Source organism: Larus michahellis, chromosome 1 (genome assembly GCF_964199755.1).
Source record: "Larus michahellis chromosome 1, bLarMic1.1, whole genome shotgun sequence".
NCBI lineage: Eukaryota > Metazoa > Chordata > Aves > Charadriiformes > Laridae > Larus > Larus michahellis.
In genome coordinates this window covers 137,528,402-137,638,875 of record NC_133896.1, presented here as the reverse complement: position 1 = coordinate 137,638,875, position 110,474 = coordinate 137,528,402, and the positions used below count along the sequence as shown (strand labels likewise).

Below are 110,474 nucleotides of genomic sequence, written 5' to 3'. Positions count from 1 at the left end.
CTCACCCCGCACAGAAGAAGAGATCTCATGCCAGAAATAAAAGACGCTCGAGACTAAAACTGGGAGTGGGAGAGAGCCCGGCTACTTGGACTTGAATCCAAAATGTTGGAGCTGAAGCTCTTCTTCCATTACCCCCACCCTCAATCTTTTTTTTTTATCCCACTATTTTTGCAGCAGCTACTTAGTATTACAGCTGTGAGCGGTCCTCTGAGCAGGGACTGAATCGGTCTGCAGCTGAGTGTCCAAGCTCTCGCCCTGCAGGTACAGATGCCACCACTGGTGGCATCTCTCTTTCTCCCGCTTTCTGGGCAGCTCTGCTCCTATCTCCAGACCACACCAGAAAGCGACCACTGTTGGACCTGGACTGACCCAGGCTCCCGCTTCACTCAAGCCCTCGGCTGCTGCCAGGGGGGTGGCACAGCCCCGCAGTGCCCCATCAGCCCAGGTGTGTCACTACCTGCCATGGAAAGTCCTCGTTTTAGGACTGCCAGGGACTGCCCAGCTCACCTTCCCCTCCCAGGAACAAGCAGGGCTCTTCCCCGAGGAAGGAGACCACAATTAACAGGGCAGTAGCCAGACAATTTGCATACCCCAACCATTAAGTTTTCACATCTACTTGCAGGAGCAGCAGCCGAGGGGGATTAACGCCCCTTTTCAACTCTCATTTGACAATCCCGGGTCCTTTGCACAGCAGCAGGGAGGAAACAGCCGTGAGGCTGTGAGCAGGGAGGAGCTGGGCTGGGGCCAGCAGGCCCGACATGCTCCCAGCTGGACACAGCTACTTGCCCCTGACCAGCCCTGTTTCTGTTCGCAGGGGGTGCCTGGCTGCCCCCCACAGCTGGGTAGGCGCTTCTGTCCCCACAGCTGCAAACCGCTCGGGGCAGCAGTGCCTGCCAGACTGGAAAGACCAGGTCTCAGGCAGGTCTATTTTAATTCATTAATGCCCTCGTTTCCCAGGCACAGGATGTATCTCTGTACCTTTGCCTTCTTTCCATAAATGAGTTTCCAGGGACTTGGAGTTGGCCGTGTCATCGTCTGCTGGCTCCCCTGGGAAGCCAGACAGCCAAGTCGAGCCTCTGCCAATTAGCTCATCCCCACACAAACTGCAAAGTCGTCACGTATTTTAACTGGGAGCACACCCTCGCCACCGCCAATGCCAGCTCTGCAACACCACACACACACGCACAGAGGTGGCTCCTCAGCAAAGCAGGGGCTCTACATAAAACCTTATTTGCTTAATTAGGTTTGCGACTCTCCAATTGGAAGGGTTCTTGGGTCTGAGAAGTAACACAGCAGCAAGCTGCTGCTGTGCCCGACCTGGAGGTAACACGAGTTTCCCTCCCATTGGCCTTGTGTTTCAGAATCCCACCCTCCACCACCAGCCACCCAAACTCTCCAAGTGAAAACCGATCATGATGATCGCAAATCTACCAAACCCTCGGTCATACTATGAATTTCAAATCAAAGATACCGATAATAATACTCTTACTAAAAAAAAAAAAAAAACCAAACACACACATTAAGGGGCATCCAGGTATGTTTGTCCATAGGCTCCACTGCTTTAGAGTGGAGCTGCGTGTAAAACCAACTACATCACCCTTCTTGTTTCTGAAAACAAGATCACACTGTAGATAAAAAAAAAAAACATAAATTAAGAGTCTGAGAGAAAATCATCTTGCATCTCTCACAGTCTAGGATTCAACAAGAAAAGCAAAAATAACTGCCACTGCTGACTTTTCATATGATACTGGATAGAACAAGAAACCATCACAGTGTCTTCTCGTGTGCTCACACTCTGTGCTGTCACATCTGTCTGCTTAAACCAGACAAAGGATTTTACTTTCACTTACTGGGAAACAAGCTAAGTGATCTCTCACAATACATATGCCAAAAGGAAAAAAAAAAAAATCCAAACCATAGTGAAGGCAAAACCCTACAAAACAGGCACCATGCCAATAAAACAACTTCCACATCCAAGTGCTAACTGTACCTGAACCGTACCTTTATACCAGCCCCGCCACAGGCCCACAGTTTTTGTGGTGGTTAACACAGTACGTGCCTCTCTCAGAGCATCCAGTACAAGGGCTCCTCGGCCTTTGGGCTGCCAAACTCTCCTGGGCTCCGCAAAAACATGAAATCACCTCCTAAGGCCTCCCACACCTCCGCTCTCTTGAGCCAGTGTCCAGATGTTGCTGCAGCAGCAGCAACTCCGTAGAGGGACAGCAAGCGGGGTGGGGTGGCCTCCCTGGGACCATGGGCACTGGCGACTGGCAAGTGACACAGGGGTTTGCTTCCCTCCTGTCATCAAAGTATTTCAGGTATCTGTATAAAACTAGTGCCAAAAATCTCGTTCTCAAAAGCACCACATACTATTGTTACCAAAAATAAAAGTTTTCAAGTCCTGTAAAAATGGCATAGTTAGGTTTTCAAAGGGTGGAGGGAGGTCTCACAGAAATATGCTCATTAGCATGGAAAATCTTTAATTTTTTCAGGCCATATCTGGCCTGCTCGCACGGCGGCAGCGCCGGCACATCTCCATGCTGCTGAGGGAGCCGTGGCCACGGGAGAGGCTAAAGCTCCAGCCACTGCCCTAAGCTGCCAGCCAGATGTGTGCTGGCTGGCAGCAAAACCAGCAGTGCCAGCACAAGGCAAACCACAGCCGGTGCCCAGGGTAAAGCAGGGCTTTCCCTCCAGCAGCAGCAGCCTACCTTTCTTTTCAGTTTAAATAGCCACAGAGCCATTTCCCTGCAAGACACACCTATTCTCCTTGCAGCAGCGCGGAGCAGCCCCAGAAACTGGTTTCTGCTGGACAGATTCAAGGCATAGGCACTGACCTGGGAGCTGCCTGAAGGGAGACTTCCAGGCAGCTCTTCTCTAACTACGTGTGACAAGTGCAACTTTAAATTAAAAAAAAAAAAAAATCAAAACAAAACCCAAACAAAAACAAAGAAAGAAAAAAGGAGAAAGAAAAAAAAAAAAAGAGAAACATCAAAGCCTTCCATAAATTCACGCTGCACTAGAAGGGTGGCAATTATGCCATTCTCAACTCTGAGGGTATTTGCAAGGGAAAGGATCGGAAGACTTGGAAAGGGTGCTCGAGTGAAAGAGGTTTATCTTGCTCCATTCAGAAGAAGGGATTACAGGCATAAAACTGTCTTGTCACCTTGGAGAAGCTGGAATCCTGAGATTTTACCTCCAAAGCCTCGGGGATGCAGGGAAGGAAGCCATTTTGTTCAGATTAAAGACAGATGCAGCTTCCTGAGAGAGGCCATCCTCTCAAATTAGCGGATATTGTAAGACATTTGACTCTTCTGGCGTTAGCCCTGCACTGACTAGGAGCAAATGTGATGAGAATCAGGATAAATGTGTATTAGAAACATCACCTAGTAACTTCAAGTTATTGCTGCGCCTCTAATTTACATTTCCCTGGATGTTTCACACTGTGCATTAGTGATTCACAATGATGTACATTTACACACAGCAGGAGAAAAATTAATGAATTCCATCACTTCCCTTATTTGGGAGACTTCATGCCTGAGATACAGCTCCCTCGTTTTATTATGCCTTTTGATCTCCGTAGAGTAATCTCTTTTCCCCTTGGCAGAACTGTATAATTCTTGCTAATTTAATATGAATTACATTTATGCACTTTGGGCAGAATAAGCCTCATTATTTGTTATTTCTCGCACGCTCTCTTAAAACCAGGCCAAATTCCACCTACCCGTCCCCCGGCAGGTAGGAGTGCAGGCAGCCCGACGACTAGTGTAAACGGCCGAGGTAGTGCACAGCACACAGACATGCAGCAACTGAACAGGAGGTTCACGAGAGGGAAACGGGGAGAAAAAGCTTCCGAGCCTTCCCCCCACCCCTGAGGCATCGCTTATTGCATCGCACAGCCTGTGCTAGGCAGGAAATCATGTAAATAAATAATGATGGCTTTTGTGAGGTACGTCATGGTGCCATAGGCCCCACTTGGAGCACTGTCATAAAAAAAGTGGCAAATTCCTGTGGCTACATCCTTCTCCAGGATACTACCGGTAGCTCCGAATGATTTCTGAAAAGACACAAGCAAAGAAGTAGGGAAAGTTAGGAGTGCACGCTTATTTATTGGAAAAAAACCCGCCACTTGATGATTTTACATTTGTGCTGAATACTGAAAGCAATTCTCCTTTCCCTCATGAGAACCTAGGCAGGATTATTATAGGACCCACATGACTTAGTTGGATCAGTGTAAGTAAATGAGGAACATGTAACTTCACAGATTTTTGTCCTTGGGGGGTGGGAGGGTGGGATTACTCAAATACTGGCAAATCTAATGCTTTGGTGAAAGAAAACTTCATGTACTTCAGAGCGTGTTAGCCACTACAATTTTATTCCCTTTAAATCTCCCACAATTCTTAAATTAATTTTCCAAATATATTTCTGGAAGATACTTAAGTGATTTGGTCTGTCTTTGCAGAGGAAAGCATAAGGGAAAAAAAAAAAAAAACAAACAAGCTCATCCCACATATTAAAAAAGGAGCAGGGGACAATTTTCAAATGCGGAGCTTTCCCACCGCTGCCCTTTGAACTCACCAGCTCCTGCAGAAATAGGTCGTTGGCCATGTGCACGATCCGATCCACGTGGATGATGCCCCCAATGCTGTTCACCTCGACGTCGGAGAGGAACGTGAGAACGAGAATCGCTTCCACCAGGAGCTGCCTGTACTCAGGCTGGGGTACGTGGTTCAGCACCGACTCCACGTGCACAGCAAACTTGATTTCGCACGGGGTCATCTGGCAAGTTTGAGGAGAAACGCAAAGAAAAACTGACAAATCCAAAAGGCTAGTTCCCCACAGCCTGCAAGCGCTTAAACATATGCTCCTCTCCGCACTTCACACACACACAAGTTACATACAGGACTGCTGATGATTCTTAGCCGGCAACTTAACTCTTTGCCCCTCATGCTGCGCTCTCACGCACTCTGCTTTGTAAGTATCTTTCTAGCATCGCAGGTTAGTTGCAAAGCCAGAACTCCTGTCGAGTTTTAAAAATAACCACCTGCTCAGGATGAACGCTCTTCCACACAGAGATATAGCTATATTGTTTGTAGAGCAGCCTAATTTGCACTGGCATAGCTCTGTGGATGTTATGTGGAAGGCTGCTGCCTTAGGAGGTTTGTGCTCATTTCGTCTGATTCCTTGAAACAGCAAAATTAGATACTGTCTAGGTCTGACAGGCTAAAAATATAAGCCTATTTATCTACACAATAGGAATAAATAAAGCTCTCCATTCTGCAAAAAAAAAAAAAGGTTTAAATTTGGCAGAAAATTCCAGCTCCTCTCTTCAGCTGCTACCACTGTCCCTCAGAAGAGAAGGAAGCCAGAGACAAATGTGAGGGAACCAGACGGGGAAACAGACTCAGGCACAGAAGCACCTCTCCTGCGCTGATGGATTACTGCTCACAAGAGTTTGTTTTATAGATGTGAATTCAAAACTTGCCAGAGTGCCTAAAAACAGAAAGACAATCCAACTACGGAAAAATAAGTGTAAGGAAAGGTTATAGATTTAAAGAGTCAAAGCTTCGTTTAGAAACAATCATCCTTAATTCGTATTTACTTTTGAGATTGTGATGCCAAAATACACTGGCTGCTGTTGCAGCACATTAAGAAAATAAGTGGCAAGCAACGTGTCTGCTTTATTCCAAACAAGGCTTTGCTTTCTCCCTACCCTGCCCGAAGGGCTGCCATCAGCCACCCTCTTCCAAGCACTGCTCCGTGGGCAGACGGGGTAGGGAAGGCTGCAGAGGGCTGGCTCGGCAAAGGGGAAAACCTGCCACAAATCCCGCTCCCAGGCCTGCCTGGCAGGAACTCGTCTGCACTGCCCCAGGGAAGCTGGCAGAAGTGCTGTAGGGAAGGTCCAGATCTTCTAACCTTCTTAAAATCAAGGATCTGCAACAGCAGCACCGCTGCATCTTACACTGTCAAACCAAACATTCAGTCACAGGGCTAGAAAATTGCTGACGTTTTACTGTACCTCTCTGGTGGTTGAAGAAGGAAGGACATACCCATCAATGGACAGGCCATGGCACTGAAACAACAACATTTGGACAATGACTAGAAGTTAACAGTTCTTGCAAGTAAATCTGAGTATTCTCTGATACCAGCCAATATCTAATAACCCTCAGTTAAAAAAAAAAACCAAAACAAAAATCCACAAAAAACCACAACAACAACAAAACCTGTGAAAAATATTATTCCACCTTTGCTGAAGGAAGATGTTATGTAACCTGGCAAACATTAGAAATAGCCTGACGCGACACGTCGAGAGCGTGCTGTGTTCCAGTCCTGCTGCTGAGGGGAGGAAAGTACTTAGAGAGCCACGACAGCGAGAGGCACACAAAGGAGGAAAACAAATCAATGAGAACATTCTGTGGGAAAAAAACGTAGAAATAAAAAGTAGCACAAAAGCACAACAACAGACCACGGAAGTCAGACCCTTTCTTTTTCATTTTCGCTAAAACAATGTTTAGTTAAGTGTTTTATATCCAGGGCACCTCAACTCAAGGATGTCAACATGTGGTGCTCGGACATGGGCCACCAACAGTGGGGGAGAGGTGGTGTTACAAATACCAAGTGGTATAAAATAAGAGTGACAAAGCCTAAATGGTGAGAAGGTGAGAAGGTAGGCTAAGGAATGACACGTCGGGGTACCCGAGGTACAAAACCACGCCAAGCAGAAGAGAGAACTTTTATGAATAGTCCAAAGAGTTTAAGAATGAAATACTGAAGACAACTTAAATAAGCACAGTTGATTTTAATAGCCAGAAAACCATTCCAATACTCCCCGTTATTATGTTAGATCAGGACAGGCTGCCCAGGGAGGTGGTGGATTCACCATCCCTGGAGGTGTTTAAAAAAAAGGGTAGATGGGGCACTTAGGGACATGGTTTAGAAGTGGCTCTTGTCAGGGTAGGTTAAAGGTTGGACTCGATGATCTTAAAGGTCCCTTCCAACCTCAACAATTCTATGATTCTATGATTCTATGACAGAAGTGATGCTCACTCTGCTGAAAGATCCCATTAGTAAATAGCCATAGATGACTCATCTTGGCTGACATCAACACTAACAGCTTCAGCACAAGTGATTTTAGAAGGACAACCAAAACCAAGCTGAGCTGGTGATGTACATTTTTCCCAGCTGTGTAGGCACGAACAGCTCAGTGCCGCAAGGTGCCAAATGCTGGCTTTCATCCAGCAAAGCAGAGGAACAGGTGCATAATCGCTTTGAAATGAGTAAAAATTAATAATTCCCCTCTCCTCCTTCCTGGAGAGCTGCTTCAACACATTTCCATACCCCTGATCTCCAAGGTGCTGGCAAGGACTTACTTTTCACTTTAAAACAAACAAGAGAAAAGTTAAGAATTCCATACAGCTCAGAAGAGCCAGCAAGAGATCTCAAGACGTTTTGGAAGAGTCAGTGCCATTTCCTACTTGATTCCTCGCAGCCTTTCTGAACTGCGTTGCAGTGCCCCTCAGCGGCACTGACCGCAACTTGCATTAGGCCATGCGCGATGCAAAACAAGACAGTCGTGGAATAGAATGGTTCAGCCGAAATTCAGCACGGGTGAACCTGTGGTTAATGGTGCCCTTTTATGTTCAAGAGACCTACTCCTACTAATGATTCTAGTTTCCACCAGTCTTCCGGCTGAAGACCAACTTCAACTCCTGGCAACACGCCACCTCTCCACCTCCATCTCCCCAGGTTACCGTACAGCTTGCTTCCTCCCTCCCCTCCACAGCTGCCAACTTACCTTCTGAAGGATTTTCCACACTTTCTCATAAAAGCCAACAGGAACTCTGTTAATAGCACCATCAAGCCTCCTTCTGCGCAGCCACTGCCCTTTTCGGTCACCCCAGCTTGTCTCTCCATTGGACCCAGTAGGAGAAGTACTAATGGGAGATGATGGAGTACTGCCCCTCTGTAAGAAACAATAAAACCTTGGATAGTTGCTTTCTACCACCCCAAGTTCTACTCCCGATGAATACATCATTCTGTTACAATGCTACCTCAGAACCAGGGGAAAAATACAGGCCATGACGTCATACAAGATGATGGATCAGGACTGATCCCTTTCTCTCCTTTTCACAACAAGCTTCAACTTCTCCAGCACTTCAGTCATTTTTCAACAAGAAAGACAAGCAGTTCAACCCACTAAACTTCACTGCTTAGTTTAACAAAGGCCTGACTATTTTAACAAGCATGAGCTGGCTGCCAGGGCTGTGCCACTGGTGTGGGATGGGGTTTGCAGGTCAGTCTGACTTGGACTTTGGGCTCTGTGTCGTAAGAGAACCAAAGGGTCCATGAGTCCAGCAAGAGAGGTCCTCCATGCAAAGAGCTCCATTAAAGTAGGCAGATTAAAAATTGACTTCATGTGGTCACATAATCATAATGCCTGCCTCTCTGTAAACATCAGTCTTGTTTCCTTCATTGTCACTATTGCTCTATTATTTTACTCTACCAGACTTGGAGACTAAATCAGGCAGCAAATCATCTTCAAAGTTTGTGCTCCCAGAGACCGTCCTCTTCTGTTCCCTCGTTCGTTTTTGCACACCTATTACTTCCAGCCCAGAAAGGGCTGACCACCCCATCTAAAATCCCATCATCTCTGAGTAAGGAGATTTTTGCCTGAGCAAACTACTGGGGAAGATGGGAAATAAGAACAAAAACTGTATGCTTACAAAGGATAGGCTCACTGACTCTACATAGCCAAGCTCTGCAAAAAGACCAGCAAATGCAAAGTCGATATTCACTCTTATTGGTGTCAGCGAGGAATAGGTGGTGTTCCCTTGATGGCTTGATGCATGCTATTCCTTTCCACTGCACACTGAAGCAGACAGAACTTCCTCCACCTTTTTGAGCACAACTCGGGGATGCAGGAGGTCAGCAGGAGAGTGGGTGCCAAAGTAGAGAAATCCATCTGCATACAATAATTAATCTGGCTACTCAGCTGGTTCAGAGAAGCAAAGAACTCACTGAACAATTCTGCGCGCTTGAATCAAACATGCAGTCGAAGCCTGCCTTTCTGCACTGGTATGAGGGAAGAGAAAGGCAACAGCAACCTGGCAGTCGTCGGGCCAGGCCACAGGACTAGTGGTGCTCTGCAGCTGTGCATTTAGGACATGTGGGAGGTGTGCCATCGACAGCGAGTCTGCAGATGCGGAGAACCACCAATCACAACCGCCAGTTCAGAGTGCATGCACAGCTGCAAGCTTTCTGTCTCTTCATGATAGCTTTGGAGCCTCAGACTTACTTTAAATTGTTGAGGCTTCCGTTGCTAAAATATTTAAACAATTATCTTCCTTCTTAACAGTGAGAGCTTACTAAGAGCTACAGTTCTCTGCCTGGGAAGATGACGACTGCCCGAGGAGATACCCGTGCCCATAAACCTCCTGTCTCAGCAACCCAAAGTCGTTCTGGGTTCATTAATGTCCATAGACTGCCAGCATTTATCAACATTACATTACTTTTAAATACTGATGACACCTGTAATGTAATCCACTACCAAGTAGCTAAATCTGCTATAGTGCTTTATCTGCTACAACTGCTTAAGCTTCAGAAGAACTAAGTGGATCTAAATGCGAGACTCAACTTCTATTAAAAGATTACTAATGAGAATTGGTTCCCAATGAAGATGAACAAAAGAAAGAGGTTGGATTTGGAAATGATTTTCACGCAGGAAAAGCCACAGGGAGGTGTCTAGAGCTAAGACCCTTGCGCACACACACTCAGGGTGAAGAGCAGGTGCAGAGCTGCAGACAGTGTTTTACCGTGGAAGCGAACATGCTGCTGGACATGGAGTGGCCCTCATGAAAGAACTACAAAACAAAAAAAGACACCAACACGTCAGACAGACGGCCATGACAGAACAGGACGCAAACAAGGTTAAGTAACCCATCCGTGCACAGACAAGAAACATGGTATAAGCTCAGGTACTCAGGGAAAAACCACGACAACCCCTGGACTCTTGCAGTGCTGCACGTCAGCTAATTTTGGGGCAGATGCTGCCAATTGCCAGGGTCACCACGAGGCAGACCCTGCCCTGCCAGGAGCTCCCTTGGTTGCGATGCAGCCACAAGCTGCCCATGCCATCCACTGACCTCTGAGCATGGCCAACACAAACTGCCACAGTTAAAGATGCATGCAAAAGCTTCCCTGCGACTTGGGCCTGGGAAAAAAGACCCAAGCTCCCCCCTTCCATTCCCCATTCGTCGCAATCGTAGAATCACAGAATGTGTTGTGTTGGAAAGGACCTTTAAAGGTCATCTTGTCCAACCCCCCTGCAGTAAGCAGGGACTTCTTCAACTAGATCAGGTTGCCCAGAGCCTCATCAAGCCTGGCTTTGAATGTCTCCAGAGACGGGGCCTCCACCACCTCTCTGGGCAACCTGTGCCAGTGTCTCACCACTCTCATTGTAAAGAACTTCTTCCTAACGTCACTAGCTTCTCTTTGCATGAGAAGGTCATCTTGCTGCAGAAAGCCTGCAGGCTGCCAACTGGGTGGGCAGCGCTAAATGAACAGCTTCAAGCCAAAATTTTTTCTGAAATAAGGATGCAGCACCTCAGACTTACAGCACTTTTCTGTAACTGTCCTCCCCAAGCCATGCCTCCTAATTAAGTGTTAATGTTTCAGACCCAGGCAAAGCCTTGATGTTCAGACTCAAGAAACAACAGCAACAAACGAGACAGCTGCGGTCGCTCAGCACCTGAGCTCTGGTGCAAAGAGGTGTTAGTGCAAGTACCTGAAATGTTGCTTGTAACACAAAGCTGACTCCCCTCTGTCAAAGTGACATTAAAGCAGTATCTAGTGAATTATTCAGAGAATGAAGTGAGATGTAGCAGGAAGCAGCGTAAGTGTGAAGGTGGGAGGAACAAAAATAAAAACAACCAACTCCTCCTCTGTGTCAAACACCAGGTTTCCATCTAATGCAAAAGCAACGCAGGAAACACCTTTCCAACCTCAACAAAACTCCAAGTGTTTCAGCTCAGGCCCACCTCTGTATTTAAAACAAAATAATGCTGCCACCTAGTGCCTAGTCCCTCTTCCTTCCTGGAAAGGCCCTGAAGTCAAGACACCCGCTGTATGACTGGGAGCCCAGCTCAGACTGAACCCCAAAGTCCCTTGAGGGCCGGTGGAAAGCAGCGAGCAGCACCTTCGCAGCCGCAGCCATACCACAAGGCTCAGCCATGACCATGCTCAGGCAGCTGCGTGGCTCAAACACGGCAACCAGTTCTCATGAGACAGACACCACACACTTCTGTCTTTGCTTCCCTGCCTTATCATGTCCTACGAAGGATGATTATCCGATCCTTATTGTCACTGTCAAACGCTCCGGGTCAAGACCATGCAGAAATGCCACTCCTTTCTGAAGGCTTATCAAGCAAATCTGTTTCATATATCAAAGGAAAACACCATCTACTTCCTCAAAAACTTATAGAAATGGCCTCAGATTAAATGAATCAGGATTGATAAACTCTCAGAAGAGACAGTCTTTTAAAATATGCTTCTAATACAGAATCACAGCATGGTTTCGGTTGGAAGGGACCTTTACAGATCATCTAGTCCAACCCCTATGCCACAGGCAGGGACATCTTTCACTAGATCAGGTTGTTCAAAGTCCTCATCCAGCTTGACCGTGAACACTTGCAATGATGGGGCATCCACAATTTTGCTGAGCAACTCATTCCAGTGTCTCACCACCCTCATCATAAAAAATTTCTTCCTTATGTCTAATCCCAACCTACCCTCTTTTCATTTTAAATCCGTTGCCCCTTGTCCTGTCGTAATGGACCTTGGCAAAGAGTCTCTCTCCACCTTGCTTTTAAGTCCCCTTTGTATACTGAAAGACCACAATCAGGTCTTCCTGGAGCTTTCTCTTCTCCAGGCTGAACAATATGAAGCTATTCCTTCTTACAAATGTATTTTACTTGATCACTACCTTCCTACTTATATACAGCAGAAGAAAAGTACTAAAAGAAACACTAAAACAAGAGAAATCAAAACCACTCATAACAAAACCACCAGTCACATTCATTCAGAATATTTTGGAGGTATTTTCTATGATATCTCTCTATATGCTCAGTTGCTGTGTACTTTCATATACTGAACTTATAAATATATCTATATAATAGCAGTAATCATCTTCCAAAACCAGGAAGAAAACAAACCAAGATTTCTTTTCCAAGTGTATCTTTTCCAAAAGGCATGTGGACCACATCAGCAACTTGTGCAGAGTATAAAAATGAACACTGTTTGCATGAAAGCTTCACTTTGTACATCTGACCTTTCCTTAGCTAAAGATGATTAAAGAGCTGTTTTAAAGTTGATGCCATGAATGCATTAGAGTTTGTTCGAGTTCTTCTATATTCAGCATGTGAGACAAGAACAAAAGAGGAAGGATATTTTTGGAGGAAACATCCCTTTACTGTATTCTATTTAGGGATCAGCTTTAAATCAACGGATCTTTGGAAACTTCTGTCATTTACCAAGAATCTACTTGGCATTAAAAATGGCGTCCTGAAATTAACATACAAGTTTTTAACATAACACAGTACCAGAACAGCTGCATTTTCTGACAAGCATTGATGGAAAACCCTCACCTGCTTCAACTCACTCTTCAATTTAGTAATACCACTTCTTTCTGTTTTGGTTGCTCCAGAATGCCCCATTTCATGAATAGAAATTGCAGGGCTAGATGAAGAGGAATCTACAGGTCGCACTAAAAGAAGCAAATGGACATTTTTAAAATACTAGGGGGGAGAAAAACAGATGAAATTTTACATAGAAGTTAAAGATAAAAGCATATACTTTCAACGAGTGTACAATGCTCTTGGTGACAGCATCCTTTCAAATCACGTCAATAGTTCAAACCTGACTGCATCAAGTCAGGCACCTAGATCCCTACTTGGATATTGGGACCTGATTTTCCAAAACGCTGAGCAATCATAGCTTCAAAAGACATCAGAGTTGCAATGTGTTTGTGAGGGCTTCAGAATGAAGCTGGGAGACAGGTGAAGTGCCAGTTGGGAATACCTGGGTATCACACATGTACTCCTTGAAGGCAAGTTAGATATACCCTTTTTATGGTCTTCACTCTGGTCATATAAAACGTCTTCATTATAGAAATTTGCCTTTATATCACTGAAAACTTTATACAAACTTATTTCAGTTCAGGACAGCTTCCATCATGTGTTTCATTTATTCCACTGCAGATACATGGCCACCCATGATTAATACATCACCTACACCTCTATTTTTCATGCCACGAGAGTAGATCCCTACTTGTAAGACAATCTAACTTTGTATTTATAGTTCTCACTTAACATATACATGCACCCGAGTGGACAACTTACAGCTTCTTTCCACACCAAACTCTTTCCCACTGAGAATATGATGTAGGAGATTTTTCATATCAAAGGGACTTAGGTTCATCAAACTCTCTGAAGCTTCTTCACCTAGTTAAAACAAAACATAACCAAAAAAAATAATTACAAACATCACTATAGGTTGCTTTATAGGTTGTTTTCCTAGGTGAACTGCTGGTTGAATGAAGTTCAGTCACGTTTCCCTTGTGGCTAGCATTTCCTTCAAAAAAAATAAATATGTAGATTCACATTTCAAAGAAAATACATTTCAAGACTAAACAACAAACACTGCATGGAAATAACCCTATTTGCATTAGTGAGTAGTATGGTGCACCTGTGTGAAATCTCACCGAAGCTGATGATGAGAAAGCAGTTGCTGCTTTGTAGAGCAAGATCGCTTGGAAAGGCATTACAGCCATCTCCCAACGGCAGATGACACACAGATCTAAATTACAGAGCCGGAGTTATCCCATAAAGAAAGGTATGCATGTGGGAGGCTTGTGCTTTATTTGATTAAAGGATCATGCATGTAAATGAGAGAGAGAAGATGCACATACCTACATGTGAGTACACATGTGTGCACAGACAAATCTCCCACAGGAAAACATGGAAAAGGCAGTCGCAAAGCTGGGGGCAGAGTACAGAGCTGGCATTTAAGGCTAAGGAATAACAAAAGGGACCCCAGGAAAGAGAGACTTTGCGCTGTGAATAAAGCGGCTTCCGCTACTCAGCTACAGCTTTGGGGGAAAACCAGCCTTTCTGTGCACACTTCATACAGAAACAGAATTATCCCAGAAAATTACCTGTCTCCTTTTGTCAGCTTCTCCTGAGGTAGAAATCTGCCATTCCCTGGTGGCAGCCATTCAAGTTAGTCAGAGAGCAGAGCACCCAAGGTGGGCTCCATCTAACGAACAACCAGGGATCCCCACTTCTCTCCAGAAGGGAGAAAACCGAGGGACACCAGAAAATACACTTCCACAAAGTTATCCCCTTTAGGATGTGTTAGGGCATTAGAAATGGTAACTAGAGCTAAACCACAAAAATATGGCCCAGATCATGCTCTTAAGCATCAGCATTTGACTATATATTTGTCACATTAACTTGATTACTTTTCATGACTGCTCCTTCTTAGACTTCTGACCCCTTTCAATTCCACTCGTGGAAAATTCTTCAATGATTTTTAAGATCCCTCTTCAGTCATGATTCCCCATTTTCCAAAATGAGTCTTAAAATATTTTCACTTTGCAACACTTGTTTGTTCCTTAATTCTTGTTTCATTTTATGTATGTTATTTATATGCAACACTATAGCTGAAATCTAAACAGCAAATATTTTCAACTAAGCAGATTACAGAGGGAAAGTTTACACATAAAAGGAAAAAGATCAGAAATTACTTTCAATAAAAACTACCATATTTATGAATTAAGGCTCAAATATTCAGAAGGTATCTAGGGTCCTAACTCTCATTGACGTTAGTGGCATTGTATCCCTAAATACACACATATGCAATTTGATGATCTGAACATTAAACACTTACTGAAAGTCAGGGGACTTAAGTATTTAATATCCACTTCAGATTGAATAACTGGGGGATGAGGAGGGGCGGGCAAGAATCTTTCATTAAGTCAAAAAGAGAGGTTATTTTCAAAGTTTGTAACTGTGCACGATGAACGAAGAAGTTAATAAACAGATTTAACACATATAAATGAAAAAACAATCACTGAGGTGAAGCAAAAACAACGCTGTAAGTACCCTTATGGTAAAATTGCTCTTACCTGAGCATTTCAGACTCCGAGCCAGCTCGGTGGCCATCACCTGAATTATCAGACCAATGCGGAGCCTGAGCATCTCCACAAAAAGACTAGGCTGTGACCGGACGTACATCGCCAAGTACATAATTATTTCCTGTAATGACAAATCCATAAGGGCACCCATTTAGAGTGGCTCATCTTGGCTCTCCCAGTCACAGAGCAAACACTGGTGCCACACTGGGCACAGCTGGAAGAGACCTTTTTACACATGCTGCATACCTGTGTCAGGACTGCAATACTGATGTCTTGGCCGCTCGCTTCATAAATAAGATCTGTGAGCTCCTCGGGTGGCAGTGGGCTGCAAGAAGGCAAACCACAGTTAGCAGCGACTCAGACACCTGCTATTAACCTCTTTGATAAACACCAGAACCAAGTGACCCAGAAGTATCTTGGCACCACAAAGGTGCCTACGATTCTGCCTGGGTGGCTGCAATTCCTCCTGAAGGTGAGGAATAAGTTTTTAAACAAGATAATAGCAACAGAACAGTACCAGCAGGAAGCTGAAGGGCAGGCTGCTTCTGTAACCGAGGCCGAGCTTCAACTTACGTGGTAATGATTTTCTCACGGGGTTCTGGTGGCAGGCCCACTGTAAGTTGCTTGTGGTGTGACAGAAGGTCTGTGCATGCCTATCATAACGCAACAGAAAGCAAGAGACCTTTCTCTGAGTCATGTGGAAGTGATGCAGCTTTTAATTCCCCAAAATGAAGTATTTCTTCAGCAATTTTTAAGTGCATTCCTATTAATCACCAGACACGGATTCAGCAGAACGCTGTTACCTAGTTGCCAAAGATCACCTGAGGTCAACATGGCTACAAGTCTGCCCTGGCTGAAAGCCTGCTTCCCTGCTCCGTGAAATCAGCAACATGACGACTAGGGACTACAGTGAGGCTGGCAGATCAATAAAGGACTTTATCCTTTATCATAAGATAAACATTTGTTCTTTATTTAAGACAAAAAAAATATTTTGAATCAATGAAAAACTTGGTGTACTAATATATTTATTTAAGATAGGTTGTTAAGAGATTTATCTCTCTTAAAAAAAAAAACAAACAAAAAAACAAAAAAAACCAAACACAGAACATATTGCATCACATTCCTGAATTAGCCACCCTGATACATTCTGAAATCGGTGCTTCCTCCACTGTTTTACTCTTTTATATCGACCTGCTTCAAAAGTAGGTATTCAGTTTACCTGCTTTAGCATCCTGAATCAAAGACCTTGTTCATCTGATTTTTAAAAGTCTATTTTCCCTCCCTTAACGTGGAACAAACCAGATCATCTCTACTCTCTTCCTCCCCAGTTCACTTCCAGTATTTTTGCAACTCAACATACATGGCTTTCTGTGAGTGTGTTTGTACTGCTTGTCCATCATGTCTTGAGGACGGAAAAGGTTGGGCTTAATGAAGTACCATGCAGGGCAATTATCACAAATTGCTCCCTGCAGATATGGCTGTCACTAAAACAGGGCATCCTAGCTGTGACAGTCAAAGCTTTGAAAATGGCCAGGAACTAAACAAAGAGCTCTACAGAAATATGCAGGGATAAGTAGGAAATTAAACAAATACTTTAGAGTATGTGAGATGAAACGTTTTTGTAATGCTCAAAATCAAATCTGTCAATGCTCAAAATCTGTCTCCTTACAGTGGACCTTTCTTGTTACCATTAAACAGTGGCAGATATTTTAATGCCTCCGTACATCCATATACACTCGCACAGCAGGCTGTCTGCCCAATGGGACAGGTCATCTTTTAGCATCATTTCTAGCACCGCGCCATACTGGTGCTCCAAAAGCGTTCATGCTATCACAACAGAAATAGGCAATTAGCAGTGACAACTACAGCTTTCAAAGCACGCAATTAAGCTTCTCCGATTAACAGGGATGCAATGAAGCCTTCACAATCATTTACAGTGTGACGTTCTCAGTCCATGCCAACATTAGCACAGTTCGCAGTACAGATGAAAGGTAAAGACATCGTAATAAGATTTTTAGATCAGAAAAGCAATCCATGTTTACACACGAAGTAAGATCAGAAGGCGGCAAGCACATGCCCCACTGTCAAACTGGTAGTTTTATCTCTGGCAGAAAACGGAACCAGCATTATTTATATTTCATACCTCAGCCAGGACCTCCAGTCTCTTTTTGAGTATACCAGAAATATAACGGATCAAGCCCCACTCTTGATTGAGGCCTGCCTTTCTGTAGAGCTCGTTGAGTAGGCAATGAACAGTGACGCCGCACTGTCCATCCAGCTCTGTGTCCCAGTCAGCACCTCTGCCAGAAAAGACACAGAAAGTAATTTTCATCAGATAAAACACTACACTGTTAACCTTATCACACAACAAGGAGCCTGATTTGGACCAAATTGCTCATTGCGGTGACAGACTTAAGTAAAATGCACATGTAGGCCTTCAGCAGAGATCAGTCATATGCAGACAAAACCTCTTGATACCAGGAACTTTCATATTTTAACTTGAGCACTCACATAACCGTGAGCCTGTGACTCCAAAGCAACCAACCACCCAAGGGATTCCCACTAGGCTTTAAACCCAGTGTGCACACTGACAGTTTGCTGGAGGAATGCTCCATGTGGTGCTTTTCTTCAGAGCAACGCAGCAATGTCTTCAGTACTGCTGAAGGCTGCACCCATTTTTCAGATGCCTCGGAGGGGCTCTACAAGTTTTTTGCCCTGCCTCTTTCTTAGCTATTAACTAAGCTTCCACCCTGCTTATGCCATTACTGAAGAAGCAAAAGAGATTTCTCTTCCTCTCCTGGCTTTGAAACTCACTGCATTATGGCTTCTTGTTGACAATGTTTAGAAGCATCACAGAATGACCTTTCAACACCTGTTAGAGGAACAGAGTCCACCAAAGTCCACCTGCCTGTCCAACACAGACTCCCGCAGCGAAACAAGACTCCAGAACAGGAAACTAAGGGTGTTACATGTAGTTAAATACCAAAATGGTATTTTTTCCAGGATTTCCTTTGCTCTTTTAAGAGAGGCTGTTAAACATTTTGCTTGGGAAAACAAGAGCAAAGAAGAGGTTGTAACAGGAGAAAGACTAAAATAAACAAAAACATAACCTTTGTAGCAGCAAGGAAGACCATCTGTGATTAACACATGCTTGTCTTTGCACCCAAAGCTAACTTTCCGCCAGGTTCCAGCAGTATTCTCTTGCATAGGGAAAAAAAGCCCAATAAATGCACTCCAGAAGATGATTCTGTTGATTTGTATTTGCATTTTGCTCTCACCAAACCCATTTAATGAGCTGTTGGGGTTAATAAACAACAGCTCATTAAATAGGTTGTTTACTAACCCAAACAGCTCGTGTTAGATCATTTCCAAGTATGGTTCGAAGTGAGTTTTAGCCAGGGATGCACTTAGGCATGCACAGAGATGAAAAGAAAAAACAGTGACTACTCATTAAAACTGCATTTTGCTTTTAGTTAGAAAATGACAAGATGAACTTCCTCTTCCTCCACTTCCCTTTTTGTGTATAAAAATCATAGCAAATCTTCATGAACTTAACAGAGTGTCACAAATATAGCAAGGTGTGTTGTAATTCATGGAAGGATTTTTGCATTTCGCTTGTCAGCGTTCAAGCCTGTATGAATTCGCAATTGTGTGCCAATCAACTCTGAAATTTGCACAAGCATATTTTGTATCCAGATGAATTAGGTAGTCAAGCAAACTGAAAATACACCCATTAAAGTACAAAATATTTTAACCTCTCCCCTCAAAACACAACCCTGAAGAGCAGAAAGCTTTTGCACAAGAATAATCAGACAGTTGTGAGCAACCATAAAGATGCTGAAGTTTATACTCGGATAACTTACTTTAGTATATGCAAGATATATAAGATATCTGCTTGATCATGGAGCGTTGGGCATTCCTTTAGCTGCTCAACAAGCCGCCTGCAATCCAAATCACCATGAGCATCTTTAGGCAAGCGCGAAACATTTTCACAGTCCTGATAACAAAGACAGATGAAAAATCAAAGAAAGGATCTTGAAAAAAGTAGCAGATCAAATTCAAACTGTAACTTCCCATTAAAAAATACGATGGCCAAGCAACATAACTCTGCACTTGAAATACAGACACATTACACAGTTCTTGTCAGACTACTGCAGACATGAAAAGGAGATTAGCCCCAGGAAATACAACACCCAGAATGGAACTTCGTCGCTAGTTTTGGTTCAGTCAGCAAGGAAATAATTTTTTTTGACAAAACAAAAATATTTTTTTAAAGAAGGAAACCAGATTATTTGCACGCTTTCCCTGTCATATGCTGTTAATTTTAAAGAGAAAGGCAGAAGGATACTACCTTTTTTTAGTTGAAATAATTTAGAGCTTTTTGAGTTCCATCTCCAACCTGTATATATGTGATGCTTTACAAATGCAGATGTTGCCATCATCAATTTTCCAACCTTATGAAACTACCTTGTTAACTAATCAGATAATGCAGTCCCCTGGTGAGTTCTTGGATGAAGGGAAGTTTTGTTTAATAAGATATTCAGCAATGTATATGGTTAATTCCCACGGACAAAGCCTGTAGAGCAGAATCCTTCAGGAGGCTGGATACAACCTCCTGTAACCACTCTCTGGTCACACATACTAGGACAAAACAGGTGCCCAGCACAATCTCATCTTCCTGCCTTGTAGTGGGATTTGGCTGGTGCCTTAAGGACATCTGTCCTTCCACACACTCCCCTCCTGCCCAGACATTACTATAAGTAGCATCTCTTGGAGAACCTCTCTCAAGGTCATGAACATCCCATCCTTCCCTTTGTGTGTTCAGTTAGGACTAAAGATGATGACTCAACCTGTGGCCTTTAAAATAATCACCTATTATATTATTTTCTCTTTTGCACACACTATTAAAAATTTTCTATTTGATACTGTCTTTTTAACGAAAAAACCCTCAGACAGCCAGAAAATAAACCAATTCCAAAACAAGGGAGTAGCTATCCGGTGCCTCAGGCAGAATGGCTTGTCTGTGAAGGAAAATGAGAACTAGCAGAGGGTTTCCTGGGAAACACAGAAAACGCCACAGTATTGTGTCCTAAAAATATAAACAGCATAAGAATTCCCACAGTTTACCTTTGTCTCAAAGAAATGGGGATTATCAACAAGATTCAGAGACTTCCGGTGCCTGTTCAGAACTTTAGTGGGAAGAGACATAGATACAGCTGGAAAGCAAAGCCAACAGGAAAAAAAGCAGAAGTCCACTTCAGTAACATGAAAACTGAAAACACCTACATGAAGCAACTATACTAGGTAAAAACAACAGAAATACCTCTAAGAGTCAAAATATAGAGGAAATGCTTCTGAGATGCTGCGCATGGAGCTCAGAGACAAGCTCACATTCTGAACCTTCTCTCCCTGCAGGCCTGCTCCAAGAATTTCTAAGATCAGCATTGTCAAAGGCTCAGGCACTACATGCTCAACTGGCGCTTCTTATGCCTCAGAAATCCTACAGCCCAATGACCAGACCCTGCTAAGTGTTTTAAACATTTAAATGGGAAGTATGTGGAGAAAATGGTCTAACTGGTAAGACATCATAATTAAAGTGAGAATGGTAAATGCAGCCTAATGCTCTGTTAACTTCATACATTAAATTTAATAGAGGATCAGATGATATGGCATATGAAAGTTGTGATAAAAGCCTAAAAAAAGCCTGAAAGTTAAGGGAAACCTTCCTTTAGCCAGGGCACTGAATACTACATACCTACGTATAAACCACTGCATATGTTGGAATCTACTTATAAATTCATTCAAAGCATTATATTGGCATAAATCCTTCAATCGGTCTATTAGAAATGTAGTGTAATAACGAATACTGTCGTCCCTCTCTGCTCCATTTCTTCTTACAAATTCAGAAAGTACACGCGCATACTTATGTTTTTCTGGCATTGGAAAATTTCATTTCACCACAACTTTATTAAAATAAGAAAGTACATTTTGTCGGCCTTTATTTATACAAAGACAAAAAAATTAATTCACCTACTCAGGTTTTAAAATTCTATCCAACTGAGAAGCTGCACCAGCTTCCATAATATTAACTTTGATTAAAAGTTACATTTCATAGCACATTTTCTATGTATACACCAAGACATGGGATACTGCGGGAACACTACAGAAAACTTCAGACTCATTCTTATTTCTTGATAACTAGAACATACTTGTGCCAGTAGTTCTTTTTAAATTGCAGAATTTTGAAATACTTGAACTTACCCCTTTTAGCACCCAAGACAGGTTTTCTACTATTATTACTAAATAAATAATAGGGAAAAATACCTGGAACCTCTAAGCCCTTTGTCTTGGCCATTATTGACAGTATCTCTTTTGTTGAATGGTTTGCACTGAACACAGGTGGTTGATTAGCAGTCTTTGAAGTAGGAGGCAGGTATGACTTCAGTGCTGTACTCTGCAGGATGTCATTTATATATTGATCCAGCTCATCCTGGCTTTCTAATGTGACATACATAAAATAAAAGGTTTATTAAAGCTAAAACCACAATTTATCAGTTCTTTCCTTTTCAAACACACCACTCTATTCTTGCTTATATAGAAGGGCACACAAAAATGCAAAAATAGCATAAGCAAGAGATTTTTAAGCTGAAGAAATTAGGAAGAAAAAAGTGTGATCAGTTTTTGACACTTTGAAAACAGTTACATTACGAACTTGTTTTTACTTTTGAAAGGAAGGAAAAGGGTTTTTGTCTTGCTGGTAATCCACAGATCAGCTCTTCCACACAAACTCTTATCTGTGACTCCTCTCAGTCTCTTCCCTCCCTCTAGCCTCTTCCACACCCCACACACCCCCATCCGCCGACTCTTCCCACAAACGTGGGAAAAATATGCACAAACTCCTTCTCCAAATTAGGTCATGCATGTACTGTTCACAGACTGATGCATGAGAAACAGGAATAACTACCAACTGTGCACAAAACAGTTTCTGCATCGTAGGTAAACCCAGGCTCTGAGGTAGAACTTGACAGAAAAAAATATTTGAACTGAAAAAGCACTACCTCTTTCACAGAAGTCTGCTGGATAGCCTCCATATTCACTGTCAGGACTATCACGGCCTTCATTAGGGTCATCAAACAGTTTTACGTCACAGTCTGGATCCAGGAAGCTCAGATGCGTATGAAAGGAGGTGGTAAGAAATTCTGATAGCTTGCCTATTTTCACCCTACAAACAAGAATGCATGCCAAAAAGCATTAACATCCACCATATTGATACTGATTAATGCTCACTGAGCTTTAAACAACTCCTCCAAAATTTATGAGATCTACTGTCAAATCCACCTTTGGTAACTACAAAGCAGCAGATAACCAATACTGAGAAAAACAAATGCAAAACAACAGTTGCAAAATCCACCTGGGTACTCCCTGCTCTAGCTCCTAACTGAACTTAACAGTGTTATGGTAACACCTATAGACCTAACTCAAAGCCTGACTATGCAGGATGTTGTATGTTTATATGAAGAGATCCTGAACAAAGACCTAAACTCCAAGGATAATGCAGGAGAAAGAGGGGCTGAGAAATTCCCATGAACAGCAGTATCTTTTCACAGAACTGCAGTGCTACTAAAAAACAGAAAACGCATCCAATTGTCAGAGGAAGGTAACTGACAGAGAGGGCAAGCAGAAAGAGAACAGGGAGGTACTGTGGAATCATATTAAATTGCTTTTGTATGTAGATGAATGGAACACATAAGGTCACAAGTACTACATATAATTCATGTTTAAAACACGTACAGTAACTGTGAACAATAATTAATTCTTCAAAACAGAAGCCCATCCAGGACTGAGTTTTTGTATTTCCAAAATATTGTATTTTTTGACATTCGTTTTTCCTTATTCACTAATGACAGTCAGAGATGGTATACCTCTTGGGAGATAGATCTTTCCCATTGCATCTGGCTTCAGCTACCATCTGATTGCCATATAATAACTATACCTGAAACTTCTGCACTGGAACAGGCTGCCCAGAGAGATGGTGGAGTCTCCGTCTCTGGAGACATTCAAAACCCACCTGGACGTGTCCCTGTGCAACCTGCTCTAAGTGACCCAGCTCTGGCAAGGGGGTTGGACTAGATGATCTCCAGAGGTCCCTTCCAATCCTATGCTTCTATGATTCTATGATTCTCTCCCTCCAGAGTTCCAGTATAAGGTCTGTGCACTATCACAAGTTCAAAATTGAGACGTGTATAGCATTTAATTAAAAAAATCACAGAAAAAATAATTTCTGACATTACCTTGCACCTCCAAAATAACCATCCTCTAATTTTCTTATGGTGGCAAGAACTGCTGGATGAATGTCGGTACCATCATCAACTAAAAAAGAATAATGGAACAGCTGAAGCTTACCAACACATTCTCAAATTATCACGTCCAAATAAAGTGCATTACTGGGTGTTCTCTACAAAGTAAATCAGACAAATTTAAACCAGAGCCCACAGCTGCTATCAATACTAGCTTATTCAAAAAAAATCCCAAAAACCAAGCAAACAAAAACCAACCCTGCGACAAGTTCCAAAGGGATTTCTCAAACAAAAAACAACCCACTCAAGACAAGTTCCAAAGGGATTTCTATTAAATTTCTTTGGACAGAAATAGTATGGAGATGATGGGGAGATGTAAGGATATAAAGGGGGAGTAAAACCAAAATGAAATATTACTATGTCATCCAAATTCAGCATACACTTGAGAAAGTTAAACTGTACTTTTGATGTTAAAACTCAGATGTTGCAAAAATCATGCTACCTGTCTCCTCTCAAACCGACTTCCATCCTACTCCCCTGCAGTAATCTACTCTGCTTGAAACAGAGAAAATTAAGTTTACCAAGCATTGTGTGGGTGATGGGAAACGTCAGGGTTGGTCTCCCTGTCATCCTCCAACAAGAAGTGAGATAAGCCAGCTCTGTCTTGAGCATCTCCACAATCATCTGATTGTCTAGAGCCAGATAGAAGTGATGCTGGTCAGTAAACTAGAGAACAGAGAAATATGGCATATGAGTAGCTGTTAGTGCTGTCCTTATTTTTTTCCATTTCCTCCCTTAAATCATTCATAAAAGTCGTATGAGCTATTCTTGACAACAACACAGACTGCATGAATTAATCTACCAAGGTCTGCGACCGTGAAAAAGAAACCCATGCTTGTGCAGAGTCCATTTTCTTACAGTCGTAGGCTGACCGTGAAAGAAGTAAGCCATACAAATAAAAAGTAGATGATCACACTCATGAAGTAGAATCTTCCCAATGAATTACAGTCATCTATGATCTGGAAGACAGAAGTACTCTAAATGTGGAATAAAAAACTAAAAATAGCAACAAAAACAATAAACAGGCTTAAGCGCACGCTGGGGACTGGGAACTAGTAACCGTATGTCTCTTGGGAACAATTTGAAAGTCAAGCAGAATACAGAAAAGCTGGCAGTTACTGCGGAAAAAAGGTACGCGAAATGTACGCTGGTAAAGCGTGCTGTTCCCACTATAGAGGAGAGCCAAGAACCACAGTAGAGAGACTATTATGGCTACTTCAGGAGCTGGAAACCAAAAAAGCTGGACAAACAATGGAAAGTATGTCAAAGCCGCCACAACAAAAGTTAAGGAAACACATAAGCCTTGAGGAGGGGTGGAAAATGGAGGCCAAGATGTAAAATAAACATCAAGCAGTAAGACACGTAATGGTCAAGGAAGAAACATCCTGTAAACGCATCAGAAGTAATAGGAAAACATAGAAACTGTAGGTCTGTTAATAAAGAAATAAAGGAGGTCGTGTGAGAGGATACAGATAAGCTGAAGCATTTGATGCTGTTTTTACTGACAGAAGAAAAGTAGTGAATTATGAGCTGTAATACTGCTTTTAACGAAGTGACAGGACTCCAGCCTGAGTATGGGAAGAAAAGGTTAAAGAGCACTTAAATTCAAGCTGGCAAAGTCCAGATAAATTACTTCACAGAACTTGAGGAACTAGCCAAAATAATCTCTGAGCCACTCTCAATTAGTTTTGATAATTCAGGAAGAACAAGTCCTAGAAATCCAGGGAGAAGCAAACACCCTGCTTGCCTTTAAAAATGAAGGGCCAAGATAATATAGACCAGTCAAGCCAATTTCAGTGCCTGAAAGCACAGGAAAATAAAGTCAACTCGAGACTGCCAAGAGAACTACAAAATGACAAAGCAAGATGGACAAACAGTCATACCAAAAACCAATCTTAGCAAACCAGTCCAATTGCCTTCTTTGGGAACAACTAGATGGGAGGTACAAGAAAGTGGCTGACATCTTTCATCTTTTGTAAATTTTCACACTAGTGAGCTGAAGAAAAAACATTCGAGGCGGAATTTGCCCCACACCTAATCAATGTTTTCATTAGAGAACAGGATGAAATACAAACTACAAAACCACAAAATCTGTGGACATAACTCAAGATCAACACAGAGGAGTTAACTGCTAACCTTAGGAAGGTGAAATTAAACATTAATTCCACGCTACCCCACCCCCCTAGAAAAATGTTGAGGGCAATGTCTGGCCACAAAGTACTACAGAAAATGTTATGGAGGTCTTAGTCAAACATGGAATAAGCATCAATTGTCAGTGTGCTGATGATGCAAAGATAATTGCCATTTTGGAACACATTAATAAGCATGTGCATACTTGATACAAGGGAAGATTCCAGCTGGAATATTGGGCCCTACTTACATAGTAAAATGTGGATGAAGAGGTATTTTGAAAAAAAATCATGACTCTAAGGAACTTTTCCCTAATTTGCAAAAGTGAAAATTGGTGTGGGGGAACAACATAACACATAAACAATCTGTTACAAAGCTGCTAGTGATTAATGACATAGGGAAGAACGGGAAGGGAGCAACATTATTTGTGATAAATCTGATGTTGTTTGGACATCATGAAGCGCTGCAGAAGTCATTTATGTAGTCCACTGAGTATCTTCCACTGGAATTTGAGAACTACATCTATTTAGGAGGGTGTGAGCATTCTTTATCCTGCTCCAGTTCCACACGTTTGGAGTAGGTGATCCCTCGGCCTTCTAGTACCAACTGATATAATCAGTCTACAGGAGTATGTCATATTTCATTAACAGTATAAATAAGAGCCATTAATTCTGAGAGAATCCAAACTTCCAGCTCCACTGAAGAAGGCACTAACCAGAAAGCAAAGACAGAACAACCCTTTCTCAGCACTATATTGACCCTTTCAACAATACAATGAAAAGATTACATCTTAGTCTCTTGGGAGTTACAGTACTTGGCATGCTTATGTTAAACTACATTTTCCATCAAGGCAATCAGCAGGAAGATATATTAAATGACCTATTTCTGGAGAAACTCTGGAGAATGTTGGTTTGGGCAGAGATTAGTAACAACTTTGTACAACTGATTTGCTGTGTTCTCCTAAGCCAGAAGCCAAAGAAGCCAGACTCTGTATGACAGAAGAGAGATTTATCAGCAGTTCTACCATGTTGATCATCCAACGGTCCTAAAAACACCACAAAGCAAAGCACATCTGCTTTATCAGTCCTGCTCTACCTAAAGTAGAGTGACAGCACGTAAAAGCAAAGTGCTTCGTTAATGACTAGCCATTAAGTAAGCAGTGATTTCCATGACAGATTTACACGCTCACCTGAGGGGTAAAAGTAAATATTTGATTTCTTATCATGTACAGCTTGGAGGTGCCTAACACGCCAATGTGACGGTGTGGCCGTCCACTTAATTTCATGTTCTTGTTCCGGCCTGTAAAAAAAAAAGATAAAGAAAAAAAATTCTCACCCAACATTTCCCGTGTGGCTTTCCACAACAAACATTTTAGACAAGGAGATCTACTTCATTCATATCAGCAAGGCAGAAGGCAGATAACAGTGAGATGCTACAGACTGGTCTGTTTTGTAGCAACCACCAATATAATACCTAGTGTTCTTCAAAGGCCTGATTAAAAATAAAAATTTTAGCTTCACTGACCATGGGATTGGGTCTTTTAATTGTGGTCATTGCTCAGCACCCAAAGCTTCCCCACCAAGAAGGACAGGAGGTATGCCCTTTCAAAAACAAGTCTATCAACATACAACAGAAATTGCAGTGCTTTCCCTGTAGAACCGTAGAAATTCTTGCCCACAGAAGGCTAAATCCAAACAAAAAGTGCTTCCAAATGCAAAGACAGATTTTGATTCTTGTCATCAGGCTAATAAGCTCCACTTTTCTCAGTAGAGCTTATTATCAAATGATCCACACTGCACCCTTTGCTACAGCAGCCAGGAGCTGACTTGAATCTGTCTGACAAGGAGCACAAGCCAACCAACCACATGCCTGAAAAAATACCACTGTGAACATTCCCAAAAAGTCACTGTTAAAAACAACAGACCAATGTGTCAAAACATCCTACTCACCCCCACTAGTGAAAGAAAGCTATTATGAATTATTATGAAATAAATGTAAGCTTCAGCAAAGCCCCGCAAATGTTTCATTTGTTAAACGATCTTTGTGATATAAAGACAAATTATTTCCCAAAAGCAGCATATACAATTTCCTTTCTCCATGTTAAGGGCACACTTTCTAAGACTTATTTGAAAAAAAAAAAAAACCAACAAAAAACCAAAACCTTTACTAAAGACAGTTTCTCTGTGGAAGTAGTTCCTGCAGGACAAGAAGAGTCAGTTCTTGCCTAACTCCAAGGGTACAGGGAAACTTGTTTTTTGGTCATCTTTTCTAATGAGGTAATGTTTTTTTCCTGTTGGAGTTCCTTGTTTGAGACTGAAGTTAAGCTTCTTTGCATAAATGCCTTTTTTTTTTTTTTTTACATCAAAGAAATGGATTTAAATAAAAGAAATTAAATCAAGGAAACTGAGACAGCATGAAGCAAGAAAAAAAAAAAAAACCACCATCGTATCGTGGTTTTGGCCAAATTGGCCAATGTCTGGTGACAGATGCTCCCCCCCAGCCTCTCGTGCATGGAGAGGAGGAGGAGAGATAAAGAGATTTATGAGTTTAGAGGAAACTAAACTACTTTAATGAAATATTACTAATAAGATAAAAAGGAAAATAATGAAATAGATGCAGTATATACAAAACCGTATTAAACTCCCAGGATGACGTCACCGGCAGGCAGTGGGGAAGTCCCGGGCTGGATTCAGCAACGGGTGGGAACTGGATTCCACAGATGGAGTCAGGAACATGCAGATCAGGATCAAAGGCAGATAAACAGACAGGGTCCTCCTTGGACGCCGACCATTGAAGGAAAAGAGTTGACCCTTTGATCCCTCAGCTTTTATACTGAGCATGGGGCAGATGGGATGGAATCCCCTGTTGGTCAACTTTTGGTCACCTGTCCTGTCCACTCCTCCCCACAGGTGGGACCCCTCTATGTTTTTCCGCTTCCGACCCTCCAACAGGGCAAATAACGAAATTAGCCGACCTTGGTTGTTATAGCAGTAAGTATAAGCAAGAGCCTTTCTGCATACCGTTCCTTGGCATAAACTGTCTTATCACTCTGAACAAACCGTTTTAGACACAACATGCTGTTAATTTCAGAGAGTTAGAAAAGGCCTAGCTAAGAAATACAATTACTGAACAGAAAGTTGGTTCTGTTTTACCTCAAACCAGGACACCACTGTTACAAAATACTTGGCAGAGCAGTAGAGACAGGTTTCCATCTTCAAATACCTACCCAGCATGGTGTAGAGGTTACTCAGGATGCGAGCTGGCTGCACTCTGAGCGGATAGATATCAGCAATGCTCTGAACATTGATTCCATGGTCTTGCAAGAGATCCTTTATTTGATTAGATTCTGCCAAAACAGTTACTGCATAACAGAAAACAAAAACACTAGTAAGAACCAAAGGTCTTTTTTTTTTTAACTGACTGTCTCTACTGTTACCTCTCGGCTACTGCAGAGTTTGCTAAAAATGCACAAAGGCCTCACTTCTTTCTTTACTTATGAGCCTGTGAGATCACAGGGGATTGTAAGAGGGTGTCAGACAGCTTTTGGCTCTCTGCTTCTCAACACGTCTTGCCATTCTTGACCACAGGGTAATTAAAGTCAGAGGGTCCTCACGAGGTCTCTACTCCAGCCTCCTGCCCAAAGCAGGGTCAGCCCTGAGGTTAGACCAGGTTCTCTGGGGCTTTGTCAGTTTCTTCAAATTTCTTTCAGTACCACTAGTTTGGATCATGCAGTCTCTTTCAGCACGTGGTGCTTTTCCCCCCATAAAACAAGGGGAAACCCAACTTGAAAATCTTCATTGTTTTAATACAGCACACTGAAACAACACAGCCGAGTCAACGGGGAACAGATGCTGTTATCTATATAGCAATAAATGTTACAGAGGCCATAAAATGGCAGAGGTAGGGAAAAAAAGTGTCCCCAAATCAGAGGAATTTACAATCCATACCAAGATCCAGCCTTTTGTCCTGCTTGAGGTTTTGCCCATGTTAGCTGGCTTACTGGTTTGGGACCAATAATTCAGTTTTCCTCTTTGCATTCTAAATATTTGTCAAAGAATGCTAAAAATAAGCATTTATATTTCTACTAGAAATTAAGCACTTCATAATAGCAAAATGACACCCCCATGTGACACCAACAGGGGGTAAACAATCACTTGCCCACGTCACGGTATCATTGACAAAGGCTACTCCTGATAAATGAGCTGGTTGCTTTTCCAGAGCGGTACAGGCCCTTGAAAAGCCTTTAAGTCCTGATCAGCTGGTGTTTGCCCTCTCTTTAAGGTTTTGGCTTTTCCTCCATTGACAACAGAAGCCACTCCCCTGCAGCAGCCAAGAGATAGCTCTAAGTTCTAAGCTCTAAGTTGCCTCACTTCTGTGCCCCACTCATTGCTCTCTGGTTCCTCGGAAAAGGAGGAAACCTAACTAAAACCACAGAGAAACATAACTAAACTGACCGGTCTCCTGCCCCTTTTTGCTAGAATACATCAAGATCTTCCTTTCCACTACAAAATTAAGTTTGTCACTCTCCAGTCCCTGACCGATCTTAAAATTTTAATACGTATTTTTGAAAAGTTTGTTAAACCTGATATTCCCTCTGGGAAAACAGCAGTTAGGCAAACAACCCCTTTCTTCTTCTCACAGTCACATCAAAGCATCCATGTTCCATGCAAAAACCCACATTGTTTTTAAACACGTCTGTCTTCTCTCCTATGCATAGGGACTTTGCCATCACAGGATCCAATTCACTCAGAATGTTCAAAAAACTCCCTCACCTTGTACCACAACATCAGGTTTAAATCCAGTGGAAAATCTCCTGTTTAAGGGATCAATTTCACCGGCAGCAAGAAATCCCTAGAATAAACGAAAAAGGAAAAAGAAAGGAAACAAACAAAATTAAGTAAAAGGCTTCTGATGACATCTAGAAGAAATCTTAATCAATTTTGATACTTTATCAGGACAGCAGGACTAAAAGCCTGGTTTCTCTACACCATCCACTAAGTAGTACATTCAATAAAAACAATGGCTGCAATATTTTTCAGGATAACAAGAAAACAGTTATGACTGACACAATCTGCATGTCCATATTTCTTATTTTAGAGTTGCAGCAACTGACATAATTTCACCAGGCCAGTGATTATTTTTTTTGTAGCTCCACAGAGATATTCAGTGGTTCCTTTAAAAAACCCATGGCTAATACAGGACAACTCCGTAGGCATCTTATGCCACAGAGTAAGGCGTAGCCTAGCAGAATTGAAACTGTGCAAAATCTGGGACAGTCAAGTCAGCCTGAGCATATTCCTCCTGCCTAGAGCATATATCCAGTCCATCTGACAACTTATTCAGCTTGATTAGAAACCGACAATTGCATATCTATATACACAAAAAAGGTCCTGAAAGCTCCGAGTAACCCTTCCATGGTTCATATACATGTTTCTACTGGAAAACACATTGTCCCCTACGTGTCAACCAAAATGTACTTAAAGCCTAAGCCATGAGAAGGAAAAAAAAAAAAAAAAAAAAGAAATACAAGCTTATCTACTATACAAGAAACAATTACCTCTGCTAATAGGCAGCTTAGGATATACAATGATTGGCCCCAAAGATGAGGCAACTTTCCCACTGGGACACGATCCACTGTGTGAGGATTTTCATACTCCTCGTCCACCTGAAAACGAATGCACAAGCAAGAAAAATTATCCTAAAGTTGTGAAAAACAATCAATAACATGGAAGCATTTGAAAATATATGGTCTATCATCTACCCTTTCTAACCTACCATTATTATTATTATCAAGAACTCTTGGTTTCACTTTAAAGGGTGCACTATTTCTGGGACAAGAACTATGCTTCCTTTTCGTACACTGCCTTACTCTTCAAAGCTGAAGACTGAATGGGGACTCTGCATGCAATTAAAGCTTTGGTGTTAGCACTTCCCCTTTCTTCTCACCATGCCTTTGCTGCCTTCCCTCTGGGCAGCTTGTAGGTAATTGTGTGTCTGCTTTCTAACCTCTTGCAAGATGACACTTGTACTTCACTGATATCTACCTAGCTTCCTGGTGCTTTCCAAAAACGATGGCTATTCCACCTTTCCTATGCTAGTAAGAATAGTCAATGGAAAAATCAAGAGTAGACTCTTACTAAATTAGAAAAAGAAAAACTGCCTTCGTTTTGCAATATACAGATCTATTGAGGGAGGGGCAAAAACACTCCTAGATAACTCCTTTACCATAGACATTTTAAAATTTATAAGTGACAGGCAAAATCTACACTGTTTATTTGGCACATTCATCAGATCATGATCATATCAAAATTCACAAGAAGGCTCTCAACTCTTACATGCTTGTTCCCACTAGGAAGGCAATTCAGAGTTTCCACCTCAGATCTGCGAGCAAGACATCAGCTGTCGACACTCCCTGCCCAAACTCAGACCAACCCAGGAGGCTCCACACCCTTAGTGAGTGAGGGCTGAGAAGTCTGGAGCAGGAGAAAAAGTTGTCGGGGAGGGACACAAAGGTAGATAGCATGGAAGAGCACATAAGCTCATTTGAATTTCTGTCACAATGGGACAATCAGGTAAACAGTAACAGCAATGGGAGGAGAGAGAAAAAAAACCAAAACAACCAAACCAAACAAAAACCCCAGCCCAAACCCTAATCCATCTGAAACCTGTTTCTCTCTCACATACAAGCTCTGGAAAAGAAAGAGCACAATCAATCAATAGACTAGACAGGCAGGACAGTCTACACTTTATTTCTTCTTTGAGCTTCCATTCCTAAGTCAGCATCAGCACTTCTTAAATATACGTCTTGCTATGAGGATTTAAAACTTTAGAGTTGCCCCAATATTTCCACTGGCCCTCAGATTGCCAAATAAAAAACATGACCATCTGGAAGCCTAAAGTTTACCATTTCTCAGCAGGAGCTGTGAGAAGTCTCTTACTTTTGAAGTAACATTCAGTAGTATTTTTTATTGCTGGTTTAAATTTATCAGCTATAGCAAATCTATAAAACTGACATTCATCTTGGCATCTATATTTTGCATACTGAAGCGGATGCTGCATTTTCACAATACCTTTTCTGGAGGGACTGCGTACAGTTCAGGCATTAGCACTATTCCATTCTTCTCTCTAATAAGTATTCCTTCCAGAGCCTCTCTATACTCTTGTACCTGAATATTTTTAAAAGTGAGAATTCACGTTACAGTCAGCAAAACTGAAAAGTTAAAGTTTTAGTACTTTCCAACAGTACTTTTCTGCTGAAAGTTCATTTAAAAAGAAAAAAAAAAGGGGGGGGGGGGAGGTGGTGGTGGGTGAGGGAATCATGACTTGCTGATGGAAGATCAGGGTTCAAATTCTCAGGGACTGTTCCAGCATCTCAATATTATCAGCCTCAGAACCACGAACACACATCTTTAATCTGTAACACACCTCTGCAGGACAAAACATCTAACGTATATCTACCAAGAATTCACTGGAACAAATCCTACATGAATTTTCAATGGATGACAATGCAGTGAAATGGATGTTAGGACTGTGAATATCTATAAAAGTGCAAGATGCACATTTGTCTGTGATTTTATGAATTCTGCTTTGCAGGATTGGAAAGTAAGTTTCTCTTAACTGATTTGCTTAAAATTGCTTAAAAAGGTACCCACAGGTTCATGTCACGGCACAGATATTTTCAGCATCCTGTCTTTCTCCACCATTTTTGAGTCCTCGGGGCATTTATTTTTTTAACAATTGCTGCCATTGCAACCACTTGTTTGCAGCAGTAATTGGTGAAGACTAGACACTGATCTGAGTGTCTCAGTGACTCATTCAGCTATGTTTAAACTGTGGAAACTGGGAGCAATTGCCCAGGCCGACCATGCCCTAGCATAGCCCGTCCGCACACAATAAAGACAATCAGGTACATACCATCCCAGAAAATCCAACTAAGTTCTAGAGACTGCTTTGTGAAGTGGTATTTTATTGACATGACTGAAGTTTACTGAAAACTTTCTGGTTTTCCCCCTCATGAAATAATGCCATTTCTCTCTCCACCATACTATTTTTGCTGCGTTCAGGAAAGCAACTTACATTTCTAGCGTCAGGAAGTATTTCACTTGATTTACAACATCTGGTACAGAAAGAGGGCTTTTTGGCCTGCAATTCTCTGTTTGGTTTCTGATGCCATTTTATTTTTTTAAGGGGTTATGTTTAGCAATCTCATCTCCCTCTGTATACTAGGCAATTTTAAATCACATATATTTTTTTTACTTCCTTCAAGCCAACAATCTACAGAAGTCTTGGTATGAATACATTTAGTGCTGGCTACTTATTGCTTTTTAATTCATTAGTACTCTGCAGGTACGCCACTATAACCTTAGAGGGCTACAATCAGTTTAGATCCCCTGACCACTGGATGCTTGACACAGTAAAGGTGTGAAGTAACTTAGGGAATTAGTGAAAATTAAATAGCTTCTCGTAATCCAAACCAAAATCTGCCTGAATGTATGACAGAACTGAAAGTACTATGAATCTTGTTCTCAGCAGCCAAGTCAAAGAAGTCAGGGGATAAAGAAGCTGGTCTCATCCTGAAGTAACTGGCAAAGGGGCATCAAGGTTGGTAATAAGATAGAACCAGGCAAATAAACCCCGTTCAGCCCAGTTTGACCACATCGGCTAACAGAGCCACTCAACCTGGCAGCGAGAGGGCAACAATGCCTCATCATGCACAACACCACAGCCTCTACCACTTCATGAACTCCCCAGGAAGGTGACATTGGCTGGAGACTATTCCCGTCCTGCTGATGGGGTATCCAACTGATAACCAAAACAAAGATGGAGTAAAGCTACAAAATACTGTGGGTAAATGGCTTTGCATTTCCATTGAAAGTAATTTCTTCTTTCCTCACCTGAATTTTGTCCTCATTAAATACTCCATCAATTAGGAAGTATGTCCAGAATACAGGCCACTCACATTCAATATTCTCGAAGAGCTTGAGCTCAGCAGGATCATAATGCAGCCTGCTTGGATCCTAGAAATTCAATTGTACTTTTTTAGTCACAGTGCTAAATTAGTCATTTACTTTCCAATCATAATGGCAGCCTATTAAAAAATTAAATAATTAAAACTAAGAAACCAATAGAACCACTAGAAATAGTTTCCATGCAGCCTCTTCACTTCTTTTTCACATTCAGTCTCAAACTCATTTAATTGTTCCCTAGGCAAATCAACCATTCCCAGTGTCAGAATCTAGGTGTCACCCAAATAATCTTGACTCTGCCTCAGTTCAAAGATATTTTGGGATGCCTCAGAGACACCACTTCCACTTAGGCACCATAAGCATATCTAAGGGTTCATTTCTTACAGAACTGTGAATTAATTTCTGTCCTTAATAATTGGTTTTCAAGCCTTAGCCTCCTTCAGATGTGTGTCATTTCTAGGGTGGATACCTGGATTACCTCCAAATCCACCAAGACGTCTTAACAGCGATACAGAACTTCACCCCTTCATGTAAATGAGACAAAAAACGTCTATAAACAAGAGATAAAATCCTTCCTAACGTCTACTGAAAATACATATCAGAAGTACCTCTCTGGGTGTCTTGTAACCATCTCGGAGAAAGCGACAGCAGCCATAGCGGCCCTGTAAAAACAGGCAAAATTATAGAGAACTTCACATACTGTTCTTCCTCACAGACTAACATCAGCAGAAAAGTATGTGCTGAGTTTTAAGTGTCACTTAGGGATTTTCCTCCCTCTCTTCCATGCACAGATGCCTCAGGTCTGTCAACCCTTGTTTAATTAGGATCTTTGATTAACAAAGGGAGGTTCTGCTTCTTTTTCCCCTCTGTAAAATAAAAATAAAGGAAATCCTTACCTGCAATTTGGATATGATTTCACTTTTGGTCACATTAACAAGGTTTAGATCCTCCACTGCAAAAGCTGGGTAAGAAATAATAGAGAGAAGGCCAGCATCTATCTCCTTTGACGTGGATGCCCGTGGCAACATGGAGTATAGAATTGACTGTGCAAAACAGGAACACAAGAGAGATGTAAACAATTTTCCTACTTCGAAAGACTGTCAAGTGCAAAAGGGATAGACTACCCTATTTGCAAACTGACAGAGAACTCACTGCATAATTATTTTTTCTGAGTTAGTACGAGACTGCTTCACACCACTCGCTTTCACATGATCCACTACAAATAGGGTGAACAGCATAGTCTGAAGCCATAATTATTATGTCAATTTCCTGGTTCGGTTAATTAACATTTCATTTAAAAACAAAAGGGAGAGGGTTTTGGGTTTTACCCTAGCAAAGGAAAAAGAAAACTAAGTTTTACCTGACAATGTTCTACTTCATCAGGAAGAACATGGATCACCGATTTGTGTCCTCCATGAGCTCCAAAAAGATCTAGTTCATCAATTGCTTCCAAAGCAGCCTTCAAAAAAACCCAAACAATCCCAAACCGTTAAATAGCTTTTAAACCAAGTACACACACTAGCACCTGTGCTTAACCTTAGAAGGAAATTACATAAAACAGAAGTTTGCTTCACAGACATTTTTCATCTTTAAAGGAAAGCTTGGCAACATTTTAGAAAAAGGTAGTATTTCTGTCTTTCCGCTAGTACAATACAGGACTGATGTGCTGGCGACCCTTCCTACAATTTAGAGGCAATGCAAAGCAACGGGGAGCAGGGCTTCCACAGAGATAATACCTGGAGTACTTAGTAATAAATGCCTCTCCTGTACTATATTCCAAAATAACCCCCATGTTCAGTGGCCTTTCACTCCTCCTGCCTGAAGCGCTGTTCAAAGAGGAAGGCTTGTTCAAGGCGCCACACAATCAGTAGAGGCCAGTGCCCAGAGAAGAGAGCATCGCCATCTCTCTGATACTATCACTTCCCGAGGGAAAGAGAAATGCGACGTTTACTCTCTCTCCACAGCCAACCGAGGTACAGCATGCTCCAGGTCAACAGGTGAGTGGCCACATCTCATACCTCTTGGCCGTAACCCATTTGCCTGGTGAAGACATTAGCAGCCCAACCACTGACTCCATTTGGGCACTCCTACTTTAACGTAGCAGGCTACAAAACCTGCCTTTGAAGAAGCAGGGTGTGCAGCACCACGCAGGGAATGTGGCAGGAAGAGAGGAAGGACCAGATAGCCAGAGACAGGCCGGCAGAGCCTTTCTCTGAAATACATATCTACAGGGTTGCGGTAGCACTGAATGTTGCTCCATGACCGCTTTTGTCCTGCAGCTTCCCGGTAATGTCAGTCTCTGACAAAAGAAGGATTGCACAGTGCAGCTCGCCTTATCGCTCTGCAGAAGCGCAAGGGTATTTTTCTTGTTCCAATGCAAACAGGGGTTTACTGGCTCTGCAGAGCCCCTCTCTCTAGCCCAGTGCTAGAGCAGCAGATGTTCCTGATAGCAGCAGAAATCCCCATTGAAGGGCTGATAGCCGGGACTATGGGCAGTCTTAACGGTGCAGAAAAGGCACTGAGATTCACTCAAAGGCATATGCTCTGTGCTGTACTGCTGCCACGGGTAGCCACACAGAGCAGACACGGGAGAGAAATGTTAAGAGGGAGAATTCCTGAGGCAGATTAAAAAAAAAAAAAAAAAAAAAAAAAAAAAGCATTTACCTCACCCTGTGCAGCAGGGCCTCCAGTGTGCTTCCCCCAGTCCCCATCCCAAAAAGCACTTTTATTGAACTCAGAGCCATAGAGAAGCAAAGCTGTGCAGCAAGTCCTGCGCATTGTCCTTACATCAACGCACCCAGAAGTCGTGCAGAGACCACAGCAATCCACACCAGACTGCTCAGCGCAAAAAAAAAATCGTACTGGACAGCTAAGGACCTCCCCCATGGACACTGCCTCATAACTATTTGACTGAACTGTGACCAAGACCATCAGTTTCTCCCTCTTGCAGCCACACAAGATGTTGGTAACTAATAAATCCTGCTGAAATGCAACTAAACCTTTGACCTTAATAATATTTGGCTTCTGTCAGTTCCTCAGACACCATGTAAAAAGGTCAATTACACATTTACATTCACGGCCTTCTGACCTTCATTTAGTATCTCCGTGACCTTCTGCTATGGGGGAACCAGAAATATCCACTTTAAGTATACCTTTACTCATTTTTCTCTCTAAATGAGCTGTGCATAATTTTTGAGGCTGATATTCTGCCGTTTTCCAGAATTTGCATCTATCTTAGTCTTACTATGAGAACATCACATACAATACTGGGGCTGGAGAATTAAGAAAGAGGAAGAGAAAACTAGAGGCCACGTTATGAGACTGCACCTCAATGAATCTGTCAAATTCATGCCTCAATGGATCTGGTACCCTTCTTGCAATCCCTGGAACAACTGTGCTGAGGCCCTTCAATGAAAGCCGTTATCACAAGGATTTTACACTGAAAAATATTCACTCACACCCAAACAAAAATTCTTATACAATCAGTTAACTATTGCAGTGGTCAAAAAGACTATGCAAAGGAAGCCATCAGGTTTGTCAGAGCCCTTCAGCATGACAGAACAGCCACGAAGGAGGTGTCAGGAAGACATTCTCACTTTGGCCATCCCTACGGAGCTTGCGTTCAGTTCAGGGATGCCCTGGTTTGTCTTATCACCACGTTCCCAAATTCCATAATCCTGCAACAACAACATCAAGAAAAAATTGGCAAGATTATATGCAAAAACAATGTTTTCCCCCATCGCCCCAAAACAAAACCAGACCACAGCACGGAATTAGTTTATTTGCCTGGAAGAAAAAAAATTAAAAAAATTAAAAAAAGGCTCCAAGTCTCCAAAGAGCCCTCCTCATGTTTAAAGAGCAGCACATAAAAATATACCCCAGTAGGATCAGGTCTACAGTCACGAATCACTGTCTTCACAGAACACACAAAGCCCTTTATCCTTCCCCCGTGCGTGCTTTTCCCTTTGCCAACTCCTCCCTGTGACTCTTCAAGTCATCACTTTCCAAAAAGCTTGTTAACACTTTTTAGAAAGGCTCATAAGATTTTAATGAGACATCAGGAAATATTATTAATTATCAATAAAGAAAAACTATTATTATGATAGAATAAGTATACCTCACCCAGGCAGCAATAAATCCTCCACAGCCCTCCCACCATCTCCAAAGATTCTGCTTACAATGTAAAGTACTGACAGGTTCTGGTATCTTCTTATGGAAAAAGAAGTCTGTGTTTTCCTTCTCCATCAATAAATAATTTTCCACCCACATCTGAGCAGTGTTCAGGTGATTTACATATAAATAACTACTTACAGCAACTTTGTAGGCAGCTTCTATATAAAAAACAAGATTCTGAATAAAGGTAACTTCATCGAGGGTGAAGATAATACGCAACCCTGATTAAAAGAAGGGAAGAGAGTAATTATGCTGTGTCAGAACTGAAATATTTACTCTTCAGTGAGTTTCATGCTTTTTTTTATTTGCTACCAACTACTGCCCACTGAAATCAATGGAAAAATTCGTGCTAATTTCAAAAGAATACCTGCTGCTGATAAAATACTTCAAATGCTACCAATACATACTGTTTCAAAGACCAATCAAAAACCATTCCTGGGAGAATGGCATTCAGACAAGGTGGGTACAAAGCAGAGACACCCGAGCCAGTTCCGGCTCTCGAGAGCAGTGCATCCCAATTCCTGCAGCTCCCCACCCCTCCGCCTGCTTAGTGCTCTATCAAGGGACCATCAGAACGACGAGGCACCCGCTCTGCAGGGGCCAACTGCAAGGGTCTCCAAGGACAGAAAAACACACACGGAAACAAATCCTTATCCTCACAGGTGGAGTACAGTTGAGAAGACCACAAGATAAAACAGCACCGGCAAGAAGAGGAACACAGATGGCACTAGTGGCACCTGACTCCATGTTGACACACTCTGAAGAAACCTGGTTGTCCATTAGGATGCCCTACATAGTCTTCAAACACGAAACCCTTCTCTGACATGACTGAATATCTGATTGCCATGGGTTTGGCTGGGATAGGGTTGACTTTCTCACTGGCAGCTGGTATAGTGTTATGTTTCAGATTTGGGATGAGAATAGTGTTGGTAGCACATTAATGGTTTTAGTTGTTGCTAAGCAGTCAAGGCCTTTTCTGCTCCTCACATCGTCCCACCAGCGAGTAGGCTGGGGGTGCACAAGAAGCTGGGAGGGGACAGAGCTAGGACAGCTGACCCCAACTGACCAAAGGGATATTCCATGCTCTATGGTGTCGTGCTCGGTATATAAAGCCTGGGAAAGAAGGAAGGGGAGGACGTTTGGAGCTGCGGCTTTTGTCTTCCCAATTAACTGTTACACACAATGGAGCCCTGCTTTCCTGTGGATGGCTGAACACCTGCCTGCCGGTGGGAAGTACTGAATGTTTTGCTTTGCTTGCATGTGCGGCTTTTGCTTTACCTATTAAACTGTCTTTATCTCAACCCACAAGTTTTTTTTTCTCACTTTTACTCTTCTGATTCTCTCCCCCATACCAACTCAGGGGAGTGTGCGAGCATCTGTACAGTCCTAGTTGCCAGCTGGGGTTAAGCCAGGACACTATGTATTTGGTATGCCAACAAACATAATGGGAATGGACACAACCAGTTACTATAAACATGAAATCCTAACTAAGTCATATCTCTTTTCCAGAGAAATATTATTTTCTTCCAAGTAATAATTATGTAAAGATCTTTGAAGCTAGTTACAACTTTTTTTCCTTTTTTAATGAAAGCTAGAACAGAAAAAGACCGCAACAACAGTCAAGACTAAAATATCTTCTGCTTACCTGATGCAGTCATCTGTGCCAAGAAGAGCAGGTAAAGGGAAGTTGCATCCACTTGTAGATGCCCCCACTGGTCATCCCCAACCACCGTGGCACAAGTTGCAGAGTTATACTTGGCATGTAGACAGTCCTTGGTACTCTGTGTGCATTTGAACTTCTCTACCTTATCTACCTAAAAAAACACCACAAAACTCAAATTTGTAACATTTCAGAAGAAATTTTCCAAACTATTTCAAAATGAACAACTTTTCTTAGGTGAGGAGAAACTTGAGGTCCTAATTCCTGATAACTCACTTCAGTGATGTTTTGATTGTTCAGAGTGCTTAAACACAACTCTAACTTTAGGTTCCAGCTAAATCCACATCTCTTTGGGAAAGAATAAGATAAAATTACCTTACTGACTTCAGATCTTAGTTACAGGTATACCAAGAGAGTTACAGTCTTGGTGAAAATTGGTTTGCAAAGGCAAAACTGTGATTTGCTACAAGCACAATCTCAAAAAGGTGCAAGTAAGATCAGAGTTTTGCTCAAGAGATTTAAAAGACTCCACACACCACCATCTACACACAGGCAAAAAAAAAAAAAAGAAAAAAAAATCAGTCTACAGAAAAGACAGAAGAAACACATGCTTCGGATGAAATGCTTTGTAAATACAACATGTACTAATTCAACTCATACCTATGACATTACCTGTCTCATCATGCACTGTAAGAGTCCCCGCATCAACTTCACAACATTCTGCAGGAACAAAACAGACCAGTGACACCCTCAACAGGGCCAGCCTCATCAGCTGTTACAAACAACATTCAAAAGTGACAAAGTTCACAACCCCTACTAATGTCCTGACAAAGGTAAAAAAAATGCATATTTGCCTGAAATGCTTTACATGTTTTTTTGGTTTTTTTTGTTTTTGTTTTTTTTTTTTTTAAACATACTGGTGAATTTTTATTCACACATTCCTATCTAGGAGGATAAATCTTTTCCCAAAGACTATCTTAAACAGCGGAGCAATTCGCCATGATCCTTCTATCCAGCTAAGGAAGTAAGAGGAACACTATGTCCTGTAAGAATAATAACAATGATGATGATGATTTTTAGAGCAACAGATGCGGGGAACACTGGTAGGTGACTGCAAGGCACTGACATAACTGGAAAACCTGTGGAGCTTCTTCCCCTCTTTATACAATACAACAGAAAGCAGACAACTAATGTAAAGAAAGTGCCTTTAGTGCAAACAAAGAAAAGTGCAGGATTTTGCCTTATATGAAGAAATCAACCCCATCTTTTTACCCAAACATTATTATAGCCTCAAAATATGATCATGCAAACCAAGTCAAGTTTATTCTGTCACCACAGATCTCTCTGGTTTGAGCAGTACATGTCAGCATAAAATTTATCCAGCGCCTTCAAAACAACAGGAAGACACTGACACTAATACTCCCTCACTTCCCATTTAACCCACCTCTACACTCTCACTTCCGATACCCACTTTCCCAGCAGCAGATTACAGAAATTAACTGTGTGACTGACCTACCCTTCCAAATCTAACTTCTGCATGTGAGTCTTACCAGTTTGGAGATCGCTACCTTGTCTGGTTTGATCAAACACATCTATACACCATGTATGACTTCCATGAGATGACACAAGTGCACATTTAAAAGATTGCTACTTTAAGTAGCAATCTTCTTACAGGGAAGAATTGTCTAGCAGGTAAATTGCCGCCCTAGGATTCAAGCAACCACGGCTTGACTCATGAGGGATCTTAAGGTTAAATCAGAGGCTTGTAAATCTGTGTGTAAAATCTCTCAGAAGCCTAATTTTCAAGAATTGGCCATCTCCTACATGTTTTTGTTTTGTTTATATTTTAACTCAAATGTTAGCCTCTCTGCCAGCCAGTTCTCCAAATCCTACTTGCCGGAATGCTGCCAGGAACACTGCACACCACATGCTGCATCGATGCTGCTGTCATAGGAACAATCCACGTACTCCAAGCAGGGAAAACCCTGCCAGATCCTAGACACAGCAGCAATGCGAATGCACCGTTCAAAACCACTACCTTATGAAAAAAAACAAACAGCATAAGTGGTTTATGCTGAACTTTAACATACCTGCTCAAGCTCGTAGGCTTTGGCCTTATCCTCATCCCGGTCTGCATTCTTCCGATAAGCCATCCCCAGCCCCCACACAGCCAGGATGCTGTAGATGTTGTCCCGTACCCAGGCATCTTTATGGTCTGCACCAGCTGAAAGCAGACCTGTAACTGGATTCTAACCACAGCAGAAGGAATAAAGAACAAACATTACTACCTGAAATCCCATCTATTAAGAAGCACCGGTTCTTTCTACATCAAAGGGTAACACAACAAAAGGGAGCCAACGACGATTTCACACTGATTTCACACCGTGGCTGCTCACAATTTCCCAACAGAAATGAGGTCCCATATTTCTTTCCCAAACTTACACAAGTGAAACGCGAAGTTTATTTGAAGACTTCAGGACGTAAAGCGTCCAGCTGGGCATCCTCATCCACACAGGATTATTAGCTAAGTCACTGGGTGAAATTTGAAATACACTGAGGAAACAGGAATTAAAATTTTACATATTTGTATGGAAAAGAGGTTACCGAGTTAACATTAGAAATTGAGTCCGGGATTTATTCTTCTCTGTGCAACCGGTCTGTGGCATAATCTTGAGGAAGTGAAAAAACACTAATTCCCTGGAAATTAATGAAGTATTATTATTTATTTATTTGCTTCGTTTATGACAGCTAAAGCATGAATGCATGCAAAGCCTTTTTACATCTTCCTTTGGAAAACGTACAGAAAGACAAATTCTGATGGTGTTGAAAAGCAGCACTGCCTGTAAACCAGCACACTGAGTAGTCTCCTGCACCCCAAACACTCCATTAAATTTTTCATTGCCTCATTTATTCCCATCACTTCATTATCATTAAATTTTTAAGACCATCTTTCTCAGCTGTATGTTCTTCACTAACAAAAAAATGAGGTAGAAAGATAAAGGTCGATAGAGCATTCAATCAAAATTAAACATTCACAGCAAATTTCAGTGAACAAAGATCAGTTGCCAGGGCTGGTGTGACAAGGGGCAAAGATTACAATAATAAAGATAAGTAAAATTAAAAAGAATATATACACCAATTTTTCCATTTTTGCCACACACCGGTTCGCTCAGCTCCTTCCGTAGTTATTTTTAAGAAAGAAGTTTTGAGGGGGAGGAGCTTCAATTACAATTTCCTGGGCTTTGCATGTGACAACTGAACACAGCACGGGTGACAGCCCAACACACGCAACTGGGCACAGTCAGAGCTATTGTTATGGTTTAAATACAGCAATGTCTAGTGGCTTGCTGAGAGCAGAAACCTGTAGTTCTGCTGAAACAGTCCCTCAGCACGGTCTTCACAAAACAAGTAACAACGAAAGGCCTGCCTACTCATTATTCGATGGGGGAAGTAGCACATATGAACCCAAAGTGCTTAAAAAACTTGAAAAGTCAGCTCACAGAGGAAAAAGTGAGCCATCAAAAGACCATTCAGTCCCCAGGGAGGGACCTGCCTGCCTTCAAGAGGCCGCACTAAACACATCCAAGGGCAGCTATCACCATTTCAGCGCCTTTGGCTCCTCTACTAGAAGGTCCCAGCTCTTGGGGCACGCTGGGGCTGGCTCTCGTGGACTGACAATACATCAATGTCTTTTCTCGTGCACGTTCAGAATGTTAGCAGAACAACACAACATATTAATTAATATTTTGAGTGGGTTTGGTTTGTTTGTGGTTTTATGGTTTTTTTTAGAAAGTGCTTACTCTTAAAAACTGCAATTATTTTCTCCTGTTACCTGCTGATACCACATGAGAAGTACAACCCTTGCAAGGTGCTAAAGAGCTCAAATAAACACTACTTAGCCCCAAAGATGTCAAAGGGATTTTAGCTTAGCTAGTACTTCAAAGCACTACGTCTATGCAGTGATCGCTAATTGGACTAGCGGTTCTCATCCCGCAAATCACTGCACACACAGATCCACGGAGCAAAGAATTTTCCCAGCATCCATGGGCTCTGTGAGCTGAGAGCACAACAGAAAGCTGATTGCCAGACTAAGACTTTAAACTGTTGTATCATGCCCAATCCTATTTTTAAGGCTACCTGTTAGTCTGAAGAAAAAAAACAACACAAAACACAACACCAGTTCCTACAGGGGACCAGATGCTAATAAGAACTTCAGCAACACAGGCACAAAAATAGCGGGGTTCTAACCAGAGCCGCAATACAAGTAAGCCCACATTTGGCATCTTGCTGAAAATCTATTTAATTTGCATCTGTCTCATTCATCCACCAGATGAAAACTGATGTAAGCTCTAGCAAGTCTGCAGACAGATTGTTTGCACGAAACCAAATGTAACACAATTGGAGTTACCCATAAATGTATGCCCAACGTGCTTTCCTTATCAGCTCCATATGCTTTTCTCTTATAGTACCCTAGCAATACTTAAAACGTATACAGACATTAAGTTTTGCTATTTTATGGACATATCTTAAGACTCTTATTTTTTCTTATCTCATTCAAATTACAAGTGTAATAAGCAGCTGAGAACAGCCTCCTGGTGATGCTCTTCAGTGCTTGCTCAGCTACAGGATCGAAGCATCCCTCTGGTCCCTGTCCCCAGGGCCACATGCAATAGCTGGCAGACCCCACACCACAGCAGGCCAGTACAACTGATGCCAGGTCACAAGACAGGAGCCAGTAGTTTGGTCTTAGCCTCCTTGTACAACCTTTAACAGGACCGTACCTATCACCGTGCATGCTGCAGAACGCAACGCTTGCAAAACAAGAAAAAGTTTGCTACGGATGCAATACTGCAAGGCGCTGCATACCAAAACTGTCAACCTTGGTGACGGGTCCAGGCCTGTGCTTTGAATACATGTCTGCCTGGTAGCACATATATTCTGAATTAAAATATGCCTCTAAAACGACATTGATTTAGAGTGACTGGAATGAACGCAAAACCAATTGCCACTACTGAGAAACCTGACCCTTGGTGTACTAAACACGTTCTTAACAAAGCATAATGTTCCTGAGCATGCTACGTGTTCTCCTTGCTGCATCCTTATGAGAACAAGCTCATTATTGCCCTTTGTCACAGCACACTAGCTGATGTGCCCAGTCTGCACATCTGGCACACCTGTGGATGCAAGGGACAAGGTCACAGTCACACATCACCCCTATGCTGAGCAGCAGCACCTCAGCAGCATTTTAAATGCCAGGCTGCTCCTGGCCAAACTGATGGCTTAAATTCCCCTCCCTCACTCTGTCCTGAAAGGCAGCAGGAAGGCACCAGCAGCAGTGAAGCAGCAGCCCAGTCCATCCTGCCATGGACTTTTCTGCTCCCAGGCAAGACAGGGCTGCACGTGGCCCAAAGACAACCATCCTAACTTGCCCAAGTAAGCACTGAATCTCTTCAGCCAGCTGATCTGGACATTTTCAATCTATTGCAGTGGAAAACTATGAAGAGTATAGATATAGAAAACAAATCTAGAAATCCGCTTTGCAGCATCTCCCTGGGCCCTCTTGTGATATCGTTGTCCCTCTGCCTTGCTGCTAGCCTGCAACTTGCTTTCCACATACAGAAGAAAACATACTTATCTCCTTCCCCCACCTCCGAATTCTTTGCAGCATTGAGCACTTAGCAGAAAACGTAGCACTGAGTCATGAACATGCACCCAAGCACTGTAAATACCAATTACAAAATTCTGGGTCACTGGTATGAACTCCCATATTACCATTAAGTTACCCTTGTTGTTATTGTTAACTATTAATATCATTAAGGCATGGCTTTCACAGGGCTGGTTTGATCTTTGGATCTCAGAGGCTCCATCTCTCCTCTAATGGAGGCTGTTATCGGCATCCTCATCCTATAAACGTGGAAATCAAGGCAGGCTCTGGAAGCCAAAGTGACTTGTCCAAGGTCATCTCGCAGACGAAAGGCAGTGACTGGAACACAACTCAAAGCATCCCCTGCACCCCAGCACAGTGAGAAAACAAAATTATGTTTTCACACAATTTACACTATGTTCTTGCATTTGTTTCTAATGAGTTTACAATAATTAGTACACAAACATTAATTCAAAGGCATCTAGACCTTCTGCCCACAACAACAGTCAGTGACAAAAATCTTACCAACCTAAGCGGATTTGGGTCCTAACTTGTTCTTTCACTGCTTTGCAGCTTCTTGTAACTCACAGCAACTGAGCATATTTGGGACCGGTTTGTGCAAAAAACCCTGTTGCTCTCATCTTTATGTAGTGGACTGTTTTAACCCAAGTATGACACTGCAGAGTCCTCAGAGCCCACCGGGGCCAAGCGATCACATGAAGCAGAGAGCACTATGCATACGCCCTGGCCAAAAAACAGATAGCGGGTCACGGTTTCTCCCCACCAGCCCTGACATCTTCGCTGTTTCATTGCTCGCATACGCGGGCAGCCCTGCCTGACAAGCAGCGCAGCACGGGGAGAAGCCGCTCCACCAAAGCGAAGGCCGGAGAAGCCGGACAAGTGTCAGGCCGGGGACGGGACCGCACCCGTTTGGGGGTGGGACGTGCCCCGCTGCACACCCGCCCCGCACGGAGCCCGCACGCCGGCCGCTGCCAGCCCAGCCCTGCCCCGGCTTCACACCCGGCCGATGCCGACAGAAATATTTCAGAGGCCCTGCCAGGGACTTCTGTGTTACCGGGACTTACTCGCGTTACAGACACACAGTGTTACAACGGGTGAGCGTGTACAACAGGACCGCGAACACATTCTATACACGGCATTCCTCAGACTTGCTGTATTTCTCACGTATTTTACAGCGCGCGTTCATATAAGCGGCTAACGCGCACCCCCTAGGATCCGCACCGCCTCAGCCTTCCCCGCGCTCCCCCTCAGGCGGGGGAAGGAGGCGATGGGGAACGGAGGCCCCGCGCCGGGGAGAGGAGAGGTTTTCTTCCACCAGCCCCGTCGCCCTGCAACCAGGCTGCGGTCACCGGCCCCGGCCGCTCCGCCGCAGCCCCCTCCCCGGCCGGCCCCATGGCGCCGGCCGCCCCCAGCCCCGGACAGGCGTCCCGCGGCGGCGGCTGCCCTCACCTGGTGGCAGAGGATGGTCCGCTGGACCAAGCGGGCGTAGCCGTCCAGGCGCACCCCCGAGTTGCTGCGGCTCCTCATCGCCTCACGGCCGGCCGGCCCGCGCCTCCCGCCTCAGCCGGCCCGCCTGCCAGGCCCTCCCGCCAGGCCCGCCCCGTTCCACCGGTCGCGATCGGCGCAGCGGCAGACCGAGATGGCGGCGACGGCCTACTCCCCCCCTCCCTGCCGGCGGCAGGGCGGGGAGGGGAGGGGCGGGGAGGGGCGGGGCGGAGCTGGCCGCCCTGCCTCCTCCCTCCGGCACGGGTGGGCGACGGCGGGGCGGTCTCGGCGACAAAATGAGGTGGAGCAGGGTCGCTTCTGTGCGTGAAATCCCAAATCCGACTTCTGTGAAGCAGCAGGAGGAAGCGGCAGGCGAAGGGCGGGCCCCGCATCCCGCCGGGGCACCGAGGAGTGTCAGTGTCCGAGGGACGGGCTGGGAGCAAAGGCAAGGCCGAGCAGTGTCAGCTCGAGGGCGACAAGTGACAAAAGTCAGGCTAAATGGTCAAAAACAAAGGCGATTTTATACGTCCTCTTCGTTAAGTTTGTAGGAGAAAATGCAAAACGCCAGAAAAACTTTTGGAAGACGTTTTTTTCCAGCCTTAAAAAATACTATTTTGAGATCAAATAGAATGAAAAGCAAAAAAATGCAAGACTATCAGATATCTTCACACCCCAGCCTTGGCTTTCCAATTTAATAAACAAACAAGATGTAGCAATTTCTGATGGCAAAGAACCTGCTGTCCCCACAGGCCTCTCCCTACGGGCATTTGGCCATGCACAGGTGTGACCCCAGTTGCCCTTGCCCGACGCCTGCATTCATGCTGTAGTTCCCAGCATGGATAGGACAGGAGTGAGCAGAAAGCAGGAAGTCAGGCAAAGACAACCAGAAACTTGACAAAGACTTAAAAGACGTGTGTGTTACATAACAGTTGCAAAACCTTTGGTGAGTTCCCTCTGCGCTCCTGGCTAGGGAAAGAAGAAGAGTGGTAAGCGTGGGATGGGTGCTGAAGGAGACACCATACCTGCCCTTAGGGAATGTGTTTGCTGAGCGAGGTGGTGACAGCTGTGCACAGCATGTTTCGGTTTATCTATGACTAAGCTTAAAACCTCCTGACAGGTGCCCCCGAGTTGGCTTTGCGGCCACAAGTTGATGTACAGAATTTTACTTTGCGCTCTGGGAAGGGGCTGCAGCTTTCATCGAGTTCTGGGCTGCCGTGGCTAAACCACAAGCAGTGCACAAGAGACCAAGTACCAAAAGGTTACTGCGACATCCAATGTGCAAAGGCTTTTTCAGCAAGTTTAATGATGATAATTATTCACTGAGCTAAAATAATATGCTGGTGTGGGTGCAAAATTTTGCTACCATACATGTGTGCTTTTAAGCGGCCATGTCAGAAAAGACTCCCCCATCCCCAGGAATAAATAAAATAAAAATTATTAGAAGAATCCTAACATATGCTAGTGAGCAAAAATAAAAACAAAGGAAGACTCCAAGCAGGTCAGTGACAGTGGAATGTGCATTTCCATAGGGAATTTAATTACTGAAGCCAAACTCAGGCTATGTGCTTTTGCTCACAGCATTCTTGTGGGAGAGCTTCAGCAGGCTTGAGGGCAAGCATTGCCTGGACAGACTCATGTCAGGGTTTTCTTTGCTAAAAACAGATCTGCTAGAACCATGAACGGTAAAATATGTGGAAGACAACAAATGTAAGGGCTAGGTCAGCATTTCCCCCAAGAGGTTACATAGGCCAGCTTTTGCAATCTGAAGAATTGTAACACAGCCCAGTATAACAACACATTTATCTAACAGACAAAATTTATGTATTTTGTGTGTTGTACTTGCTGTAAATTTATTACTTTTTTTTACAGTTGAAAATATAAATACAAGAACATTAAATAAATTTACAGGACACAGTGCAAAGGCAATTAAACAAATAGTTAAAGCATTCACAGAAATGCATTCCAGCTACTAGCATTCCAGTACTGTCTTTTATTAACATGCAGTTAAAACCTTGTGGATAAACACAACAAATACTTTAAGTTCTTTAAGTTCTCACTTCAAAAGCATATTCAGAGTTGTCTTGGACATAGGTGACCAAAAGGACCCATGCGTTGCATATAGAACCACAAGAGGGTCTGAGTACCGAAGAGGTTCAGTTGCTGAACTACAAGACAGCCCCAGATAGGAGGCATTAAACAGATGCTTTTTGTTGAGAAGAGTGTTTCCAGGCTCCCTATTGAGTGCTCGGGGAAAGCAAAACCCTTGCTTCCCTCCAGCGAGCATCTGCTTCAAAAAAATCCCCTTTACAGGGTCTGGCACGCTGCAGCATGGCGCCAGTTTGTTCTAGCTCTTGCACCAGAAGCATCCAACCTTTGCCCAAGAACACAAGGAAACAAAGGCAAGGGCCACACCTGCACACCTCTGTGAGGAGGAAGAGGCACAACCAGGGCTCATGCTAATTTCTGTTCATGAAGAATCTTCACAATGTAGTATGGGTGCTATTTTCTTTCAGCTGTTGCGCAGGAAGAGCCAAAATCCAGCTTTTTCAGACAAATATCACAAAGTGCATGAAATTTTGCTTCAGAAATTACTGAGCTAGGGCCTCAGGATTTGGCTTGCCACCCAACGGCCAAAGTACAAGCAGAAAAAATCATTAGAATAGCTCAAGAGCTGCCCCTTAAAAAGCAGCCACACAACGAAACAGACAATTTCTCAGCTACTAAATAGAGCACCTAGCATTTATTCTCTGTGGTTTTTCTTTAAAAAAATAACACTTGTCTATTTTTCTTTATCACTGCAAATGAGAAATGGCAGTGTGTTTAATCTCCGGAACCACCATGCAAGATAAAATATTGACCCTTCTGAAATCAATGCCAAAAGCTTCCATTGACTTACTCAAGCCACTAACATAACTTAGTTGTATTTAATAACCTACTGACTGCATTATTTATCAGTCCCTCATTCATGGCACTCTACTGTGATGATACCCAGTTTCTATCCTTCTGTGGTGTACTGAGCTCTGTCGCTAAAGGTTCAAGATGGATAGTGTTTCTATTTACAGTTCGGTATCTGGTGAATATATATAAACCATAAGTGATTTCACTTACTGAACAAATTAACTTCTGTATCATTCTATGTTGAAGTTAATTATTTCAATTAAAGACAAATGCAAGCTTACAATAAAAGTTAAAGCAAAATAACAATTATTTTTCTACACATAGGAATATTTAAATTTATATTACAAGAAATAAATATAAAAGTATCATTAAGATGCTTAAAAGTTTATATTTTTATGCTTATTTACATCACTATAGTTTGCTACTACAACGTACAAAAAGTTGAAGACAGCGTAGCTAACATTTTTAAAGATAACATTGTTTGTACTCACAAGTTGTAACTTCCTACATTTATACAATATTACTATGTGTTACATCCAGATAAACTTAGTTGTAATGAAAAAAAACCTAAACAAAACTTTCCTTTAAATGTAAAAAAACTCAAAGAACTTCTAATGAAGAATCAAAAGGGAAATGTGCCAGCTGTAATTTGACATCCAAGATACCTTGTCAGAATAGTAGCTTCCCTTTGTTTGTTTGGGTTGTTTTTCTTTTGGTTAATAATTGTCCTTGTCAATCCATTGCATGGCTGCCTTGAAGTTCCAGTACCATATATTAAATAAAATCAGTTCTTGGTCTGCTCACATTATGTAAAACTGTTAAAGTAAATCTCTACTTCACACTGTAAAACAATGTGCTGTTTAAAAGGAAATCACATTTTCTCAATAAAAGTTAGGCTTCCCCTCTTTGAAGTCCTTCTGAGCGAGATACGGCTTTTTTGGCTGCCTGTATCATCCTTTTCTTGAAATACAAGTTGTTTGCCTGAAAAGTCATGGAGACACACATCACCATTCTGTACACTGAAAGAAACGCCATTCTTCTCACTGGAAAGATGGCCTGTTGAAACAAAAAAAGTGCATTCCCTATCAGAAAGGTTCAGAATCAAGTCTCCCATGCTTTTTCAGTCACTGTAGGGAGTTCACGCACTCTCTGTTTATCCCTGCAAAAATTTCAATATGCGTATTTTTCTGTGCATATTCTGTATACATGTCTTCTCCTGCATGAAATCAGTAAGAGATCTGAGAGATGTTAATATATTTACGCACGATAGGATTCCGTATTTTAAGCAGAGAAGGTCACAATTCTCAGAATGTAGACTTTGACATGGAATAAATATCACTAGATAAGACGCAAAATACTTCTCATTCTAGTTTTGCTTTAACAAGTTAAGTTTAAAAGGTTTCTCAGGTTTGCCATGCATCTGAAACAAAGTGTTTGAGAAAACAAGGGTATTTTTTTCCTTTGAAAGGCACTCAACTTGCAGCATTTATTTCTGGAGGACAATCAGAATATGACCTAGGTCCAGTCATAGGTCTAAGCCATATTCAGACTGAGAATCTTACGCATTGAGGTGAATCTGCAATGAACGTGTAATTCCACTGCTGATTGAAGCCTATTAATGAAACGCTCCACAAATGCTTGATTCACTGGATAGAATCTCCTACCTCTAGGCACCACATTCTAGATAATTTTTATGAGAATTAGGATTTTTTTTTTATTGTAAGTATTTGTGCAAGTGCTTCTGGTTGGAAATTTACTTTTTTTCCCCCAAAGCAGTCAAGTTTAAAACATCTGCCAGAATCCTGATATCGTATGTATCATATCAGTAGAAGTAAATTATAAGAAATACCACAATGGGGAAACCAAAACCAGAACTAGTACTTCTTTTGGGAGGGGATCGTTTTGTTAAACACTGAGAAATGAGTTCACAAACACAGATGCAGAGCTGTCATTTATCATTTATACCATAATCTGCATTAATAAAAACCATAAAACATCCAAGTTTGCTATTTGTGTTAATATTTACAACACTTCATATACAAACACCATGATTCAGTAGATTTCATCAAATCTACTGAAACGACACAACAGTGAATATAGGAACTGCTTGCAGTTTATGCTTTTGGGAGGAGGAAACACATTGGCGAGAAACCTCTAGGCAGTGAAAGATGACTCTCTTACAGGGATCAAAATCTGATCCTCTGTAGTATGCCTGGATTCAGTCCACCAAATACCTCACCTATCCTGGAGCAGAATCCTGCTTTGGCTCTGTCCTCCCCTTTCACACTCTCACTACCTCAAGCTTCTGAACCCTTCCAGAAGGGGAAAGGCCACATTACAGGATGCTCTTCAACTATTTCTTGTTGTTGGGGTCGCCAGAGGGAGAAGTATTTGGTGACATCTCTCCCATGCACTTAATCCCTCCCGCAGAAAGGATTCTGCTGCTTGACTGACTGGGCTGGACTGCTCTTCTGCTTGGACCAGGTCCCCCAAGCACACAGGTTTAGTATCAGTCTACCCAAACTAATCCTTCACTTTAGGCAGACTGCATACCTTTCAGCAGTTACCCTATTGATTCAAGCAGATGTCAGTATATCAGTTGCATCAAAGTCTCATTGGCAAACTTTTCTTCGGAATGAAAGACGGTGTTTTTTAAGTACACGTGAATATGTATTTCTAGCCAATGAAGATTACTACCAGTCTGAAAATGTAATGCATACAACTTAAACACCTCAGGATAGGAGTTTAAGGGAGTGGGTTTGTGGTGATGGCTGTCAAAGATTACAAATTCCATGCCAAACTACCGAGCTGCCACTGAACCCACAAAATGGAAGCATTGGCCCAACAAATTATGCAAAACCTCTTAAATTTAAAGTCTAATATTTAATTGTTAATTTAAAAGGCCATCAAGCACTAAACCAGGCACAAATGTAAACAAGGTAAGATGAGAAGAGCTTTGTTAATCAATTCAAATCAGATAAAGACTGAAATGACAGAAAATCACCATGCTTGCTGACACTGTAATTGTGCATATATAGTTGTTTAACCCCCTGCCTGACTGTAACTGTTTTGTTTTAGAAGGAGTGTTCAAAATAGCTGTGCCCTAACATTAGGGCAAAATCTGAGAAGAAAATAAGGCTATTCTGTGAACAAATTCAGAAGGGTGGTTTCTGTTTCTCAGTGAGGAAATCTGCAGGTTCAGCCATGTGATACCTAATGGTAGTTTCCCAAACATGCAAACCTGTAAGAGAAAAACCGAAAACAAGGAAATATTAGTATGCCACGAAAAGATGAAGTTACACAGTCCAGTAGGCAAGCAAAGCCACAGGCTGTATAGACACCCCAAACTTAACCATGGCAAGTCATTCAGTCTTGCATCTGGAATAGCATTTCAGTGGAAGGAGGGAAGCCAAAGACATTAAGTGTTTACAGCTCAGTACATTTATGACATAGATCTTAATTTCTAGAGTGTCTTCTTTTTGGAGCTGTTATTTTGAAGTTCTAGCTGTGAGACCAGGGAAATGAGGTACAGCAAATTAGAAGCTCCTGTGTTCCTATCTAACACCAGTCAACTACCTTTTGGAGGCATTTGCCCAGCTCTTCTGAGATAGAACTGCCCCATGTTTGCAAGATTAAGTGTAAGGAATTGCCTCAAAGAGCTCTGCTGGGAGGACTAACTCTATCCAAGCATAAGTTTAGCCTCTTCTTGTGGAAGTCCTAAAGACCCAGAAGAATTATTTAGTCAAAGAAACTATGCAGGCAAAGTATCATACAACCCTTTTGATATGAATGGAGGATGTGGTACAGGGTTCACAGCATTCAAAACATACAATAAAGTACAAGAGGAGATGAGGTGGATCATATGAGACATCTGTGTTCATGAGTGTATAAGAAGAAAGTTGTATAAAAGTTCTTTCAGCTGCTTTGTCTGAGAAGCTGTTGGCACAGGACATACAGACTGTCACACTGGAAAGATCTAATTATGTGAATAAACTAGGACAGAACTGGAGCACGTCACACAGAACTGGCATCACTCAATGGTTTAGATCACCAATTTGGCATCCCATTCTAAAATACTACCCAAATCAACAAAAACTTGTTCTGGAAAGCCACAACAGGACCATTCACTCAGTCGCTACAACAAACAAGTTCAATAAGACATTTCTGTTATCTTTCTTTCTGTCGAGAAAAGTAGCCAAAATGCTTTTGTAGCTGTGTCTAAGCATGTCAAATATTGAATGGAGAGGTGGCAACTTTCATCAGACTAACTAACATAGCTGGGAAAAAAACCCCACAAGACATGCAGGTTTTTGTTGTGCCTGAAAATTTCTCTCTCTTTGAAAGGTATTACTTCTACCTAAAAATATTGCCTTGCTTTGTATTTGATGACAGTGAGAGTTACTGGATTCTGTTTCTCAACTGTTCTGTTAGATACGAAGTATGTTAATTATTGCATTGTGTGATAGCCAAACAGAGAGGTTTTTTAAAGGAATTACAAAAAAAAAAAAAAGGAACTAATTTTAGAAGCTCAATTTGGAAAGCTGTACAGGGCATGTCCACATGCCATTTCCTGAAGTGTTGTGGTTTCTTTACAATACGCAGCTAGTACATCCAAATGGACAGTAACCTATCAAGGGGGCAGCACGTACAAATTCCATAGCTTTTACTCTGTCCATCTGAGAGACTATCTGCTGAGATAACGCCACTGATTATCTGCTGTCTTCTGACAGCACATGCCAGGAAACAAGGACAACACAGCTCTGTGAGCATGTTCTACAACTTCATACTAAACCATCTAGCTGATGGCATGACTTCTTAGCCTCAGCTCTTGATCAATTGGGAAAAATACCTTAGGCACACAGCAGTAATGTCCTGTAAATTTTGCTCAGTTTAGGCTTTCGTAGATTACAGATTTATAAGTTATTTTTCTCCTTGAAAAATTGACTGTCTTTACTGAGAGCTCGAATCATCAGCAGGATGTGTGTCCAGCAAAAGTGTGAAAACATAGATTATGCCCATTGCAAAAAGATTTTTTTTTCAATAAGTACGTTCAGTGGAGATTCATATCTAGTTTTCTACACAGACAAATAAGCCACACCAATTTGCAAGTGAAATTGACTGGAGTGCTACATACACCTGCATTTCAACTTCTCAGGAACAGAGCAGAAGGTAACAGTTCAGAGGACAAGTACTGTGTTAGAACAGGAAGGACAGAGAATTTTACTTCTGAAGAATTGTTTCCTGCAATAAAGATAGATTCCTGTTAGACAAAAACATCCTTAAAAACCCCACAGGTGAAACAAAGAGCTATAGAGAAATTCAGTTTCAATACTTACTCTGTAGCCAACAGTGAGGCAACCCTCTCAGCTGCACTCTGCTCACTGAGGTGATTTTATAAGTTACAGTCTCCATTTCTCTTACTTCTCCTCTCATAAGCAGCTTCCATGTGAGCATTCTATTAATGTTCTTCCTCATATTACTTCCTACATGACTCCTTTCATACCTTCAAGCTGTATTATTATCCTATATGCCTTTCTTCTTCAGGCAATGTTTGTTTTAATAAGATTTAAATATGAGCTGGTTTAAAATATGCTTGAAGTTTAATGTCGTACGTTCAGGTGACAAGAAAAATGTTACCAGCAGCTTCTGGTAAGTAATTGCTCTAATAATGAATATTACCTACTATTTGATATATAAATGAAGAGTTCCCACTGAGTAGGAGAAATGGCTATTTTAAAACTTTGTCTATAGTCCCCTAAAACATTTGTAAGGACATCTTGAAATATTCTGACCCTATACTTAGGAATAATATTTTGTCAGCACTTCATTTTACATAAGCATGAAAGACCATAGCACTTCTGTTTTAAGACAAGAAAAAAAAATAGCTTGAGAAATACTATTTTGCATTATACATACCATTTCCATTCATGTGCACTGCGTAATCGTTATTCATCAGCAGTGTTGTAGAATTAGTGGAGTTACTGTTTGATTGTAAGGAATTGGAAGAACTGGATACTCCTTGATTTACGGTCTGCTTCTTTAAACCATTCGTAGCAGTTCTACTCCAATCTACAACAGACACGTTACAGAAAATAGCACAACTCATACAAACAAAATACAAAAACACAGTTAATAATGCAACTGAATTAAAATAAAAACAAGGCACTACACGCTCTCCTCACAGTATTCTAGATAGAATGGTGTTTTTCTAAGAATGTAAAGATTCTTGATGTTTAAAATTATTTAAATCTAGTTCCTTTTTTTCTTGGCCCTTTTTAAATATGAGCAGCCAACTGTCATAGTTTTATGACTGCAGACCAGAACAGAAAGATAAATGAAGTACGGTTGAACCTCTAAGTTAAAGTGTACAAAAAGTATATAGCTTTATGAGAAGTCAACCACTGACTAACAAAAGAACATAAAACCATTTGTTGTTGTTTTTTTTTTTTTTATTTAAACTGTGCTTCACCTTGTTTTTGTGGAAGTCACTGGTAAAACTACAGTTGACTCTGAAGCTGGAACAAATTTTACAGCTTCTAACTGATCAAAAGTCTTCTGCAAAGACGTGCCTTTATACTGCAGTGGAAGAGATCAACTGCACTTAACAGGTTAATGCAACAGCATGTAAGCATGTAAGAACTGCATCAGCTACCACCTTTAAAGAGTATAATGTTGGAGGTTTATTATACCTTAGATAATTAGACCTGCAACTGCAACAACATGACTTATTGATTTTTTTAAAATAAGTATTACAAAATACTAGGAACTTAACACTGAGTGTAAGTATTGAGAAGTAAAAAAATAAAAATAAAAATTCATATTTACCAGAGTTTTCAGCCAGCCTGAATTTCCCACAACAGAGATATCTTCTCCACTGTTTACGGACATTCTCCTTTGTTACACAATAGAAGATAAAAATGAAGAACCCTGCAAAACAATTACATTAGAGAATGTTGCAAAATTGACTTTTGTTACTTCTTATTGAAGAATGTTTTGGTTTTCTTTAATTTCTTTAAAATTTTTAATCAAAAGTAATGACACCTTTCTTTGGGGAAAAAATTTACAACTCTGAACACTGAAGTGTTCACTTTTCCCTTACATGGATGAGAGGAATCATACACACAAATGCAAGAACAACAAATATAACCCAATCCACAAAGTGCATAGTAAAGCTTCCTTTTATCAAGTAAGAAGTGAAAAATTATGTGGATCCTGAAATTTACTTAACACTTTGGGAAAAGAATTCAAAGCAATGTCAAACAGAGGGTATGACACAACACTGTCAGGCTATGCAGCTGTTAGCACACGGTGTGACACTGACCCATCTTTTATTAGCTGCTAACCTGTTACCACCAGCTGTAACAGAACCAGCAACGCTACAAAATTTTGTGCATTCATACAAAGGAAATAACTCATATCTAAAATAACAATAAATGGTACCCCCTTTACCATAAACTTAATTAACATGTTAAAGCACATATCAAGATTACATCTTTATTGCTGAATCAAGAAAATGCCATTTCCAAATGTTTTGTTCATTACATTGTACGCAATGGGCTGTCACACGAAGAATAAACTTACCTTGCAAAGTGTTGAAAATGGTAAAGAGGTAAGTAAATACCTCGTTTACGGTGAAGAACGCAAATCCCCAAGTAATTCCCAACAGGAATGTGAGGCCAGCAACACTCCTAAGGTCTTGAATACTGGTTTTTCTTTGGGCACCAAGTTGTTTTTTCTTTTTGATACGACAGAGCTGGATCAGCACAACAATGAACATGCTGATATTTATCAGGAATATCAGGCAAAAGTATCCCACAGCAGTAATATAGAAGACAACTCTATTTTTAATCCAGCAGCTAGAATACAAGAACAGTCTTGTCAACCACTATCAGAAACAGAAGTAAAGTAAAATAAACATGAGATAAAGGTGTGGTTTGTAGCACATGCAAACTATTTTGTCCAAAAAAATACTTTTTAGTAAAGAGGCAAAAGGGTAAGATCTTTCATATAGACAATAACCACAAAACACATGACATACTGTAGAGCTATACCGTTTCAAAGCTCTCCCATTGCTCCCTTCCCTTCCCCACCTTTACTTGAAAGAAAACTAATTTCATAGGACCTCTCTCCACCCACCCCCAAAAAAGCATCTCCCTTTAACTCACAATTCATCAGGTCTGTTTATTGAAACCCTTCCAGTGGTTATAAGTCCATAATTATCTGGTGATACCGCCAACACAATGGACACAACTACTGCTGGTAACCCTAAAAGAGTATGAGCAAACAAACACATAAGTGAAAATTATAACAAAGACAGTATTATGATGACTTGAAATTGTTATTTTTCTGTGAAATCTACAACTTGTTTCTGAATTTGCCTGTTGAATTCCATTGACTACTAGCTGCCTGAAATAATCTAAAAACTGGAGGATTCAAACTGCTCAGGAGCATAGCTTGCAAAGAAACAAGAGTCTTCTCCACAGTTACCTCCAAACCTTTCTGAATAAGGCAACAAATACCATAATCAAACTGATTTAAAAGATCAAATAAAGGATACCTGATTTTTTTTCTTACATCTGTTTTAAGAAAACAATTCTATTCATTTTAGTGCCTTCACTCATGTTTACTCGAGTGGCCAGAGAAGATAATCAGGTCAAGAATCTATTCATCCTTTATCCAGTTAGATCTGTTTTGCTGCTTTTTGTTAGCAACTGTGCTACCCCAGAAATGGAATATATATACATATTGGCATTTATTTTCAAAATAGAACTGATGCCATCCATCTGGTAAACGGAAAAATTGGTTCTATTGTACTTGCACAAGGGAAATTCATTATCAATTTGTATTGCATCAGCCCCAGTTCTGCAGTTAGAGGGGAGTTCCCTAACTCAGAAATGTGGACTATATAGGATCAGGTTTACTTGATCCATGAATACTTGGTCACTGCAAGGTCATAACATTTAATGACTGCTTCATTTTAATTTCTGAACTGTGTCACATTCACTGAAATACTTGATAAAAGAATTTATCTATTTAGCATCCAAAAGGAAAAAAAAAAAACACAATGAAAAATACATACCCCAACCAACAATGCAAAATTTAAGAATGTATTTCCGTACGTAGGTATTAAAGACTTTCACAAGGGCCAGATACATGTGGAAAGCTTCTAGGCCCATCCAGGTGAAGGAAACCAAGAGGAAATAGTGAAGAAATACTGCAACTGCAATGCATAGGCCTCGTGTATCATACAGTGCAATCCATGAGTCAAGGAGAAAAACTAAGTTGAGCAGAAGTAATGCAGCACACAGCTGAATAAGGATTTTGGAGGGGTAGTCTCTCCGGATTTTCCTAAAAGGCAAATTAGTGAGATGATATCAATTGTCCATGGATCCCTAGTTTACTTTCTCTCTTGTAGTCCTTAGTGCTCAAATGCCAAAAAAAAAAATACATATTTTCATTCATATATAATGCTTCATATATTACATTTATACCTGGACACAGTAATTTACAAAAGATTTCCAAATTAAGTCTCTATGAATAAAGTTTGTTATAATAAGCTTACATAAATACAAACAATAACTTGGATTCTTAGAGTTTAGCACCATGATTATTTTTTTTACATTGTACGTTCGACTTCTTCTTCATTACTTCCAAAAAACCAAAATGTGACTGTTCCTTATCACTAAACTAGATTAGGCGTTTGCCTGGGCTTCTAAAGCCTTGATGGTGACAAGTAAGTCCTTGATGACAGGACAATGAGAGAACAAATGTGTGCTGAATAACTTCAAGGAGGATTTCCAAAACATAGTATGGAGGATTCAGTAGTTAAGGCTCAAATGTAAGAAAATGTTCCAACAAACAACAAAGAATACAAATGTGTTTAAAAATGCTATCATTCTGCACTGCTCTAGATATGTTGCATATTAAACGCATTCCTTCACACTTCTATTATGATAATCCATTATAAAATATTTAAGAGTGCTACTTCTTCACTTCTTACTGCATAGAGCCTCATGACTAATTCACTTGTCCACAAGATTAACATTCCTGAAGACTGAATCAACACCTTCCTGGTAAACTGGACAAATTTGTGCATTATTAATGGTGACAGAATCCATAACTATTGGAAAGGACTTTGCAGTGAAGACTAAAAGCAATCATAATTGAAGAATAATGGGATCTTAGTTGAACAGGTACTTACTCAAAGGCTATGTAGGTCACAAGAGTAACAGAAAGAAAAATTGCAGAGAGGCCACAGCCTATATAAGATATAAAAGTCAGCACCAATTCTTGTGTGGGATTCAAAGGAGTATTTCCATACAAGTTCTAAAATGGAAACAGAAGTTAATTTCAGAGAGTATGTTTCTTAAATGGAAAAAGATCAAAAAAACCCCAAATGCACCCTTCCCTCTGCAATTGGAAAAAAAAAAAAGAGGAAACGGTTATTTCCATCATGAATCTTATAAAAAGTTAACTGAAAAACAGAAAAGCCAGTCTAGTCCTGCGAGGAGCAGGGAGTTGGACTTGATGATCCTTATGGGTCCCTTCGAACTTGAGATATTCTATGATTCTGTGATTCTAATTGTGAAATCTCATTTGATTAAAAACCTGTCCTCATTTGTCCTCATTTGTCCTCATTTTTGTCTTCTGTAATATAAACAAATGCCTAAATCTAAAAGCTGCAGTTTAATAAGAACTTCTAGAATTTTTTACTTCAATGGAACTTATGGGCTCCCATTCAACAAGCAGCTTAAGCACGTGACTAATTTTATGGCTGTACGTACTAGCACTGAAGTGAATAAAACTTGATTAGTATTTCATAGGTGGTAAGTGCTTACTGAATCCTCATTTGCTAAAGATAACATATACTTAAATATTTTCTTGAATCAGGGTATGACTGCATAATTTTTTAAATAATTACCATCAAAACTGCAAAGCTTGTGAGGTGGTTGCATGAACAGACTGTTTCATTTACTCTGCTTTCTTTAACTATGCAACCTTCATATGACCAGCCTCCATGTCCACCTGTTAAAGAAAACAGCTTTATTATAAAAGCCTTTATTTATATTAACATGAGTTAACATCGCTAAAACAGCATGATATCTTGGGTGATCTCAATTACTTACCATTTTTATTAAAGTCCCAAAAAACACATCTAACTGTTGAATTATCCTGTTTGGGAGGTAAAAAAAATAATGTTTTACTAAACTAGGAGTTTATGATAAAGAAATTTATGAATTATCTACAAACTGCAGGCAAGAATAAATACTGTATACAGCTGTTTTACATGAACATAAAATGAATTTAGGTTCATAGAATGGATTAATATTCAAAAAGGCATGTGAAAATTTGCTGAAGAAATTTGAAATTACTATACAGGAGCTAGCTCTCACACTTATGCTAAGATTCTGTTCCTGGTAGAACTTTGTGAGTGATGTTTCATTGCCTTCCCACACTATACAAATTCTTGGGATTTCCCATCCTTCCTGATTTTGTAATTTTCAAGAAAATTACTACACAGAAAAGGAAAAACTTTTTCATTTGCAAACATTTGATCACTTAATACTACTACGACAAAGGTTTACGTATAGATTTCCCACACACATATGAAAATCCTAAAAATAGTAGCAGTAATACAGCATACTGCTATGAATACTAATACTTCTACAGTAAAGACTACACTAAGCCAGATCTAGAAAAAAAGCTTCAGGTACCTTAGTGTAATCCCTACATTTTTCAGTTTATAGTATTTTAGTATGTTAAACTCTTTTAAGATATGTGATAGAAGATTTTAATCCTTGATGCACGTTTAGGAAAGAAACGCTGTATATGAGCCCTAATACTTTCAGATTACACACACCTGTGTTCCACTTCAAGGAACCACATTCCCCGTAAGAAAAAAGACTTATATTGCTTTTTGGCCACACAGCACCTACAAATGTCATGATTGCAGCAACTCTGTAGCAACTCCCACTGTCAGACTTTCATCTGAGAGTGTTTATCCTTTGAAGAATAAAACAGAAGAGTAGGTAGGAAAGATAAAAACTGGGTGGATAAGTGATAAAGCAAAATTACCTGAAACCATTTGGGAACAAAAATTTATACCAGTGATAAAAAAGAAAAGATTAGTGATATTGAAAGTCCAGACGGAGATTAAACGTCCACACTAATAAAGCAGAACCAACCAATGTGTATTCTTAGTACAGTATTTCTTCTATAACAACTCCAATGGAGGCAACAAAATTGTACTTTAAGTCTGCCCAAATGTAAATCAATCATACCTGATTAGGTTTGATATTCTGTAAAGTGACAGTAACATTTGCCTTTAAGTTGCTAATTGTGAGGTTAGAAACACTTGATGATATAACATTGCTGATTAAAGATGCATTCTTCAAGGACAGATCCTGGAACAACAAAAAATAATCAGATTTTGAAATCTTAAAGGAGACAATAGTAGAGTACAGCACCCAGAAACTCAGTTATTATGCAGAGTGAGCACTGGACAAAATTACTTTTTAAATCAAGCAGTTTTGAAATGTGTTTTGTGGGGAAAAAAGTCCATTCATATTTTATTTTGCTCTAGGCTTGAGTTTAAAACTGTAGGAACAGAGGATCAAGAAGATACCTGGAACACCGTGGTCTTCTTAAAGAAGTTGAATATAATTCTAGAAGCCAAGTCCAACTCTTCAGGAGGTAAACTGGTCAGCAACGATGAAGGAAGTGTAATTGATCCAAGATTATTTAAGTCATTAATTGAATTAATGCCTAGAGAGATCTGAAAAATAAATGCAACATTTATGCTTCATTTCAGTCTCTAAAGAAAAATTAAACTGTGACTTATTTTCATTTTATAACTTTGAAATACATATTTCTGTAATCACTGTTAGGAACTCACTGCTGCTCTCTTGTTCCTCCCCTGCTCCAGTGAATACATAGCATCTGCAGGCCTGAAAAGGATGCAACTCATTTCAGGTCTCCCTACCATTGAAAATACTCTTTTGAAGTTTTGAAGAAAACACTCATTGAAAATACCCATTTGCTTACATGGACAGAACACATCACAGTGGCAGATAATACTGATTTGCAAAAGGTGAAGAGCAACAACCTAGGTAAATCTACGTAATTGTGTAGGGGGATTAACATTTCACAGGACAAATGCCTGCAAAGGCAAGAATTTTTATACTCCATATGAAATATGTCAGAATTCAGAAAAACTGTAAATAGCCATTATTTGTCAATAGGTTTTTAAGTACAGTAGGTTAAGTAGAACCTAATAACATAAACCCTATCTTTATGATCATCTGGCAAAAATGGCAATAATAAACTGGATAAGCTACAATTCAGATATCTCAAGAGCTTAGTGATCTAACATTATAAAAAAAAAATCTGAACTTTCGCACAGTTTTGTGTGCTGTACTTATAGGACAGAGAGCTTTGTTTAGTACAAAATCTCTAACATCTTCTTGTCACACATTAGTCACATAAAAATATCATCATCTCAGAGTTATGAGAGATGTGAAACATCAGCAGAACTGAAGAAAGAAATTATCTGTGTATTCAAAGAATGGTTGTAATAGGAATAACAGTGTGAACTCTCCACAGTGCCCTAACAATGTGGTTTAACTCTTCTGTTTAGACCAGTGGTCTCCAAACTTTTTTGATCATGCACGCCCTAAAATTTTTTTGAGCATGCACCTCAAAATATATCTATCTATTTGTAAGTTATATGCACGTAGTACTGTACTAATATATAATGCATGTTATAAAACATACACAAAAATAGAGATTTTAAAAGGAAGAGATAAAGATTGAACATTATTTTTTTAAAAATATATTTTTTATTCATTAATCACATAAAAAATATTGTCTTCCTGCACCGCAATGGATGCACCCCAGTTCGGAGATCACCAGTTTAGACAGCCACCAAAGAAATCCCAAATCAATTCCATAAAAGTATTCCTGTTGCTCTGATTTTAATTAGATGATACTTGTTGAAAATTCTCTGTATTTCATTGCCAGTGCCATGAGACTTCCAGAAAATCACTACTTAGCAAATATCTGTTTTTCGTCACTACCTAGTCATCTCAGATTCATGCACCACACATTGCAAGAAAATAGAAAAGAACTCAAATGTTAACAATTGGCATCATTTTCAGTATCACAGAACAGTTCCAGTGCTACTTATAGGTCACGCTACATTAAGCTATGTCCTTCTCTTAGAGGACAGAATGTGCCAAAATTTGTCCAGAACTTTCCATCTTTCTGTGCTTAAGCCTTCAAGATTGGTCCAAATTATTTCTTCAACCAGGAGGGAGGTTTGGAGTGAGACAAAGTGGATCCAAACTTTCTAAGCACATCTCTCTTGGTGAAACCAACTAGTCATGGGTAACAAATGTAGGAATGTCATTACCTAAGCAACATAATAGTTTTTTCCTGGAACCCTCTGCAATTAATCTCCTTCTAACAGATGAAGCCATCCGGCAACACTCCTTGACAGATTTCAGTGCTGTCAGGGTGGGTGATGAAGTGACTCATAATTCAAGGGTTTTAAGCCAAAGTTACTCCATCAAGCACTCTGTCCATTCGGTGTTCTGGCTGTACCCTCTGTAACAGTTTATTAGTCAAATGCCAGTTTCTGCTAAGTCTGTTGCTTATTTACACCATAATACAAAATGAAAGGAAAAACAATGTAGGGCTTCAAAAACAAAGTATTTTTTCTCTGAAACCAACACGAAAATAAATACAAAACAAACCCATGTTACACATAAATATAAAAACATCAATACTTAAATGTTTGAGAATTTTTAAGTATTTAGAATTTTCAGTATTTAACCTGGAGATCAGCAGAGTCCTGGACAGCAAAAGACATTTCGTTGGAGCGGATGTGATTGGTTTTGACAACTGCCAGAGCCAAGGAAGGGGAGGCAAAATCAGCAGATGTTGCTGAAAAATTCAGTTTTAAACCAATATAATCCACCAGTTTTATAATTCTGTTAAGAAAAAGAGATACTTAGTTTTACCAAACACATACATTCAAAATTCTTAGGCAAGTTGTGGTTATGGAGAAGCAATCCAAGCATAATGGAAAATACAGAGGACTCTGTTCACCACTGTGGTGTCAACACAAAAAAATACGCTGTTTTCCACAGCATTATATTATAGTAGAGCCGGTAACACTAGAATGATACTCCTTCCATTTTATATCAGTACTTTAAAGAACAAGAAATATTCTTTTGGATTATGATTATGAAAAAAATGAAACTTGCTGAAGCCAATTTATCAAGACAGTCAATACAACACACCTTTAATCTATTACCAGAATGACCTACCTGTTAGAAATTCGGGGTGGTAATGGTTGAGAAGCGGTCAGGACTTTGCTAACTTCATTAATCATCCTTTCTACATCTTTTGGCTCTACTTTTCCAGCTGCTAAATCATTTTCTATTTTGGACACAATTTGCTCTGCTGTGGTGACATTAATGGTGGTAGTATGTACAGAAGTTGTGTGTGTGGTAGCTGACAGTATCTTTCCTGTGACAAAAGAAAAGTTGTGTGTTTATTTAAACATCGTGTTCAACAAATGAAGTAAGCTTTGAGAGGCAGAAAAATTAAGCAGTTCTCTTGACCAACAAACCTTATGACAACCTGTAAGGTCTCTCAACATGTTATGTGAGACAGAATCCTTTTTTCTCCCCATCAGCTACTTTGCAGATAGCAATACTTTAAATCTTAGGAAAACATAAAGCAAGGTTTCAAATGGCCAGCATTAGTTCCGCTTTTTATTGATAACAAAGTTCCTCACATCAGACCATTAGTGATGTTAAATAATCTATTATTTTGGATTTTTAGCCACTGGATGCCTGAAAGTAGGATAAAATCAAGATAAGGTCAGCAATTTGAAAAGGAGCTTGTAAAGATGCATACAATCTTCATAGGAAAATACGTAGCCACTTACAATATTCCTAATCAATAGTATTTTAAGGAAGATCCAACATTGATTCGCAATATTTTAAATACTAGCTTAGTAAAAAAAATATCTACCTGGCGCTGTAACTTGTTTTTTTCCATCAAGGGTACCTATTTGGAACTTAGCACAGCACCTATCTATCACAGTTACCAACCAATGTGCAGGGTGAGGTATCGCTCATCATGGCCAAAGGCATCAGAATGTATTTTAAAATAAGTATACACCTTGTGAGAGTTGTCTCAGGTTTTTCACAGTAATTGGAAGGTCACAGCTCAGACATATAATCTTGTTTATAATAAAGTTTAAAAGCAAATTCAGCATATCGTATTCAAATTAAAAAAAATAAATAATCATTTTACGTGTTATATTTACCTGTGCTCCCATTAGGCAGCCTACCATGGCCATCAGCAGTAGAATGAGGATGAGAAGCTGAGACAGAATGGTTGACAGGACTAACAGTAGGGGTCAAAGTTATTGTGAAAGGAGTAAGGGGAAGAATAGGTCCCGCAGTAATGTTTTTGTTATGAGAAATAGGTACAGTTGAGTCTGTAGCAGGATGAATTTGTGCAACAGGTTTGGTGGAAGTTTCAAAGCCGGGAATTACTATTGGATGTTTGAGGGGAAGCTCAGAAGAGGAAATTGCAGAATGTTTAGTGAAATTTACAGACGGAGAAATTATTGTAATAGGCTTGGTAAGATATGCAGCATCAGATTTAATTGAGAAACCAGCATTAGTCACAGATTTTGTCGCAGGTGTGGAAATAGTGACAGATTTATTAGAAGCTATAGAAGGAAAAGTTGGCATGGTAGGTTGAGCAACAGACGCAGAAGAGGGAAGTGTAGTGGTAACACTGGTGGAAGACACAGAAGTTTCAGTAGTAGATGTGGTAGAAGTTTCAGAGAGAGGATTTGTAGTGGGAGATACGGAGAGAGTTCCAGAAAAATAAATTTCTGTGAATGGTGGGATCAGTGGTCTAATTGTGGGGCTTTGTTTAGAAGAAAGCGTAGTGGGGGAAACAAAAGTATTAGATTTGCGTGAAGTCTTTTTACGGAGAGGAGAGCGACGGAAAGGAACCCATATAGAATGAGGTGGCATGTCTATGGTACTGTAAAAAAAAAACCAAAACACAAAAATGCATGTTAAATTTAACATTGCTTATATTTTAAAGAAAATTAGTGATAATAAAGGAATATATGTAAATAATACGGACATACTACTAATGATGTGTATTTTTAAATCAATCAGATTGGATTGTTGCTCTAGTAACAATTCTAGTTGTGAATTCCATAACATTTTGAGTGTTCTTACATTCTATTTTGCTGTAGTTATTAACTAGTAAGTCCATAAATACTACTAGTGCCTTTGCTGCCTATTCTGGAGGTGACCTAATGCTGAACACAAAAGGGGGAAAAAAAAAAAGGAAAAAAAAATGGGAAGAGAAGCGAGATGAAGGGAAGAGAGGAATGGGAAGGAAACTACATAGGAAAATGCCTGTCAGGTTGTTTTTGTGGAGTCCTTCCTGGCTATCACACTGCAAATGGAAGATGACTCTATTAATGCATTAAGAAATTTAGGAAATAAGCAACTCAAATTTTGTATTTATACTTACTACATTTGTAATTCTTCAGCAGTCAAGGAACAATACTTCAGTGACGAACAGCAGCACCGTTCTGAGATGACAAAGAAGCATTAACCTAATTTATCCTGAAGCATAAAAATTGCTAATACTGTTAAGCAGGATATTCAAATAAGCATGTATTTTATGTTTTTTAAATAATAGTGTATACTGCATAATTGATTTTGAGGGTTTTTTCCTGAAATTACATTTGCAAAACAGATCTTGACCAGTCAGAATACGGCAATAGATTTTTGCTCAATGCTTGACAAGTACAGATTTCTCTTTTTGTTATTGTACACAAACCAAAATGCAAAGCTACATCTTTTGAAACACAGAGACAAATGGTATGAGTCACCACTCCATCCTGTCATAATATCACTAAGAAAGCTTGGCTACTTTATAAACTTTACAATTCAGATTGCCATTTCAGTAACACGTTTATGTTCTCAAGTAATTTTACACCTAATCATTTCAAAGTCTGCTTTATTAATGTAGTCAGCAATTTCACACCAAAGTTTTTTTTAAACATCTTCCCCCTGCCCACCCAAAAATCAGAAGGCTGCATTTTGATGTATTAATATTGTTCAACAAAAAATTATTTTTATCTAAAATAAGTAACAATCTTTTCTTTTAGCTACTTGAAGGTCACATGTAAAGATATGAAATTTAATCTGAAAAGGTAACTGTGATGAGACTATGTTTAAAGCATAACTTACCAAGTTGACTTATTTCTGCTTTGTCTGTTAAACTGCTTATATTCTCTCTCTCAGCCAGCTTCATTATGAAACTGCACTGTATACTGTAATGAGAAGAAAAATCTTTAGACTCAAGAAACAGATCTGCCTCATCTTTACAACAGATGAAACTAACATCAAATTCTGAGTGAAAGCACATTAACACAGATGCTAAGTGTGACAGAAAATTTTTCCTAGGCTCTTTGAGATTTGGGGATATTTTTAATGCACATAAAACACTATGTCAGGCTAAATAGGAGAGTAATACATCAGTTTGTGGCAGCTTATTTTCTCTTTTCTCTACAGACACTGTTGATTCTTAAATGGGGTCCTCCCTAATTAATGTTAGCCATTAAAGAGTTGATAATTTTGTAAAGATAATAACATAATCTCCACTGTTACTGTAAAGAAACTCCAGAGAGGAACTAGCAAGTGTCCTAGGTGGCTATGTCAGTGTATATGAAACTTCCATCACCTGGGGAAAGCCAGTGTTCTCTCTTTTGACTTTAGAGAGAACTTAAATGACCCACTTAAAGTTGTGGCATATTCACAATTTTGGTTTGATGACGTGAAATCCTGCCTACACTAGCAAACCTACAGTAAGAATTCTTCATGTTTGGCAAACTCAAACACACAGGAGAACGAAAAGGAAACACATAAAAGATGAAATGGAGCTTCTTCCAGCTATCAAGAATGAAAAGAGTACTCTAACTACTGATAGTATGTGACATGAAGGTGTGATCTGACTTTCTGTCTATTACCGTTTAGTGTTTTGGACTTTTCTTTCACCCTAACCCAGGAAGATAACCCCCAAATTCAAGTATTCGGGGAAATAAGGTTCCACTTTTTGTTTTAGAATACAGTGTCTCCAAACTGATAATTTTAAAGGACCAGCAATTTAGTGGTGAGTAGCAATTAAATTGACAGACATTATCTACGTTTCAGGGTTTCCAGGATCACCTCTGTGGAGCAGCCTTGCCATTCTGATACCCCATGGATTCCAAACTCTGAACTGTTTACTTTCTCAGGTTTCCCCTACTCTGAGGATGGCTGGTTCCCAAGCAGAAGAATAGCAGCTTGGGAGGTCTGATGCAATTCCCTCATACAGGTTGCATTGTACTCACAAGCTTTGAAAGTTTGGTGGTCCGAAATCCCACAGCCTTAGTGGTTAAGTTGCTATGTGACTCAGCTAATAGAAACATGCAGAAGAAAAATGGCAAGCAAGCCTGTGCTTCACCAGAAGATTAATGAGAAGCAATAGAGTTTGGTTAAAAAAATAAAATAAAATCACTAATGCTAGGATAATAATGGGATCAGAATTTCTTTGTCAGCCTACGTATATTTCGCCAGCTTATTTCTCAAACTTAACTTCCTAGAAAGTTTGTTTTTACTTTTGTTACATAGCCATTCATACTTGATGTATCACAAGACAATATATGAGCTTTTAAATATATGAGCATTAAAAAAATTAACAACAAACCTTTGGTTTTCTGCACTGCATTCCATAACAGAGGACTGTAATGACAAGTGAAAATAGGAAAAAATTGTTTTGTCAGAAGAAAAAAGGACTGATACTTAGATAATGATGTTATCAGAAATAAGTTGAAAAAAGTTTTCCAAACAGTAACAGTAATTAGTAATCTTACCTCACTTACTGCTTGCAAAATTTTTCTGAACTCTGAAATTCTTTAAAATAAAAAGTTACCATTATGGAGGATTTCTAGTTATGTTTCTAAAGAAATTGCAACAATAAAATGAAAAGAACAAGCAATTACTAAGAAAAAAATTATTTTCCAGTTGATCAGTGATTTTTTAAAATCATGCCAGTTCTAACATTGTAAATCCACTTTTCAAAGCATTGCACATTTTAATAGTTGCCTTTGATTAGTGACTCCACAACTAAGTTTAACCCTCTGTCATCGCATATCTTAACATTAATCCACTTCTTTAGAAGTTATTTAAAAGAGCAAAAGATAAATCCTAATATTGCCTTTTGACAAGCAAGCATTTGAAACAGAATTCTAAATTTATACTCAAAGCCACAGAAATAGAATAAGAAATATGGATTTCATCTGCAAAAAGACCTGTTGGCCAATTACATCTTTTTGATTTTCAGGCTAAGTTTTGGGAATAGCAGTAAATATTCAGTCATTCAAACCTCTCCTTATAAAGACTGTGAAAGAAGAAACTACACCAAAATAAAAATACAGATATAATTATTAATGTATTATGTTTCAATATATAATGTATTATGATTTATTAAAAAACATGCAACTATGAAAGTTCTCGTAGTATTTTCCTACGAGACAGACTGAATCCTTGAAATTATAAACACTATTTATTCATGAAGAGCAGCAGCCAGACTGGCATTCTCAACAATCCACAACTCATGTCCTCAGTATTATTATTATGGTTATTATGATTACTACTACTACTACTACTACTACTACTACTACTACTACTACTACTACTACTATTATTACTAAGATCATCAGCATATAAACAACAAGGCCTTCAGGCCTTGTTGAGCCTCGAGGAAACTGAAGGACCTAAAGGGAAATCAGCAAATGTACCATTTCTTAAAACAAATGCCAGTGGTGCATAAAACAAAACTAAGACTGTTCTAACCAACATGAACTGTATGTTAAAAACCAATAACTTAAAAATCCTGAAATTGTTCATCTATGAAGTGCAAGAATAATGCAGAGTGAAGAGTTTGCTAACCACATGGAAGGTCTCACTTCATCTTTTTCAAATGTAAGATTTCAATCCTTATTCAAAATTACTCACCTCAATTTTTGTGGGGTAGGTGCTGGAATTGCAATTAATTTTGTAACTTGACTGTTGATGGTTATGTTATTAACCTGTTAGAAACAAATTCCACGGCTAAGTAAACCCAGTAATTTTTAGCCCTAAAAGAAACATTTTCATTTCACAGATTTTAATAGGCTGAAATTCCAAAGATAAGAAGCACATTTTCTCATTAAGACACTTCAACAAATATGTACCATGATATTGTTGTCACCACTTATGGAAGGAATTTGCTCATCTAGTATAGATTAAATAGCAGGATCTGATTTGTGAAAGATATGAGCAAGAGGATAGTCACCACACTATATCTCATGTTGGAAAAAGAGGAATTTGGCTTAGTTTGCAACAAAGACAGCTTAGACCAGACGCTGAACAAACTTTCTAAGTATAAGGGCAGCAATGGGACAAGTTCCATAATAGAGATAAGTAACAGACAACATAGAATCCTGGGAGTAAGAAGTCAAGAACTGAGGTAAAAGATGTGGTAGGGATAATCTAACCTTAGGGCTGGGGAATAAATTAAGGTTTATCTGAAGGCCTTTTATAGATCTGCATTCGTATGTTATTCTGGTTGCCATCACTACCAGTTATTTTTACATTTTATGCACACAGTAAGCATCATGATGAAAACATCACCTGACATACATGGTATTGACATTACCTAAGAAATATTCTGATAAAATAGTTTCAAGACACAGCAAACTTGCTTTTCTAATAGCTGTAGGCGTAATCTTAACACACTAGGAAGGTTTCAGTAGACATTATCACCATTGAAACGCAACACAATGCCAAGGTGGCTTTTGCCTGGGAAGTACCCCTGCGCAAACTCAATGTTCAATGGGCACCTGTGCAGTAGCTCTCTGCGGTGATTTTGCCAACTACTCTGATGTGTGCAGAGGTTGGCCTGTGAAATCTTAGACTGAGTGCAGACAGGGGTGTGGGTCCTTTTCAAGCTAATATCCTTTTTTGTCCCCTCTCCCTTCAGTTCGCTATCTATAATAACTGAAAATTCTCATCCTCATAGTATTATCTCAATACTGAATAATCTGTATGTTCCTTGCTTTGCATGACATCATTCTCTTAAACATCTGTTGTGCTGTATAAATGGACACACTTATGTCACATAGGCCTACTGCAAAATTAATAACTAATTAACCACATGTGAAAAAGTACAGAACAATACCCTATTTATGAGCATCTGAACAGGAATTATTCCCAGGATACAATCCAACTTAATTTATGCCCACACTGTTGCTATCTAATGATGCTTGCTTTCTTAAGTAAAGTGCCTAAATTAATTTCTGAAGGAAGATCCTGTATGCTTAAACGTAGATTCTTAATTACACAGTTCCTCTCTCCAGACTTGCCAGGGTTTCCCCCTACTTTCAGTGGTGATATCAAGAATACAGGCCCTTACTGTAGGAAAGTGGCCAGCAGGAGCAGGGAAGTGATCGTGCCTCTGTACTCGGCACTGGTGAGGCCTCACCTCGAGTCCTGTGTTCAGTTCTGGGCCCCTCTGGACAAGAGGGACATTGAAGTGCTGGAGCGTGTCCAGAGGAGAGCTACCAGGCTGGTGAGGGGTCTGGAGACCAGGTCATATGAGGAGAGGCTGAGGGAGCTGGGCATGTTTAGCTTGGAGAAGAGGAGGCTGAGGAGAGACCTCATTGCCCTCTACAGCTACCTGAAAGGAGGTTGGAGAGAGGTGGGTGTTGGCCTCTTCTCCCAGGTGAATAATGACAGGACCAGAGGAAATGGTCTGAAGCTGCGGCAGGGAAGGTTTAGATTAGACATTAGGAAGAATTACTTTCCTGAAAGAGTGGTCAGGCACTGGAACAGCCTGCCCAGGGAGGTGGCTGAGTCACCATCCCTAGAGGTGTTTAAGAAACGTCTAGATTTGGCACTTCAGGGCATGCTCTAGTGGCAGAGATTGTAGGGGGTTTTTTTTGTGTGTGTATGGTTGGACTCGATGATCTCAAAGGTCCTTTCCAACCATGAAGATTCTAGGATTCTATGATTCTATGAAATTTACTTTGCTGGAATTCTAAAACATAGCTGCAAAGCAGCTGTTTAAGAGAGAGAGAGTAGATCCATGCACTGCAAATATTAATTCGTACTGCAAACTGTATTTGAAATGAAACGAAACTATAAAAAACATAATAAGAATCCTGTCAAGGTATCAGTATTTTAAGTGTAGACAAAGAAACCCATTTCAACCTTCCTTACAATAAAGTTTTAAAAGAGAGAACACTTACTATGTCTACATTTAGTGACGCGTTACTTTCTCCATTTGCCTGAAGTTTTACCTTGCCCACATAGAACACTAAAACCAAAAGGCAAAAAAGTTAAGAAAATCAACACTAAACCACATCATATAAAATTATTTGAGAATTTAAAAATTAACTGTTTTGTGTTACAATAGAAAGAAAATAAGAACACTTACACTAGCTTTTCTAATCATTTACTATTTTTGAAAATGTTCATTCATCTCTTCACTTACTATTTCCACAAATGAACTACTCCAATAGCTTCATTAGTTTTTGTACATTTATTTTTGCTGTCTGTCTCTAAATTCCTTCTAATTTGGGGTTTGCTGTTTGGGTTTTTTTCCCAAAATACTAAAACTGCACTGCACGTTACTATTAATACAACTCCAACTCCACAACGAGAATAAAATGTGTGGGTAAAGGCAAAGTGATACTCAAAACTATTCCCTTGGGAATTAAAGAACTTTCAGGATACCATAATTCAGACCATCATTCAACAGTCCTTGAGAGCTGGTAGGCCCATTTTGGAGAAAAAAAAGGAACTTCTACGACACTTCTCTTCCTCCAGCCACATATTCAACACAGGCTATAGAGAAAGACCCATACAGGATGGCACACATGACATCACGCAAATCATCTAGCAGTTTACGTTGTCAACCAGTAGGGAAACTTTACAGAGGGAGGGGCAGATACATACTCTGCCTCTTTCTAATCTATAAGGTACTCAGCATATGGCTACTTGGCAGAAGTGACTTCATTTTCTTAAGTATTTCTCACAGAAGCCGTTAATCAAAGTGTTTTGAAGGCAGCAACACGTATCAACAAAATCTTCTTTTACTACATTTTTATTAGCACACATAAAGGGCACATCATTGCTCTTTCCATTTTTCCTTGTTTGTCTGTTCTGTCACATTACACTTTTAAAATACATGCAGGCTTTTACAATAATTCTCCTAAACATTGTTTCAACTTCTATTCCTGATACAGTTGGGGTCAATACGGCAAACATTAGTGTCTACCATAGCTTACTCGTTTCTTGTTTTCTCATGTTTGTAATTATTACCTGTAACTGTGTATAAGAAACCAAAGATCAAAAAGACAATAGACTAAACACTACTTTTAAATAAAACTCCCCACTTCTTATATTAATTTTTTAGAAGTTACACAAAATCTCCCTAAATTCGCAAGAAAATTTATTACAGAGCTTGCTTTTACATACCAACTAAAAGTTGCCCCATTACTCAGAACAGAAAACAGTTGGAAATGTTTTTCATAAGGCAAAAAGGAAAAAGAAAACCACTAACCTGAGAAATTACAGACAGGTGTTATGTTGCATAAAATGGTTTCTCCTGCTACAGGTTTTTTTGGAAAAAAAAATAAGCTAGTGAGTAAAAAATTTGAACCTAAACCCAGTACTGACAAACATACATATGTACAATCATTTCAACACTTTTAATGTAAAAAGGTCTTTACCTTTTAGAAGTATTTCACATACTGTCTTGCCTTCACTTCTCTAGGGCACTTATCATGACATTTGTAAGACTTAGTATTCAGAGTGAAACATGCTCATTTTGATTAATTAATTTTGAATAATTTTCTGTAACAGTTTCCACAGAAGACCTACATGCAAGTGGTCTTTTTTTTAAATCCAAATAAAACAGGAATCAGCATATCATAAATAAGCTCTTCCAATATCACAGTATTCAATCACTACATAGCATATTAACTGCTTCTGAGGATCCTACCACAGCTACTTATGATAGCATGAAACTAAAGTTGTTCTACTTGATAGAATTCAGACTATGATGATAGCAAATATGTACACTCTCATCTAGAAGAACGTGTCTTTAGTTAGATACAGCAAGCTTTTGCTCACATATTTTTAATACTACCTACATGACAAAGAAATAACACTGATCCCAAATTAGGGGTACTGTAAACAGATGGGTCTGTTGTATAAAATTAAGAAAAAAAATGACCAGAAAGATACTTGCATCCAAGACAAAACTCCTACACTTGTTCATAAAAACAGCGTGGCAGCACAACTTTCCTTACTTAAGCAGACAGATTGGACTCCATTAACGGAAAAAAAAATGCTATTTTCTCTGCTGTTACCATTAGCTAGTATCAAAGGAGATGGTTATTTTTTTATTTTTTTCCTTTTTCTGTGCCTGTTATAGTTTGACGCTTCACCAATTTTAACATCATCAACAAACAGCCATCAGAGGATATGGATTGTGAGCTGGTGGCAATATTCAAGTTATTAGAAAAAAATATTTTTCAGACAGGTATTTAGATTCAAATAAATTTGCCTTCCCTTTTGTGTTGGCAATTATCAGGGAAATAGTTATGAAAATTCTATCAGCACTTTAAAAAAAAATCCTTAAAGAAATAAAGTGTTCATAAATAATATTTATGTTTGTCAAAATTATTAACTACATGAAGAACAACAACACTTAAAAAACCCAACACAAAATCCAGGAGTGACACAAAAGTAAAGAGTAACATCAGCCTCTTTTTCTTTACATAGTACTCATTTGTGTGGCACCTAGTCTTCCTCAGCACTTCTGCATGCCACCAAAACGCACAAAATAGACAAGCAGTGTAGAGGACAAAAGACTGATCAAAAACCACTACTGTTTCCAGACCCCAAAAATCATTAGATAACATAGCTGCAAACTTCCTGCAGGTCACATCCACAATCAAATTATACTAGCAAGTATGGCTCCAAGCCAGTTCTTTTACCACTTGCATTAATTATTAATTCACTGCAAACGCATTCTAATTGGTCTACCAGGCTGCTACATGGATAATAAAAAATATCAATTCAGCCTTCTCTTATAGACTGGACCTGCCCTGAGAACATCATGACTGGACTCAGTCTGCTTCACTCTACTAAAAAGCATGAGGATTTTATTTTTTTTAAAGTAAACAAGGTCTCTGAGACTGTGTTTCTTACATCTTTGTGGTAAGCTGCTGCTGACTTACAAAATAATCAAACTGTTCTATATGGGACCATTTGGCAAGCATTGCAGAATTAGACCTTCTATGAGATTGGAGATGAACGTGAAGTAAGGCAGCCTGCTAATATGACACACCGTAATACCGAGAAAAAAGATCCTATTAAAAATATTTGGGAGCAGATTTCCTGAACTCAAACACACTTAAATTTTGAGGATCATAAAAGATTAGTGGTAACACATTAATCCTACCTGGTGTTATGGTGGAGTAATAATCAGTGATGTTAAGTGCTTCTGTTAAAAAAAAAAAAGTTTTAAAATTAAGTTTTTACATTTTAAGTTAAAAAGCCTATGAAACACATTCACAAAAATAAGTTTCCTAATTTCTACTTTAGACTCTGTCTTCGCAGGAGAAGTGTAAACACTTGACCATTTGTAAGAGAATTAAGTTACTTTCAGCATGGGAAATGAAAAAGCAGCATTTGGAGTGAGATCCGTCCAATCAAATGTTTATGTCCCCATATGAGCCCATTACTCTAGGCTCCCTATTATTCGGTGGAGAAAGTGGTGCTTTTAAGGGATGATTCCCATTTAACCTGTTCTACATGGGCACTTTGTGTTCTGAAAATGGGTCTTTCTCTCCATCAACTATGAAGAATGGCAGGATGTCTAGCTCATACAAACATGGAGGAATCTGTACTGATATGGGATGAACCTTTTCCTTGTTTTCAAATGCAAACATCAGGGAAAAAAGGGGTAGCAAGTTCTTCTGATTGAGTCTTTACTGATCCTATTTGGCAAACTCATTGCACAAACATATATCATAGAAGTGTCTTTAAAGAATGGGGTGTACATTTTTGTTCTGTAAAATACTTTAAATCAGAAAGTATAGAAAACATTACACCTATAGATATACCAAAAAACTACCTACTTGCTGAAAGTAAATACACCCAGTTTGGGCTTTAGTAAGCAATATAATATTTTGAATAAAAATGAATGTTTAATAGCTCAGTGTTAGCTAAATGTGCTTCAAAATCCTAGCCACACAGACCTGCAATACAGATTGGAGAAAAATACAAATTTTAAGATCACGTAAGAAAATAATTTGGACTAAACAAATCCCAGTTACCAAAAAAAAAAGCAAACTTTCATGAATGCAACAAACATCGCCCTTCAGACCTTACTCTCTCCATGCTAATTCTCACCTGCAGTTTGTGTAGTCTCCTCTGAAGTCATATCTGAAACAGAAAAAATAACAACAGTAAAAAAAAAAGAAATAAAAATCTGAAATAATCTAAATCTAACTAAATCTAAATAAGAGAAACATTAATAAAATCTTGCCTGAAGGATTAATAGGATAGGTGATAAAAGTAACAATAGAGGATTCTGCAAAAAAAAAAAAGATAAAAGAAGTAAAATCTGTATTAACATAATATTTTATTTCTATGAATTTTGGAGGAAAAAGATCAAGCATACAAAACTTTGAACCTTAACTAAATATTATTTATCTAAGTTCCATTTTAAGAACAACTGCAATGCTTGTTAAGAATGTTCACAATATTTCAAAAATCAGAGTATCTGAATATGAACAGCTGGTAATCGAGTTCCTTCAGATAAGTTCCTTTTATTGGTTTCTTTCAGAAGATGCAGATGAATTTGGCATATCCAATAGCAATAACTGTTCAGCCCCAAGAACCTTTTCCTGCAGCAAATCACAACACTCATCAGCAGAGATGACACACTGGGTTTGGCAAATTGTCTCTCCAGAAAAACTATTTTTGCCAGTAACCATATATAAATAGAGTGAGGACACATTTTTTTTTTCAGCTATATCAAAAGAAAAAAAAACAAAATACATTAAGGCAATAGAAGAAAATTTAAAGATCGGTCAGGAAGGATGTACTCAGCACATTTTAGGTGTCAGCGCAGGAATACAAAGTGGTTAGAGGACCACTTTATATTACTCCAATATGACAACTTAGTGATGTTTTTAAAATGGGTCAGAGCAGCTTCATAACAGAAGAACATTAAGCTTTCACGACTTCTTTACTAAAAGCATCCCTATCATTAGGAGAAGCAATATCTGAAGTATAATAATGAAAAGGTTTTGGCTCTGCATAAAAATAGTTGCATATCAAGAAAAAAAAGCAATCCACTTCATTACATGGAAAGGGAAGGAGAGCTTTTCTTTCTGATATATTTATTTCACCTAGACTAGCTATTTTGAGCCTTTTCAAAAGTGCCATCTTAATTCCATACTCAGAGTAAAAGCTAAGCATATTTTGTTCTTAAGTAACAATGCTGATGACAACTGATTTTCTAAGGCAAGTAACAAGCAGCCAAAACACGAGGAATCAGAGTGAAAAATAAGTGCTGACTTCATCTGTATTATTTGGCTTGGTATAAACTACCACAAATATTGCATTGGCTGCAGTTGTTAAAGATGAACCATTCCCAGAGAAAGATTGGGTCTGTAAAGAACAAAAGCATGTGTGTTTGTGTCTGTATTATTTCTTTTCTCCAGAGCACAATATGTCAATATACATTAAGGAAGCAAGCAACTGGCTTTCACACAGCTATCTCTGTGTGTCTACATTTTTCATTTTTTAAAAAGCTTTCATAGATTATGTTTATCACCTCTGGTCCCAGAAGTTCATAGAATCATAGAATCTTCATGGTTGGAAAGGACCTTTGAGATCATCGAGTCCAACCAAACAACCTACAATCTCTGCCACTAGACCATGCCCTGAAGTGCCACATCTAGACGTTTCTTAAACACCTCTAGGGACGGTGACTCAGCCACCTCCCTGGGCAGGCTGTTCCAGTGCCTGACCACTCTTTCAGGAAAGTAATTCTTCCTAATGTCTAATCTAAACCTCCCCTGCCGCAGCTTCAGACCATTTCCTCTGGTCCTGTCATTATTCACCTGGGAGAAGAGGCCAACACCCACCTCTCTCCAACCTCCTTTCAGGTAGTTGTAGAGGGCAATGAGGTCTCTCCTCAGCCTCCTCTTCTCCAAGCTAAACATGCCCAGCTCCCTCAGCCTCTCCTCATATGACCTGGTCTCCAGACCCCTCACCAGCCTGGTAGCTCTCCTCTGGACACGCTCCAGCACTTCAATGTCCCTCTTGTCCAGAGGGGCCCAGAACTGAACACAGGACTCGAGGTGAGGCCTCACCAGTGCCGAGTACGGAGGCATGATCACTTCCCTGCTCCTGCTGGCCACGCTGCTCCTGATACAAGCCAGAATGCTGTTGGCCTTCTTGGCCACTAAGTTATTAGTCTGTGTGTGGTTTGGGTGCACATGTGTGTAGTATACCACACTCCATCAAATTACATGCACGTCTGCGAGGTGAGAGGAGATGTAAAGGAGCTCTCTCACTACAGTGTTCCTCCTCTGCCATCTCTGCAAACTATTCACTGTTTAGGCTACTGGGCAAAAGGCTCTTGATCAAGCAACTTGAACCTACTTCATCCCCAAGCATTACTGCCACAAACCACAAGTGATCCTATAAGGTAAGCTATTTCATTACAAAGTAGAACAAAGAAATTAATATTCTCTTCAAAAAATACACAAAGAAAACATTAAATGTTGGAACTCATTTACATTACAACTTTTCTGCATTACCTCAGACAAAAGCAGATTTATCTAACAGGATATAACAAGCATTGCAATAATCAGTAAACTCCTGATTTTCTTACCAGAAATGGTTGTTGTAGCTGATTCTCCTGAATGTGCACCTTTTGTTTCAGAAAGAAAAAAACAAGAGGGAAAAAAAGGGTCATAATGAAGTTTCAGACACATACATAACCATCCTCAGCAGCCTTTTCTTTTATTATCAAAAATTTGCTTCATTCACCAGAAGAGGGCAACACCTGCTTATCAGAAGAACATTTTCAGGTTGTCAAAAAAGGCAGCTGTAACAATCTCTGATAAAATCACAATTTTTATGAATTCAAATAGAATTCAAGTGAAGACGATGTCTTTTCAACAAATACTGGACAGTTAGCCTTGTATAATGTTAAGAAAACAAAAATCATTGACCCAAGATACATGCCACGCTAGCCCAAAAGATGCATGCCTACCCTGACTGTCTTGCTAATTCTGGAAATGAGAAGCAAGTGTACATAACAAGATGACCGTAAATGGGTAGGAAGAACTCTTCTCAGCCTTTGTATAATAACCCTGAGACTTGACATTTAAAATTTATCCCATACATATCTGTTCTCTTTTCTATCCTGCAAAAAGCAGCATTACAAAAAGCTAATTCATTTCAGGTTTGAACCTCTGATCTTGATAGGAGCCAGCCAACTATTTATATAGCAAACACTAGCCTCTAAATCTCTGATGTAGTTTCAGTCAGTATTTTGATCAAAAAGAAATTAGGAAATTTGATATCTGGTTCACATAGCAACTTCAAAGTTAGCCCTTTCATTTACTGAGTAGTTTTTGACAGTGCCACAGACAAGTCACAATTATCACAGAAATGCAAACTAAAGAACAGCTGGCTGCAAATATGAAATGCTATTTAAAAATATATACTTAAGGTATTTCAATGTCTTCTCTCAAAACTCCAAAGTCATCCTATAATGTTACTTAGAATGCATGAATTATACTGTAAAGCCTTTCCTACTATTGTAGAAAAGTTAAGTCAGACATACCAAAAGTCACCAAAAGTCTTTGTGGAAAACCAGATTTTTTTGGTTAAACATAGTAAACAAGGAGTTCCTGAAATGCTAATCACTCACATAATTCCTTGCTCAGACTACTTTGCCTGCCTACTGAAAACTAGTAATAGCTTCTTTCCAAAGGATAAATGTAAATTTCTGCAATGAAAGGGGAATCGGAGTAATCTCAGTGGCCTTATTTTCATTTTCTCTGGAAAATTACTGATGCTATTTGCACCATGAAATATGCTAATAAACCACGAGGATTATATGGATAATTAATTTGCAAATATTTACATATTTTTAACTATCTCCATAAATTAAAAAGCAACAGTATTAGCAATCTTCCTTACACACTTTCTAAAATACAAGAACAACGGGACAAAAATTACAGAGAACTCCCATTACCTGTTATCTGTTTTCTGCCAGGCAAGGTAGCAGTAGTTTCAACTACAAAGGAAGAAGATTTTTTAGGAGCAGAAGTTTTTATATGTATTTGTACACAAGCATATATATGCACACACTTTTTTAAACGTAACAATTTTAGATGTGCTACTCACCTCAATTCAAGCTGGTTTGCAAAACTACTTTGCATCCATTGAGAAATGTGTGCCCAGTCTTTCTGAAAGCTGGAAGTTGAACTCAGAAGAGCTCAACTTTTTTACTCAGTTTATCACTTTTATACATATATAAGACACAGATTAGGCTGTGAGCTTTCCCATTACCCTTCGATTACCAATGTCTTCCAAAACCCTTTCAACACATTTGCTTGAGTGAAAATGAAGTAGACTGAATAGCAGCAACCAAAAATGTAACAGGTACACACAACTGTGCTTTCACACAGCTATTTTTGCAAAAATGTGGAAAAGAAATGCCAATGAATTATTCAAGAAGTGAAATTTTATTAATACAAAGAGAAGCAGAGAAATTAAACCAAGAAAAATGCAGGGGGCAGAAGAGTTGGGTAAGACAGGGATGCTTTATTCATATTTACAAATTACATAAAATGTACCTGGAGAATACATCCACATCATGATCTGCATATACATCATGTAAATGTTCACATGCCCAAGAGCTGCACCACCAAAGAACATGTAAGCAATGAGCAGAAAGATCAGGCTGCCAGAAATGAAGCGGCTCAGGTGGACCTGGACTGGGAATGAAAAGGTGAGCTATTTCTAGCTCAATGGACCCATGAAACATGTCCCTATGGACACCTAGGGACTGATGCAACATAGAAAGGGGCTCTTGATAAAGGTGTGGATCTGACAATCGAAGCTATTGCACAGGCTACCCATAAATGTGAAACGTGCCATAATCAAGTGAGGCAAATGACTAAAGTCTCCTTGGACTAGAAGATGGTGGCTGGGCTATCAATATGAGGAGGCCTAGCAGATTGATTATGACTGCTGTGAACCCACCGCCAAGGCAAGTGCTATGTGCTTCCCGTGGTGGAGGCAACTAGCAGGTGGCTAGAAATGTACCCTGCAGCCTATGCCATCACCAAACATCATTCTGGGCCTTGAAAAGCAAGTGGCAACACAGCACAACATACAGTTAAGGCACTGTCACCTACTTCAGCACCTTTGATAGCTGAGACCCTGGCTGTTGGGGCAAGAAGGAAGAGATATTCTCTTCAAGTCACTGAACCTGCTGGCACACTAGCCTCAGACAACATGCCAGCCCACAGGACTGCAGAGGAAGAGAGATTCTCTTTGGATTGCTAGAGCTGGTGGGACAGTTTCTGTGCAGTTAGTGCCTTGATACCTGGTCAGTCCATCATCACCAAGGTGTTGGCATATTACACTGGTGTATACTGTACTAACCTCTGACACATGGCCCATGTGCAATGGACGTCCATCCAGATCTTTGGAGACCTAGTTGTTGTCTAGGCTGAGGTAGACCACCTCCACCACTGCTAATTCCCTCAGATACTGGACACCTTCCCTCTTCCATCAGTGGTGGTCCACTTGCATCAGTAGCATACAAGACTATCCTCAGACTCTGAATCCAGTGATCCAAGTTCAAACCTCTGTGGGACCTCCAGTAACCAACCAGTTGGGGATGACACACAGGAAAGTGCTCTGAGGCAGCAAATTCCTGGATAGCAAGGTGTGTGGGAGAATTTGGGCAGTAGTCTTCACCTCTGATGGCCTGGGAGTTTACCTCTGAACAGGCATGGAATCCTGTTGAAATGTCAGACCACCTGAAGGAAGGAAGTCTTGCTTATACCAAAGACAGACTTTTGTTGCTGTGCTGGAGCCTGGCCTATGCCTACCAGGCCTGTGTCCAACACCCTGAAAGAGAGGCTGTCATACATTATTTAATTTCGCTTACATTTGTCAACCCTCCTCCTTGGTTGTATTTAAGAACTAGAAAAGTGAATAGGGTCTATTTGGAGAAGGATTAAAGTCCAATCTATAATATCCCTGAAGTTACATATAAAAAGGAAAGTAAAATAACATAGGGTGTGCTAGTTACAAGCTAACAGAAAATTTATTTCTCTTAGATTGTTTACTATCAATAAAAGCAATAAAATCCTTATGTATATGAAACCTCATTTTATTTGCTCCATGCATTTTTATTTGCAACACTGTTAGTTTAGGATCATCAAGTCAACTTACCTAATATCCTATTCCAAAGTAAGATATTATATATTGTAATGATAGTGTTCTACATTTTCTCTAACATAGAACATTCCTGAGGATCCAAACAGCAAATAAAAGGTAAATGACATTATTCAGTATTATTCTTTGCTTTTGCTGCAAGGGAGACAAGAGAGGTTCCCACAAGAACTTTGGGGTTTTTTTCTGAAGAAAAAGGCAACTCCATTAAATGAGATAAGCACCAGTTTCTGTTACTAACATGCATCATTAGAAACAAAAGCAATAAGTCCCTTATTGTCTTCATATCACTTTGTACTTTTCCAACACAAAGAGGTAGCTAAGCTGAGGCTTGAGAATCCCATCTGTATAGAAAGAGGAAACTGTTCTACTGGTATGAAACCTGTCTAGCAACTCTTGTCTTTGCTCCATACCACAGCTGCAAAAAGCTTACCTGGGAACCAGTATTTGCATTGTGACAACCTTCATTTCCCATAATGACTTTGTATGACAATGGGAACCAGTGTAATTTAGCACCTCCAGTCTGGTAGGGGACTAAATCAATTAATAATAGTACTTAAGGCTAGGTCCACAAACTGATATAGCTCTGAGAGAGACAGCGCCTGGCCCTGTCTACAAAATAGCCTTATGCTTACAGTATTCCTTAGCATGAAAAAGATCTTAACTATCAATCTACTGGCTCTTTTGGGATGGGATGGTCTCCACATGTTTTGCTGCAGCTGTTCCACCAAGCAAAGCAGAATTCGAAAACCAATTTGCCCAAAGGGAAGAAACGGAGAAGGAAGCTTTCTAACACAGTGGTCAAGACAGGATGGGTGGTTCTGGTCCCTGCACCAAAGGCATTGTTACTCATAGCATGCCTTCTGTTCAGTAACTTAGACCAGGATACAGAAAAAGCCCTTAAAGCATTAACACCGTACAATCTCCAACTGGAAGAATGAAAAATATCCTTTTCTCGTCTTGACTTCCAATCTAACTTATGATCAGTACACTCTTTCTTAAAATTTTTGGAAAGGCAACACCCTTTCTGATTCACCTGTCTTCGGGCAACCCCCTTTGCCAGAAGCAGTTCAGTTTTTCCAGGGTGGAGGAGTGAGAAGCAGCTAGAACCTGGCTGCAGATAACTACATCATGCAAGAGCTAAGTTACTGGCAGCTGCTTCTTCCTCCTCTATCTCAGGGGAACAGTGTTACTGCTGGCTAATACTGTTTTACCTAACACTTCACGATCGCTTTTAAACTTTTGAAGAAAGCATGCTTTGAGCAGGCCTGAGACAGGAACTAGACTGCTCTCCTAGGAGAAGAAGAAAAAGAGTCTGAACTGTAGTGAACTAGAGCCTTCACATGGACACCCACCCTGCCCAGTCTGCACGCTGTGGAGGAGAAAGGGATGGTACAGTGAGAACGGTCATGCCTGCTGGCCTCTGTCTCTCATGAAACATGGGGAGAGAATGCAAGGGGCAGTTGCTTTCTAGTCAGGTCTAGACATGAAACAGGCACTGAACACTTAAGGAGAAGCAACAGCCCTGGCAATCTGTAGAAGTGCAGACAACATTACTGGCAGAAAAACATACATTTATGGATGTATGCGTTCTGCGGCCTAGATGACAGGTGTATGAAATGAAGTGCCTAAAATTCTACTTATATTAATAGAAAAACATGCCAAAAAATGCGAAAAGTTTGTATTATCACCCAGGACTATTATTTCAAACTAAAGGTACCCTTGACTGCGCCAGTTCTCACAAATAGATCAAGAGCAGAATCTGAATGGAAGAATCCCAAGGGACACCTTGGTGACTAATGTAATACGGTCTCCCCATGCTGCAGTACTTGGCTGACACCACAGAATGGCATTAGATAACCATCACTATGTATTGCTGATAAGCTCAGTTTTGACTTACAAATACACACAAAAATACCAGGAAATTGATAAAAATTAGATTTTCTAAATAAGATGTGATAGCAAACTTAGTGCTGAAAGTTTTTTTACCAAAAATTCAATTGATTCAGGCAGGGGAAATGATTTGCTTTAAAAATTTCCCTGAATCAGAATTGCCAAAGTGGAAGTTTTCATTCCAAATAGATACATAATATCACTTTCTGGCTCAAAAAAAATAATATTAATTAAATCCATTTTACACCAAAAAGCAAATTCCACACTGTATTTTTAACTCGATACAAATTCCCTTCTAAACATCCTCAACACTTATCAGTATGCATTACATCAGTTGCCAGTACTGTGCAGAAACTACCGTCCATTTGCATTCAGTGTTACTAGGATAGAACCATATGAAAATGCCTGGCATTAATGCATTTCACAGGACTTGCTCATGAACAAAACAGAGTAGCCCAAACAGCAAAATTTCAAAATGGTACTGTTCTAAAATCCATCTGTTACAGAAATACGCACCGAAAATACAACATTCAATTCTGTTACACAGGTTTTTAGGAAATTAGGTTATAAATACAGTTTTTATCTGTTTGTATAAAGCTGTACATTAGGTACTGAAGTGAATGAAACCACCTCTTCTCTGGCAGGCTCATTCCAAAAAAGCTATTTCCTTTGATATCACAGAAGAGGGAGGCAACAAGAGTGAAGAAAGGGAAGGTCAAACATGCATTCTGTTAATAGGTACGAAGTAATTGGTACATGACTCATCAAATAGGCACTCCAGAGTAAGGTATTTTTTCGCCCGTCACATTTACTTCCTTTAAGAGCTTCTCAAGGTTTCTGTAGTAATCTGTCCTAACCGCTTTAGAAAGAAAATAGTATCGGGGCAAATAATTTATCTTTTCATCTACAGCTTTCATGATCTGCTCCGCAAATGTAACAATATGGCCCAAAGTTTGGTACGCAACAGACTGAGATGCAGACTGGATGAGTGGACAAGTGGCCACTACATTTCTACCTTCTGCCTGAGGAGGTAAAGCCTTAGGACTCCACACTCCCTTTCATGAAAGCTGGTCATCAGAAGTGCACACAGCTCAGGAAATCTTTAAAAGGGATTACATGAGCCTAAATCATACCTCCTATTGCCCACACCTGCAAACTAAAACAACAGCCCAAACTGAAGTTTTCCTCTCCTTGAGCACGCAGAGCCAAAACAGTCACAGAGGGCACTGGTCACTTCCCAATTTCTCCCATCACCATGGAATTGTTCCCACAAGGCTGAAAACCTCCTCTCACAACACCAGTAGCAGGCTCAGCAATATTGGGAGTGAACAGGATACGTGGAGAAGAGGAGGCAACATCTTCATCATGAAGGTTGGACAGGACAGTTTGGAAAAAACTAACATGCCTCAATATAAACACTGAATTGTATTTATGCAAAAAAGATGCAACCAAAAGCAACAGGCACTGGACTCCCGCTAAAAGTTGGGGCACCACTACCACAAACAAGATGACAGTGCTTTACTATCAGTGATACTATTTACAATTATGCCATAAATCATCTATTTTATTTATTCACTTAAATTTGTAAAAGATATCCCATCATCTCTGTGCTCCTTGCCTAAATGCACAGTGTAACAGTTCGGATATTTATATTTGGATTACGAATGTTACTGCTTAATGTGTAACTGAAATGATTAATATTTAAACAGTACATTTCTTCCAGTTGTCAAGTTATTATTAAAGGCAACTTGTAAATATCCCATGTAAAAATGACAACTGAAGAGCTGGTGCTCACAGATGACTACAGTTTCTTTTCAAGCATTTAACATTTTAAACTCACCTATTTTCTTGTGTCTTCGTATTCTCTTACATCACCCAGAGCTTTATATTACCTAGTGCCCTTTTTTCTTCGATTATCAAGAGACAATAGTGGTATCACTCATATTGTCCACATTAAAGTATGTAGCTAAACAGGAATCATTCCTCAAAGAACAAGATAAAGAAATTTCCCAAAGTTGGCATTTGGAACAGTGAGCACATCTTTCTTCACTTACATATTTTTACATACCAGAAGATGATATTTTAAGTGAGATACATTCAATTTGTGGCACTCTTTCCCTGTATCACAGCTGTTAGGCTACTTCTCATTCTCAGCAGAAGGGGAATTATCAAAGAACTTTAGGAACGTAAGTGGAAGGTTAGTGACTCACAACGTATGGGTCCTCCTTCCCTCTTTGGCCATACCTGCAGTATTTACACCTGCTCAGCACGCAATGGCTACACTAAGCAGAGGAGGACCAGAAGACTCTGTGACTTGAAGAACCAAGAGTTGCATCTTTAATTCAGACCTGAAAGTTTTCTATGGCTAAGTTCCCTTAGTCCAAGAAATGCGATGAGCCCTCACTACAAATTGGGAAGCACTCAGGTTATGTCCTTCCTTGCAAACCTTCAGACGCATAAGATACGTAGCTACTACAAAGGTAATCCCAGACACTTCTCGGGGGCAAACCACTTAGTTAAAGTTGAGCATACCTTTAAGTGCTAAGCATGTGAGTAAATCTTACCAGAATCAGGAATCTGGTCCTTATTAAACCTCACATGGTTAAGAAAAAACTAAATACATTTTTGGTAATCTGAATAATTATTATAAAAATAAGTAATAAAATCAAAAGGAAAATAATCTTAAGAGTGAACAAAAAAAGGTGGGAAAAGGAGGTAAGGAAACATAAGCTAATAATGTGACGTTAAGTAAATCTAGACTTATTAATGGAGTGCATCACTGCCTATGAGACATCAATTAGATAATGGCTTACACTGTACAAAGATGTTGAGTTGTTAAGCAAAAGAGAAATCACAGAGATCATGGTAAACTTTGAACATTTTACAAATCATTATTTTATGTAGGCACAAAATGCCAACCAGGTCATAAAAAAAATTTCTGAAGCTTGTCCTCGGGCACAATTATAACTGTAATGAAACACTTCCTTTTCACCTTTTGTGCCTACACAGGCAGCATAGCCCTTTCCCAAGCCTAGCCCTTTGCCAGTTATGTTCTTTGAGCATGTAAAATCAGATCTTTCTGAAGACTTACTACCCAAAGTCCTTCTCTTTAAAAAAAAACAGAGAAAACCCCAAAATCAGATAATTTTTACACAGGTGTACAGACAAACTTATAGAAAGAAATCAGATTGTAAGACTAGTTGCACCATCAATTAAAATTGCCTGACACTATTATATGCTCCTACTGTCAATGCTTTGTTTTTGTTTAATTGTTGGACTGATATTTGTTAAATATATGCCTTTCACAGGCTGACCCAGAGGAGTAGGGCAATCAGCCAAAATGCACTTTTTCCTGAAAACAGGCAAATAAACTGTTAAAAAAAAAAAATCCAGTGAACTTTTCGTCAAAAAGCTGTTATTCTTACAAGTTATCTAGAGGAGAAACCTTATATTTGGCTGTAGAGATGGCCTCTGTACTAAAACAAACCTCTGTCAGCACAATTAAAATGCAATTTGACTAAGTAACAGAGCTTTGGAAACCACGCATCTTACACGCTCACTAGACAGATCTTGCAGTTAGGCAAAGGATTCCACAAGCCCCTAAATTACTAATTCTAAAAATCATTAATCACTTGGGGCTGGAGTTGGGCATTGCCTAACCAAGCTGCCCTGTGATGCTTAAGGATGCTCTACATTCAGGGCAGAAAATACTGGAACTGAAAACAAGAAGGTTGTCCTTGCTGTGCCTCAGTGAAAGATAACCAGATGCTCCACTCTGACCAGGATTTATCCACTGTGCAGACAAATCTTTCTCAGACTTTCATTATACCAAACTCTTGTCTGGTAGCCAGAATGCTCCCTCTTTCAACCCTAGAACTGTGTTCCTTCAAAGTCACATACGAGCAAAAGAAAGACATCCTTTCTTCGCTCCTCTCCCAACTCACACAACTCAACAGAGATGATGTGTTCCCAACTACAGCATCAAGCCAGCAGAGGCATTTCATTCATTATAACCCAGCGTTAGGGGCATTCTCCATGAGTCCTGGTTTGTTGGACAGATTTCCGTCTCTCCCAGAAAACATAATCTGGTCTTATTATTTTAATGCCCTTTCTAAGACACTTTTAATCTACCCAGACAGGCTGTGGTTATAACATTACATAGCTAAATTATATTTTTCAGTCTGCACAAAATAGATGGGTACAGTTTTTAAGGATAAAGGTGATGAAGACTAAGATTAAATTTAACTGAAGCACTATGCTATATAAGAATTTTAGGAACCAACTGAGCTAGTCACTTTAAAATCCCTGAAGGTCTTAGAGAGTAATGCCATTTTCTGGCTGATAAATTGGATCCCACCAAAGCTTGATTGAAGATTGTCTTTCTTGTCAACAGATATGATAGCAAAAGCTAGAAAGAAGATTATTCTCTTGCTTTAACTCCATTTCACTATATTAAAACTCAATTTCTCTGAAAATAAAATCTTGTTTTGGTTTGGTGTAAAGCTTTTTATGGTTCTTTTCCAGGGCAGAGAGGAATTTTGAGAAATGTGTGAGAAACCATTTGGTCATTTTAATAAAGGAAGACATTACTGATACAGAAACAAGAAGAAATCAGAGCCTCCGGTAATCTTTACAGATGCAGACCATACCAGTGAAAGATGGTGTGATGTGCCAGTGAAGTAGTGAAAAGTTGACTCAGTGAAGTTCTGGCCCAGCAAATGTGCAAAATGAGGACCCGCAATGCTTTCCTCGATATTTATTCCCTGAATAGAAGGTGTGTAAATGAATTATTGTAAGATGACATTGGTAAAAAGCCCTAATACTCTAAGGAGTTTTGGTTGGATGCATCCTAATCTCATTACCATTACAAGGACAGTAGGCAGACAAAAAAGTTGAAGCAAGTTGAAAGTCTTTAAAGGACTGCAGCTATGTTTTTTACATTTGGAATAAAGCTGGTGAAAGCTGCAGATTCTCACATGATCTCATTAAGCATTTAGCTAGAAATGACCAATAGGCAAAGACTGTAAAATCTGGAACAGAAATATTAGACATGTTCAGATCAACTTTTGACAAAAATACTATTTTAAAAACAGGGATGCAATAGTACTTACCACATGGCAAGGAGATATCCTCTTCTACTGTCTTATTATAGACCCAATCCTCCTTTCTCCAGCGTATAACACCACTATCTTCACAGTCCAGCGATTGATTTATATTTGCTTTATCCCACATTCTGAACATGTACAGCTCGCCAGTCATACCCAAGTTAGGTGACATAGTTGTACCTGGCAGCTTTGAACAGCCAAGTAAGAACTGCCCTTTTCCAGGGAGATTAACTTTCCCAGTTATCCTTTTGTTTAGTTTTTTTGTTCCGTTTACAAATACCTTCATCTCTTTGTCTTCACTTTTCCACTGGATACATATGTGGTTCCAAGTGTTGTCACGAAGTCTTGCTGTTGTATTTATTTGATTTCCAAAGAACCATATCCTCAATTTACCATGATCTCCTGTAAGTCCAAGATCATACTTATTTGCAGAGACATTGCCGTGAGATGTTTCCTGACTGTATACATACGCTGTCCAGGGACTATTTGAGGAATATAGCTTGAGGTGCACACAGACAATGAATTCTTTCAAGGGACGCAGAGAAATTCTTGGTGACATAATCCAAGGATCTTCACATGCAGTCTTAAAGACAGCTTTATATTGTCCTAGGAAATCCTCATGATCTAAATAAAGAAAAGGTGATTTGTAAAATGATTTTGTTTTTTAAAGGATCATCTATATGAATATTATTCTTCCATATAGTACTGTTCCTAGGCATTTACCAAGGAGTTTTCAAAACAACAAATTAAGAAACAACCTTGTATCCTTCTCTTTTGCTGCTTTTTTGTGGTGAAGTAGCAAACTTGGAGGCAGTCAATAAATCCTAGCTGTTCATCAAAGCTTTGAAGTAAAACTCATGCACAAGACGAAGGATGACCATGTGGTTCTCTAAGGCAGCACTCAAACAACAAGTGGGAGGCAAAAAGAGAATCAGAGATCCTGGTTCCTATTCCCAGGACTGCACAGTTATTTTGCATTTAATAGATACTGGATAAAATACAGAAACAGAGCTAGAAACAGGGACTACAGTCCTTACCGCCTTCTCCTGTCCCAGCCTTGCATGCTGCTTATCTGAACAAGACCATGCTTCTCCATGCCTTATTTTTCCAAACCTGAGATTCTAAAATCCTCTGCTGCATGCTGGCAGAGTTTCAGCGGGAAAGGCAGAAAACCGCCATATTCTAGAAGACGATAAGTTTAGACAACTTTCAGGAAATGTGTTTTGGAGCCACTGATTTATTTTAAATTTAATCTCATCCAGCCCCCATTCCCTGTTCTTTACCAGGGCATTTACTTGCAGAGACATCCGGTCCGTGAATCTCAAATCTACTAAGGCATTAAGATGATGACAACCCAGAGTTCAACTGTGACAATAAATTGAATTTTAGGTGCTAACTGTAAATTTACTGGTGAAAACAAGGTGTCAGGCTCTGTCTGTCAATGCTGTTAAAACAAGTAGTGCTATAGACTGCCCAAACACTGGAATTTGATCATAATTTTTAAGTTCTTATAGGTGCTTCATTTCCTCCACTGTCCCACTACAGCAAAGTACAGGCATTTGTGGCTGTACATGTAAGCTCTTTGGAGCTGACTCTTATTTTGTGGAAAAATGCACATTCCAATCACACAATCATTATCATGATTGCTTGCTTTATAGTGCACCCATCAGCAACAAAACAAATCCAAACTAAGAAAAACTCCTATGGGACATGAAATGAAAACAGAAAAATTAAACAGCCTGGTAGATGCTTAGCCAGTGCAAAAGAACACATTACTGACACCTTTAAGGAGGCATTTATTTGTCAATATATGCAGAGCTTTTATGTTCCCTCCAAAAGAGGTATGTGATTAGTCATGATTAGTCAGGGTTGGGCAGCAGGAAAAGATCGGTCAATACTGGAAGAAAGCTTTTCCATTAGCTCCCCCATGAAAAGACAAATTTCCAGGCAACTTGGAACAGAGTTTTTTTTCCCAAGGTAGGTTATATTCATAGTTGTAGTTAGCTGTCAAAGTCACAGCCAATTCTCCTTTGATCTTCTCAACAAACCACAGCACCAGCTTTCATCAGGCCAATTCTGAATCAGGAATGTGTTCAACTTTTCTGCCGCTTGACCACAGGGCTCTCAAATTTCTTTTTCAATAGCAACAAATGAAAAACAGGAGGAAGTTCCTAAGTTCCAAGTCAGCTTGATAGGTACAAGCTACCAGAAAAAGTTTGAAACACAAAATATATCAATCCAGTTTCATGGAAAGTCATAACTGTTCTTGTTGCGTACCATAGCTTTGAGACTCCCTTTGTGATGCTAATGAGCAGAAAGCTGTAGGCATCTTTCACAACCCTGAATCATTCCTGAATTTCAACATACATCATGAAAGTGCCACACAAGGCTATAGACCAAACAAAAAACTCTCAGAGTACAGCCTGAATTAGATGAAAATCCTAACTATCAGGCAGCGGACTTTGAATGACAACATAATACCTAGCACGGTTCTACAGCAATGGAGAGAAACATGCTTGACCCAACAGCAAGCAGTAGAACTACTTCCTCTCTGCCCAGCCATAAAGCATGAATTCACTCATTCAGTTTGGCCATTTGTCAGAACCTAACAGGCAAAATCTGGGATACTCAGCTAAAAACAGTTCAGCATGGAAAACTAGTTTTTAAAACATGACTTAAAAGTTGGGGTGCGGAAGATTGGGTGGGAGGTGGAAGTGTCACAGAAGTGGAGATTTTTAGATATAGACTCAAATGTACTTACCTTTTTTAGTAAAAGGATGACTACAATTAAAATAGATCTGCTACCTTCCAGTTTGGACAGATTATGAGGAAATTGATTTTATAAAGGACACAGCTAGCTAGACATGCGGTTCTATGCCAACACCTGTGACACAGTCTCTCCAAAGAAAAATAATTGTTCAAGTCTCTCATTATTAAGTAGAAATTATGCTGAAGGTTTTGAAATATCTGATGCAGCTGCCGTTCCTCAGAGAGTATATGTCAGAAGTATACTTGCATGACTCATATACCCTCCAAAATTCCTGTAAGCAGTCTTGAGCATGCAGAGATAGCCAAAGTGACCAGTTAAGGAAGTCTCCTGACATAGCTTAAAAACTTGAAGTCACTGTTAACTTCCCAGATTGGAAGATTAGACATCCGTTCCTGAGCAAAAACTTGACCATCATCAGACTTGATTTTGGAAGTAAACAAATTCTGAGAGAGTATTAAATGAGCGTTTATGTGCCAAGGGTGAATTAATTAAAGGGCTGCAAAATCCTATCACATTCTTTAGGGGAGTTGACACTACAAAGTTGTCAAGGAAGCCAGCGTGGACATAAACTTGCAGGTGGAAACAGTCTTAAGTCAGGTAACCAACAGAAATGATGCAAAATGAGCTCAATACTGCTGATGATTCTCCTAGTCTGCTTTGTATCATTCAAAAAGACTGCTGTTGATCAGTATGCAAGGCCTGACGAATTAATTTAAACTAATAAAAGAGTTTATTTAAGAGAGTTCTACCCTTCTGGAAACTGGAAAGTCTAGCCCCCTTTGTTCCAAAGAGTTAAAAAAAAAGGTGCCAAAAAGCAGTGCCAAAGTTAAGAGAACAGACACCAATATTATCTGAATTGTTACAAGAAAGGCTTGTAAAATTTTATATGGTCAGTCTACTCAAAGAATGATGAAAAAAGCACAAAGGAAATCATAACCATAGTCAGAAAATGCAGTTCACTGTTCCAAGTGGAGTACATGTAGTACAGCTTTAAATTAGGTAGAAATTAATTATCATCTTGGCAAAGTCTGTTTGATATGTGGGTGGATGCAAAGTAAGCAGGAGATGACATTACTTTAAACTTTTTGGAAGTTTTGTTAATCATCGCTTATTTTCTCTAGTAATGGTATTAGTGGGCAGTGGCCCACCCTTAACCATACCACCGAGAAGCTGGAACTGGCTGTGCTACTGCATTGTAGCATTCCTGCCTGACAATTAGTTCCTTTGGGTCCAGAAGATACAAATCACATTCAGAATCCTAGCCATGAACATACCTTTATCACCACAGCACAGAAAAGGTAGCATAGTAGAAAGAATGCTCAAAACATCTCCAGAGTAAGAAAAATAAGCAAAAATTCCGATTTGGAGTCAAGGCAACTCCATGCAATAGTAATTGTGGACTGACTTCTCAATGTCATTTGCTGTATTCAGGGACTTAACCTCTTTCAGAAATGCAAATTTTTTCCTTCTTAATGTATTTATCTCTAATAGATGCAAGAACTGGTGGTTTTATCTCACTAAAGCTAAGAGCATCCACTTAATAAGCATATTCTCTTAAGCCTTAAAAGAAATCCTGAAATGTATGCACATACCTCCAAACATTCAAAAGAAACTTTTTGAGAATGACAAGGTAATGCAAACATAAACCAAAAATGTAATCTCTCATTTTTCAAATATTTTCAGATAGTAATAATTGATATCTTTACATGAGATAGCCAACCATAGGTAGTAAGAATTAGATGTACAGGAGCAGGTCATCTCAGTACATAAGCACTAGTGTTATTTTGCTTACATTACTAATAGCTACCGTATCAGTATAGTTGAGCATTAATACAATTGAGTATTCTCTTGAATAAAAATAGTCACAAGTTTATGTGTCTGCACAATCTGGCTTTTAACCAGTAACAAGTCATTAATTTCTGTGCAAGTGTTTGCCACCTGTAACACATTTGGGTTGCTACAGTCCATTAAAATGACATCACAAGAATGTTGCACCCTAATGTACTCCCCCTCGAGCTGATAACTGTTCTTTATAAAAAGTTTAAAATTCTAAACTTTCTACATGTGGGTCACTTGATTCTGCTGAATGTTTTGGAAATCTGAAGCCAAGAACTTTTTCTTCAAAATGAATTTCATCCCTCCTTTTCATTCACAGTTGTACTGGGATATGTGGGGATAAATGATGCCACATTATACAGAGTGTCCTAGACATCGGAAAGAACACAGGCAGTTCTTTTCTTATTTCCTGGAGAACATAAGCATACTTTGGCACCTTAGATGAGGGGAGAACTGAGCAGAGATGCTGCTGACAGTGCTAACAGCCTAAAAAAAAAAAAAACAACAAAAAACAGTGGAACCATAAATTAACCCTTGCATCAGTTTAGAGTTTCTTGAAGGATTACTGACACTTGCAAGTGATATGCAGGCGAAAGATGAAATCCCTCTTTACTTGCTTCCTCAGAACTCTAGATGCAGTTGAATTTTCCCTGGAAAAATTCTCATATGACATCTCCCATCTGCTCAGCAGCCCTGCCTTTTTTACTATTCAATTTCCTGAGGTTAAAACCTCACCATCTTAGTAACAGAATCTCAAATTCTGCCTCTATAAAATCTTTATCTTATGAAAATTACTACATTTGGAGAATTAGAATCGGAATTAGTCTAGTCTGTAAACCTATGAAATTTCATTGCTAGTACAATATCATTAAACAGACATACTTGCTAAGTACATTTGAACTGCAAGAATCTTTGACCTTCTAGAGTAAAACAACATGCCACAACACAGGAAGCAGTTTCTAAAACTAGCCATTAAGGATATGGCAAAAAACACTTCTAATTTTTCAATATTGCATGCACATTACTAACACAATAAATGTATTACATACTATTGATACAAGGAAGTTTTACAGATGACAAGCACTGTGATATATGCTGGTTGAGCTCCAGAATGGTGACAGACTTGTACCTGCCAACTTGCAGAACAGTCATGACTAAAACAAAAATTGCTGATTCTACTGTACCTCATACAAAAGCATCACCATGTCAGTTACCCAATTTGTACAAGAACCTTCTGAATTTATTTTTCATTTACTGTCATATAAAGAGCATAGACTGTCAAATTCAAATACATCATTTCTGTTACATGTTTTGGACCTTATCACTTTTTCCTAGCCATATTCAGATCCATGACCAAGAGCAATGCAGGAGATGTTCTATGCACTAAGTAGAGTGAAGCTCAAATGATTTTGTGGTGTGTGTGTAACAGCAATGTAAAAGATTTAAGAACACATTCTGAAAATAGTGACACTTCCAGTACAAAAAAATAGCAAGAAAGTAATCTGTCGAGTTACTACGTGTTGTGTTTACGTTCTCTCCTCATCACAAATATTTTAAACATAGAGTTTGTATATTCAAAGGGCTAAGCACCAACTGTTTCATTTCTTGTTAATGGCAGTTTCTCCTCTTGATTTCAGGAGAGCAGAAACCTGCCTGTTCTGAATATATTCAAAAGTCCTACTCATCAAAACTAATTCTATTTTTTTGGAGTAGCAACGCTATATAAATCAGGAAAAAATTGTCTTACCTTTGCTTGCTGTAGCCAGGAACAAATGAACTAAAAGGACTGTTAGAACAATCTGGAATCTCAAGAAAATGTCCTGTATTCTGCCAACACAGCAGTACCGTTTTCCCCAGGCAACCATTCTAGAGGAAAAAATAAATAAATAAACCACGGTGACAAGAAAAAGTGCAGGTATGTAGATATTATGACAAGTTATGTTTCCAACCAAAGAGTGTAAATCTTTTCAACCCAGTTATACTATTGGGTATACATCATACAGAAATGCACAAATACTCTCTATACAGTCAAGGCACCAAGAAAAAAAGAGCTATTTGCGCTGAAAGGAAAAAAACCAAAACCAAAAAAATCCCACTCAAGCTCTAATTCTCCAAAGACTCACAAATACATCAGAGCGTGGCCATAACTCCTTGCACAAATAAGGCTTTCAACATTTGAAAAACAAAGAACACAAAAAAAAAACCCAACCAAAAGCAGCCAGAGAGCAAGGCTGGAGAGCTTATCCAAAAGCTTTGTTAATTTCAGTAAGTATATAGGAAGCACCCCTTCAGTCCCCTGCGCACAGGTTCTATCATCTGACATTTTAATAACAACACAATGAACTCCTAAGGAAGAAGCAAAAGTTTGATTCCCAATCCTCATCTCATTCTCAAGGCAAGAAGCTACTGCAAAAACATTAGAAATGCCACAAGTCACTGTGGGCAGCAAGTTCATGGAGAGTCATCATGAAAACCTGGTGTATACACATTTCTTCCTAGTGATGGTTGCCTAATGTGAACAATAGGACATGGTGGTGGAAAAAGAACATGCCTCCTACTATAAAAGATAATATTCTATGAAATGATACACTTTTTTTAAAGAGATCTTTTCAAAAAAGGTACATCTGAATATTTTGCATGGTGAACGAAACATTAAGTGAAACATTCATGTGCTTTTTGCATGCATTATTTCTTAAATAAGAAGTTTTAGAGATACATAATTACAAGCAATTCTAAAATTGAAACAAATGCAAAGCAGTAAACTTTATGTTTTGTTTATCTTTAATGTATCAGCTTTATGTTAGACCTGAGCATTCTGCATGACACCAGAAGTTTAACTTTGCCATCACAAGTTTGGTGCATGTGTGAGCATATTGGTTAGTGCTCATATTGCTCGCAAACTTTATTGTATTTTTGTATATGCTGTATCAGGCTGCAATAGGTTCCCCTCTTTTCCGGGACTATAAATTGTGAACTCCGCCAGGAGTTGTAGATTCATGTTAAAGTTAGAGCTAAAATGTATTTTTTGCAAGCATTCACATTAATGTAAATAAAAGCATAAAATAGTTACTAGGGCTGAACTCTCCAAGACAAGTGCTAGAGAAAACAATGAAGTTGATAGGTAATTGACATTTTGGAAATTGAGTAAATGTACATGCAAGTAAATTATATACATATAATAACATAACGTAGAAAACATAAAGCAAAGGCTTTTTAAAAATTGGAGCACTTCAATTAAGAGCACTGTTGCAAGACATTGTTTTCAATAATTATACAGTATGTGATATTTCTAGCAGAAAAAATAGATCATAGGGATTGCATTGAAACAGACCAATCTGGATGAAGATAGATACTGCTTCCACTTTGCAGATTCTGGATGCCACACTTAAAATTGAAATGCACTAAGGAAATACCAGTGAAATTGTGGCAACATCATAAATGACATCTGCATGGGTACTGCAGATGTTAACCAGCAGGAAGAAAGGCTATTGATAAGAGGAATACAAAAATCAAGCCTACTAAAACTGAGAGAAATAAATAGTACGCTAAAACAATGGACATAGCTAGTACACACAATCCTATGAAGGAACAGACCAAAAACAAACAAAAAAAAGTTTAAAAAGCAAGAAATGTCAAAGGCAGGCTAGCTTTCTAAAGATTCACAGGAAATATGTCCAAACCAGTCTTCAGCTTTATTTTCTTGAACACCTAAAAACATGTATTAATAAAGTTGTTCAATCAGTATACTAAGTAGCAGAATTATGTTAATTACCCTTAGAACCTGATAATGAAAACTGCCACACTTTAATATATTTGACAAATTCAAGGATTGAAGCAGCTACAATATAATTGACTAGGGTTAAAAGAGATGCCCATCCGAAAGCTATGTTTCTTTTCTTTGATTACTAACACTGTGCATTCTAGTCTCAAATTAGGTCACTTCCAAGCAAAACCAAGTTGCACATCTATTCCTCCATTTTATGACGAAATTTCTTCTTTTTTACAGTAACCATCTATCCATAGTGATGGATTTAGGCAACAAATCAAACACAAATTTCAGCATCCCTTGCATCTATTACCTAGACACAGTTGAACTGTGAATGGGATGGAGCCCAAAAATACCCAGTGGCACCCTCAGGTTTAGCTATCGATGACGGTAAGTATTGAGGCAAACTGCTTGCTCTGTGTCACATACAACACTGCTTCAGAATAATCCTACATTCCCTGTATTTAGCTTCCTTCTTAAGCCTCAGTTCTGCAAAGAGATAGACATGAAATGAGCTGACAAGAACAAAGGTTTGCTCCTGTACCATCAAGTGTGCCTTCTATTTGGTCTGGTAGACCTCAGTAGACAATCAAGTTAGTGCCCCATCCACCAAAAATAACAACGGCATTCCAAGCATCTAAATTTGAGGGCAGAAGCCAGGAAATTCCTGTTTCTGACTCCAGCTCTGTCTGAGTGCTATGTAGCCCTGACGAGTTAAGACTTAGACCTTCCTCTAACTCAGGCCTTCCAGAGTGAGCTTTGCTAATATTTGTCCAGTGTTTAAATGAAAGGCTGCGATAAATACTTTCAGCACATTGAGGTTTTTATCCCCTCTGGGTTTTTTGACATTGTTCTCACTTCCTCAGACGGGCCTGACAAAGACAAATGGGGCAGAGGCACAGCTTCTCATTGACAGAATGCAGTCACATCAAGAACTCTGAAGCTATTCAAAGCTATGAATGCAGATTAATGGTCTCAGGGACAGCAATAAAATCCAGATATCAGGAAAGTGAGTAAATGTATAAAGCAAAATCCTGTCACAGCAAAATTGACTTTTTGCAAGAGTTTGGACATTTATGTTAGCTCAAGATTTGTTCCAATGTCCAGATAAAAAATATAATTAAAGGAGTTAAACAATGCTGTTTAGACACTACCGAAGAAAAAGATGCTGCTAGCTTTGATAGATTGTTTTTAGATTTTTTTAAAGAAAAAGCAAGATGTAAAATATGATTTCACCATATCTATTGAAATAAAGATCATATGATACATTCCAAAACATTTGGATATTATGTTTCTCTTAAGCTTATTTAAGCCCTTCTTTGTATTAGAATGCTAAAGCTCTACTCTTAATAATGGTCCTGAAAAGTAATGTAATTGTTAATAAACAGTTATGTCCATTATAGAATTTGGCATAAGTGATTTTTTTCATTTGTTCTTCATTTTGCTCATTTGTTCAAATTAACATTTTTATTGTTCATTACAATAGATGAATACAGCATGACTCAGAGTGCCCAGCATGAATCTGCATAGTTTTTGCAGTAGAATGAAAAATTTTCACTTGTAAATCAAGCAGATCTAATCAAGTACAACAGCTACTGGGCACAACTACTGAGTCACCCAAGTGTGGGGAAAGAATTTTATGCACAGACTACAGGTGCTGTCTAACCGGCTGTCTTTACTTTCTCACTTACTATTCTCAAACAACAATTAAGTCACTTTTATTTACAAAGAGCTAATTGCCTGAAGTAGAAGAGAATATAACCAATTACTTTTCTTTATGGTCAGTGGATAAAATGGAAATTCAGAAAACAGAAAGTACAGGCTCAGACACAAATCTGTCCCCTCTTGTTTGTTCTCTATTTTGACCAGTGACAATCTCGTAGCATTGGTACCCAGGTTTCACATTTCATACCATGTCATTAACTTGGCAAGTGCAACTAGAATTGATAGAATTTTTCTTAAAACAAATGAACAAACATGCTTTGAAAAATTAGATGGTGATTTTGTATGTTGTGTTACACATGTTGCAGTTCTGCATTAGTATCACATTCTCTGGATATTAAAGAGGTTGATGGAAATGAAGCCAGGAGGATGGTATAAAGAGGAATCTGTATTCTTATCATTAGTATTAATTAGCTTACATCATGCTATTTTACTGTTTTTTGATGGAATTGCCCTTCAACACAATGTGAGTTTTACCGGCCAAAAGAGCACAGAGTTTCCGCAGGCAAAGTTACTGAAATCTAACAGGTTGACCAAGACAAACACTGTGACAGGGACTCTACCACAGAAGGACAGGCAGAATAGAGGGATGAAGGTCAGTAAATTGACAGTAACTTAGAACAGCAAGCAAAGAAAACTGTTAAACACAAGGCCTGTAAGGCTATTACCATGTTTATCCTGCTGTACCCAGCTTTGTACCTCCGAAAGATGAGTAGCATTATTTGAAGCTGATGTTTTTAAAGCCCTTCAGCTAGCTAGTCAGTCACAGGTATCCACAGTGAAAGGACTTTGAGGTGCCCCAGGGAAGTGGACTTGTGTTACAGATGCAAATGGAAGGCAGAGGAGATGGAGTCCGTGCCTCTGCAACCAGCCTCAAGGAGGACCAGATGGTGCAGCTCCATTCAAAGTGCAGTGTGAGAAACCTGGACTGCTTTCCAAGCGTGCGCCCACAGGTGACATACGAAGAGATATAGGGTTTACCTTAAGCCATTGCTTGCCTTGTATTACAGCAGATATATTTTTAATAGGCTTAAAGCCAAAGAAAGTGCAAAACATAAATACAGCTGTTCTCTGATGTAGTGTACTTTGTTAAATGGCTTTTCGAAAAATAAATTCAAATTTTACAATTCCCGTTGAATATATCTATTTCCTGGCAGTCTTTAACATTTAAAAAGCTATTAGTTCTTTTATGCCAAGTTTTAGCCAGAGCAGGTTCTCACTGCCAATGCATAAACTGTTGGTAGCAGAAACTTATGTTGGAAATTGTGACCCAAAGCAATCATTTACTTCTAACCATGCTGTCTACTGCTGCACTTCAAGCTGTTTTGTTCAAGTCACACTTATTTCATCCATAGTCTTTGGGGCTCATTCTGACTACTTTTGTAGTTATTTGCTATTAAAATCTTGGATTTTAATAAAAACTTCTCACAAATTTATAGAATTTACTGCTGAGGAGGAGGGTAATAACGAATGGTAAGCTTCTGGCTGTTGTTCTATGACAGTCTGCATTATTTGACTCTATACCAGACGATAAAAGGCAGAACAGACCAAGACAGACATCATAATGTCCACGTATGAGAATTTCTTGATGCCTTTAATTATTTTCAGAAACATAAGACTGTAGACTTCTTCCATCAACCCCTTATATTTTCCAGACTGGAACCAAAATGTAGTAAAGTTTCTATGTTATTTTTAAATTTTGGCTGAAGTAAGTTAGATGTAATAGGGAGGACACTTATGTTGGAAAGTCTTATGTCACTGTGAATTTTGGCACATACAGTATTCACTGACTTAACAGCAGAAGTAGCACCATTGATTTTAAAATGTTGTTCCATGGGGTTTTTTTAATGCTTTTTTCCAGAAGACAGTAATAGGATTATTACTGTCTGATAATAGCTTGGTTTTCATTAATTTTCTTCAGTGTTTATCAAAGGCTGTAAAAGCAGGCATACTGCGTTCTACAAAATCTACTCACTTTATGTAGAACACCAGCTTTTTCTAAGACTACAATGGTAATGTGTGGAGCCAGTTCAATGACCTTCCAAACATGTCCTCCTAACTTAAATCTTTACTGTTTTCAAAGACAGTAACTATTTTACTTTTTAATAAGTTGGCTTACAGATAGCAACAAGCCAGTTAGCTACAGACACCAGTCTTCTGCAAAACACATAGCTCATTGGTTCAGGTTTTAACAGAAATAAACAGAAGGAAAAAACTCTCTAAGAAATCCATTGTTTTGTTTAGTCTTTCAACTGCTGCAGGATACTGGTATTAGAAAGATTTTTTATTTTTATTTTGTACTTTTACAAGTGACAAGCCATGTAAGCCAAGGTCTGCCCTCAGTTCAACTAACAGATCTCTCCTTAGATTAGTGTAAAGATGTAAGCTTAATGATTAAGGTTTATATAAATGGATTCATGAGTAATACGGTATTGGATGGCTCTCCATTACAGACCTCAGTACCACAAAGCACTTTTAGGATTAATTCTCTCTTACAGTACTTTGTGTCACCGTAAATAGTGCAAAAATGGAACAGGGGACAATTTCAAGCAAGTTTTTGTTCCCTATTATCCAGTTTGGCAATGTTTCACCTCCTCATATCCAGCAGTCACCTGGGAGATGAGCAAGAGGCCTCCTTCTAGCTCTTATAGAAGTTCTACACTATCCAGGAAATCCTCTTCTGCATTGTGTATTCCCTCGAAAGAACATTATTATCCACGCACTCTATTAAATCTTCTAGAGCAAACTAAAAAGCTCTTCAGTGACAATACCTGAGCAAGTTTCCACTTTGAAGAGTTTACAAAGTACTGATGAAGCATAAGAAGCACAGATGTAATAAAGTAGTTATGTACTACTTGAACTACAGGCAGGTTATTTACATTTTCATTAATACTTTAGTATAGAGGTACGTAAGTTTTGTGGGGGGGAATAACATAAGAAGTGTTTTGCAGAGTAGAAGACTGAAAGTACACAAAGACTACATTTAAGTTGGCACATAGAAAAAAGATTAATGAATGCTAGACACACCTTGAGCCATGTAAAACGGATGAGGAAAGGTGTACAAAGATGTAAGCACAGAAAAGTAGACAAAGTTTTGCAAAACCTTTATGTTTGGTAACAGGAATTGAATCTGATGCAGAGAGAAAGACTTTTCTAAAACTGGACTATTCAAACCAGTTAACAATGTAAGCAGGCTATAAGGAATCAAGTGAGGGCCAGGCATGCCAGAAAAAGACTGTTCAGCTCATGCTTTCAATTTTCCTACTTTTCAAAAATGAGATCTGCAGGTCTATTTCATCTTACTGTAAGTGGGGAAAAAAACCCAAACAAACATTGTTTTTGCTCAGCTGACACTTTCCTTTCCTTTCCCACTCTCCTTTCCATGCTCTCTTGGCCTGAACAGCAGCATATCCCCCCCTTCACTCCCCCCCAAAAAAAGTCTTAAAAGAGAAATTATATTGTGATTTCATCCTAAGCTTCACTTTATGGACTTAACAGGTCTCTTGGATCTTGCACTTGGAGCTGTTAAAATTTCTCTGGAAGCTAAGAAGCACAATACTTGGTGGAGTTTTTTGTTTGTTTGCTTGTTTTTTCTTTTAAACAGTCTCTCAGACTGTTTTAATCAACAGCCCAATGACCAAAATTAATAGTTTGTACAAAAGAAATAAAGCTCCTAAGTTTTGAAAGATGGACGCACTGAAGCAAGCATCTTCCAGGGCCCCACTACAACTCTGATTAGGAATATGGCATCACTATCCCATACAGCCTAAGGAAATACAGTCACTTTGTCACCTCAGTCACCTCAGTGTCACCTCAGCATGGGGTAAATTCACATGGGGGTACTCTATTAAGGGGTTATGCCAGAACAGCATTCTGGGCCTCTTTTAGCACTACTGCTCCTTAGGATACAACGTAAGTCTGTGGAGTACAGGGGAAAGGAGATGGCACCATTACCAGGACAAGACCCATAATCAGTTGTCAGGGAAAGAAGGGGAGGTGAAGTTCTGACTCAAGCGTATGTTAGACTAATACAACTGAAACAAGTTAGTCAATAGCAATAATTCTTAAACACTGGAAAGTAGTCACACAAGAGAATAGATGACTTCAAAGCAACTTCAGAAAAATTTATTTAAACCAACATCATTTCTGTGTGGAGCCCTCATGAATGTATCGGCTCAGAAAACAACTACACTCCACATGGCTTTCTTTCACCATCACCACCTCTATTAAACAAAAAAAGTGATTAGCCTTCTTACAAATAAACCAACCTAACCACAATGCTAACTTGCTGAAACATAGATAAGGGGGTGGGGGAGGAAAGCAAGCACTTTTTAATTCAAGTTATATTAATACTTGGACTATGCTATGAATAAGCAATGGTGGAAGAAAGTCCCCCAGATTTCAAAACATAAAGTGATAAGTATTATCAAAAGCCCATTCACTCAGCTTATGTGCATAATTAATTTGGTGCAAAAGAAACAAAGATAGTCAAAGTCTGGTTGGGAACTCATAAATTAAATGTAGAATTCGGCAACATTCACACTCAGGCATGCCCAGATGTCTAATAAATTCAGGCAGAGAGCCACAGTGATTTTTTTCTCTAAAGAATATAAAAGGGATTTTTAAGAGAATATTTTAAGCACTAAAAAGCATAAGTAAAAAGATGTTGGGTTTTGTTACCTGTGCACAATAATGTTTACATAATCAGCATACTCACATTACTCATTTTCTTGATAGTTTTACCATTTCTAAATGTGTCACATCTTGCCAAACACGACAACTTCTGGCAAACCTACTGATGGATCCCTTCAGCCTTAACTCTTCAATGCTTCCGTTAAGGAACACCATAAATTAGAACCTACACAGTGCTTAATTTGTGAATGGTTGCTCTTTTTTGACAACTAAGGCATCACCTGAGGTACCCATGTCATGCAAATTTCAGAAAACAGAAATAATGTGATAAATTCTAGTCATTTCTTCTAAATTCTACGGAGTGAAAAGGTTTATTAAGTACTTTGGGGAACATTATAAACTGTTTGTTTTCCATACACTGTCTCATCTAGTACAGTTTTCTTTTAAAGTAAACAAAAATAAGTAAATCATGTTACAAAGTACAGTTTTTCTCTGAGATGTTAAGAATACTGTATTTCAGTAGCTAGCAGAAGAAGATCTAGAACAGAAGAACAAAATCACCGTATTAGTAAGGCACTAGCTGAAAAGCAGCTGTTGTGTCAAATAATAATTAGATTTCTGGACTACAGCACTCATCAATAAAAGAAAAAGAGAAAATGCTGAGTCTGGGACTTTAGCTGCCAAATACACTTCTAAAATCTTGTATAAATTCCACTACATATTACCTACAATAAAACTGTCCTGAAGCCAATGTAAGTAACACTCACAGGTTGAGCACCTGTGGTATACAAGATGTTCAGCTCACAGCTGGAGACAAATCCATGTGACTCATGCAGGGAGGAGTTCAAGATCCATTTTTTTGGTCTTTGATTTAATGTTAACTACAAAGGATCCTTTGTCCACTCTGAACAACAATAAATTTCAAAGATATTTTGGCACAAAAAGGAATGCAAGATTCCCAAATAATTGAGTCCTATTAATTACCGTATAGTGACACCAACCTATCTTTTCATAGAGCATGTATAGATTTTTTCTAAATTGTAATTCCACTGGGAATTTATGACTGGAAAGAATAAGACCCTCATAATCATAAGCACCTATCTAATAAACATGAAATTATTCACTTTGCTCCCTTCTTGCTCACAAGCTGAGGGGCATCTACCAGTGTCCTGCAACACATTAGTATTCTCTAAATCCATGCATCTGAAAAAAGAGCAAAGCTTTTAAACAAACCTACATACAATAGTACCACTAAACCATTTATCAGAAAGCTAACATTTCAGGCCAAATAGCATGCCTTATTCATGCCAATTCTTCTTGTTGAAGTCAACGAGATTAATTGTATGAGGTATCCCGATTTTGGCCTTCAAATAATCTAATCTAGTGTTCCACTGAAAACAGAAAATTCCAAACTCAAGTGTAGTGATCAGTTTTAAAGCTATACTGTGTTTGCCAAGGCCACTGATCATGTTACATATTAAGAACTAAAAGCTGTTCAAATTTAACAACAGTTATTCTCTCATGAAGTCCAAAATTTTCTCAGTCTACCAACATTCTACAGTTACTAGTGGAAGATCTGACTAAAAGCATTCACAGCACAAAAACTGTATAAATAGAGCAATTAACTTGAGAATGGGAATTTAGTCCTTTATCTCTCTCCAGTTTGCTCTAATTTGTGCCAATTTCTGTTGATGTATTAGAAATAGAAGTTTAACATCAAGTTTGGAAGGCACTGAAGAGAAAAAATGTGCTCACAACCTCCATCTAATCTACAGAAATAACTTAAAATACTAAAGTAATATTAATAAAGATACTAATAACATTAGTTCACTTGGTGTCTGACTGCCACAGCAGAAATAAAATAATACTAGGTTGCAGTGTGTAAGTATAAAATTTTGTGACCTCAAAGTTTGTGAGCAAACTTTGTTTACACACAATTTCTTTCCTGCATCTTCTTTCAAGGCATTTCACTTTAGAGATTGTCTTTATCAATAAGGTGTAAGTGTGTTTCCTCAGTGAAGACAAATACTTGGAGACCCTCCTAAGCAAAGACATGTTTTCTGTTCTTTAGTTTAATTCAACAAACACATTTCCGGTCACCCGCCAGAGGACCAAATCCTGCTTGTTTCCCCCACGCAGAAGTATACCTTCCAGCTTAGGAAAGAATGGCTAAAGCCATAAACTTCAAGCTTAAGAACAGGAATATCAACTTGTGCAGCTCTCTTGTAATGATGCTGTACACTGTAAGCCTATGCAAGCAAAAGGAAGAAATGTACTTTGAGTAGAGATATGTAACACCAGCTTTATCCTTTCAGCAGAAATGTCGGAGTTAAATACCCGAATAGTTTGCTTTGGGACCAAGTAACACTGGCCTGAGGTTGTAAACTCTATTTTGGCTCATGCTGAAGCTTATTCTACCACTCTTTCAGCACTACTATAACTGATTTCATGTAGGTCAAAACCAGCCTGGGCTTGTACAATCACACGTTTAATTTGCTGGGTAAGCATGCCTTTAGAAGGCTAGTAAATTAGTTTACAAACATTTCTTCATAAATTTTGCACATTTCCGCATAAATCAGTGCAAGGCGATCGCACAGTAAAAGCAACAGAGTTCAGTACTGTTATAAATACCACACAGCCAGGAAAGGATGCTTCCAATACACTGAGCTTTCCTCGCTTGGCCAGTGTAAGGAGACAAAGACAAAAACCAGACAAACACCCCCCCCCAAAGCAATTATTGTGCACAACTGGTGACTGTGAAGACATTTTACTTTCGGTGATACAGGTTCTGCGAGATGCCTTGCGGAATGTATGAGAAACGAGCAGCAAAACCTTTTGAGCTGAATACATTCTCCGTAACCCATTCCCCCAGAAAATGCGTGTGAAAGCAAAGCCTGACCCAGCCTAGAAATACAGTCTCAAGGGGACGCTGCCCTAGCTCCTCACTGTAAACCGCATTCAAACCCTACTGACGCCTCCCTCAAAATCGTTCACTTTTTAAGCCGATTTTAAATACGTTACTGATTTTCTTTTATTATTATCACGGCTGATCAAGCGCTTAAAATAAGGCTGAGAAACCAGAAGGAAACCTTTCCACCGGCAGCACCGAGAAACGTACCTGATAAGAGCGGTCCCCCACAAGACGAACGCAGAAACCTGTCCCCCACAGCCCCTTTCCGTGGCCTGACACCCCCCGCACCCGGCCCGGACGCCAGTCCCAACGACCACCAACAGCCACCAACGGCCACCAACAACAGGCTCCAACGGGCGCCAACCGCGCCGGCAACGCGCGGTCCCCGGCCGGTCCCACAGCACGCTTTGCGCTCGCAGGCGGGATCTCCCCTCAGCGACCCCCCGACCGCGCTTCCCCCGGCCAGGCGACACCCGCAAGTGCCACTCAAGGGGTGGGATCCGTGAGGGGGCCGTGACTAAGCGGCGAGCCTAAGCGTCCCCGACCTGCGCTCCTCCGCCAGCCTCGCAGGCAGCTTTCCCGCTGGACCCTTCTGCCCTCACCCCGGTCGTGTGTCCCCCCCCGCGGGGAGGGTGGGCGGGAAAGCCCATCCCCAGAGGGCCGCGCACCTCTGCCGCCCAGCCCCGGGGAGTCGCTCACCTCAGCCCGCCAGCACAGGGCGACTCCCACCTTCGCAGCCCGTCGCCTTGCCCGTCCTTCCCGCCGCCTGTCCCCCCGCCAGCCCACCAGCCGCTCACCTGGCCCCGGGGGACCGCCAGTCCCGTCCCGTCCCGTCCGGTGCCGCCGCCCTGCCCGCTCGGTTAGACGCTGCGGCCGTCCCCGGCAGCTGGGGCAGCCGCTGGACGCGGCCGGGGGGGGCGGGCGGAGACAGGCGAGGGAGGTGCTCCGAGAAGCCGAGAGGGAACCCGTCGCGGCGGCCGGCCGGCGGGGCTGCCCGGGAGCGGCCCCCACGCCCACCTCGGCAAGGCGGGACCGGCGGCGGCTGTTTCGGCTGCCTCCCAGCCCGGCGGCCCCGCGGGTGCGGGCGTCGTCCCGGGCAGCTGCGACGAGCGAGGGGCCGGCGAGGCAGCTCCTGGGGCGGGCGGCCAGCGCGACCGGCTGGGTTGAGAGGAAAGGTGGGGACACCTTGGCAGCTGGATAAAGCAAACCGGGGGAAGGGATTACCACTCTGGTTAAACTGTTTTACGTTCCCTGGTGGGCAACGTGTTCAGCGTTAAAACAGCCTTTTTCTTCCCCCCCCCCCGCCCTTGTTTAGCTTACTTCACTTTTAAAACAGACTTAACCACTTAATGTAAATGTAGTTTTTCAGAATCAGCAGCCTTTATTCAGTTTCGTTTGAGATTCGTACCTTCAGGCAGTTCAGATTATTGATGGCATAAACGAACTTCACTTAGCCATCAGGTCAGCAGTAAAATGCAGATGAGGCTCTCCACTTCGTTCTTTTTAATTGGTTGGGATGAAGCATAGTCTGAAAATACAGCATTTTCAATTTATTTTTTTTTTCAATTGCTTAACATACAAAAATGTTTAGGAACTGCTTTCTGCGTGTGGGCTGGAGCTTTGGTCACTAGGCATGGGTGACAAGAGCCTGGCTCCAGGGCATAGCTGGGG

At 39.9% G+C, this 110,474-nt stretch overlaps 2 protein-coding genes across 5 annotated transcripts; both read right to left on the bottom strand.

Annotated features, from left to right (window-relative positions):
• Positions 1–3,349: 3,349 nt before the first annotated feature.
• PHKA2 (phosphorylase kinase regulatory subunit alpha 2) lies at positions 3,350–47,782 on the bottom strand. Of its 3 annotated transcripts, XM_074605488.1 has the most exons (32): positions 47,588–47,782; positions 42,564–42,722; positions 41,146–41,193; positions 40,459–40,627; positions 38,952–39,034; positions 38,237–38,317; positions 36,001–36,099; positions 35,537–35,683; positions 35,249–35,302; positions 34,569–34,691; positions 32,745–32,840; positions 31,232–31,339; positions 30,447–30,525; positions 28,901–29,035; positions 26,864–26,973; positions 24,066–24,210; positions 23,479–23,557; positions 22,246–22,409; positions 21,512–21,685; positions 20,315–20,403; positions 19,051–19,184; positions 17,331–17,487; positions 15,761–15,840; positions 15,434–15,512; positions 15,179–15,308; positions 13,392–13,493; positions 12,639–12,757; positions 9,810–9,857; positions 7,793–7,960; positions 6,017–6,070; positions 4,576–4,776; positions 3,350–4,054 (listed from the first exon to the last, which is right to left on the bottom strand). In XM_074605488.1, the coding sequence occupies exons 1-32, from the start codon at positions 47,663–47,665 to the stop codon at positions 3,881–3,883; spliced, it is 3,666 nt and encodes a 1,221-aa protein (XP_074461589.1). In that variant the 5' UTR covers positions 47,666–47,782; the 3' UTR covers positions 3,350–3,880. The 3 variants fall into 3 exon arrangements, with proteins under 3 accessions (XP_074461589.1, XP_074461598.1, XP_074461606.1); XM_074605497.1 differs by lacking the exon at positions 9,810–9,857; XM_074605505.1 differs by lacking the exons at positions 3,350–4,054; positions 4,576–4,776; positions 6,017–6,070; positions 7,793–7,960 and adding an exon at positions 8,727–8,959.
• Positions 47,783–49,456: 1,674 nt separating this feature from the next.
• On the bottom strand, positions 49,457–109,678 carry ADGRG2 (adhesion G protein-coupled receptor G2). 2 transcript variants are annotated; one of them, XM_074605470.1, is made up of 28 exons: positions 109,601–109,678; positions 97,520–97,638; positions 91,173–91,790; positions 81,953–81,994; positions 80,579–80,617; positions 78,082–78,114; positions 77,129–77,170; positions 75,221–75,268; positions 73,905–73,972; positions 71,632–71,705; positions 70,488–70,527; positions 70,322–70,356; positions 68,824–68,906; positions 68,099–68,159; positions 66,861–67,594; positions 65,851–66,052; positions 65,355–65,511; positions 63,147–63,296; positions 62,803–62,925; positions 61,648–61,693; positions 61,443–61,546; positions 60,723–60,847; positions 59,601–59,869; positions 58,687–58,786; positions 58,103–58,377; positions 57,347–57,448; positions 56,438–56,590; positions 49,457–51,577 (listed from the first exon to the last, which is right to left on the bottom strand). In XM_074605470.1, the coding sequence occupies exons 2-28, from the start codon at positions 97,635–97,637 to the stop codon at positions 51,393–51,395; spliced, it is 4,026 nt and encodes a 1,341-aa protein (XP_074461571.1). In that variant the 5' UTR covers position 97,638; positions 109,601–109,678; the 3' UTR covers positions 49,457–51,392. The 2 variants fall into 2 exon arrangements, with proteins under 2 accessions (XP_074461571.1, XP_074461580.1); XM_074605479.1 differs by lacking the exon at positions 49,457–51,577 and adding an exon at positions 52,461–53,762.
• Between the last annotated feature and the right edge of the window lie 796 nt (positions 109,679–110,474).

Excerpts from the sequence above, each read along its gene's own strand:
- ADGRG2 (XM_074605470.1), bottom strand. The coding sequence starts at position 97,637 with ATGGTTGCCTGGGGAAAACGGTACTGCTGTGTTGGCAGAATACAGGAC. Across the intron at positions 70,528-71,631 it reads CCTACCCCACAAAAATTGAG|AATTTCAGAGTTCAGAAAAA; the intron begins GTGAGTAATTTT and ends TTTATTTTAAAG. Across the intron at positions 59,870-60,722 it reads GTGACCTACATAGCCTTTGA|GAAAATCCGGAGAGACTACC; the intron begins GTAAGTACCTGT and ends TTTGCCTTTTAG.
- PHKA2 (XM_074605488.1), bottom strand. The coding sequence starts at position 47,665 with ATGAGGAGCCGCAGCAACTCGGGGGTGCGCCTGGACGGCTACGCCCGC. Across the intron at positions 31,340-32,744 it reads ACGCAGTCCCTCCAGAAAAG|GTGGACGAGGAGTATGAAAA; the intron begins GTATTGTGAAAA and ends ATTCGTTTTCAG. Across the intron at positions 9,858-12,638 it reads TGAAGAGTGAGTTGAAGCAG|TTCTTTCATGAGGGCCACTC; the intron begins GTGAGGGTTTTC and ends TTTGTTTTGTAG.